This window comes from Columba livia, chromosome 28 (genome assembly GCF_036013475.1).
Source record: "Columba livia isolate bColLiv1 breed racing homer chromosome 28, bColLiv1.pat.W.v2, whole genome shotgun sequence".
NCBI lineage: Eukaryota > Metazoa > Chordata > Aves > Columbiformes > Columbidae > Columba > Columba livia.
Genome location: NC_088629.1, coordinates 2363653 through 2504579, shown reverse-complemented (window position 1 = coordinate 2504579; position 140927 = coordinate 2363653). Strand labels below are relative to the sequence as shown.

Sequence of the window (140927 nt, the reverse complement as noted above, 5' to 3'; positions counted from 1 at the left end):
CTTGAGGATGAGCGTCTACCTGGAGAACCACAGCTCAGAGCACTCTGCTGAGGGTTTTACACGCTTTCATAACATTAATCAAAAAAACATTTCCCTGAGAAACGCGGGGAGGGTTCCCGCATGCTTTGCAGGTGATGGGAATAGTTGGAGATGGTCCCAACCCAAAACTCTCACATCACAGTCCATCTGGAAGCAAGAAAACCAAAGATATACCACTGGTAATTCTTTGCCTCACCTCTTCAGCTCTAAGGTATGATAGGGGGAATAGAAGGATGTGCTACGAGGTGAACGTCCCCATATTTGCCGGCTGGTAAGAAAGCAGCAAGAAAGGAACAGCAGACCCAGGATTCCCATCTCAACTGGTCAGGGGGAGCCTGGGCTGTGTCCCCACTGCCCGAGGGACAGACAGACAGATTTCAACCCCACTGAGGTTCTAGTCCTGTCCTACATCGGAGCTCTGGGCAGTGCTCCTAATGGTGGAACATAAGGTGAAGTTGCAGGTGTTGTTTCTTTGTACGTCATCCTGAGGCCACGGGCGATGGACATTTTCCTCCCGAATCCCCAAAAAGGGACGTGGCCTCGAGCGGAGGTGATTTCTGTGCTTGAAAAATGGACACATCCACAAGACCTAACCCTGCCTGTAAATTAAGCAAGGGCTTAACCCCCCTGCTAAGGCAGGCACCCAAGGTGGGGGGTGCGGGAAAGGGGTCCCGCTCCCCGTTTGCTGTCCCCGGAGGAAGGGACGAGCCGGTCCCCACTGCCGAAGCCGAGCGAGGACCTCGCCGCAGCCCGGCCGAGGTCTGTTTGTCACTTTTCCTTCATTATTTGCAGTTTGTACACAGGCGTCATTAGGGATTCATTCGGTTTCCCTAGCAGCAGGCATTAGTCTGGCTTCCCTTTCCCCCTTCTCTCGCCAGCGCCCTTTATTTTTAGTGTCTTATTTACAGTTTGACAGAGTAACTGTAACCCTTGCAAGCTACTCCAGCGGCTTTAATCGGGGGAATAATGGGTCCTGTCTGGCAATGAATAGAATTTAGGGGACAGATTGTTCCACACTCGCCCGGTGGGGTAATTTATTTATGTGCGCACTTGTCAGGAGGAGAAAGGGACGGGGGATCTGTATGCACCGAGGACACCGCCGGCGCTGAAAGGGAAGGGAGAATGGAGCCAAACGCCCCAGATCCTGCTGCCCGCCCCCCCTCTGGCAGCTGAATGCCTCCGGTGGCCGTGAACTTGGAGGGGCCGCAAGCCTCATTCCCAGGCCCTCGGCACGTCGGCGGGGCCGCTGGGCGGCTGGGATGCCGGCAATGGGGCTCGGGGCTCCAGATGGGTCCGTCCACGGCGGGCAGCCCTCCCCGGCACTGCCCCGCATAGCCGCAGCGCGGGGAGCACATCCCATAGCAACGGTACAGTAGCCGGAGCACAGCGGGGGTCTGGGAAGAGAGGCAAAGCTCTCGGAAAAATACAGGATGGGTCCAGACAATGGCCCTCTCTCATATCATAAATTACACGGCAGCAACAAAAAGGGGACGGATCCTGCCCCCTTCCCTGCTCCCGCAACCTGCGCGCTCGCTGGGTGACGGTGGGCGCATGGGAGGGTGGTGGCATTGCACCTCCCAGCCCTTGACGTGGAATCTCAGAGTCACAGATGGTTTGGGTTGAAGGGACCTTCCCAGTTCCCCCAGTGCCCCCCCTGCCATGACAGGGACATTGTCACCAGCTCAGGTTGCTCAGAGCCCCGTCCAGCCTGGCCTGGGATGTCTCAGGGATGGTTCATCCACCTCCTCTCTGGGTACCTGGGCCACCTGAGGGTGGTGACCCTCAGGGCAACAATTTCATTCTATCCAGCCTGAATCTCCCTCCTTTAGTTTAAAACCATCGTCCCTTGTCCTATCACAACAGGTCCTGCTCAAAAGTCCATCCCCATCTTTCCTGTAGGCCCTTTTTAACTACAGAAAGGTCACAATAAGCTCTCTCCAAAACCTTCTCTTCCCGTCACCCTTCCCCTGTCCCCCAAAGCACAGCTCCCTCGCTCTGCAGCACCCCTGCTTTCCTCCCCAAAACGCTGCCTGAGCATCCACCATCTGGGCGCTGGAACCGTCCATCCCACCACAACTGTGCTCTCTCAGCCAGTGCCAACCATCCCCAGGATCATGGAGTGATGGCTCGTGGACCAGAGGTCGAACACTTCCTCCTCCTTCTGCTCTTCAGAGAAAAGGCCCTTTTGCTCCTTTATTCTCTCTGTGGCTCAAGGCCTGGAGCATTTTGCATTTAGAGCCAACGGCAGCAATGTCTCACCTCAAGCTCAACCAGTGGTGGTTGGGGCTGGACTGGGCTCCATCGCAGCCATCCCTGAGTTCCCATGCAAAGCTGGGGAAGGGATTGATGAAGAATCACCTCAGCTGGGTGCTGGTCCCTGTTAGCAGAGAGGATTCACCTCACAGAGGTCCCAAGAAGACGGGGGACAGACGTACAGGGAGCCCCTTTGCACCCACAACTCCCAGGCAGCACCAGGTTGGAAGGGAAGGGGGCTCAGGCTGAACCCCCCCAGACCCAGGCAATGGAGGTGATGAAGCTCTACCAGAATTTGTTGCTGATGTCACTTAAACCTATCCCTGCTCAGCTTGGCTCCCACCTACACTTGGCACCTTTCCTTTCCAAAATAGCCTTAAAATTAGCATATCATTACACTTTCTACCTAGGCAAAGACCCTTTTTATGTTGCTATAAAGGCACTCATGGTCCAGCTGACAAACACTTTATACCCATGTGGTCATTCTGGCTTCAGGGGGATTTGCTGTCACCGCTTCATTGGCAGAGTCAGGAATGAAATGGCCACGGCCCCTGACTGTGTTCCCTGTTAACAGCAGCCATGTCACTACACAGCATCATTCTGTTCCTGGGGCTTATGCCAGTTTACTGGTGTACTGGGAGAGATGCCTAGAGCTGGGAAAGCCACGGGATTTAAGCATGGGCAGATGTCCCAGCAAGCACCCAAACCCACCTCACCCATCTGAAGTTCCTCTCCCATAGGTGAGGATGCTACAGGGACCGTGGTTTCCTCGCTGACCTCTCTGTCTACATCAGACCTCAAACCATGCAAGCAGTGAGCTCGAGGATAGCGAAGGAGGACTAAACTAGACAGAAAGCACCAAGATGTTGTCTCCAGGTCATGGTGCAGAGAAGTATAAGGTCTTCTCTGGACCGCAACTGGCTGCAGAACAGCCCGTGCTATGCTCCTGGCATTTCTCCACTGCCAGCCTGGGACCGCAGGTGATGTCCTGGCTGCCTGGGGAGCAGAGATCTGACCAATGGCCCCATGGCCCAGTCCAGAAGCTGGTGGGAGCAATCAGCCAATGCAAGCGTCTGGGGCAGAGCTGCACAGTGAGGTCTGTTGAGGTGGGGACAGTGTCTACCTGGACAGGACTTCACCCCAGGGACCCTCCACCAGCAACTGGTGTAGCTCATGGCCAAGGGATGCACGTGGGTGAACAGCCTGTTTCAGGGAAGACCTTCCCCTTGGCAGAGAGACCAAGACCTCTCCTTGTTGGGTTGAACTCTCCCTTTAGCTTGGAGAAGAGGAGCCTGAGGGGGGACTCATTCCTGGGGATCAAGATGGAAAGGGGCAGTGTCAGGAGGATGGAGCCAGGCTCTTCTGGTGACAACCAGGGACAGGACAAGGGGCAATGGGTGCAAACTGCAACACAGGAGGTTCCGCTGGAAGATGAGAAGCAACTTGTTGGGGTGAGGGTGGCAGAGCCTGGCCCAGGCTGCCCAGGGGGGTTGTGGAGTCTCCTTCTGTGCAGACATTCCAACCCGCCTGGACACCTTCCTGTGTAACCTCATCTGGGTGTTCCTGCTCCATGGGGGGATTGCACTGGATGGGCTTTCCAGGGCCCTTCAACCCCTCACATTCTGGGGTTCTGTGAGCTCAAGCCAAGGCAAGAGTCCGTGCATACACTTAAAAAAATGCAAGAAAAAAGTCTTTTCACCAGAAACCCATGGGCTTCTGCTGCTCCGTGCCGTGGGCAAGGACTTCAGCAGGGGTGAGCAGGGTCGATGGCAGCACCGCTGTGTCCCACCGCAAGACGAGAGCAGTGATGATGGGCAGCAAGACCTGCAGCACGATTGCGTTGGGCCTGGGAGGGGGAACCCCCTCGTCCGGGTACAATGACTGTCTATTCTGCTGATCACAAGCCTAATCCTCTTTGGTTTTTAATTGGCATTTGGGCTAAGCTGATTTAAACCTCTTCACCTTGTTGGGTCCCCCCCCTCCCCACTTCTTTCTTTATTTTTTTTTTGGACCAAATAACAACGCTGCCATCACCAAGTCCCCGGCACAATGACATCTTTGTGCGAGGGCGAGAGGAGAGGAAAGGGGAAGGGAGGGGGAGAAGGGAAATGTGCTGAACCCACTCGGAAACAATGCAGAGTTTGTGATTCAGCCTTGACCACTGGCAAAGGACCCGCTTCAGCTGCGCCTCGTTAATAAACGCACTGTCCCTTCCCAGCCCCTCTCGCTCTGCCCATCACCGCTGCCTCAGTCCAGCTGCCCCGGCACGGGCTCTACCTGCGGTCCCCATCCCTCGGTGGATGCGGTGTCCCCACACCCCGATGTGACCCACCAGAGCAGCACCCACACCCCACCCTGATCTCACCAGCTCTGGTGTGGCGCCCGTGGGGCGATGCGCAGGATGGGGACGTCCCGGTGTCCTCTGGTCCCCGTCTGTCACCACATTGGTGCTGGTGTCCCCGTGCTGAAGCGCTTGGTGACCTGGATGCTGGTGCGAGTCGTTATATGTGTCATGCCCAGGGTCTGCTGGGAGGAGGAGGAGGAGGAGGATGCAGGTGGGATCAGACAAGGCGAGGGGGTCCTACTGAGGGTCCCGTGACACCAGTCCTGCTGTCACCTCCTGCATCACTGGGCTCTTGTGGCCTTTGGAGGATGCTCGTTTTTCCATATGGCCCCCACTCCTGCGTTCATGTTATAGTGAGCCAGTCTGAGTTAAAAACAAAAGCAACAGAAACACCTTTATTACCCTCTTCCCCAGATTTTACATTTAAAAGACAAAAAAAAAAAACACCTTAAAGAACCTCAAAGGAGCCCTGGGAAAAAAAAGGATCCTGGGAAAAGACACCTCTCATGGGGTTTGAGTATTACAAGTTAACCAATCAGTCATAGCAGAGGATAAATAAAAAACAAAATCCACCATTTTTCAAGCCTTTTGGTCCAAGTGAATGGTGAGGAAGATACTGGCAGCCATGGAGCTTTTACTTCTCTTTTTCCCCCATAATGTGGGTCACCGTGGTCTTGCACCTGTCCCCAGGCACTTGTTGTAGGGACACTAAGTCCATCCCGGCTGCGTGTTGGTGCTGGAGTCCGCCCAGGTGTAAGAGCTTATGGAAAGCTTTTAAAAACAGGAAAAACCAACCCAAAACCCACAAAATCCAACAACATAATGAATCCACTTACCGGGAAATCCCGCGTGAACTTCCACTGGGGCCAGAGGTGCATAATTCACCAGCCAGAAGATGAGAGGAGCATCACGTAGGGTGAATCCACACTCCTCCCTGGCAGGGAGAGAAAGACGATGTGAACGTGTTAAATATCAGCCCCGTCCTCGCCTGGCAGGATTACACCAGAATAGGGAGATAACAGCCACGTTTCCGGCAGAAAATGGGAAAGAAGGTGAGAGAACTCAGTTGGAAAAGTCTCGGAATGCTCACGGCTACGCCGGTTTCGAAACCCGAGCCCTGTGGTGATGCCCTGGCAGGTCATCAGTCCCGCAGGGAGCGAGAGGAGCCAGAGGCTGCTCTGGGTAGACGTGAAATGGGGGGAAGCTCCATCACCGTCACCATCACTTGTCTGTGCCGAGCATGGTGCCAGCCAGCATCACGCTGTGGTCACGGCGGCAATCCCGCCAACGCCAAGTATTCAAGAATTATAAGGCGGAACCAAAAAACGGTGAAACTAAGTAAAAAAAAACACTCTCTTTTTTCTTTCCCATTTTCCATCTGGAGGGTTGTGTTCTCCAGGCTTCCCCCCCTTGTCCAGGACTGAGGCTGCCAAACCCAAACCCAGCAGCACCCTGTGATGGGGGAATTAACCAGACACTGAGAAAGCCAAGCGAGAGGGACCCATTCCCAATAGGAAGATGCTCGGATCGGATGCAGAGTGAGGATCCTGACACGGTGCATCCCTGTGGCCCCAACGCAGCGCCCTGTGGTGTTTTCCCTTTGCTGATGCAGCCGGAACCAAGCGGAAAAGCTCGAGCACCAGCAGAATAACCAAACCGAGCAGCCACCACCCTCGTGCTGCCGGTCGCTGCCTTTGGAGCATCCTTACAGAATGATTTTTTATTTAAATATCGAATTAATATTCACTTTGTGTCTTTTTCATCTGTATAAGTTCTGCTTTCATTCGTGGCTATTCACAGGCAACACATCAATTTAAACACCCGGTGCAGAATTTAGTCGGCTTGTTTAATAGAGGAAGGTGCTTGTGCCAGAGAAAAGGCCTTTTCTCCTGCCCATTAGTCCTGTAAATCATTGATAATGCTGCAGAAATCAGAGACGCCATCCTACTTGGTGAAAATTAAGTGATGGCGAGCGAGTGGCACTGGTGGGAGCAGAGCAGAGATGACCAGAACCATCCTCTCCTTCCAGCCCCATTTCCAACCCATTAATGTGCCCCATCCCAGGGAAAAGATGAGGAAAAAAAGGAAGAAAAAGGAAAAAACAATCCCCCAGCATGGAAAGAAGGCTATAAATAAAAGCAGTGAGAAAGCAACTAAGTAGATGCAGCTTAGCCAAATAGCTAAGAGCCTTAGCACATTTTTGTAAGCTTTAGGAAAGCGTTTCCCATTCCTGAATAAGCAAGTTTGGTGGGCGGGGGGGAGCACGGCCGGGTCTACCAGCAGAGACAGGGGACCCCACAAATCATGGGGACCCTACCAATCATGGGGACCCTGCAAATCATGGGGACCCAGCGCTGCTTTGGCTTCGGAGCATCATCGTCATCGGGAGCAGTGGCCACCAATGGGGATTTGATGGTGACAGTCACCACTTCCCCAGTCCCTTCACACCTTATTGACCCCACGAGGGACCAGGATGGAGCGGAGCGGCCCTTCCCCATGGGGACGACCCCGGCCAGGCGTGTTCAGGGCTCCAGCATCAGCTCGCCAGGAGAAAAATGTGATTTATTTTCCTTCTAAGGATAAATTTCTGGTTGTTCTTAATCTGCTTGCGAAATTCCCGTCGCACCGGGGTTAAACTAGCTCGACATATTTAGGCTTTTAAGTTCCTAGGTCTCATGGCAACAGAGGGATGGGGAGAAATTAAACAACAAACCCGGCCTCACGTAATGCCGAGATTTCTACCTAAACCACAAGCCCCTCGCAATGTGATTTTCAGGTGAAAACACCCAAAAATATTTCAAGTGCTGTAGTAAAATTAATGAGTTCACATCCCACCTGGTTGTATGTTGTATAAAGCGATTTTTTCCCCCTTTCTCATATTAACCTTAGTGCAATGACTTTGTACCCACAAATCGTGCGGACTGGATGGGCTCCTCATGTCTTTGCCCATCGCACACAAGGATGGGATGATTTCAATGTTTCGCATTGATTTCTTTTTCCCTTCCTAAAGAGCCACAAAACACTCCCAGCAACAGAAAGATGAGTCTGTTGAATTTTTTTAAGTCCAAAAAGGGGGGAATAAAAATATTAAGCGGCTGTTTCCCTAATATTATCGCAACACGAGAAGAATTAAATGTCATCTAATGCCACGAGGAAAAAGATTTGCAGCCGAGCCTCAAAACCCACAGTATCCCCAAGTGTTGCTGAGATTGGTTTAAACAATAATCAAAAGATCTGGGCATTTGGGTTTGGGGCCATCAGTGCTGCAGAAACGGAAGATGAAACAAAAGCGTGGTGATTTTGGGGCATGGGTCGGTGTTTTGGCTTGTGCCGGGGGGCGTTTCATGGCCGCGACGCCCCACGCCAAGACCATGGCTGGTGGGAGAAGGGAAATCACCGCGGTCGTGGGTCCCGTGGCACCGAATGCCCCTCGGCACGGATGTGGTACCCAGGGGCGGGATCCATCGCCGGGATGCTGCGGGGATGCAGCTGATCGCGTGGCGAGGACCAGGGGGGAAGGAGAATCGGCCATTTTACGTGTCGGCTGCCTAAAATGGTGGCTCTCACCTTTTTATTTATTTATTTGTTTTTTCCCCCTTTCTGCTACCGTTTTGGCACGCGGGGAGGGGGGGAAAGAGAGGCCTTGGCCCCCCGTGTGCGAGGGCAGAGGGAACAGGAGCCAAGATGGAAATAGAGGGAGGAATGAAAGGAGGGAAAGGGGGGGAAGAGGGAGAGGATGCGCTTCGCCTCGACACGGCCTATCCGCCGTTGGCTTTGTGCGTCCTGTGGGAGAGGCAAGAAGGTATGGAGGGGGGAAAAATGGGGGGAAAAAGGAACATTTGGGTGAGGACGGCGAGGGGCAGGGATGCGCGTGGGGTGAGGGGGAAAATCTTCCCGTCTTTCTTTGCCGACCCTCCGCCCTCCCCGCAATCCCGCTTTGACTTTTCCCACAGAAGTAGCCAACCTCCAAGAATGCAAATGACATTCATTATGCAAATGCATGCAAATCAGGTTTAACTATCGGAAGAAGGGCTCGGAATTTCTAATGGGTTAACTCTTTCGTGCGCGACCGGGATAACAAGAGCCTCGTGTCTTCCTCGGGGCTTTGTGTTGCCGCATCTATCCACGAGCACCCCAACCTGCACCCCGTGGTGGGCGCCCTGTGGTGCCCGGGGAGGGTGTTGGGTGGAACAAAGCGCCAGGAAAACAACGACAAGGACAAAACCCTCTTGGCATGGGAGCGGCTGCCCATTCGTTAAACGCTTCGGCGGGAGAGGAGACAAAGCAGGTTTGATGCAGAATTGGGGGGAAAATAGGAGAATTAAAAAGCAAAAGAAAGGGAAAAGGGAAAAGGAAAAGGAAAACAAACAAAAAAAAAAAGGAGAAAAAAGGAAAAAGAAAAAGGAAAACAAAAAAGAGGAAAACAAAAAGGGAAAATTAGGGAGGAAAAGGAAAATTAGGAAGGAAAAGGAAAATTAGGAAGGAAAAGGAAAATTAGGAAGGAAAAGGAAAAGGGAAAGGGAAAGGGAGACAAAAAAGAAAAAGGAAAAATAGAAAATGAAAAGGAAAATTAAAAAAGAAAGGCAAAAAGAAAAAGGAAAACTAGAAGGAAAAGGGAAAATTAGAAGGAAATTTAGAAGGAAAAAGGAAATTTAGAAGGAAAAAGGAAAAAAAAAACTAATTAAAACAAAAGGGAAAGGCAAAAAAAATTTATAAAAATATTAATTTAAAAAAAGAAAATAATAATAATGAAGGAAGAGCAGGCCGCTCGTGGCAGAAGGCGAAACCCTCCCCGCGGTGCATCGGCAAAGGGCCGTGGAGCCGGGACGGGCACGGAGCCACCGTCCCTTCATCTGCTGGAGAAAACATCACAAAACACACCAAAATCCTGTGATTTGGGTTCTTTTTGTTCAGCTTGTGCTCACAAACCAAACCAAAAAGCAATGCACGTTGCGGAGTTTTGCCCAGTGCTGGATGAGCCCCGGGGAGGGCGGCGGTGGCACCAGGGTCCCCATCCCTGCGCCCCTCGGATGCTCCGAGCGCATCGGGACCGGTCGCGGCACCACTGAGCGACCCACGGCACGGCCCCAAAATCTCTGCGAATATCCCATTTCTCCATCCCAGCCCCAAAATCAAAAGGTCCCAGAGGTGGGAACCGAAACGGAGAAATCCCGGGTGCACAATCTCAATGTGGGGACCGCAGGAATTATTACAGAGAGCTGTAAAGCAGAGAAACGGATGCATTGCATGATTCTAAATGTAATGATTCTAAATTTAATGATTCTAAATTTAATGGCTATGTTGTTATTGATTAGCAATAATAATGCATTTTAACGTTACCACTGTGATTTGCCTAAGAATTATCTGTGCTAAAACTGCCTGATTTCTCTGTTGTTTGCTGTAGCTCCTTCCAATACCCACATCTGGATTTTTTGGTTTGGTTGTTGTGGTTTTGGGGGTTTTTTGGTGTTGTATTTTGTTTTTTGCTTGGTTGTTTTGTTTTTATTTAAGCTGCTCAAAACCTCTTGTTATTTAAACTGGAAGCTGTTGGGGGCGGGAGTAATAATCTGTTCTAGGGCAAGAATTGCCCAAATTTTAGGGGTTTGGTTAGTGACACTGTAAAAATGGTCATTTTACAGGCAGTCTGGTGTGCTCTGAAATGCATAAACCCAGAACTATTAAAAAAATAGACCGTTTTATTTCATTAATCTGATCTCAGCAGGTCCTGGCCTAGTAAGGCCTGTGCAGAACGGGAAATATGCAGCAAACCTCGAGTGTAATAAAAATAAAGAAAAATAAAGTCAATCAGCCCTTTTCCTATTAAAAAAAAAAGATGGAGAGGGAATAAATAAATACAATTTTAAAATAATATTTTTTAAATAACAAAAATAAGAGCAATTTGGGTGTATTTATTTGCCGTCTGGCCCTCTGCGCGCGGGCAGCTCAATATCAAACCCACGCCTGCCTTTGAGTCCAAGCCCAAATTTCCAAGCTCACACATAATTAAATAAATGGAATTGGGTGATTTTTTTTTAATAATTATTATAAATTATATTTTAAAATAAAATAATAAATGAAGGCAGAGAAAGACAAGTGGAAAAAGGGCCGGAATGATGCTCATGGTGCAGCGTGTCCGGCCGAGGAGCCTCACGCTGACAGCTGCTTATTGTTAATGACTAATACGCAACACCATTATCATCTTGCAGTGCTGAGGAAGCAAAACTTCCCTTCTATACGAGCACACAAACAGCATGTAAATTGACATTTACCCAGGATGGGAACCGGTGAGGATCCACGTAGCAAATACCCGGTGCCAAAGTCGCCCCCGGCGCCGCAGGACGGAGCTCAGGCTGCTGGAAAGAGAAGCGACTTGGTTTCAAACCTATTTTCTCTGCTTTTCCCCCCATTCTTGATGTACATTTTGGCCCTGGGAAGCCCCAGCGTTTTGCACCCCAAAGGTCCATAGCCTTTCGGCATAGGGGAGGAAACAAGGTGGATGTTTCCATCATTGACATCTCCACCCCGTCAAAAATTCAGCTTTCGAAATGGTTCAAATCGCTTCGCATTGGGAAGCGGCTGCCAAATAATACACGGGGGGGGTTCATCCACACGGGGGGTGGAATGGAGCCTGGCAGCTCTTCCTTGTGCGGGGGGCTCTGTGTTGGAAAGAGGGAAAAAATAGGAAGTGAGAGGGAAATAATTAGAGAATAAGACAAAATGACAAAGGAAACATATTCCAAGCGGCTTCTCGGGGCTGCGCGTCCCAAGAGGAACGTGGAATGGGAGCAAAGACATCCGAGTGTCCCCCGTGCAGCTGCTTTCTTCCCCATTTCTGCCAGTGATGTGTAAACAGCCACTGGTGACTCTTTCAAGCCTTCACCACCTACCAGGACATTTTGCTGCTAAAAAGCCCCGTTTTCCCTCCCCTCAAGGTGATTTCCAGGTAACCTCAGCGCTGGGGGCTTAGGAGCCACACTATGGAGAAAACACGGGCTGGGGGAAGGTGGTGTTGGTCTCTGAATTAATCCAGAGTCAGATACTGAAACTATAGCAAAGAGAAGCAGAAAATACCCTGGGCAGAGAGACACACGGCAACACCAAGTCCTTGGGATGGGACACAGGGCAGCAGGAGCCACCGCAAGGGGCGAAAGTCCCCAAAGGCTCCAGCGTCATGCTGCAAACCAGTGTTCCCAGCAGAGAAGAGCCCTTAAAATCCCAAATTGCAGCAAACCTGCTGGTTTTCCTCCCTAGCAGAACCTTTGTGGGGTTCTTTAAGAAAGATCTGGGTTTGGGGGCTATTACAGGTGAGTCACCCGGGGACGAACCAGCATCGGGTGCTAATTAAAGCACTTTTGGTGGAGAATCCTGACTTCTCACCACTCCCATGGAGGGCGAGAAGGAAGGAGGAATTTCGCAGCAGCGGCTCAATCCTCCTCGTGGCAGCCAATGCTCATCACCTTATGGGATGTGGAATCACCATGAAACCATTTCTCCTGGGATCACAGAGGTTTTGATTGTTGGGCCTTAAAACACAGGAGGCAAAGGGTCCCAATACTGTTGGTTTTGGAGGCGAAGGCTCATGATACTGTTCTTTTTAAGCAGCTTAAATTCATCTCGCCGTGCCCCTTTTTAGACCCAGCTCACCAGCCTTTCCATGGCCAGATAGTTCTTTTTGCCAAACTCAATTTTCCAACGCCTGGGGCTGCCTTCTGAAAACCCACAAAACCCCCGAGCCCCCTCACCCTTTTTCTCTAATTTTCCCAAAGAACCAGGAGGCGTGAGCACTCGAGAGTCAAATTTGCCCAGGACCCGCGTCCCCTAAGAAAGCAGGACTCATTCGCCTTCCACAAACTCCGCAGCGACAACAAAAGTCCCTTTCAAGCCCTTCCAGACGCAAGTCCTTCAGCTCAATTAGTCAGGCACACAGAGACACAAAAAAGCCTCCCATTCAGGGTAGTGGCTGGCTGTGGAGGACAAGGGCAAAGAAAGGATCTTTCTCCCACGCTTTCACCGGGTGTCATAACAAGCAGAAAGCCCTCTTACGGGGGGATTATTGGAGATAAGAGCCCGATGGAGGAGCTGGTGGAGAAGCTGGGGCTGCAGAAACGCGGGAGGAGGGAATGGGGAGGTCGCGGCGCCCGAGGTCGGAGAAGCGCGGCACGGCGCTCCGTCGCAAAGGTTTGAAAAATGACGGTGTTTCCCCCCGCCCCGGCGCGCACACACGCGCAGAATAATCCCGGTTCTCCATGGCAACCTGCTCCGTGGCCATCCCTTGCACCGGAGGAGGGAGGCGGGTTGCCGGCGGCGCCACCGGTTCGCCTCGGTGCCGGCAAAAGCGTCGGCCGCGATGGGCAGCAGGCAGGGCTGCTCTTGCTCCCTACGTCTCCAAAAATCAAGCGAAGAGCACCAAGAAACCGCACAGCTCCCCCTCCAAAAACTCAGCCGCCCCATCCTAGAGATGGGTGGGTTTAAGATGAAAACGAACTTTTTTCCCATTAGAAAAACCCAACCAAACACTTTGTGGGTTTAAGTTGTTCAAAGCCGAAACAAAGGGGGAGAAGGAAGAAATTTTGCAGATAATGGGGTTTGTGTGTAAAATCACAAGGTGAGTTGGTGGCCCGGGGCCACTTGACCAGCTCAGCAAAGCTTCCTGAGCCCTCCAACCTCCCCCAGGCCAGAGGGGCCAAACTTGCACCCCCAAACAAGCCCCAATGGGAAGAAAGGTCCTCCAGGCCTTGCAGAATTAAGCGAAGCTCCCGAGAGCATTACGTGCCTAATTCCCTTGAACAATCAAAGTTATATTCCTAATTCCCCACGGCTTTTCCATCGACTCCATATACAACTGGTGCGCTTCCAGCTCTTTTCAAAGACACAATTCCTCACCTGGAACAGGGGGCACTGAGCAAATTCAAAGCAAATTATAGCAAATTTAGGCCTTTTTTGCCCCCTCCTGCTCAGCAGATTGCTGCTGCAGCACCATCGAGGAGTGAATGACAAGAACATCCAAGTTTAGCGACGTTTTACAAGGATCAAGGAGGGGACATAAACTCTCCAGCTCATGGACGAAAAGCCGAGAAACTCTCTTGGAATACATTATCCCATAATTGTAGGGTTTCAAGCACTTTCCTCCCAAGCAGCTGGTGCCTGCTGAAGCCACAGAAGGTTATTTGGCCCAGATGCGTTGCTGCCCAATTCAACCTGGGAGACCCTAAAACCATCCTATGGAATACCATAAAAGCTGAATATTTCACTCTTACCTAAAATAGCAGGTATTTATTAAAAGCCAGAGTGGCAGAGGAACAGACGAAACAACGCGGGGTTCTCAGGGAGAGCTCTTTCTCCTTTCCAAAGAGCCCTGAAAGGGCACCATGCATCTGGGGGATCCCTTTCCCCTCCCTGTAGCTCACACGCTCATATAGGAGCGTTGCGTTTACACCACTCAGGAACCTGCTGAAGGTCAGATGGAACCTGGGGTACCTGCATTTTCTCTCTGTCCCAGAGCAAGTTCCACCTCGTCCTCTGCATGCAAAAATTCATTGAACGAACCCAAGCAGCCCAACCAGCAGATGCACTCGATGCCGATCCTCCCTCCTCTTGCACCGGCAACCTGGCGCTAACCCCTTTTGTCCCCGCTTTGGCATCACTACAAGCCTTGAAAGTGGAAATGAAGTGATTTTTACACCTAGCCTGGGCTGTCAAAGCCAAAGCTCAAGCCATGGCTGTCACCACTGGGTGAGGATTACACGGCTTAACTTTACAGGGACAGATACCAGGTCCAAGTCTGGTCTCAGCTGTAGCAAGATAAATCCTGGAGTTATACACCACCATAAGACCATGATCCACTGATAATCAGAGATGGATTCAGCCAGGAGCACCGATCCAAGACCCCCCTGTTCTCCTTGCAGACATAAGGACCCCCCCAGCTCTATCGCATCACCGGGATTGGGGGGGTCCCTCGCCACAGCTGGGACGGGACTCCCAAACCAAAGCATCCCAGCTCTTTTCCTGCAAAACTAACCATTGCCACAGCAGCTTTGCAGGTGGCTCGATCTGGCTCTAGATCCCCTCGGCTGTCACACTCCTCCCCTGCATTTTACAGGGTGTGGGGGGGAAGACAGCGAGCAGGGAGGTGTCAGGACTCGCACGCACATGTCCCTGAAAATCCCGCAGGACAAGCCAAGATGCAGCCCCAGGAGTATTTTTAGCCCCCCTCGCCATGCCGGCGGTGCTGTCACACCAGCCTGGGCCCGCAGAACCCCCCGCGGTGGCGATGGGTGACGGCGAAGCCGCAGGCGCAGGCGGCGAGTGCCGCGGCTCCGCTTTCACATCCAATCACCCCGGCTGCATCTGAGCGACCTGCCCGCTCACGGGCCGTCTCCTCTCAGCAGCTTGAAGACCACAGAGCTCATCATTTTCCTTCCAGCTGCCCCCACGCCGGGGCATGGCCACTCGCTGTCCCCAAGCAGGGTGCAGGGGACCCGTCCGGTCCCATTTGCTGGACACTCAGCATCACGTTTACACCCTGGGATGTGGGGGGGAGTGATTTGAGAGAGAGAGACAGAGACTGGCATGGGGCACCACAAAGCCATTGCAGGGTGTTGCAAAGCACCGCGCGGCAGCAGGCAGACCCACATTTGCAAAGCCACAAAGGGGATGGGGGTCACCAGGAGCGGGGTGCACCCCTCCTGTGGCACCGGCACTGAAATTGGGGGCCCCAAGCTCAGACATTTAATTCTGAGCATCGCCCCAGCCTCCGTTCCCACACACCCGCCACTTGCTGAAATTAAAGCAGGGCCTGATCTGATTCCTATGGCGGCTTAACGCGCCCACTCAGCCGGTTTATCATAATCCCGACATAAAAATCGTTCCCTTGAAAACGCTCGGGGGTTTTGAAGCCCTGATTGTTTGAAGAGGAAAGACTCTGTTCTCGGCACAAAGACGAGCTCCCCTCGCCGCCCCGGTCCAGCGGCTGGAGGCCTCAATCATCATTTCTGACCCCGGTGGTAGGAACCTTCTCGCTTTGTCTTTGCACGGGTCAGCCCCAAACCCAGCTGGACCGCACGTCAAATGGACCCGACACCCCAAAAGCAGCAGAGCTGGTGGGACTGATGTGGGGAGCGAACCAACGTCGCCTGCCAGCCCTGCCCCAAGAGCACCATAAAAACCATCCCATCCGCAGTGTAAACCTGGCCATCATCGCTTGGTGGAAGGAAATATATATATATATTTAAAATGATAATAATAAAAATATGTATATACACAGATATATATCTCTAATATAATATCTAGCTGATTTCTTTGTGGTTGCCCTGCAGGGCCATCCCACACCTGCCTGACCCACAGTGCACAGGGGACGGTGGAAGAGAGAGACCGGGGAGGAAAAGGGACAATTTGTGCTCTGTGGGGACCTCGGAGCGCTTGAGCCACCAGGGCCTCCTTTTGTTTGCAGTTTCAAATTGTATATAAAGCCCAGCAGAAAATTTCGTCGGTCAGGAAACATCTCCTTCCCTCAAACACACAAAAAATCCTGATTTAGATTGGGGTTTTTAAACTATTTTTCGCAATTTAAGGCGTAGAATTTGCGAATGTTATCTATTAAAAATATAAATGTTTTATCTAGGGAGAAAATTAACTCTATCCCAGCCAAAACCAGGACATTGATGAAGAAGTTAATATCCACCAGCACGAGTCATTCTGCACATTTGCCAGTCCCCGTCCTGCTGTGCCAGTGCAAAGGGGCTTTGGACCCAACAACAAATCAATCTGCTGCATTTCTGCATCCCTGCATTAAAGACAGGAGCTAAAGGCAACTCAATACAAGCCCTTTCCTAGATGAAAGCGATATATTGAATGAAATTAATATTTTAAATTAATTGTGTTTGTATAGGTTAGTTCTTAATGACTCACCGAATCATAGAAAAATTACTATTGCGTTTGCCCTGCTTTTTTCTCTCCAAACACACCGCTTCTAAGCATGAAAATGAACGTGGAGAGCTAATCTCTCAATACAGAACATGCAAGCGTGTCTCCTATTAACGTCTCCAGCAGTTATGTAGCCATAAGGGAGAATGGAGTAGACAGTGCTGAGTGTTAACCAGTCAAATCAGAGTGTCCAGGCAAGCTTAAATGGCCACATGTAAGCTGCAATTTGGATCAACGTCATGCCAACACGTTGGGCTTGCTTAGCGCTGGTGCACTCCGGTAGCAAACTGGGGAGAAAAGGGTAAAATAAAAGAAACAAAAAACAACAAAACCAATATAATAAATCAGCTGTTTGCAAGACCGCGCCGGTTCGTGTTCCCTTTGAGGAAGCCAAGCTGCTGGGAACAGTCACCCACCGCAACAAAATAAAGGAATTAAAAGCCATTTCCACCCGCATGGAGAGCGACTGAGCCCCATGGCACCCCCAGAAACCGGGGGGCTGCGGCAGAGCTCCCGGCACCATGAGGGACCCACCCCATGAGAGCAGTGGGATGGGTGAAATTTGTTCCCATTCACCCCGCCAGGCTGGGAGCACAAAGGGATGGGTGACGACCTGGAGATGTTTTAGCCCCACGGCTCCAACTCACGACCATCTTAAAGGGTGTTTTTTGCAGCGGGGAATGAGGCGCACGAGCTCCGGAGAGCTGGGTTGGGCGCGATGTGCTTTACACATGGCCCCTCCATTACCGACCGGCACAGACACGTCCTGTCTCTGGATCCCACCCCCATGCAAGGGCTCCCCACGCTCCTAGGTGCTAAATTCCCCTCCGAGTTTCGCCCTCATTCCAGTTCGCATCCCCCCAGTTCTGCTCACGCCTTTGTTATACCCAAGCAAGTGACACCATCAAACATCAGCCTATGGCGGTGCCGCCGCGGCCCCGCACGCACCACCATTGGTCACCTCGGGACACCAAAAGATGGTCACATCGCATCTCTTCCAGCCCCTCGTTGGACAAAACGTGCCTTTTTCCCCCCTTGGACAAAGACACCGACCAATGGTGGATGGCACATGGCAGCCCACCAGTGTTCACCCTTGTCACTTGTCCCTTTTCCCCCGCGCACTTGTCCCTGGGCCACTTTGCACGAGGACTTACAGGCCACCGCTCAATGAGCCTGGCGAGTGCTGGCTTGACCAGCAACCGCTCTCCTCCTGGCTTGGTGTGCCTGGCACGATGGAGGAGGAGAGCTCCATGCGGTGACATCCTGCTGCCACCAACACCAAGATTGTCCAGCTTGATCCCACAAGATGCTTGGGGTGCGAGCATCCATGGAGGATGCTTCTCCCCTTCCATGGAGGACGTTTCTCCCCATCCATGGAGGACGTTTCTCCCCATCCATGGAGGACGTTTCTCCCCATCCACAGACCACAGCTCAGACACTTTCTGGTGCTGGTTCTCTGTTGCCTTGTCCTCTGCAGTGTCACCCCCAGAGCTGGGGACAAGCCACCGAACCAGGAGAAGCAGCAGCAAAGCAACAGAGAATGAAGAAGGGAATCAAATCACATAAAACCTTCCCTATACCCCTGGAACCTGGAGCAGCACCTGGGACAATAGCAGCACCTCGTTGAACCCCCAAGGGAACACAAAAAGGAGGTGTTTCCATCAGCTTTCCCCAAGCGGATCATTACAGGGAGTCACCGCATGCATTGAATTATTCTGAATTACAGAGCCACAGGTTTAAGGGGAAGAAAAAACAATTCTATTTATTAATTTAGAGTAATCATATGAGCAGGATAAATCTTACACATTACACCCCGAACTACAGCCTTTCCCTGGGCAAAGTACAAGGGACGATTTCTTCTGCTTATTCTCTCTTTTAAAAAAGATGATCCCAATGAGCACACGAGTGAAACGAGCGGGTCCAGCATGAGTCAAATGTCGTCTCTTTTTCTACATTTCCAACAAGAGGGTTTTCTTAAAGTTTCAACGCCCCTTTCCTAATTTAGCTGAGGTGCTGCCACCCACATTTATTCTTTATTATGATGATTTTTGTTTTCTGGGAATCACCATTCTAGGTTATATCTTAATCCATTGCAAGAGCTCAACGCTCTCAAAGCAACAAGACACCTTTCCAAATGGGTTGCTCTATTTTGCAAGTGGTATCTAAGTCTGACCATTAAAAGAGAGCGAGAAGCACCCAGTTCATCTCTTCGACCTCAAATTCCCGTCTACAGTAAAGCAGGTGGAAAAAGAACTCTCGGTTTCTATAAGGAAGAGGTTGACATATAATCCAGTGAAGGGGGTAAAGGACCAGCATGAATTTGCAGTCAGAGAGGATAAATTCTACAAAATCAAGCTCCCAAATTAGTCTCGTGTGGTTTCATACACGAGTTAGCTATTTAAATTATTTGTAAATCCCCGATCGTGGAATCGTCAGTTCATTCAATGAAATGTTCATAGACAAAGGGTTAAAAGAAGAAAGAAAGCGTTTGGATAGAGGAACTAGGGAAGAAAAACAAAGAGGACTGCAAGAAAACGCTTTCCAAATCACCATATCCTTCTTTCTAATCCTGATATCAAGTTATATCTGTCGAGGGAGAAAATTAAATATATAACAGACAAGGAATGGAGGGGGGGAAATAATCCAGCGCTCGTATTTGCAAAACAGCCATTAATAAACATCGCTCTGTTGCTGCTTTATTAAACAGATAATCCAGCACAGTAATCTGTATTGATTTATGGGTTCTCTGGTGCTATACGACTGGTTATGCAACGAAAGTTCATCCTTGAGCTGTAGTCTGCGTCCTGTGCTTAACTAATTCATAATCTGATTGGAAGTTTGACTTGGTTAATTCAATTACAGTTAACAGCCGAGGAGAGAGCGGCAACAGCCTTGTCTTTCTCAAGGTAAATGTGTTCTTCGCATGCACAGAATCACTAAACTCTGTCTTAAAATCATAGGAGGCAAATCGGTGTTTTTTTTAAAAAAATAAAAATAATAAAATCCTACCTCGGGTTTAAATTCCAGTCTCAAAAAGTTGCATTTTTCCCCCATTTTTTTTTCCGCCTCTCATTTCCTTTCTCTTCCTTTCTTATATATATATTTTTCTCATTTCATTTTTGCTTTTCCTCCTCTTCCTTCTGATGAATTTCCTTTCTTCTCCACATCCTCCTCAGGCGTGTAATGGGGTTATTTTTACTTTCGGTTATCTAGCTTTATGAAGAATCGACACCACTCATACAGCTAGATAACCAAAGATAACAACCAACCCCTGAAGTCTACAGCATTAGCAGGGAAAAAGCCAACCTCTTCTTCTCCAGGGGGCTCGGGGCATTGGGCTTTTCAAGAAGGAATGAGGGAGGAAACGAATAAAAAGAGAGGCAAATATTAGCAGTGAGGTCCATAATATCAGCGCACAGCTACACCAGTGGCCTTGTTCCCGCAGCCCAGCGAGCCCAGAGCAACGCGCTCCCGAGCATCAATGGGACAGGCAGGATCAGGCCCCTCGGAAAGACCATTTTGGAGCCGGATTCTAGGAGAACCACACAGCAGCAGCCTGTTTTCTGCCGAGTTTGAATTTGTGTCATTTGCAAAGCAAATGACGTTCTGCAGGTGCTGAGAATTAAGCCCGCATTATTTTTAATAACTAGCAAATTAACGCGTTCAAACCGGTAATAATCAAAGCAAATATAATTTGCGCCCGCAACGGAAAAATATGCATAAAAGACCAAAAGGACATTTCCCCACCCATAAATGTATTTAACGCTCTCTAAACAAGGGGGAAAAAAACACAAAAATAGATGGAAAAAACCTCTGCCCGCTAAAATAAATAAGAACTTGTGATGCTTTGGATTCAGCCAAGATCTGGGGGAACAGAAGCGCTGAGCAAACACAGAAAACACAGAGGAAATTATGAAAGGGAGAGAAGGGAGGACAGAAGGAAGGGAGCGACTCCCGCGCAGGGACCGCGCACCCCGGGCACGGACCCGCAGCCCTTTATTTTGCTTCTTTTTATCTAAGGGGGGACCCGCATTCTTCAGCTTCCCTTCCCTGCCTTCCTTGAGCAGCCCCGCATCCCTCTGTCCTTTCTTCTTTCGCGGGGAACGCGCATCCCTCCATCCTTCCTTCCTCCGCGGGAGGGGGGGAACCTGCGTCCCTTCATCCCTTCATCCCTCCGGGAGAGGGAACCTGCATCCCTCTCCTTCTTCGGGGCGACCCGCATCCCTGCAGCCTTCCTCCCCTTCAGGGGAACCCGCATCCCTCCATTCTACGGGGGAGGAACCCGCATCCCTCTCCTTCCTCCGAGAGCCCCGCATCCCTCCTCCCCTCTCCCCGCATCGCTCCCCTCGCCGAGGAACCTGCCCCGCTGCATCCTCCTTCACCTGCATCCCTCCTGCCTCCGGGCCGCCACGTCCACGCTGCGGGGAAAGCTCGGAACCTCGTTCCTCCGAAACGCATCGGCTCCACCGCCCCCTCCGCGCATCTCCCGCGGAGCGGCGCGCAGGCAGCGCGGGGCCGGCTCGGCTCCGCTTGGTTGAGCTCGGCTCGGCTAAGCTTGGCTCGGCTAAGCTCGGCTCGGCTCGTACCTGCCGCCGCCGCTGCCCGCAGCCTCTGCACCGGGGGGAGCGGCGCGCGGCACTTTTCATTCATGCTTTCACACTCCCGGCCCTCGCCGCCGCTCCTCATTGGCTCGGCCCCGCCTGACGTCACCTGCCCTGACTCCCGCCCCTCTGCAGCGCCTATCGGTTCATCAATGGGCGAGGGAGGGGCCGGGAGCGGCGCGCACACGCGCATCGCCGCCACCCGTCACCCCCATCGCTGTCAGCTCCATCACCACCATCATCCTCCCCATCATCGCCCCCCCGCCCATCACCGCCATCACCACCATCACCCGCATCTGCACCGTCAGCACCACCATCTGCACCACCAGCACCGGTGATCATCCGACACCGCCGCCCATCACCACACCACCGTCACCCCGATGTGCAACACCAGCACCATCACCACCAACAACCACCAGCACCATCTGCGCCGTCAACAATCATCCATCACCACCATCCATTGCCACCACCCATCACCACCACCATCACCATCACCCCCATCTGCACCATCGGCAGCACCATCACCACCATGGCCATCTGCACCATCTGCACTGCCAGCGATCATAGATCACCACCACCGCCATCACCCCCATCTGCACCATCAGCCACCATCACCAACAACCATCACCATCAGCACCCCCAGAGATCATCCGTGGCCGCCACCCATCACCACCACAATCACTATCACTCCCATACGCACCATCGGCACCATCACCACCACTGTCACCAACAACCATCACTATTGGCACCATCAGCACCACCACCAACACCACCATCATCAGGCCCCCCATTTCTCCATCCTTTTCCATCTCTCTGGCCCCCTCAGGGGTCTCAGCCCACCCAGCCCCTCCGGGTTCCCCTCTCCCAGGGACGGGAACCCCGCATCGGTTGGTCCCACCAGCGCCCAGTGCCGGGCCTGGCCATACCACACACACCCCAACCAGAAATCAAATGCAATTTTATTTCTGTAGTTTTAACCCCACGGGCCATCTATTAATTACTATCTTATTTCCCCTCTTATAAGACAAATACCATCAAAATTAATAACACAATTTTTCCTCAAACAAGAATGGGCGTTCGGGGTTCATATTTGTTTCATTTTTCTTTTAATTTATTATTACTACTATTACTCCCCCCTTTTCTCTTAAAATTCCTCTTACGCCTTGGAAATATTATGCCTAGTGTAAAAACAACCAAGACGGAGACTATGGGATTAGGGCAGCGGGTTGGCCGTGAGTTTTCCGTCCACCAAAACAGATTCTCCCACCAGTGTCACCAGCGCGGGCAGCAACACGTTCTCTCATTGGGGTCCCCTCTCCCAGTTTCTCCCACCGGGAAAACAGGAGCCCACCAGTGGCTCCCATCAGGCCCAGGAATATGGGAGGGGGGGAAAGGGAAATGGGGTGAGGAGCGGAGGTCTTGGGGAGCACCCACACAGAACGAACCCATCCAGCCCCGTTTGGGGGCAAACCCACAGATTTCGGGAACATCGCAGGGGTGTGTGTGGGTGACGGGGGTGCAGCACCCATGGGGGGCACCCAGCCCGCACACAGCCCCCCAGGCTGCCGCACACGACCCTTCCCGACTGGCCACCCCCCGGCAATTCGCCCCCCGGGACCCACCTGGGCCGAGCGGGGCGGGTGAAGCGAGGCCGGAGCCGCAGGTTTGTCCTGGAAGAGAAGGGAGGGAGGGAGGGGGCGGTTAACGAGCCGCTGGCACCGGAGCCCCCGCAGCCCCGGGACCGGCTCGACCCATCCCCTCCCTCGCTGGAACGCGATTTTTCCGCACACAACCGCGCGTCTTTCCCTCTTTTTATTTTCCCTTTTTATTAAAAAAAAATATATATAAATTTATGTTTAAAACTCCTCCCGATTTATTATTATTATTATTATTTTTAACACGCCAAAAAGAAGAAGCTCGACGAATTTTGCCGTTTATCCCCACACACGCTGCAAAGCTTTCGAATTTATATCCTCCCCGGGATTATCCCGATGACAGTGCATTTATATCTCTTTTAATGTTAACGTCGTGTTAGACACGTCCCGATCCGAGAGGATTTAGGGAAGGACACAAGCGATTTGCTGGTGTGTTTTGGGTTTCATTAGCAAATAAAAACCTGTTTGCTGCTTTTTTAGGGAGTCGCTTTAGGCAAAATGAAGCCAAACAGAACCACAAGCACCAAACCACAAGGAGCCGTTGCCGAGATTGCGGGATCACAGGACCCGCTGCAAATACGGCGATTTCGGGCTCTAAAATCCGCACGCACACAATTATATGAAATAAAGCCCTTTTTGGTTTTTTTGAGGCTGCCCAGGGATAAAAAACGAAGCGGAGCTGAGGGGAACCGAGGGATTTTTGTCCAGAGACGGGAATCAACGCACGAACCGAAAAGAATAACCATAGCTGCCCAGTTTGCTTTTTCGCAGCGTCAATGGGGAGAATTAAGGACAGGGATGCGCGTTTTTAAGAGAAATAGGGGGAAAATACAAATGTATGTTTTCAGAGGGGAAATAATAGGCAAAAACCGTGTGGGGTTTGTACCGGCGGCAGCACATCTGGCTCCTGAAAAAACCCGCTTTTTGGGGGTCACCTTCCCGGCCTGCAGCTGGGGAACCTCGGCAAGGCCGCCCCGAGGCAGAAATTAACGGGGAGGGTTTGAATTAAGCGGAGAAGCTCGAAGCTGGTCGGGGTGGGGAGAGAAAAGAAAAGCCACCAAAAAGGCAACGCAACGAGAAGTTTGTGATGGGGGAGAAATCCCCGCGCTGCCGCTCAGGCGCGGAGAGGGGAGGAAGAGCTGCGGAACGTCCGCGCTCGGGCTGCTAGAGCGCGGATTTAATGTGGTTTCAGCCCCATCCAGCAGGATTTGATCATTCGATAACGAGGTGAGGACGCGGGGATCCCCCAGCTCTGCGCATCGCCCCCCCAAAAAATCCTCCTCTCAGCGCGCAGCAAAGCCCGGCTGGGGTGGGGGGGGGTGTCCCGGCCGCCAGGGTCACCCGTGTGCGTGTCCCCACGCAACTACGGCGACACGCTCCGACCCGGCCCCTCGCAGCACCCCCGGCTGCTCCGGGGTAAAGCCGCTGGCAGAAGGGGGGTCTGGGGGAGCCCCCCCACCCCCCGGGTCGCACAGTGATCGTCCCCTGAAGCAAAACACAAAGGCCCGTGGGCAGCGCCGGTGTCCACTCCGTGCCCACCGGCGGAAGGTTCGTGGAGGGCGACAATGAGCCCACGCTCTCGCGGGGCGGGGAATGGTCGCATCCTGCCAGGCTTCTTCTTGCTCAGGGCACAGTACCGGGGAGGTCTCGGCACCCCAAAACTCGAACCCCAAGCGGGAAGGGGGGTAGGGAGAGACAGTGCACCCCCCCCACGTGGAGTGGGTCTGAGTGACCCCTGAGCTCGTGGAAAGGCCGGGGGGAGTGGACCAGGGCGTTTCTATGATAATCCCTGCCCGGGGTCGCCGTGGAGGAAAGTTCGGGGGGGCCATGCTTGGTAGTCCCCAAAGTTTCTTAGCAAGGAAGGGGGAGAAAAGAGGGGGGAGACTCCCACCTGCCCCCAGGGCTTTTGGGAAAGCTCCGATCCTGCAGCCGGCCCTGGGGGGGTCCCGCAACCCCCGCCTCGGGCACGGCCGGCGGCAGGAGCTGAACCCCCCCGCTCCCAGTCCCGCTCCTGCTGCCGGGGCATCCCCAGCCCGGTCCCGCCGCCCCCAGCCCCGAATAAAGACGCTCTGAGAGATGGATCCTTGCAGTTCCGCGCCCCCTCCCCGCCGGCTTCCCCCCTTATTTTTTGGTGGGTTTTTTATGATTTTCTCACCAAGTCCAATAAATTGCGCGGCTCGTCTGGCCTCAGACGTGTTCAGCAACCCAAGCCCCGCGGCTTTTGTTCCGCCAAGTCTCACATTGTTTGTCCGGCTGCGGGGCCGGCCCAACGCGGGACGCGGGGGCTCCGCGGGGGCTCCGCACCCCGGCCCGGCCCGCTGAGCACCGGCTTGTGCCGGGGGGGTGGGAGCCATGGGATCCCGGCCCGGCCTTCCCCGGGGTTATGCCCGACTTCTTCACCCCACTTCGGGGCGGCGGCTTCTGCGGGGGATGCGCCCGTTAGGCCGGCGGGACCTGCCTGCGCTGCTCACCTGCCTGCACTGCTTGTCCTGCTCTCCTGCCTGCACTACCTGTCCTGCCTGCACTGCTTGCCCTGCTCACCTGCCTGCACTGTTTTCCCTGCCTGCCCTGCTCACCTGCCTGCACTGCTTGCCCTGCCTGGCATCCCTGGCTGCCCGCCCTGCCTACCTGCCTGCTCTGCCCTCCCCTCCTCGCCCATCTATCCTCCCTTCCCTGCCCGTACTGCCCTGCACTGCCCTCCCTGCCTGTCTATGCTGCCTGCACTGCCCTCCCTGCCCGTCTATCCTGCCTGCCCTCCTCTCCCTGCCCACACTGCCCTGCTTTGACCTCCCTGCCCGTCTCTCCTGCCCCACTCCCCGTTTCCCCCGGTGCCGAGGCCGGAGCCGCCGCCGGAGAAGGAGGAGGAGGAGAAGGGGCCGTGCCCGGCGTAAGGATATATAGGAGCGGCCGAGGAGCCTCCACGTAGCCTATACGTAAAGTATACGTGGTGGAGTTAAAAAAAGTTGCGATGCAAATGCGGGGCCAGCTCCATCGCAAGGGGGGTCCGGAGGGGGGGTCTGCTGGAGGGGGAGGGGAGCCGCGATATTTCCAAGCTTCCTTAACCTATGTATTGCTAGAAATCGATCAGCAAAGCACAGCAAGGCTGGCAATTAGGAGCTCATTACCATATATGCAAATATGGCAACCTCTCTCTTTCTCCGCAGCCACGGAGGGTTGAGATGCGACGATGCGAGAAAAACCGCACCAGGGTTCGGGGGTGGGAATTGGGGCGTGCTGGGAATGGGGAAAGGGGAGAAAAATGTGGGTGTTTGGGTGGTTTGAAAGGAAGGCTGCGGGGCCGCGGGTGTACAAAGAGCTCGGGGGTGCAACACGCGTGGCCGGGTCCCGTGGGGCTGCTCCGAATTTGTTCCCTAATTCAAAGAGAATTTCTTCCCTTTGAAATAAATTCAGCTCCGAGGAGAACACCCCCCCAATTCCCCCCAAAAACCAGACGGTGCCCTGAGCCATCGCTGCGGGCCGGACCCCGCAAGAACCCGTTAATTGGGGGGAAAATCCGGTGCCCGGTAGCGGCCCCGCCGGGGACCGAGCGCTGGAGCTGCGGGCGGATCCTCACGGTAACTCCCGACTTATTACCTTGTATTTCCAAACCACCCCAACAACAAACCCCTAAAGCGGCGATTTTTGCGGCGCACACGCTCGACCGAGGGTTCCCTTGTCGCAATAAGGAGTTGCCTCCAATTTTACAAGCATCGTCGTTTTTTTAATTAGTTTTTTTCTTTTCTTTTTGCTTAATAAGCACAGATTAGCAGCAAAGTCCCCCTGGCATTTCCTGATCGCGGCTCAAAGCCCGGAGTGTCACCGCAGGAGCGGGTTTGGGGGGACATTGGCATTTTATGACATTAGAACCGGCTCTGAGCTTTCCCCCCTCTATTTGGGAAATGAATTTGTTTTCCTCCTTCCACAAACCCTAATCCAGTTTTACCAAAGGACCATAATGCCCATTTCAAGTCGGACTTAAATTTTCTTCCTTACTTTGGATATCTAGATACATATATTGCTAAGAAACAACCTTTTCTCTATTTCGCCAGCTACCCAAACCCTAAAATAAACGGGAAGGAAATGAAATCAGGAATCGATTCCTTCCGCTGAACATGGTTTGGGGTTTAAAGAATAAGAAAATATAGAACTATTAAAAAATAACCCAAAAGGAGCAAACCAGCCCCAAGGGCTGCGGGGAGGAGGCGGCACCAGCCCAGCCGGGGGGAGTTTAAGCGCTTTGCCCGTTCGGGACGATGAGCCCAGGTCATTCCTGAGCCAGACGTGAGGAAAAAGGTATTTGCAGGGGTTTCTTCGTCCCTTTTCTTTTTCCATTGGGAAAAGCCCCTTTCAGCGGTTGCATTTGCAGCTCGGCGGCTGAGCCGCTTTTCCCCGTCCGAGTCGCTGCTCCCTGCGTTCCTCATTCATTCCTCTGCCCCATCCCTCATCCATTCCTCTGCCCCATCCTTCATCCATTCCTCTGCCCCATCCCTCATCCATTCCTCAGCTACCGGGGTTTTTAGTTGTTTTTCATTCCCTTATTGACTGTGAACGGCCAGCAATGGGAACCAACCCGCACGGCGACAGGCGGAGGGGACCGTCCTTTCCCCCCGGGCATCGCCGCTCCAACACCTTTTAGATTCGGATTTAGTTCTTATTTCTATCCGGAGAACGAAGCCGCTAGTTCCTGCAAATCTGCGGGTTTTGAAATGCAGAGAGTACCGTTTGGAACCAAAATCAACCCAAATCAATCCCTTTCGGTTCCCCCTCTCTTGGCAAAGCCGCAGCTACCGACGACCAACGAGAGGAAGCGTTTTCCCTGCAAAAATCCTCCCTCCAACCCGAGTGGATTTGGCATCACTTTGCCCACGAGTGGGGACGGCGGCTTCGCCCACCAGATGGATATCCACCAGTGGATATTTTTCCCACCTCCTTACCCCAAAGTAGCAATTAAGTGGCGACTTTTGCCTTCGGAGGAGCACGGGGTGATGTGTGTCCAAACCTGTCACATCTTCATTTTATTTTGAGCCGCAAAGCTCATTTGTTTTCTCTTATACTGAATTTTAAAGAGGAGGGTTTGGCGGGGGGAGAGGATAGAAATAAACTCGCCCCAGATTTTCGGAATTACCTCTGAAATCACCGAGGAATTGTCGCCTTCGCCTCCAGTTTTGTACTCGGCTCATCTCACATTGATTTTGCCCAGCGGCAGCGATTCGCGGTTCAAGGGGCGTTATTTAAGGAAAAACATGCGTTTTGAGCTTATTTCTTTTGTTTTTAGCGAGCTCAGGAGAGAAGGTGAATTCCAAGCTGCGGGGGGGGGCGTTAATTTGAGCTGATCCAGGAAGATTTTCAGCTCGGAAAGGCGGGATTTTCGGCGGGGGGTGTCCGGGGACCCACGGAAAACACGCAGAGAGCGGTTCCCCCGCACGCAGCCGCGCAACCTCCGCACCGGTTGGAAAATACTCGTTGAGATCATACAAATTAACCCCCCGAAACCTCCTAATTCTACCCAAAAGCTCTCCCGGTGCTGGGCTGGTTTGCAGCGCACCGGACACATTGCTGGGGGGGGGGGCGGGTGGTCCTGGGACCCTCGGGGTTTATATTGATGAGCTTTAGCAAAGTGCTGCAGCCCTGTGGGGTCCAAGCTTTGCCCCCCCAGCCCCAATCAGCCCCACGCACATCGGGGAGCTGCAAAAAGGGGGGCGCGTGCTGCAAAAGGGGCGGGTAATTCACCAGCAAGACCCCCCCAAAACTGCTCAGAAACCCTTGGGGTGCACATATACCCCATCCGAGCATGGCCCATATATGTGAGCCCCATACGTTAGCACCCATTGCAAGCGTGCAAGAGCGTGTGGTGCACACAGGCTGCGTGTGTGCCATGTTTAATTCGCATTCACAAGACCCACACGCTCCATCTACACAAAACACCCCCCCAGAGCCCATCTTGGTGCACATAGAGGGGGTGAAACGCCCCCCCATTCCACCCACAGCCTCGTCCCGCTTGGGGCCAAGAAACTGATGGTCCCTTTGCTCACTGGTGGGTGCTGGAGACCAGCGAGCACCCCCGAGGCCGGGGTGGTTTTGTAGGGTGGGTTCCCACTATGGAAGAGCTCACATCTTCCCTGGTGGGATTTTTGAGGGCCATTCCCTCATTTTCACCCACCAGCTCTAAGTTGCTCCATTCAGAAGATGTTTGAGCTCTGTAAGAAATGCCACAGATGGTTTCAAGAGTTTTTGGCTAAGTATTTGCACAAATGTGACTCCGAACAAACCACATGGGCTTATTTTCTATAACCCACGGCCACGCAGCAACCGCTGCCTCGGCGAGTGTGTATTGCTGATAATGTCTGATGTTCAGACACAGGTTTTGGTTGAAATTCTCACGGCCCAAGTCAACCCACAACTTGGGGTATGGGTGGCTGAGCAGAATAGATTTGGAGGAGAGAGAGATGTCCGGAGGTTAATTCCTAATTAAACTGTGTTTCTAAAACCCACCCACCTTATGTCTCGCACTTTGCAAATAACCGCGCTCACTGGGCATTTCTGCCACACCAGCTCTTCAGCATCCACCCAGACAAAGAAAATAGTGACAAAAGCCACATTTTGAAGCAGCAGCGAAGCTCCGGAGCTGCGCACAGGCCGTGCATCCCGTTACCCATCATCCCGACCACGATCCCCACCGGACAAACCCCTCTCCCTGTGCCAGGTCTCTCCAGTGAGTGTTTTCCTGCCTCGGGTGGACATTTGGAACAGTTCACCCAAAAGGTGTAATGCAGCTCAATGCATTTAAAGGCACCCGCATAACCGGGGAGCGGCAGAGGGGAAGGGGCTGAAAATGGGTAATGTGGGATGTGATGTTATCCTGGCTTTCAGCTCATCTCCAAACCAAAACGAAACACAATTAAACCACACCGAAAAACCCAACAACAAAACGCCTCTAACATAAAAATTCTCCTTTCCCATAGTGGAGGGGAGTTGTTTTGTCTTAATAAAAGTGGGTAAAGTGTCTCCCCGGCACCTTCCCCAGCTCACACAGCTGCCCAAAGCACTCAGTCCAGCAGGTGCCTTTTCTTCTGCTTCAAAGGGCTTTGGATGGGATCTGGACAGCTCTTTTTGGAGAATGGCGGTTGTTAGTAAGAGATGCCTGGCACGGACGTGGCCTGATTACAGCCCCGCTCGTTAAAACAACGTTCGCTAGGTATTGAAGGGGATAACAAGGATATTTAAACATTCCCAGCGTGCACCTTTAAGCGGCAGAAAATAGGGGAAATTGCTATGGTTTAATTCACTATTGCTCCTTTTGAACTCCCACTGGCTTCGCCTGCAATTGTTCCCTACGCTGGAGCTCCGAGCTGAGTCTGGATTACGGAGGCATCGGGTCCAAAGGGCCGGGAGGGCGAGCACAGCGGGACCAGCGTCCCCACACACCAAAACACCCACTTCCACTCGGGTTTTGAGAGATTTCCCTCAATAGCTCAGAGCAGGGTCTGAGTTCGGACCCCCGATTTGTGATTATTGTATTTCTATGTGCATCAGGGAGAGGGTGGAGCGACGGTTTTTTGTCTGTATCTCTGAGAAAGCTTTTTTTTTCACAAAGCAAGAGCAAAAATACCAAACCCACAGCTGGTGTTCATGGGTGAGACGCTCAGCCATGTTCTGGTAGGGGAAAATAGGGGAAATAAGTCTAATTTTAGATGTTCTGCAATGCTCACAACATGCAGCCCTCCAACCACCTGGCACCGGCGCCTCGGAGTTATTTCCACCTCGGTACAAGGAGAGAAAAGGAGACCCCGATTTGTGGGGTGTCTCCTCCGGGGGGTCTTTCTGCCCTGCGAAGACCCATTTGTGAATATTGGCAGACAGGGCTCCTCTTCTTTGGGGCAATTTGCTCCCGTTTGGGTTCAGCTGAGGTGGCCAAAGCCACTTGGAGAAAAGCTCCATCCTCCACGAGGGCTTTTAGGGGAGTCAGATGATGGGAAACCAAGCCATACAATATTATTCAACAAGAAGTTCATTATTCCACAGGTCTTTTGCCGCCCAGACCCATCTCAGCCCTTTTCCGCGCTCTCGTGCCATGCGGTTGGACTCAACCACCTCCACCGTCTTTCCCAACCTCCGCAATCCCCTGATCCCTTCTTGCACCCACCTCCCACTCCTCATTTTCTCCCCACCTTGGAGATTTCGCCCCCAGCCCCAACCAACATCCCACCTTCCCATTCAACCCGAAGCATCACCCCAAAACGGGAGAAGCATTTTGGAAAAGCGAAGCCACCGCATCGCCGACCTGAAAGGGGGCAAATCTTGCCCAGCGGCAGCACAATGCGGCTCAACCCCCCGCTAAAGCCCGGCCTAGGGGAGGGTGAGGGTCTCAGCTTACCCGGCCTCTCACAAAAGTCTCCTCCATTCTAGCAAATAACCTTTATGTCCAGGGACTCGCAAAGTTTGCTTTCTCCCTCCAGGGTTGGGCACAGCAGGAGCAGAAGAGAAAGCGAGCGCTTGTAGGAGGTTCCCTCGGCATAATAACCTCAGAGGAGTTTAGGTCTAAAGACTAAAAGGCTCTATTTACTTTCACTGACAAGGAACAATCTAAGCAGATGTCCTTTGATGGGATTAGTTATTAATCCTTGAATCATGGGTAAATGGGAAAATGATCCATTATTTTCCGCAAAATCCTTCACTACTTTAGATTTCGAGGATGGGGTGGAGGGTTGTTAACAGAAAGGTCTTGACCCGCCTGATTTTATTTTTTTGGGGGGGGGGTCGTTTTGAAAATGTATTTTTTACAGTTTGTGCCGTGGAGCGTGAATGTAGAATTAAAATTATAATAAAAAAGGGAAACGCAAGGCGAGGAAAAGGTTTGTGCTTCTACCAACTGAGGACAATGCGCCGTGTCAGGCGTTTATCAATGCACAGGCCCAAGCCTTGCTTGGGTGATAATACCACTGACGATGATAGTAATAATAATGACTAATAATGACTAATAATGACTAATAATAATAATAATAATAATAATAATAATAATAGGAAATAATAATAGGAATAATATTAGGAAATAATATTAGGAAATAATATTAGGAAATAATATTAGGAAATAATAATAATAATAATAATAATAATAATAATAATAATAATAATAATAATAATAATAATAATGAAATAATAAGGAAATTAATAGTAACAGTAACAGTAACCGTAACAGTAACAGTAGTAGTAGTAGTAGTAGTAATAATAATAATAATAATAATAATAATAATAATAATAATAATAATATAATCCCTCTCCAAAAGCACCCTCTGTGCTATTCTCCCAACCGTTTTGGCAACTCTGCCCAAATGTTTAGATCTTTCAGCCGCCTCCGTGTCACGTCGGCAGCAAAACAGCAGCCGAGCCCCGCAGAGCGCGGCGGCGCGGGCAGGTGTGGCTTTGTGTCGGCTGTCTATGAGAAGTGCTATTTTCCTTATCAATAGCACGTGGAGGTGGGTGCGATGGAGGGCTGGATGCGGCCGGTGGGACACGTTGGGTTGTCCGCAGGGATGTAAATCCACGCGGATGCTTTTGGGTGTGGATGGAGCTGCAGGCAAACCAGCATCACCCCCTGGATGTCCCACATCCCTGGTTGCCCGTCAAGGGGCTGGAGCAGCAACCATTGGCGTCCACATCCGCAAACACACCAAATTACCGTCAACTTCTCCATCCCTGGGCGCCGTGGCCGTAGCTCAACTTCTTGAAGTTGAATATTAATAACCCTGAGACAACTGCTCACCCCCAAATTCTGCCTCCCATAATAATAACGAATAATAATAGGAATAATAATAATAATAATAATAATAATAATAATAATAATAATAATAAATATATATGAATAATGAATAATAATAATAATAAATATATAAATAAATAAAATAATAATAAAAATATATGACATACTATATACTATATACTATATACTATATACTATATACTATATACTATATATAGTATATTTTATTTTATATATTATATATGATATATATAGTATAGTATATAGAATATAAAATATATTATATATATTATATGTACATATATAGTATATATATATTATATATACTATACTATACTATACTATACTATACTATACTATACTATACTATATCTAAATATATATAATATAAAAATATACTATATATTATATATAATATAATGTAATATATACTATATATGTATAATATATAAAATATACTATTTAAAAAATAGAATATATAACATATAATATACAATATACAATATATATTATATTATATTATATTATATTATATTATATTATATTATATTATATTATATTATATTATATTATATTATATTATATTATATTATATTATATTATATTATATTATATTATATTATATTATATTATATTATATTATATTATATTATATTATATTATATTATATTATATTATATTATATATTGATGGTGCAAAGAAGAGTTTGTGGTTGCGAAGAACGATTGTTTTACATGGGGAAACTGAGATGTGGAGCTGGAAAATGCTTCAGCTCCCAGGAGGAATGAGACTTGCAGCCTCCTCTTTCTGTGAAACATAAAGACAAGGCCATGTTATCCACGGGCTGTCGGCTGAATGGTTCAGGGCAAAGGATTTGCTCTTCCTTTCTTCGCTCTTCCTCCGGCTGCCTCATCCCCAGAGATGCAGAAGCACCTCCAGCACTAAAGGGCCACGATACAAACACCATTATCGCTGTGTTCCTCCAAGTGCCTTTTGATAAACCCCCGGTATTGACGTCCCCGGCTCTCACTGGCTCGGGAAGAGCGAGAGCTTTGTGTTGCCACGCCGCACAGCCTGTAAAAATAGGTGAATTTGATGAAACGGCATTTTCCAACAAAAATGTTTTGTTGTTGGAAAATTTGGGGCTGGCTGCCTGCATTCAGCCGACCAAAAGTGTTGGCAGTGAAGCTTCTGGAAGGTGGAGACAACCCGTTGTTGAACCGGCTTCTGGGATGGGGAAACTGGTAAGGGGCTGGAGCACAAGTGTGATGGAGACTGAGGGACCTGGGGGTTCAGCTGGAGAACAGGAGCTGAGGGGAGACCTTCTGATCTCTGAACTGCCTGAAAGGAGCTTGGAGCCAGGGGGGTCGGGCTCTGCTCCCCAGGAACAAGCGCCAGGAGCAGAGGAAACGGCCTCAAGTTGCGCCAGGGGAGGTTGAGGTTGAATCTGGGGAACAATTTCTTCCCCAAAGGGCTGTGGGGCATTGGAACAGGCTGCCCAGGGCAGTGCTGGAGTCACCATCCCTGGAGGGCTGGACAGACGGACATGAGGTTCTCAGGACATGGGGCAGGGACAGGATTGAGGTAGTAGTTGGACTCTTGATCCTGAGGGGCTTTCCCACCAAAATAACTCTGTGATTCTCCAGTCCAAAGGGACTGAAGGCACATTGCTGGGTTTTTATCATTTTTCAAGCAATTCAGCCCAGACTCGGAGCTCCCCAGCCACACAGTGCACAGCGGAACATAGCAGCAACCACCCTGGCACCCAAAGCTCCCGCCCTGGCCGCCCTGGGTCGGCCACAGCTCCGCAATCATTGGAACCGCGAATTTCCAGCCGCGGTGAGTGACAGCTGTCAATCACCGCCGGGCGCGCTGCGCTCTGGCGCCACCTGGCGGCCGCGTTGGGGAAACGCGATCGTGCAAGGGACGCCCCCCCCACCCCAACCCGAGACGGGCCTTTAATTTCTAGTCGCTTAATAACTTTGCATTTTAAACATTAAAGGAAACAGACAAGGGGTCAGGGCTTGAACCCCCTGGGGTGGGGATGCTGAGGTGGGGATGTTGGGGTGGGGATGTTGGGGTGGGGATGTTGGGGTGGGGATGCTGAGATGGGGATGCTGAGGTGGGGATGTTGGGGTGGGGATGCTGGAGTGGGGATGTTGAGGTTAAGATGCTGGGTTGGGGATGCTGGGGTGAGGATGCTCCATGTGTCACCTGGGCCCGGTGGCTGGAGCTGACGCTGCTGTCCCAGCTCCCTCGGGTGACCCGTGCATAGGCATGAGCTCACATGTATGCGGGACAGTGGGATGCAGCGGCAACGGCCACAGGAACGCTGGAGCTGGGGCTGGTCCCACTTGCCTGCACAGGGGTGTCCCACCCCACCACCCTGTCCTTTGTCCCCAGGGGATCCAGCCAGTCCGAGGACCCATGGACACCCCTTGTTCAGCAGAGAGCCCCCAAATGGGGTGATGCTCTTAGCGGCTGGATGCCCAGGATGCTCTTAGGGGGTACCATGGAGTTTCTCGTGCCCCCTTGCAGCATATTTGGCCTGTTCGCTCAGCCGGGAGGGACACCCTGCCCCGTTTCCTCTGCTCCTGGCGCTTGTTCCTGGGGAGCAGAGCCCGACCCCCCCTGGCTCCAAGCTCCTTTCAGGCAGTTCAGAGATCAGAAGGTTTCCCCTCAGCTCCTGTTCTCCAGCTGAACCCCCCAGGTCCCTCAGCCGCTCCCATCACACTTGTGCTCCAGCCCCTCACCAGCTCCGTTCCCTTCTCTCAACTTGCTCAAGTACCTCAGCATCCCCACCCCAGCATCCCCACCCCAACATCCCCACCCAGGCATCCCCATCCCAGCATCCCCACTCAAACATCCCCAACCCAGCATCCCCACCCCAGCATCCCCATCTCAGCATCCCCACCCCAGCATCCCCACCCCAACATCCCCACCCAAACATCCCCAACCCAGCATCCCCACCCCAGCATCCCCACCCCAACATCCCCACCCAAACATCCCCAACCCAGCATCCCCCCCCCCCCAGCATCCCCACCCCAGCATCCCCACCCAACATCCCCACCCCAGCATCCCCACCCCATCATCGCCTCCCAATCATCCCCATCCAAGCATCCCCACCTCACTGGGATTTCTGGTGTGATCTGGAGCCCCAGACCCCCAGCGCCCCCCACTGCAGCCCAGGGGGGTCTGGGGATGGTGGGAAGGAAAGAACCAGAGGCACAGAAAGTTATCAGAAACGTGTATTTTTTTTCTTTTTAATAGTAAACCTCTTTACAACAAATATAGTGAAAGAGTTTCCAAACAAAACTCATAAGAATTTCTCATGGTAATTATTATTATTATTCTCATTTTTTTTAGCTCTTTTTTTCTTTTCTTATTGTGGAATATACAATAACGCATCACCATACAGCACAAAAAAAGGAATATTGAAAAACGCAACGGACGTCTCAACCACGTGCTGCAGTCCCTGGGAAGGAGCCACTGATTGTCACGGGTGCAGGTCGGGAGCGGGGACGGGAGGGGACGGGGACGGGGGCCACGGCGTCCCCAGCACTCGGGAGGTTCTCAGACAGGGTGCAGATACTCAAAAGAAAGACGGAATGAGTCAAAGATCCCGGTTAAAGTCATGAGCTCGTGGTGTGAATGCTCACAGCCCCCCCAGCGCTGCTGCTCGATTGCGATGCGTCGCGCCCCAAGAGCTGCTACGGAGCAGGGACACCATGGTCCCTGCGTCCCGTCCGCAGGACGAGCGTCGCCGTCCCACCTCTGTCACTGTCCCATCGCTGTCACCATCCCACTGCTGTCACCATTCCATCACTGTCACCGTCCCCCAGCTGTCACCATTCGCCCGTTGTCACCGTCCCCCCGCTGTCACTGTCCCACCGCTGTCACCAATCCCCCGTTGTCACCGTCCCACTGCTGCCACCATCCCACTGCTGTCACTGTCCCACTGGTGTCATCATTACCCCGTTGTCACTGTCCCACCGCTGTCACCATTTCCCTGTTGTCAGCATTCCCCCGTTGTCACCATCCCACCGCTGTCACCATCCCACCGCTGTCACTGTCCCACCGCTGTCACCGTCCCACTGCTGTCACCATTCCCCTGTTGTCACCATTCCCCCATTGTCACCATCCCATTGCTGTCACCATTCGCCCATTGTCACCGTCCCCCTGGTGTCACCGTCCCCCCGCTGTCATCAACCCACCGCTGTCACCGTCCCCTCACTGTCACCATCCCACTGCTGTCACCATCCCCCCATTGTCACTGTTCCCACATTGTCACCGTCCCACCGCTGTCACCATCCCATTGCTGTCACCATCCCATCGCTGTCACCAACGCACTGCTGTCACCATTCCCCCATTGTCACAGTTTTGTCACCGTTCCCCCATTGTCACCGTCCCACCGCTGTCACCATCCCACCGCTGTCACCGTCCCATCACTGTCCCCATCCGCCACCCACGGTCGCAGAGCCCCTTGACTCGCACACACACACACACACACACACGGAGGAGCATCGGGAAAAAACAAAAGGTTAAAAATATAGATATATTTATAGATACGCGGTTTGGTGTATTTTTTTTGTTTGTTTTTTTCCTTTTAAATTGCTTCTCAAAACAATAAATAGAACTACTCGGAGAAGTGCACGTTCTGTGCAGCATCCTGGGGGAGAATCTGTGCCGGTGCAGACGGGCTGAGCCGCGCAGGACACCGAGTGACCATCACCCGCAGAAGTTGGGGAGGGAGTCGGTTTATTCACCTTTTAGTGCATCATTTTAAGGGTCTTACCTATTTTGCAAAGGTTGTTGCAGAGCGTGCTACCTGCTTTACATGAGAACGGGATGGGGAAAGAACGAGGACCCAACACGTGGCCATCAGAGGGACCTGTTCGCCGAGGGGACGCAGCGGCGCAGCCGCCACGGTCCCCGCTCGTTCCAGCGCCGTATTTGCCTGCAAACTGCTGCGAAAGAGCCGCGGGGAGCGGTGGTGACAGAGGCTGCTCATCCCTCGGTTCAAAGGGAGATGCCGGGAGCCCGCGGGGACATCCCGGCAATGGTCCCGTCCCCGTTTCCACCCAGGATGCTCCGTATCACTCTGCCGCGTGTTCCCGCTCGGAGAACCGCGCCGGCCTTTACATCTTGGTGGCTCTGGTGGGAAAATCCTCCTCCGCAAACCAGCGAGGTCAAGAAATCCCTTATTTTCCCCACCACAAAGCTGGTGGTAAAATGTAGGGGGGCAGCGGCTCGGTGACGTCTTGTGTTGCTCTGCTCATGGCATTGGGGGTGTCCTAAACCCCCGAAAACCATCCGAGGTGCAGTGGGATGCCCAGTGCGGCTCCCTGAGCCACACCACCCTCTTCTGGCTTAAAGCAAGCATTTGAAATAAAGGCGTTGCTCTTAGAAAATGCAGCTCCAGAGGAATAAACCCGAAAATAAAGGTGTTTTCCACTGGCTGGGGAAGGAGAGGGGAGCTGGGAGCATCCTGATTCCTGCCGGGAGCCCAAGTGTCCCCGCGCACCCGCTGGGTCCCTATTGCCAGGACATGCTCAAAGGTGTTGCTGAACCCCTGGGTGATACGTTGCTGACCCCATGGGTGACATGATAGCACTTTGGCGTGACACATGAGTGCTTTGGGGTGACACACGAGCGCGCTGGGGAAAAGCATCACTAGTGCTCAAGTCACTGCATCCCCGGCCGGGTACCCAACGGGGATGGAAAATCGGGGAGTGGGAAGGGATGGGGCGCACGGGAAGAGCCAAGAGGGTTAAACAAGAAATATCTGTACAGTTCGGCCATGTCCGAAGTCGGTCTTATTACAATATACTCTGACAAAAATATAATCTCGTTTCATATCAATACAACCAAAAAAAAAATCCAAACGCAAACAGTTCTCTGTACTGTTACTGTTGCTAACATATCGAAACTCGCTATTTACAGTTACAGTAGCCAGGTGAAATACGACGAGTGAAAGGTCAGCGAGAGAGAAGGAGCGGGGAGAAAGGTGGATATGGGAGACAAAATCTCTGGAGAGAAGGCGAAAGGGAAGGGAAGGCCCTTGACAGCCCCAGCGCGGCCGCTGGCTTCCCGGGGAACGGCGACGGAGGTAGCGAAAACGTCATCGTTTGTACGTCTGGTTGAGGTTGTTGTTGGGAAAGACAAAAAGGGAAGAGGGAAAAGGGAAGGGAAAAGGAAAGGGAGAAGGAGGAGGAGGAGGAAAAGGAGAAGGAAAGGAAAAGCAAAAGCTAAAGCAAAAGGAGGAAAAGGAGGAGGAGGAGAAGAAGGAAAAGGAGAAGGGAAAGGAGAAGGAGAAAGAAGGAGAAGGAGAGGGAAAGGGAAAGGGAAAGGGGAAGGGAAAGGGAAAAGGGAAAGGGAAAGGGAAAGAAAAAGGGAAAGGAAAAGGGAAAGAAAAAGGGAAAGGAAAAGGGAAAGGAAAAGGGAAAGCAAAGAGAGAGAAGAGGAGGAGAGAGGAGAGAAGAAGAGGGAAGGGAAGGGAAGGGAAGGGAAGGGAAGGGAAGGGAAGGGAAGGGAAGGGAAGGGAAGGGAAGGGAAGGGAAGGGAAGGGAAGGGAAGGGAAGGGAAGGGAAGGGAAGGGAAGGGAAGGGAAGGGAAGGGAAGGGAAGGGAAGGGAAGGGAAGGGAAAGGAAGGGAAGGGAAGGGGAGAGCCAGAGTAAAATGATGTGAAAATGGGAAACAAGAGCAAACCTTCAGCTGCCATCTGCGGTTACAGACTCGCCCGTGGCCCCAGGAGAGGCAGACGGGATGAATTTTTGCCACTTGGGGCGTTCCAAATCTCCCCAAATCTCCCAATTGATGGAGGGGAGGGCAGGACGCGGCGCTGGGGACGGACACGGCACGGCCGGGCCCCCACGAGCCCCCGCCCCCAGCAGCGTTTTCTCCAGAGCGGGTGACCACTTTCCAACAAAAACACTGGGGGGATTTCAATGGAATGGGGGGGGAAGTGCAGGAGTTGGGATTCTTAAGGATTATTTTTTCCCTGCTTCGCTGAGATTTTTTGAGAAGAATAAAGTGAAAAAGTGGGGAAGAAAAAGGAAATCTTATTCTTCCTCCTCGCCCCGCTTTCCCTCCCAGGACCACGCGCGGCCCTTTGCAACCAGCTCCGCTTTCACCAGCCCTGACACTGTCACACAACGCGACGGTGACAATCCGAGGGTCTCCCCGCCAGCTTGGGGGTGCCCCTTGCACAACCACAACCCACCGCATCTCCCACAGCCCCCAGTGCCAAAGCACAAGCAGGCCCATCTGAGCCCCCAACACAGCCCATTCCCCAAACCACCCCGTGGCCGCGGGGTCACCCCTTCCCCTCACATCAGACCCGGTTTGTCACCCCACAGCCCCTCGGCGCAGGTGACATTGTCCCCATCCATCCATCCATCACCATCCTCAACACATCCCGGCAGCTCAGATATCACATTTGAAGTTTGAGGCGCTGTTTAGCGTCCAGCTCCACTCCCAAATCTCCCCCCGGGGTGCGCAGGTGACTTGTCACCCCGTCCTGCTCCGACACTTGTCACAGCAGCATCGCCTGAGCCCGACCCTGTGTCCCCTTCCTCCTCCTCCTCCTCACACCAGCCAGGGCCACAAGCCCAATTACCCCGGCAAACGCTGGCGGCACAGACCCCGCTCGCTCCCCGCGGCCCCCGGCACACGGACGTCCCCTTTATTCTGCATTTGCCCCCCTGCAACGCATCGTCCCATCAAGGGACACCACGGATCCGGCCAGTTCCCGCCGCCGGCACGAACCCCCAAAATCCCGCTGCCCTCGGCTCTGCCAAACCCAGGGAAAGACCAGCTTCCCAGGATGGGGGTCACAGTCGTCCCCCCAGCGCCGGCACCGCAGCCGCATCCACCAGCACCAGCACCATGTCTCCAAAACCAGCCAGCCCACTACCGGGGTCCCGCGTCCCCATCGCCCCATGGGGACCGGGGGTCCCGTGTCCCCATCGCCCTGTGGGGACCAAGGGATCCCCGTTGCCCCAAGGGGACTAGGGGGTCCCGCATCCCCATTGCCCTATGGGGACATGGGGGTCCTGCATCCCCATCGCCTCATGGGGACTGGGGGATCCCGCGGCCCAATTGCTCCGTGGCGACCAGGGGATCCCCATTGCCCCGAGGGGAATGGGGGTCCCGCGTCCCAATTGCTCCATGGGAACCAGGGGGTCCCTATCGCCCCATAAGGACTGGGGGGTCCCCATCGCCCCATGGGAACCGGGGGGTCCTGCATCCCCATCACTCCATGAGGACTGGGGGGTCCCGCATCCCCATCGCCCCTTGGGGACCAGGGAGTCCCCATTGCTCCGAGGGGACCGGGGGCTCCCATGTCCCCTTCGCCCCGTGGAGATGAGGGGGTTCCATGTCCCCATGGCCCCCTGAGGACTGGGGGGTCCCACATCCCCTTGGCTCCACGGGGACCTGGGGGGGTCCCCATCACTCCATGGGGACTGGGGGGCCCCACATCCCCATTGTCCCATGGAGATCAGGTGGTCCCACGTCCCCATCAATCCACGGGGACCAGGGGGTCCCCGTCGCCCCGACGGGACCAGGGGCTCCCCCGTCCTCATTGACCTGTGGGGACCGGGGGCTCCCATGTCCCCATCACCCCATGGGGACTGGGGGGTCCCGGCGTTGCTGGTGCCAGTGGAGGGGTGGGGGGTCACACCGCTCGGTGCCGGCCCCGGGGGTGAAACCCCCCGCTTACCTCTGGATCCGCCCCGCGGCGTCGAGCCCCGAGCGCGCGTGTTCCAGGCTCCACAGGGATTTCAAGAAGGTAAAGATCAGAAACAGACTTTGGTAAGTAACCACACTTTTAGAAAGTAATATATCATTTTCGAAACATATCAGTGCATACTTCTTATATGAAAATATACACAATTGTATTTCATTCTCCAAAAAAGGAACAATTAAAAACAAAAGCAAACTAGCCCAAACACAATATATTAGCTGTTTTTTGTCTTTTTTTTCTTCTTGTTGTCATCGTTTAAAATTAATTTTAACGCTACACTTTGTTCAGGTTACACTTTTTTGTCTTTTTTTTCCTTTTTTGTAAATGTTTTTTTTTGTTTGTTTTTCTTCATGCATTTTACACCTTTATAGCCTTTGAGAATAAATAAGCTCCATTTTGCTTCCACATCTCTAAAAACTGCAGCATTTTAACTATTGTCATTTAAATCGTGCAATCGGGTTTTTTTTTGTTTGCAACACCCCTTTTTAAAAAATGGAAAATATATATATATATATATATTTTAAAACTAAACCCTATACAACGCGAAAAATTCCAAATTAAAAAAGGAAAATTATACACAATTGGAACTGTCAACAGTACAGATGAGCACGAGAAATCAAATTAGATCAGAAACGCATTTATCGAAGCACAAAGGAGGGTGTTGGTTTCTTAGATTGTCGTTCTTCTCGTTGTCTTTTGAAAATTAGGAGGAGTTGACTGGATGCTACAGTCTGGGGAGAAATAAAGAGTAATGACCTGGATGAAAGAAATAGGGTAAGAAAATAACCCCGAGCGCCCAACCAAATAAAGACGCCCACCAAACCAACCCCCAAAAGCGCTTTGTGGTGAAGCTGATGCCGCGGTGGCTCCCATGAGCCGGATTCGCCCGTGGCGCCGGCCCTGGGGATCAATGAGTCCCGCGGCCGCGCTGCTGCGGCTCCGCTCCGGCACGGTTTGGTTTGGCGCTGTGCCGAACCGCGCCGGCGCTTTCCCCGCCGGCAAGCTGCATCTCTCCATAACCCGGCGCCGGGTTGCGTCTTGGTTGGGTCTCCTTTATTTCCAGGCTCTCAGCTTCAAGGCAGAAGGGGGAACGTGGCGTGAGGTTAATGAGCATAAATGGGGTTGGGGTGTTTTGGCCCCCGCGGGGTCGCTCTGCGCCAGCTCCAGCGGCGCCGGCTCCGGGGGGTCTTCACCTCCTGCCACGCCGCTCACCAAACGTTTGGTTGGTTTGCAGGACGGCGAAGAAGGGAAACAAACCAATGAGACTGATGAGATGTCGTTAATCCCGCCTAATTTCCAAAGCAAGGCCGTGCAAAGAGCTCAGGTGCGTGTCCGGTACGTCGTGGGGTCGGCGCGGGCGTGATGCTCTCCCGCATCCCGCGGGGAGCCAGACAGAGGGAGATCGGTGTCCGCCGCCGGTGTGCGCCGGCGCTTCGGGGCGAGATCCCGGCGCAGCGCGGGACCCGCCGGGTGCGGCTCGGGGAGGAGAGCCGGGGGTGGAAGGTTTAACCGGCACAAAACCAGCCGGGAGCCCGCCCTGGCGGCGCGGGGGTCCCGTTGCCCACCCAGGGCCCTCCGGAGCATTGGAGCAGGAGAGGGGATTCAAAATTTAGCATTAAAAAACACCCATAAATCATCATTTGGAACAACTTTGTGGCAGCGATTGGATACCTCCAAGATTTTAGCGAGGAATCTTAGCTGGTCTATCTCTCCATGCCTCGATCCCCAAGGCGGGGATTTTGGGGGGAGATGCAGTGAGATGCCGGCGAGATGCACCGGCCGCCTCCATCACTCTGCCCAGTCCCTGCATCCGAAACCGATTTCACCGCCGGACAGAGGTGAGGGAGACGCCAGCTCAGAAGGGATGTGCCAGATTCATTGCAATCATCTCTTTAGCTCGTGCACCGCTGTGCCCAACCGGGCAGGATACGGCCACGTTTTCCCTCTTTGGCCATTGTTTTTCATGTTTTCATCCCATTTTTGAAGGGCTTCCCGTTCTCCTCTCGTCCTCCAACCGCTCGCAAGTCGCCCCCATTCATTTCATCATAGCCATCAACTTTTTTTGGTATCGTTAGGTCGAAATCCTAGCGTGATTTTTTTGCTCCCCTCTTTTTGGGCTGGTTTGGGGGGACATTGGCCACAAAGCAGCTCCCGGAGAGGCTCCGGTCACCAAAAGAGCCATTTGGCAGCGGAGAAGAGCGTTTGCAGGGCCAAAACCCATCCCTAAAGCATCTACCAGCAGGAACGGGCTCGGCTCCTCCAAACCCTCCAACCTGCAGCCGCTGCATTTTGGGGTCAAGGTGGGAAAGGTTTTAAAATGACTATGGCCAGGAATAGCGGAGCTCCCTTATTTGCCAGAAAGGATGCAAACAGGATTAAGCCTTAAAAATCTGCTTCGAGTTCCCCCGACACGCTTTTACGCGTCGTGTTTCATTTTGAAGCCAGGCTCGCCAATGCCAACCTGCCTGCCCGAGCTGGGTGAGGAAAAACGGGTGAGGAAAACTGTCTTTATGGAAAACTGGCACCTGCCAAAGCCCTTCGCCCTTCCTGAGAGCTGGATCGCGGTCGAACCGCCTCTCCCTGCGACAGCCCGGGGGCTGCGTTTTGGGGACGCTCCATGCGTGGCCCCTCGGAGCGCATCGTGACCTCCCCGGGGACACCCCGATGTCCCCACCTGCTCCGGCTCACGGGGATCTCACCAGGCTCTGCTTTTTGCGGCGAGGAGCGGCTATTTGATTCCTGTCCCCCGTTTGCCGCACCCCCGGCCGTTCCCGAGCCCGCGGCCGCCGGCCGAGGAGCGCCGGACGTACTGCGTGCGGCACCTGCTGCGCTAGAATGAATGCCTACGTAATCCTAAAGCTATTTCTCAGGCAGTTTATGATACTTTCCCCCCCACCCCATCCCATCCCCGTAACCCGTTTTGCCCCCGTGCCCCCCCCTCCCACCCTTCCCACCCACCCCGTGGCCGCGCTGCGAGCCGGCGACGCTCCCAGGGACGGTGGGGACCCGTTATGTGACCCAGGTATCCAACCGCATGCGCTTTACGGAGGGGCTCTCCCCCTCGGGCTCGCTGGTGGGTCGCAGGAGGCCCAGGGATGAGCCGAAATCGGGGCGGGTGGGATCGTCCCGCTCGCTGCTGCCTTCGTAGGAGCTGGTGTTGCTGCTGAGGCTGTCGACGGGTGAGCGGCCGGTGGGCTCGTGCCGGGGCTGGTGGGGGAAGGTGCTGAGCGGGGTGGCAGTGTTTCGTTCCCGGTTGGGCGAGACGGGCTCTGACTTGATGCTGATGTTGGGGTTGGTGTTGACAGTCAAAGTGGTGGTGTGGGACAAGTGACTCCCTTGTCTGGGCGGCCGGAGGGTTGGGAGAGGAGGAGGAGGAGGGGAGGAAGGGGGGGAAACAGATGGAGGAGACAACGGGGAGGCTCTCATTATTCATCTTATCGGTGGCCTTTTACTCTCCAATCCACAGAACTCATAACCCGCACACCCCGTGGCTGAATGAATCCAGAATGATGAATCTGGATTAGACTATGAAGCTGGATTAGATTATGGATCTGGATTAGAATATGAATCTGGACTAGATAATGGATCTCGATTCATAATTAGAATTATTATGGCTCCAGAATTCATAACCTGTGGATTGACCGTGACGTGGCGCTGCCGAGCCAGGATTAGACCCCACATAACCCTGCAGGCAGCACCCATCCAACACCAGCACCCGTCTGATACCAGCACCCATCCAACACCCATCCAACACCAGCACCCGTCCGATACCAGCACCCATCCAACACCCATCTGACACCAGCACCCATCTGATACCAGCACCCTTCTAACACCAGCACCCATGTGACACCAGCACCCATCTGACACCAGCACCCATCTAATACCAGCACCCATGTGACACCAGCACCCATCTGATACCAGCACCCATCTAACACCAGCACCCATCCAACACTAGCACCCATCCGACACCAGCACCCGTCTGATACCAGCACCCAATTGACATCAGCATCAGCACCCATCTGACACCAGCACCCATCCAACACCAGCACCCATCTGATACCAGCACCCATCTGATACCAGCACCCATCTGATACCAGCACCCATCCAACACCAGCACCCGTCTGACACCAGAACCCATCTGACACCAGCACCCATCCAACACCAACACCGATCCAACACCATCACCCATCCGACACCAGCACCCATCTGATACCAGCACCCATCTGATACCAGCACCCGTCTGACACCAGCACCCATCCCACACCAGCACCCATCCCACACCAGCACCCATCCGACACCAGCCCCAATCCCCTGCTGTCCCCACAGCAGTGACCAGCCATAGAGAGGAGAGGGACAGGCTGTGACATCCCTGTGGCTCTGCCCAGAGTCCTCCACGGCCGCACGGATCCGGCGGAGGGCTCGGACGGGCGCTTTTGCTCCAAGCCAGGAACATCTTTAGTCTCTTTACTACAACCCCACATATTCCCTGGGCTTTCTGCACATCTGCTGGTGCACGAGGTCCAGGGAGCTGCTGGGGACGCCTGGAAAACGTGCTCCAGGAGGGGAGAAACACACTGACCTCACTGCACAAAAGCCCGGTGCATCTGCACATCCACCCGGCTGGGCGTTACTCTTAATCCTAAACTGCTTTGGGGCAAAGTCACTGAATCCTCCTCTTCAGTTCCTGCCTCTTTGTCCCATAGTCTTAGTGCAAGATGCTTAAATCTTCCCTTCGACCAAGACACTCTGAACAAGCTCAGTGTGTGGACGCTTTGTTCCAGACTAAAAGTGGATCCACTTCAGATCCACTTTCCCTGGCATTAAGCAATTCATTTTCAATATTAAAAGTTACCCTCTTTCTATATTAGGGGTCCACTAGAAGATGTGGGGATGACACAGGTTAGTGCCGGTGTTGGGTTAATGGTTGGACTTGGTGATCTTGAGGGTCTTTTCCAACTGAAATGGTTCAATGATTCTATGCCAGCACTCCCCAAACTTCAGGAACTGGCTGTTCCTGCAGCTGTGGGCACATCTGCTCCCATAGGATGGTGCGAATGGGGTGGCCCTGCAGTGGGAGGTGACAGTCACCCAGCAGAGGGTCCCAGATTGCGTTCTGCAGGTCGTTCCCCTCTCTGACAACGTCACCTGAGTGGCCCCTGGCACCCATTGCACTTACATTAGATTTCCTAGTGATACAGGAACCAGGTGCTGCTGCTGCGGCTGCTGTTGCTGCTGCGGCTGCTGCGGTTGTTGCTGCTGCTGTGGCTGCTGCTGTTGCTGTTGTTGTTGTTGCTGCTGTTGCTGCTGCTGCTGTTGCTGCTGCTGCTGCTGCCAGGCAGAGATGTTGCCAAGGGACAGCCCCCCCGGCGAGCTGAACGCTGGCAGCGAGGACAACTCAGCGCTCGTCAGCTGATAATCTGGAGAGAAAGAAGCCCTTGGCTCAGCTCAATGTCAAACCCCCGACAGAGCCACGAGCACTGCAAGAGGATGGAGAACTCCCCATAGAGACCCTCCGTCTAGGGACCCCAACCAGCTATAGCTCACAGCATGACGAGACCCTGAGGTGCTGCAGCGAGTGGAGAGAAGGGAACGGAGCTGGTGAGGGGCTGGAGCACAAGTGTGATGGAGACTGAGGGACCTGGGGGGTTCAGCTGGAGAACAGGAGCTGAGGGGAGACCTTCTGATCTCTGAACTGCCTGAAAGGAGCTTGGAGCCAGGGGGGGTCGGGCTCTGCTCCCCAGGAACAAGCGCCAGGAGCAGAGGAAACGGCCTCAAGTTGCGCCAGGGGAGGTTGAGGGTGGATTTAGGAACAATTTCTTCCCCAAAGGGCTGTGGGGCATTGGAACAGGCTGCCCAGGGCAGTGCTGGAGTCACCATCCCTGGAGGGCTGGACAGACGGACATGAGGTTCTCAGGACATGGGGCAGGGACAGGGGTGGGGAGCGGTTGGACTCCATGATCTTGAGGGGCTTTTCCAACCAAAACGATTCTATGACTCCGTGATTCCGTGACTGCTGCGGTGTCACAGGACGCCGGCTGTAGGACACGGCTCTTCTAGCTTCAAGTTACAAGCCTTAACAGGACCCTCTCGCCACCTCCACACCATCCTGCACCCACTGGGTGCCGCTGCCCCCCCAAAACCGCAGCCACGTGCTGCACCCCCCTCCACTCAGGACGGACCGCGGTGCCTGGATCCCCCCAGACCCCCCCGGCGGACACAATCGGGTGTACAGCACACAAGACCCCCCCGGTGCCTGGGTCACCGCCACGCCAGCAGGGGGCGCTCCCCACCCGCGCAGCAGCCGCTCCCACCCCCCCCCACCAGAGCCGGTCCCCTGTCCCCCCCACACACATATGGGTAGGGGAGGGGGATGCTCTTCCCATGCACGAACTCCCGTAGCATCCCCAAATGCAGCCGAGCACCCCAACCCGGGGCGGGTTTGATGTGCTAACGGGTGGGAAATAGAGGGGAAATGGGTGGCGGGGGGGGAACTGCTCTTCCAGGAGATGCTCAAACCTTTGGGCAGTTTCCCCAGAGCCGCGTCTTCATCTGATGCAGAGACATCCACACATCCTGAGCCTCAAATCCCCCCCCTCCTTCCCCGTGCCCCCCTCCCTCCCTTTTTTCCTCACTCTGTGGGTTCAGCCCCCCCACCCCATGGAGTCAAACCCACATCAGCAGAACACGAAGCCAGAGGTGGCGCGAAGGCGCTGAACCGCTGCCAAAGCCGATTCGAGGCACACCCTAGAGTCCCTGGGCTGGGTGCTTCACCCTTTCCTTGCCCCCCCGCACCAGCACCAGCCATTCTGGTTTAGGAGCTCCTGACACCCCCCGGTTACAACAGCCACCCCCGCGGCTGGTGCCAAGAGCTTGAACTGGAGCCATCGCGCATCTTGGAGCCGCGGACGCTCGGGTTTGACTGAATCAGGGCCGGCACGGGGAAGGGCCCGCGCTCGGGAACCTCCGCACAACCTCATCGGCCTGAGATCGAGACAATTCCCACCCGATTAATCCTGGAAAGAACAACACCCCGGGCTTGGGAGTTTGCTCTACACCCTATAGCGACCCATGGGATGACACCCCCGGAGTGCCATCGCTGCTCTGCCTGCGGGCACCTGCGAGAGGAGAAATACATACAGCAAGCTGAAATGTCGGCCCCCCCTCCGCCCCGAGTGCCAGCAGCACAGGGCTCAATTAAAAGCTATTTTGGGGATGCTGGCTGTGGTGGACCACGCCGGGAGAGGAGCCTCGTCACGCACCACCAGGCATCTTCTGGGCTACACCTACTAATTAGGAGAGGGAGTTCCCAACACACCTATTCTGGCTTCTTCCAGACAAGCAGCTTTCGATATTTTCGCAAACTTCTCTCCGAGCGAATTGCCACAGTGAGTTACGCAGGAAACCAGCAAGTCCTTAAAGCCCTTGCGGAGGTTTGACAGGTTGCGGGTGAACAACCCCGTGCCGTAACCGCCGCCTCGGGCCGGCCCGAACCCCACCAGCCCAATTCCAATGTGCCTACGAGCAGGCTGGTTTGCATTCTTCCCCAACTTTTGGGGGCCTGACACTGAATTTTCATTAAGCCCCTATTACAACATCACCCGGAGCTCTCAAGAGCCTGGAGATGGGCGTAGCTGTAATTAGCATCCACTTAAAAGCACCTTCATGCTGCCAGCGCAACGCAATGAGCTGTAGCATGAGAGAATCATGCCCTCCTGGATATGCCAGGGCATTCTCATTATTTATATAATGAGTTTCGCCTTGATTTTAATCCCGCGGAACTCCAGGACTTGAGCGGCTCTTGCGGCAGTGAGTTCCGCGAGCGATGTCGCAGCCGCTCGGTAGAGCCAAGCACGTGCTTCACACAGTATCACAGTATGTTTGGGATTGGAAGGGACCTCAAAAGATCATCCAGTCCAATCCCCCTGCTGGAGCAGGAACGCCCAGGTGAGGTCGCACAGGAACATGTCCAGGCGGGTTGGAATGTCTCCAGAGAAGGAGACCCCACAACCCCCCTGGGCAGCCTGGGCCAGGCTTTGTCACCCTCAGTGAGAAGAAGTTTTTTCTCAAATTTAAGCAGAACCTCTTGTGTTCCAGCTTGATCCCATTACCCCTTGTCCTATCATCGTTTGCCACCAAGAAGAGCCTGGCTCCATCCTCATGGCACTCACCCTTTATATATTTATAAACATTAATGAGGTCCCCACTTAGTCTCCTCTTCTCCAAACTAAAGAGCCCCAGCTCCCTCAGCCTTTCTTCATAAGGGAGATGCTCCACTCCCTTAATCATCTTGGTTGCCCTACGCTGGACTCTCTCCAGCAGTTCCCTGTCCTGCTGGAACTGAGGGGCCACAACTGGACACAATATTCCAGATGTGGTCTCACCAGGGCGGAGTAGAGGGGAAGGAGAACCTCTCTCGATCTACTAGCCACTCCCCGTCTAATACACCCCAGGTCCCATTGGCCTTCGTGGCCACAAGGGCACAGTGCTGGCTCATGGTCATCCTGTTGTCCAGCAGCGCTTTCCCCTCTTGTATTGAATTATCCGTTCGAAAAGCTCTCCCCGGGCCGAGCGCTCTCACCTGTGTTGTAGGCTGTGGGCATGGCAGAGAACGGCAGCCCCTGCGTCAGCAGGCTCGGAGTAGCCACGGACACAACCGGCGTGGTTAAAGAGTGAGTTGCTTGCGAGACTCCTAACCGCTGCGTGTTCTGCTGGGGAAGCCAAGGGAGAGCGAGTTAGAACCCGGATGCATTTTACGCTGGTGTCCCCGTGGCTTGTGCCCCCCAAACCCCCATTTCTGCAGCTGCTCTGCTGAGCAGCGTCGTGCACCAGTGACGCGGGACTGAGCAGGATGCACCCTCTGCATGTTCCTCACTGCAGCAAAGTGCAAACCACACCAGTTACAAACACATAGGACCCTTGTGACATTCATTTGCAGGTCACTTGGCATTGGCCTTGGGTCACTTTTCTGCCCAGGGTTGTGCTTCACCCGCAAGGACGAGCAACGTCCCTGCGTGCCCGGAGGGGAGTAACAGCGGGATGTCTCGCTCTGAGTTCCTTCTGATGTAAAAACCCACTGTTTTCCAGAGGATGCACGAGGCTTCGCTGCTCAAGGAGCAAGAAACGCAGCGAACAAACCCAGGAGCGGGTAACGCAGCGCGGAGCTGACGCCTCCCTGCAGCACCCACGGCTGAGAACCAGCGTGTGAGCATCACTCTCGGCATTTTAAAGGCACTCTGGCATCCTTACACTAAAAACCCAGCGCTCAGCAACCTGCCGGCTCGGTGCCCCCGTGAGGTTCGGGTGACTGCTCATGAACAGGTCCACTGTGGAAAAGTTCTGCCCTTGGACGGGCGCACAGCAGCCTCCCCCCGTGGGTTTCCACGTGGGTGGATCTACGGGTCAGATTCAGCCCTGTTTACAAGGCAGATAATCTGGACTGTCTCTGCTGATCTGATTTAAATCAGGCTCAAGAGGCTTGACTCTAATCTGCAGCACCCCGGCACACGTCACCCCGTGAAGACTGGGGCAGTGCCCAGCTTCAATCACGCCTGGCACGAGGCTGCGGCGTCCCCGGCGACGCGGTGGGAGCCTGCGCGGCACCGAGGGCTCCCAGAGCCTTTTAGGGCCATGGATGGAACTATGCAATGGTTCACGGCCACGCAGGACCCTCCTGGGATAGGACAGCAGGTTAAAACCCCTGCCCTGGCCACCTCTGGAGGGTGACAGCACCCTGGCGTGTGGGATTTGCAGCGCCCTGTGCCCACACGCTGCAGGTCCCTCTCTGCCAGCCAGGGAAGGCGATTAGCAGGGCTCTAATTGCTAAAGCCCTGGGGCTGGAGGAGCAGGTTTTCCTGGCGTTCATCCTGCTGGCAACGCTGCTTTCTCGCAGAGCCCACTGGCCCTGGGGTAAGGACACTGCGGTGAACACCACGGTGGGCAGGATTCACGCCGTGCCCCTCCTGCGGGCACCGCACCAGGATGCGACCTGCAGCGACTTGCTCTGTGGTTTTCCTAGGGGGGTGACAGCATGGGGACATCCCTGCCCGCGACGCAGGGCTGGGGCGGCGGGATGCGGCTGAGCAGCAGTGGATCGGCCCCGGGAACGGGCAGCAGCCGCCCTCCTTACACCCCGAGGCGAGCGCGGTGGTATCAGACACAGCTGCGCTGTAGGGAGCACCCACATTTTCATCCCGATTCATGCAGAGGTGTGCAAGCTGCCCCCCCCGCCCTGTGCACTCACACCCCCGTGCATTCACACCCCCGTGCACCTTGCAAAACGCTCCCAGTTGCAAACCGATCAGGCTCACGGCAAACCCATGCAGGCATGCTCTGGGGTGAGACCGCGCTCGCCGTGGGCGTGGGAAACGGGTCCTGTCTACCCTTTCCATTGGGAGAAACGGGGGGTCTCTGAACCCACTAAAGGAGCAGAAGGTGCTCAGAGCCCCGGGGGTGGCAGGGGCTGCGGGGGGGAGCGGGCAGGTCTGGCGGGGGGGCCGCTGACTCATCCTGAGTGTAAGGAGGTGGGAGTTGCCATTTGGAGAGCAGCTCTGGTGTGTAGGTTGAGCAACACGGAGGGAGCAGATGTGGGGGGAAGGTTAGCAGAGCAAGGGGGGGCATCTGCGCCAGGCAGGAGGCAAATCCGCAGAGCAGCCGAGACGGGGCTCTGTGTCCCCCTCTTGATGTCCCCTTCCCCATCCAGCTGCGCTGAGGTCCCTGTCCACCCCCTCAAGGATTTCATCACCCTCCACCTCCCCGCTGCCAGCTCAGCTTGGGCGAGGACCGTACTTCACTTCAGGCAAAAATCAACCGGGTTATCTCAGACTAACAATTAAAACTCTTCATGCCAACCTGGCTGATTTTTGCCTAAAGCAAACTGCTCCTCCAGCTCAGAGACAGGCAATGCCCTCTGGCAGCAGAACGCTGACGAGCAGATGGGGAGGCGGGTGCTGGCTGCGTTCGCTCCGCAGATGGAGAAACTGAGGCACGGAGCTGCTGGGAGCGGGGTGTTGAGCAAGAAGAGGTTTGGGGCATGGAAAGCGGCAGAATTTGCGTCTGCCAAAGCCTTGGCCAACCCTTCCCCTGGCTAAGAGTGTCTCCTTGCAGGCTGCGAGAGGTATTGGCTTACTCCTGGGTTTTTGGAGAGCTTCGCCCTGGCTGCGTTAGCTGCATCCTCTCGCCCTTTCCTCGCTGCGCTGACCTGTCGCCCATCTGCCTTGCACCAGAATAGCAACAGAACAGGGTGAATCATTGCCACAAACAAGGTGGTGTTCACTTTGCTGGCAGGGGCGGGAAAAAAAGAAAAGCCACAAAAATAACATGGAAAACTGCCCCCGTGCACAAAGGAGGTTTAGGGAGCGTACCAGCCAGCCAGTGGATTTACACAGGCTTTAAATAATATCCTTAATATGGGAAGAGCCTGATTTACTCCCTATCTCTCATGTGGTGGCAGCGGGCCAGGGCTCCCCGTGCTGTGACCTGTGGTGGCTCCGGCAAAGCCCACGAGACAGGTCCTGGTCCAGGTTGGCTCCACGCAGCGCCGGCTCCAAAGGGGACCCGGCTGAGCTCCCGGGGAAAACAACACAGCTTTGCCGGCCTTGGTGGAGAACCACGCACTTCACAGCTCGTGTCAGCCCCCAGCGCGGCCACGGGCTCCTCCTTTTCTACTTGGTTTTCCTAAAAGTGTGTTTTAATAGGGATTGATTTTCTGTGGCACGGCAGGGTTGGATGTGACATTTGTGCTGGCACCCGCGTCCCACTGTGCTCCCAGCGGAGGGCAAAGGGTGTCCACCGGGCAGGGTGTGGGGACCAAGGGGACAAGCAGCCCACGCGTCACCCCGCCACGAAGCGCACTCAGCCGGGAACTCACCAGAGCCAGGTGATCCTCCGTCTGCCCGCGGGAGAACAGAGAGAAAACCGAGAGGCACCGTTAACCCAGCGGCCCCGCTCGCTGCCCCCGCGCTCGCCGCGCCGCACGCTCGCCCACCGACGGTGTGCACAGGGCTTTGCACCAGCACGGTGCAAACGGGAATCCAAAACACCCGGCCAGCTCCCACCGCCACAGCACGGAACGGAGCCCGCGCGGCCATCTGCTCCAGCGCAAAGTTCCCCCCGCGACCCGTCTGCAGGCTGGGGACACGTCTAGGGGCTTGGGGACACGCTCCCAGCGCGCTCGCCTCTGCTGGGCACTCACCAAATGGTGCATTAACCCCTTCCCGCTCTGCGAGGTGATCACACGTAAATCGGGCTTGCGGCTGTTGGTGGCGAGCTGCGTGCTGTGCGAGGGCGGCGGCGGCGACTTGGCCGGGATGATCTTGCCCAAGCTGCTGCCGTTGGACACGGGAAGGAGCCCCGGGGAGGCTCTGGCGCTCACGTAGCCGTTACCTGCAGGAAAACAGGTGACAGAGAGGAAGGTGAATGCACGGCGGTGGTGAAGGCACGGCGAGCGGTGCCGCAGCCGTGTTCCACCAGTGCTTTGTCCTGGGAGAGCATCACCGCACCCCCCGGGTCCCCAAAACCCTCCTGCACTCTGGCAGGTTCACTGCAGCACTGGGTGAACCTGCCACAAGCCAGGCAGGGGTGCAGGCAGCACAGGCAGGGGTGCACGCAGCACAGACAGGTGCAGGCAGCGCAGGCAGGGGTGCAGGCAGCACAGGCAGGGATGCAGGCAGCACAGGCAGGGGTGCAGGCAGCGCAGGTAGGGGTGCAGGCAGCACAGGCAGGGATGCAGGCAGCACAGGCAGGGATGCAGGCAGCACAGACAGGGGTGCAGGCAGCACATGCAGGGGTGCAGGCAGCACAGGCAGGGATGCAGGCAGCACAGACGGGGGTGCAGGCAGCACATACGGGTGCAGGCAGCACAGACAGGGGTGCAGGCAGCACAGACGGGTGCAGGCAGCACAGACGGGGGTGCAGGCAGCACAGACAGGGGTGCAGGCAGCACAGACGGGTGCAGGCAGTGCAGGCAGGGGTGCAGGCAGCACAGACAGGGGTGCAGGCAGCACAGACAGGGGTGCAGGCAGCACAGACGGGGGTGCAGGCAGCACAGACGGGGGTGCAGGCAGCACAGGCAGGGATGCAGGCAGCACAGACGGGTGCAGGCAGCACAGGCAGGGATGCAGGCAGCACAGACAGGTGCGGGCAGCACAGGCAGGGATGCAGGCAGCACAGACAGGGATGCAGGCAGCACAGGCAGGGGTGCAGGCAGCACAGACAGGGGTGCAGGCAGCACAGGCAGGGATGCAGGCAGCACAGACAGGGATGCAGGCAGCACAGGCAGGGGTGCAGGCAGCACAGACAGGGGTGCAGGCAGCACAGGCAGGGATGCAGGCAGCACAGGCAGGGATGCAGGCAGCACAGGCAGGGATGCAGGCAGTACAGACAGGGGTGCAGGCAGCACAGGCAGGGATGCAGGCAGCACAGGCAGGGGTGCAGGCAGCACAGACGGGTGCAGGCAGCACAGGCAGGGATGCAGGCAGCACAGGCAGGGATGCAGGCAGCACAGACGGGGGTGCAGGCAGCACAGACAGGGATGCAGGCAGCACAGACGGGTGCAGGCAGCACAGGCAGGGATGCAGGCAGCACAGACGGGTGCAGGCAGCACAGACAGGGGTGCAGGCAGCACAGACAGGGGTGCAGGCAGCACAGGCAGGGATGCAGGCAGCACAGACGGGTGCAGGCAGCACAGGCAGGGGTGCAGGCAGCACAGACAGGGGTGCAGGCAGCACAGACGGGTGCAGGCAGCACAGGCAGGGGTGCAGGCAGCACAGGCAGGGGTGCAGGCAGCACAGACGGGTGCAGGCAGCACAGACGGGGGTGCAGGCAGCACAGACGGGTGCAGGCAGCACAGGCAGGGGTGCAGGCAGCACAGGCAGGGGTGCAGGCAGCACAGGCAGCTCCCGGTGCCCACGGCAGCTCCTCAACCTGCAGGAACCCCTGATTGTCACTGCAATAACAACCAATCAATTCGACAAGCCTGATTTGCAGCAAGGCAAATACGCTGCTCTAGCAGGGCACTGGGGCCCTGGCAAGGCGGGGTAGTCATTGTTAGGTTCAGTTTGAAGGTGTCTTTATGGTACCAGAGCAGCAAAAAAGGGGCTGTGGCAGAGCAAGGACTCGGTTCACCGATCCCACCGCCCCTTTGAAGATCTGAGGTTCCCTCCTCCTCCTGCTGCCCCACTTAAGGATTTTATGTGCAAAGAGGGGGGGAAAAAAGAAGAAAGGAAAGGAAGAAAAAGATTTTAAAAGGAAAAGATTTGATGAACATCAGGAAAGGAATAAATTGGATCAGATTACCGTTCTGATGAGGGTTTTTTTTTTTTTATGAATAGGCCCCAAAGATAGAAAGGCGTTTAGCAATCACCAGGCTTCAGCCCTCATATTCATTGCACGTTAGACCGGGAAAAATAGGTCGCTGATTGCATTATTAATCACATCTACCATTGCGCTACATCTGCATTTCAGCAGGCGGCTGGTGGCAGCGCCGCCGCAGCCGCGGCGCGTGCTCAGCGGGTCGAGCATCAGCCGCCACCGCTCCCTGAGCCGTCCCAGCGCCGGACGCACCGGTGATGGGTGAACTGGGCACGGGGACGGCCCCCGGGATGAGAGGTGCTGCCCAACTGGGTGCCAGGAGCTGCCTGTGCTCCTGCATCCATGTCCCTGCCCGCGGGACGGGACCGGCTTTCTGTCCCCAGCGAGGTGTCCTCCCAGCCCCGAATCACCGGGAACATCAGGGATGTTTGGTGCAACCTCCACGCCCCATGAACTCCACGCGTTTTGCTTGCAAGGCCACTGGCTTTTAGCTTTGTTAACAATGAAGGTGCAAAAGATTCCCAGGGTAACGTGCTGGGGATGGGGCTGCGCTGAAGGACACACAAAAGCCAATGGAGGCAAAGCCAAAAAATACGTGAAACCCCTCGATATTTTCCGTCCTGAGGTGGCACCGACATGGATGCACACGCAGCTCCCAGGGCAACTGCCACTTTGAGCTGGGATGTGGATTGGGGTGCAGGGTCCCGGCGCTGCCACCCACCACCCTGGCAGGTCACTGTGGGTGCTACCCCAGCCTGGATCCGGCCAAAGCTGGAGTGAAGAGCTGGGATCTTGGGATAACCCCGATCCCAAAAAACAGACCCAAAGGCAGAGCGCTCTGGGAGCCTCTGCACCCCATGGGCTGGGGCAGCAGGGCTGGGGTGCTGCCCTGCCCCGAGGCCCCGGGGCTGGTGGCACCGTGGAGGACACGGGGATGCAGGCGAATGGCTGCAGGATGCGAGCAGAGGCGCCCGCGGGTGATGACTCAGAGGCAGCTGGTGATCGCTCTGCGCTGCACAGACTGCGAGGGAGGAGGAGGAAATGTCCCAGGTACCCGAAAACCACGAGCGCGGTGGCAGAGCCAGAATCACGCTGCCCTCCCGCAGCCAGCGTGGGGACAGCCGTGGGTGGCAGGGGCCTGGGGACGGCGGGGTCTGGCGCTAGTGGGGTCTGGAGATGACAAGGTCTGGGGACAGCATGGTCTGGGGACAGCGGGGTCTGGGAACAGCAGGGTCTGGGAACAGTGGGGTCTGGGAACAGCAGGGTCTAGGGACGGCATGGTCTGGGGACGGCATGGTCTGGGGACAGTGGGGTCTGGGAACAGCAGGGTCTGGGGACAGCGGGGTCTGGGGACAGCATGGTCTGGGGACAGTGGGGTCTGGGAACAGCAGGGTCTGGGGACGGCAGGGCCCGGGGACGGCAGACTCTAGGGATAGCAGGGTCTGGGGACAGCAGGGTCTGGGGACAGCAGGGTCTGGGAACAGCGGAGTCTGGGGACGGCAGGGTCTGGGGTCAGTGGGGTCTGGGGACAGTGGGGTCTGGGGACAGCGCAGTCTGGGGACAGTGCAGTCTGAGGATGGCAGGGTCTGGGGTCAGTGGGGTCTGGGGTCAGTGGGGCCTGGGGTCAGTGGGGCCTGGGGACAGAGGGCTCTGGGGACGGTGGGGTCTGGGGACGACAGGGTCTGAGGACAGGGGGGTCTGGGGATAGCGGGGTGTGGGGACAGCAGGCTCTGGGGACAGCGGGCTCTGGGCCTGGCCGCAGCAGAGCCGTCCAGCTCCTCGCGCCTGTTTCCTGGAGCAGCGGCAGGAACGCGGGGAATGCTCCGGTGACGTCAATGCTGACATTCACGGGCCCTGCCAAGCTCCGCGCCGCCGCGGCTGCTCCCGACAGCTGACGTGGGGGCGGCCGCGGGGGGAAAGGGGCCATGAAGATGGTTGGGGCCGCACCACCACGGCCCCTTCCCTCGGCCTTGGGAGGAGCAGTGGAGCCCCGTGCCCGGCGCTGCGAGGGGAGACGTGAACCCCACAAAGCACCTTGGCGGGGTTCGCTCCGCAGGCACCGCGGGGAGAAGCGTCGCCAGCGCTGGCACAGCTGCAGCCAGCACGGGGACAAGGTTATTCCCAGGAGCGGGGACGCGGTGCCGCGGAATCGCATCCAGACCAGCCCTGTCTGCACAACCCGTGGGACCCAGGTGCCAATTTGCTTCTAAGTGGGGCACCGCCAAATCGCAGACGCCTCCTCAGGGCTGGAGCCCCCGCACAAAAAGCCCCCAAGGGGGTGACGAGCCAGGCTCGGGGTGCAGGGGAACTGGACCATGGGGCTGGTAGCAGCCGCCGCGCTCAGCAGGGCCCGGGGGCCATCGCTGGCGTTCGGGCTGTACCTACGCAAGCGCCGGCCCCAAAGCCCTCGCCCCGCAGCCAGCGGAGGCAAACCGCGGCGAAGGAGGTATTATTAGCACATTTTATAGCCAGGGAGCTAAGCCACAAGGCCTGAGTCTCATTAGCACTGAGGCTCTCGCAGTGGAAAGGGACCTTAATGAGCTTTTTTCCTCCCAGTAAAGTTCCTTTATAAGGCCCAAGCGCAACAAGGAATCAGGTGTTAAGTGACTCAACCGAGGTCAGGAGAGGAACTGGTTGCAGGATGGGGAACTAAACCCAGAGCTGCCCAAACCGCGGTCCTCAGCTCTCCCCAGGTGCCAGGGAGGTGCTGGTCCCCAGGCCACGCGCCCCCATCCCGCCTCGGTCTCCGGGGTCCCCACTGGAACCAGCAGCTCCCAAGGCCTGGAGCTCCAGGTGCCCAACCCCACCAGCAGCCAAATCTTCCGCAGCACTTCTCCATCACCCGAGGGCGCTGAACAACGTGATGCGCAGGGAAACTGAGGCAAGGATGGCAAACAGAGACAAGGACACTGGTCCCGGTGCTTACAACTCTCACCAAAACGGCTCCTCACTTACCCACGGGGCTGGGGCAGGCGCCATTCGTGTTGTTCAGGTCTCCCCCAAGCATCGCCCCTGTAACAAATGGGAAACACGGGGTCAGCTGGAAACACAGGGGGCATCCCTCCCTCGGGGGGGCACGAAGGAGGAAAAATGAGCAGTGTTGCCTTCCCGGAGAGCAAAACGAGCAGCATTCCTGGTGATCAGGTTGGGAAACACGATCCGGGCAGATCCGTTTCCTTTGGGCAGGAGCCAGGCGGCACCGGAGCTCGCTCCAAAGGAGGCGGCTTGGAAAACACTGCGGCTATTTTATTCCAAGCCCCGCTTTGGGGGACATGGGGAGGGAGCCCCAGTAGCAAGCCGTGAAACACTATCTCCCCCGTAATGTCTGCACCGAATGGAAACCATCCCCATACGCTGCCAGGACGCCGCTACAATTTGGCCCCCTGCGGTCCCAACGCTTGGAAGGCATCGGCGCTCCCCGCCGTGCCGGGAAAAACCGTATCGGAGGCCTTTTTATCCCCCCAAAAACGCAAACGTTTCGCCTCGCCTGCAAAAAGAGTTGATGTTCTTCTGTGGCGTTATTTCTGAAAGCCACCTATTCACAGCGCGGGGAGGTGATTTTGGCCACAGCCGCAGTCACGCCGGAGCCCTGGGCAGGGGAACGAGGAGCCTCCGATCCCAGACCCCACCTCAAACCACCGCCCAGCCCTGCTCAGCCCAGATGGAGAAACCTGAGACACAACCTCTTTTTTCCAGGCTGGGCTTGCAGCTGGGAGAGCAGGAGAGCTACGGGCTCGGCCCTGGTTGGGGGAGTGTGATTGAGAATGGTGGTTGCCCCCCAAAATATTATACAGCTTGAAAAAGGGCAAAGTGACCCCCAAAACATGGCAGCTGCAGCAATGCAGTATCCTCCCTTCAAAGGATGGGAAGTCAGAGGTCCCGATGGCTCCGGAGTCCTGGAGGAGAGACCCTGCCAGGATCTGGAGGCTGTGTCTGCCATGGGACCCCCCCTTGTACTCCAAACCTGGCCCCATGTTGCACTCACAGAATGACACAATGTGAGGAGTTGAAGGGCCCTGGAAAGCCCATCCAGTGCAATCCCCCCGGAGCAGGAACACCCAGATGAGGTTACACAGGAAGGTGTCCAGGCGGGTTGGAATGTCTGCACAGAAGGAGACTCCACAACCCCCTGGGCAGCCTGGGCCAGGCTCTGCCACCCTCACCCCAACAAGTTGCTTCTCATCTTCCAGCGGAACCTCCTGTGTTGCAGTTTGCACCCATTGCCCCTTGTCCTGTCCCTGGTTGTCACCAGAAGAGCCTGGCTCCATCCTCCTGACACTGCCCCTTTCCATCTTGATCCCCAGCAATGAGTCCCCCCTCAGGCTCCTCTTGTCCAGCTCCAGAGCCCCAGCTCCCTCAGCCTTTCCTCACACGGGAGATGCTCCACTCCCTCCAGCATCTTGGTGGCTGCGCTGGACTCTCTCCAGCAGTTCCCTGTCCTGCTGGAGCTGAGGGGCCACAGCTGGACACAAGATTCCAGGTGTGGTCTCCCCAGGGCAGAGCAGAGGGGCAGGAGAACCTCTCTGACCTACTGACCACCCCCTTCTAACCCTGCGATACTGACACCAGCCCCCTGGGCCACCCTCTCCCATGACGTCCCCGAGCAGGCGGCTTCAGCGAGCGCCGAGGTGCCGACCGAATTCCGCACTGAACATTCACTTTGGAAGCAACGCCGCAGCGCTCCGCTCCCATCTCGAGTGCATTGCTAAAAAAAAAGGGGAAAAAAAAGCTTTTCTGACATGCAGAGGCCTGGCTCCTATAAACAGGATTTCTCCTGTGTCCCAGGCAGCGAGTGAATGAGACGCAGATGGCCGGACTTGGAACACCTCTGCGCTCGCAACCGCAAAATGAGCCCCTTCAAACAACGGGCTCATGAGCGCGATGGAGCCGGCGAGCCTCCAGCTTTCGGCATTAGAGCAAACCTCATTTTTTGGTGGTTTTCAGCAGAGGGGCCTGCGAGAGGGCAGGGGAGATCCCTACAGCTTTCCATGTGCCGCTCCATGCGGAGGGCTCTGACACCTGGTCCGGAATGAGATGTTGCTCTTTGGGACCCGTCCTAGAGCAGAATTTTGTTGTCCCTGACCTCTGGGGCCCTCATCCTGGTGTCCGAGCGCTTCAAGCTGTCCCCAAGATGGTGCAGAGGGAGCAGGAAGCAAATGAGCCCGCTGAAAACAACGGCTCCTGTCCCATCGCAGCCCAAGCATCTTTCTGCTCGCTCTGACCCAGCCACCCAACACTTCCAGCCCTTCCCCACCCTCCTGCCCCTTTGCAAAGCCCCCCCGAGCTGTCCCAGCCCCGGGGGCCACCGCCCCGATGGTCACACCGTCACCAGCTCTGCCATTTGCAGCCTGGGTGATTTTTTACAGCCCATCTGTGAGAACCGAAATAGCAGGCAGGGGCTTTCTGCACGCTATTATTATTTATGATGGCACGGCGGGAGAGCCGGGCTGCGGTCACACGTCGTGTCCCCACCCCGCCCCGGCGCAGCGGGGGACACGGGTGACGATCTCCTCTCCCCTAGTCTGCCCTCCGCCACCCATGGCCGGTCCCCGCTGGAAACGACTGCTCCCCCCAATCTGTCAGCAGATCCGCATGAGTAATCGCTCGGCGACCAACTGCAACCGGCACAGCCCGACTCAGAAAAGCCCTTTTTAGGCAGCGGTCCCGTGTCGCCCGAGTGCCATCGGCGAGCAGGATGCCGGCAGCCACCCCCGAGCCTGGGAACGGTGCCCGGTGACTCATCTCCTTGCGCTGCCCAACCTCGAAATGGATCCCTGCGGGGACCTGGCGCTTGAAAAGACCCGGTAAGGGCGAGGGGTGGGTGTCACCCCCCAGTTTGGATCCAAGGCACAAACTGGGGGCATCAGGCTCTGGCAGGAGGGCAGGAGCAGGCACCCACAGGTAACACCAGGCTGTTGGTGCCAGCCATGGAGGCAGGGACACGTCCCTGCCCGGCGCCCTGGGTGGGGATGGATGCAGCAGGGGTGTCCCCTGTCTCCTGGGATCATAGAATCACAGAAGCATAGAATGTTTGGGATTGGAAGGGCCCTGGAAAGCCCATCCAGTGCAATCCACCCCGAAGCAGGAACACCCAGATGAGGTTACACAGGAAGGTGTCCAGGCGGGTTGGAATGTCTGCACAGAAGGAGACTCCACAACCCCCTGGGCAGCCTGGGCCAGGCTCTGCCACCCTCACCCCAACAAGTTGCTTCTCATCTTCCAGCGGAACCTCCTGTGTTGCAGTTTGCACCCATTGCCCCTTGTCCTGTCCCTGGTTGTCACCAGAAGAGCCTGGCTCCATCCTCCTGACACTGCCCCTTTCCATCTTGATCCCCAGCAATGAGGGATGCTCGGTGCTACACGCCCAGCAAGGGAGGATGGGGCCGGGGCGGTGCGAAAGGTGACAGCATCGCTCACCTGCGCTGGCCGGCCTCTGCGGCAGCCCCGGGGACACCGTGTTCCTCTGCAGCGCCGGCTGCTGCGGTGACAGGAGCCGCGGGTCCGTCAGCGAGGATGTCACCAGGGACTGGGTCACCAGCGAGCTGCCAGGGTTGCTGAACTGCAGCGTGTTTTGGTTGGTCACCGGCACCGTCACCGGCATGGCGAAGTTGGGCGCGGGCACTGCGGACTGAAGAGAGAGCGGGGGGTGAAGGGGGCGGCGCTGCGGGCGAGGAGGGGGGTGAACTCCTCACTTTGAGCAAGTCTGATCCTGCATCACCTCCACTGCTGATGGGGGGGACAGTCCAGGCCTTCCCAAACCCTGGTGTCCCTGCTGTGCTTGCCCCCCACCCCTACTGGCAGCCTACAGGGATGCACCAGAGCCTGGATCCCGACCGGGAGGAGCAACCAGCTCTCCACTGGGACACATCAAAGCTTTGCTCAGGTCTGTGCTTATTTCAGCGCTGCCCTTCACCCCTGGGATTTCCGAGCCCGTTCCTCATCCAGCAGGACATGCGGAGCCCTCCCAAGGAGCCAGGAGTGGGTCGTGGGTTCAGGCTGGCATTGCTGCTGCTTGAGCATTGGCAAAAGGCTCGTTTTGCTCAACACAGCCCCCAGGGATCCATCCTGGCACCTCCAGGAGCTGCTGGGAAGGAGAAGGAGCTGAGCCCAGGGAAGCAGCAGCATCCCTAAAGCTCTATCCTTGGCCACGGGTCAAGGACCAGCTTCACCTACCAGCGGCCCCGCTGGAGCCAGGCTCGCCGCGATTATCCTGCTCGTCTGTCTTATGTCACTGATTTGCTCTTCGTTAACAGGAGCAGGCACCTGCTTAGAGGCTTTAGCAGGGGCTTTGCTAAAGTCCCACTTTAATTTGCTCAGGGCTGAAAAGGGCTGGTTGGGACCATCGCGAGGCCGCGGCTCAGACCCTGCAGGGCGCAGGGAGCCGAGCATCCCCCCATCGCAGCTGCGTAGGGGCTGCTGCCCCCCACAAATCTACTCCTAGATGGGTGATTTTCTTTTGGGGTAGAGAGCAGGATGGGAGGAGGGAGCTGGACGGGGCTCACCCGCTGCTGGAACCCCCAAGCAGCCTCTCAAGGGCACCTCGTCCCTCAGGGACATCCCAGGGCTCAGCCAGGGGACGGTGGCTCTGGCGGCATCGCCGCCAAGGCCGGGCTCAAGTCCCCCAGCCCTTTACACACCAAAGAGCCACAACCAAGAGCCCTCCCTCTGCTTCTTCTGCACAGCTGCAAAACCCAGGAGGGGGGACGGTTTCCTTGGGCGTTGCATGAGCACCGAAGCGGAGTTGTGTAATAAATCCCTGCCAACGCCTCCGCGTGTGTGCACGGCAAAGCCAACCCCGGCGCAGCACATCCTAAGCAGCACCGGGAGAAACCAGGAGGTTGATACAACAAGCGGAGAGCAGAGTTTTGCTTTTAATCCGCATCTAGCCCATTGCACCTTCAAATAAGCATCAGGTCCCGGGCGTGCAGCGAGACGCGGGGCTGGGCCACCAGCTGAGTGGTCCAGGGTCCCAAGGGGACACACGGTGGGGACATCAGCTTGCACATCAGTCCAAAATCTGGGAAGCGATGCACACACCAGCCAAACCTCAACCATTTCTGTTTGCATGAAAAGCTGTCACAAACACCAAACGCAGAAGCCGCGCCAAGGCCTCTCGTTAGCGAACAAGGCTCTTGTTAAGCTTCGCCGGCCACCGGGTCTGGTTAGTTCTCACCACACACCAAACCAACCCAGCTGGTTAAAATGGCAAAGCATCTTCTTCAATCACACACGCTCCACCTGCATCGCTCCATCCCTCGCTGCGCAGGGAGGTTTAGTGGGGGAAGCAGATGCTGCGCCCCAGCTCCGGAACACCCAGCACCTGAATGCCACCTACTGAAAGGACCTTAGGGCACGTCTGGATGCTGCCGCCGGCGATGGGAGCCCGCTCGGAGCCCTCCCTTTGCAGCACAAAACCAGACGCTAAACAGTCCCTGCTTTCCGGGGTTGTTTCGCACCTTTGATGGGTTTCGGAGCTATTTCGCACCAGCAGGGCTTGCGCAGCCGGAGGGGTGCACATCAACCAGGGTGCAACTGGCCCTCACTAGTGAAACCAGGGAGGAACCTTCGGGATGATGAGGTAGAACCAAGCCTAGCTAATCCTGGCCTAAACCCACCCCGCAGGGCCAGGCTTGCCGGCACTTCGCTGGCACGCCTGCACTTTGCTTTCCTTTACCCCCCCCGGCTCGCCCCGCGATGCAGGGGACGGAGATGCAGATTTTGGGGTCATGGGGAGCGCCGCAGCCTTCACCTGCTGAGTCAGCGAAACCTAGAGCTGTCATTTCACAAGACGCAATTCTCAGGAAAAACCAGAATTTTAACGTGTGGAGGCTTGTAAAGCACAAAAGGGCCGATTTTCTTTTTGGCGAGGGGGGGAAAGCGCGAGTGTAATTGTTGCAGTGCTGCATCCAGCCCTTGCAAACGAGCCTCCTCTCTGCTCCCCGTTAATTACGGCTGCGGCGACTCGGGGCTAATCCCTCCAAAGCAGCCTCGCCTGCATCAATAGTCTCTGCTCCCTTGAACTAACAACTAATTTGCAACGTGTCCCCCTCCTCCTCCTCCTCCTCCTCCTCCCGTCTCCTGACACAAATCCCTTTCGGCGCTGTCCTGATGCCACCCCGGTGACGGCTCCGGGATCACAGGCTAAAACCTCCCTGGATTTGTGCCACAGGCACCAGCTGCCCCAAGGGCTGGGTGGATTTGGGGGGAATTAATGCGGAATAGCCCAAACCCTGCAGGGACGTGAGGGGCTGGCATCACCTCACACGGAGCAAAACGGGGGCAAAACCCCGTTTTTAGGGTAAAAAGGGCAAAATAAGAGGTTCCAACCCAAGCTTTGCAGCAAAGGAGGGGAGAGGACGTTGCAATGGTTTTCCCAAGAAGGGTTGTTCCTGCTTCTTCGGGTTGGAAATGGGGGGACCCTCAGGACCCCTTGTGTTCGACGCACGGGACGCGGGTGCATTCGGGGCTGGGGGGGGGCTGTGCGCATGGGCTCCCAAGCAAAGCCATGCAAAATCCAGCCCCCCGGCACCGGGAGGCAGCCGGGGGGGCTGCAGACCACCAGCTACTCACTGCGAGCCGGTAACTCTGCATCATTTTATCAAACTCCTCATCAATCTTTTTATATTTCTCCTCCGTCTGCGGGGTCAACGCAAACACTTCATCCCCTTCCGGGCTCTCGCACTCCCTGTGCTTCTTGTTCAGCGCCTGTTACGTCGTTGGGGGGGGACACGGGGGTGTCGGGGAGGGATTCGGGGTGAGGTTTGGGGGGAAATCGAACAGAAGAGAAACAAAACAGAACAAAGAATATATAATGAAGGTTTTCTGGCCACAAGGTGGGTACTTACACCGTATCGCTTGAACAGGATATCCAGATCCTCGCTGCCTTTACGGTATTTATCCTCCATCAAGGGGCTCTGGTCTATGGAGTCATCGCCGTCGGGCTCCGGGCTGTCACAGCCATTAAACCCTTTCTTTCTTAACGTCTGCAAACACAACCGGGACAGTGTGAGATCCGCCAGTGGGGATGGGGAACACGGGCAGGCCCCCCCAAAACATCCTCCGGCTCACACAGACGTGTCCTTGCACAAATTAATGAGGTGTCAATGACTTCAGTGGGGGTGCAGGTTTCAACACTGGGGGTGTCTTTGATTTAGGAATTACACAACAGGGATGGATGGATGGATGGGTGGATGGGTGGATGGATGGACAGGTGGATGGATGGGTGAATGGATGGATGGGTGAATGGATGGATGGGTGAATGGATGGATGGATGGATGGATGGATGGGTGAATGGATGGATGGATGGGTGAATGGATGGATGGATGGGTGAATGGATGGACAGGTGGATGGATGGATGCGTGGGTGGATGGATGGATGGATGGATGGGTGAATGGATGGATGGATGGGTGAATGGATGGATGGATGGGTGAATGGATGGACAGGTGGATGGATGGATGCGTGGGTGGATGGATGGATGGATGGATGGGTGGATGGATGGGGAGCAACTTAGCTTCCCAAGGCTCTGTTTACACCAGAGCTGAATTTGGCCCCGTCCCAGCTCAGACTCATTCGTCACCTCCAAGTACTACAATGACAAGGAGGGGAAATAAACCTGAATGACATCTGCTCTCCCGCTAAAAATAGGGAAAATCTTCACACAAATATGAATCACAGAATCACAGAACCCCAGAATGTGAGGGGTTGGAGGGCCCTGGAAAGCTCATCCAGTGCAATCCCCCCGGAGCAGGAACACCCAGATGAGGTTACACAGGAAGGTGTCCAGGCGGGTTGGAATGTCTGCACAGAAGGAGACTCCACAACCCCCTGGGCAGCCTGGGCCAGGCTCTGCCACCCTCACCCCAACAAGTTGCTTCTCATCTTCCAGCGGAACCTCCTGTGTTGCACTTTGCACCCATTGCCCCTTGTCCTGTCCCTGGTTGTCACCAGAAGAGCCTGGCTCCATCCTCCTGACACTGCCCCTTTCCATCTTGATCCCCAGCAATGAGTCCCCCCTCAGGCTCCTCTTGTCCAGCTCCAGAGCCCCAGCTCCCTCAGCCTTTCCTCACACGGGAGATGCTCCACTCCCTCCAGCATCTTGGTGGCTGCGCTGGACTCTCTCCAGCAGTTCCCTGTCCTGCTGGAGCTGAGGGGCCACAGCTGGACACAAGATTCCAGGTGTGGTCTCCCCAGGGCAGAGCAGAGGGGCAGGAGAACCTCTCTGACCTACTGACCACCCCCTTCTAACCCACCCCAGGTCCCATTGGCTTCCTGGCCACAAGGGCCCAGTGCTGGCTCATGGTTCCCCTGCTGTCCCCAGGACCCCCAGCTCCCTTTTCACTGCTCCAACAGCTCATTCCCAACTTACACTGGAACCTTGGGTTGTACAAATATGAAAATAGAAACAACAAATCCAGGGGATCAAACCGGGCTGCACTCGGTCCTGGGCGCTGGTGCAGGTGCTAACGAGGCTATTTCTCCTCCTTCATTAACCACAGGTTGGAGCGCAAAAACAGCAAGAAAACCCCAAAAGCTCCTCTTTCGGGCTCAGCAGCCAATTTGCAGATTGCGTTGCGCGTGCATATTTAATCATTCTATTTTCAAAACAGCCAAAGCAATTAGGTGTTATTATGGAACCCTCGCTTGCCAATATTTTATGTTTTGTTGGTAAGTCAAAGCTACAGAATTTCCTGGAAGTCTTGATCTCTTTTCCTGCCAAATTCAGCAGAGGGGGGGAAAATAAGAGCCTTGACGATTTGCCTGTCTTCCGAAACACTAATAAACATCTCTATTTTGAGGCCAAAACGCATCCCGAAGCGACTCTTCATCTACCTGCGGGAAACACGGCGCTTGCGACAGCCAAGCAACGATCCCCCGGCTCTGCCCTTCCTCACGCTTTCCTTCCCATTCCTCCTCCTCCCCGTTTCCAGAGGGAAACCAGAAGGTGCAAAGAAGCACCAAAGCTTTCTGTTTCCCCACTGGGCTGCGTCTTTTGGGAAACCACTGAGTTTTCATGGGAAGTAGATGAAGAAATCAGTTTTCAAAGGAGAAAAGCAGGGTGAGGAGCAGCAGGAAAGGAAGAACGTGTGGGAGGAAACGATGCTCGACCAGGATGTGGCTGACTTCCCTTAGAGGAGGGACCATCAACCAGCACAGGACCTGGGGATGGCTGGATGAGGATGAGGATGGAGGAAGAGGATGGAGATGAGGATGAGGATAGAGGAAGAGGATGAGGATGGGGATGAGGATGGGGATGGGGATGGAGGAAGAGGATGGAGATGAGGATGGGGATGGGGATGGAGATGGGGATGGAGATGGGGATAGGGATGGAAGAAGAGGATGGAGATGAGGATGAGGATGGGGACGGAGATGGAGATGGGGATAGGGATGGGGATGGGGATGGAGGAAGAGGATGGAGATGAGGATGGGAATGGGGATGGAAATGGGGATGAGGATGGGGATAGGGATGGAGGAAGAGGATGGAGATGAGGATGGGGATGGGGATGAGGATGGGGATAGGGATGGGGATGGAGGAAGAGGATGGAGATGGCGATAGAGATGGAGGAAGAGGATGGAGATGAGGATGAGGATGAGGATGAGGATGAGGATGGGGATGGGGATGGGGATTAGGATGGGGATAGGGATGGGGATGGGGATGGGGATGGGGATGGGGATGGAGGAAGAGGATGGAGATGAGGATGGGAATGGGGATGGAGGAAGAGGATGGAGATGAGGATGGGGTTGAGGATGAGGATGGGGATGAGGAAGGGGATGAGGATGGGGATGAGGATGGGGATGGGGATGAGGCTGGGGATGAGGATGAGGATGGGATGGGGATGGGAATGAGGATGGAGATGAGGATGGGGATGGGGATGAGGATGGAGATGAGGGTGAGGGTGAGGATGAGGATGGGGATGGGGATTCGGTGCTGGAAGCTGCCTCTGCACTTCACCGTCTCCTCAGCACCCTGCAAAATGCCTGATTTTACAGCACCGCGGGGAATGACATCCCCAGGAAGGCAAAGCAGGCAAAAATCAGCCCCCAGCCAGCCATCCAGCCAGGGAGAGGACAGAAACGGCTGCGTGACTTTAACAGGCGGCAGCGTCCCCGTGCCTGGTGAGCTCTGCTCCCATCCAAGCCCCTTATCAGAAGCTGGCACATCAGCCGGGCTGCGAGGAAACGAGAAGCGACAGCGAGGAGCAAAGCCGGCACGATCCCGGCTCGGCGCGCACGTGGCGCCCAGCGTGCCTGTCTGGGGCTCAGCTGTCCCCCGCCCGCCCAGCGAAACCCCCCTCTCTGCATTAAGAGAGATTTTCTCAGACTTAAAAGCTTGCAACGGCCGGGACTTTGCTGGGCACAGAGAGCCGGAGGGGCTGCGTGGCTCAATCCAGCTCCAACAGCCGCTGCCGAGCACCGGTGTGGCCGAAGGGTGGAGGTGGCTGCGCTGGGGATGGTCTCACGAGGCTGCCAGGGTTTTGAGTCCCTTGTGAATGGGGCCAGGGACGCTCACCCTGCTCTGCCTCTCGCTAAACAAGCCCCTGGCAGCACACGAGGGGGTGTCCCCAGTGACCCCGCATCTCCCCAGGACTAAAAAGCAACGGGGGGATCTCATGGTTAATGTTGTTTTAAATCATAATGCGAATGGACGAACTCGTAGCACCTGGAGCTGACGGCTCCAGCACCTTTGCACCCAGGAGCCCCTCTGAGAGGCTGTGCCAAGGCCTCGGAGCCACAGCTTGTCCCCCTTTCTCCAGGAACATGAAATCAAGAGGTTTCCACAGAATCACAGAACCGACTGGGTTGGAAAAGACCTCAGAGATCACCAAGTCCAAGCCTCGGTCCAACTCCAGTCCATTGACTAGATCACGCACTAAGTGCCATGTCCAGTCTCAGTTTAAAAACCTCCAGGGCTGGTGAGTCCAGCACCTCCCTGGGCAGCCATTCCAATGCCTGACCACTCTCTCTGCAGAGAATTGCTTTCTAATCTCCAGCCTAAATTTAAGTTGAAGCCCATGCCCCCTTGTCCTATTGCTGATGCCTGGGAGAAGAGCCCAATCCCCACCTGGCTAGAACTGCCCTTCAGGTAGTTCTAGAGAGTGCTGAGCTCACCTCTAAGCCTCCTCTTCTCCAGACTAAACAAGCCCAGCTCCCTCAGCCTCTCCACATAGGGCTTGTGTTCCAGTCCCTTCCCCAGTCTTGTTGCTCTTCTCTGGACCCGCTCCAGCACTTCAGTATCTTTCCTGATCTGAGTGGCCCAGAACTGACCACAATACTCCAGGTGTGGCCTCCCCAGTGCAGAGTACAGGGGAAGGATCACTGCCCTTGTCTTGCCGACTACGCCATTTTTGATACAGGACAGCATACCATTGGCCTTCTTGGCCACCTGGGCACACTGTTGGCTCATGTTGAGCTTCCTGTCCATTAGTCCCCCAGGTCCCTTTCTGTCTGACTGCTCTCCAGCCACTCTGTGCCCAGCCTGGAGTGCTCAGGGGGTTGTTGTGGCCAAAGTGCAGGAGCCGGTGCTTGGCCTTGTTGAGCTTCATCCCATTGGAATCAGTCCATTTTTCCAGTCTATCCAGATCCCTCTGCAAAGCCCTCCTGCCTTCCAGCAGGTCAACACTCCCTCCCAACTTGGTGTCATCAGCAAATTTGCCGGTGCCGGTTGCTCCTCATCCTGCTGAGATGCTGGCAGCACCGTTCCGGGCTGCGCCGCTCCCGGAGCCACCGGCCTTGCGGGGAATGCAGGCACCATCCCCCTAAAATCCACTGAAAACCATAGTCACAGCTCGTGCCTTCACGGCTCTGCAAACACTCAATGGCGGGGAAGCTTCCAGCATGCAAAGATACTCTTGGAGGAGTCAAGTTCAACCCGGAGCCACCAAGAAGCAGCAGATAAACTGGGTCTGTGCGCAACGGGGACTAAGCCCGGCCTGGGGGACCTGAATCTGCAGCAGGAGCGAGAGCAGTGTCCTGGGGGTAATTTGGAAGAGAAAACAAAACAGTAAAGATGTTAGAGCGGCCATATCCCCGCTCCAAGGTGAGAGGCGGATGGGGGGGACGCCCAAGCGGCCTCCAAACCCGCCTGGGCCTCACTGGGTTTTGCTCCGAGGCGGCTGTGCCGGTGAAACATGCCGGGCTCGGCACATTTGGGCTCTTTTTCTTGCCATCACCAACATCCTTCCGCTCCCGCTGTTCCTCTCCTCGGCTTTGGATGCAGATCCAGCTTTTCATGTGGTGCAAACACAGGATTTCTTTGGGTGCCAAGGACTGTGTGTAACTTGTCGGCTTTGGAGTGTTTGCATCTTGGACCATAAGGGAACGGAGAACGCTGCCCAAAATGTTTACAGTATTTTTAGGCCAAGACAAATCTGTTCGGCGCTGCGAGAGCCGCAGGCTGAGCGATTCAAAGGCCGATTCCTCCAGTAGCGCTTTGGAGCAGCGAAGCCTCGAGGGGCGCGAGGTCCGATCTGCCCAGGGCTGGGCCACCCCGCTCAGCCACCAATGGCTCCACGGGTGCTAATTTATGGCTAATTTATGTCACTAATGACCCAGCCACAGCCTTGGTTTGCTGGAATTTGCCCGGTGTACAAGGCGGCTGAAAAGGAACAACCGAGCGGCTCCATTTTCATAGGTGCTGCACCCTCCTGTGAGCCAAACACCCTGCGCTGAGCACGGTGATGCTCGACCAGAGCCAGGGATGAGGGGAAAGCGGTGGGGAGGGCCAGGGGGGTCACAGACAGCGAAGGGCGGCCGAGCATCTCTGTGATGCTGCCAAGTTGGAGGAGGAGAGCGACCTTGATGTGGGCAAGGTTTGGAGCTGGTGTTCTCCTAGCAAAACCGTTCCTGGTGCTGGTGGGGTTGGTCGGACAGGACTCGGCATCCTCGGAAACCCAGATGAGCCTTTGGCAACTCCAGCGAGCCGTGAGATTTGCCGTGCTTTGAGCAGGGGTTGGACCAGAGGCACCCAAAGGTCCTTCCCAACCCAAACTGGGTTGTGCCCACCTGACAAGCCCATGATGTGTGTCTGAAACCACAGACAGGGCAAGGCCACCAGCTGCACCCCAGTGCAGCAGATGCATCCAGATGCCCCTGGTTTGCCTGGACCACATAAAATCATAGAATCACAGATGGTTTGTGTTGAAGGGACGTTTAAAGATCCCCCAGTGCCCCCCCTGCCATGACAGGGACATCTTCACCAGCTCAGGTTGCTCAGAGCCCCGTCCAGCCTGGCCTGGGGTGTCTCAGGGATGGTTCATCTACCTCCTCTCTGGGTACCTGGGCCAGGCTCTCACCACCCTCAGGGCAACAATTTCATTCCATCCAGCCTGAATCTCCTTCCTTTAGTTTCAAACCATCACCCTTGTCCTATCACAACAGGCCCTGCTAAAATTAAAATCCCACAAGCAAACCTGCACCTCAATTTCACAGCAGTAAATCAACACATCACCTGAGACGGCTTCAAACTCCACCACTAAGAACTGAGGATTTTTGTTGGCTGGACCAAAACCATGCAAAATAGACCTAGAACTGGGTGTCTGAGATCCACTTGCTCCCATCCCCACCCGGCACCGGCTCCACCACGACGGCAAAGCCGGCGAAAGGACGAGCAGCCTCACCTCGATGATGTCCGCGTTGGTCCGGCTCTCGTGGGGCTCGTTGTACTCGGTGTACTTGAGCAGCACCTTGTCCATGTCGGTGCTGGCGTACTGGAACAGCTTGTTGGAGTGGTTGAAGATGATGAGGGCGATCTCGCAGTCGCACAGGACGCTCAGCTCATACGCTTTCTTCATCAAGCCGAATTTGCGCTTAGTGAAGGTGACCTGGAAGCAAGGAGAGCCATGGTCAGGGCTGCGCCCGCGTCACCGCAGCGCCCAGCGCTCCCGAGGCAACCGCGATGAGCCCGGGACGAAGAGCAAAAGGAAGGGGAAGGCAGAGGGATCTCCCATCCTCATTTCCCCAACTGGACAACCCCCCCAAGCTCTCCTCTCACACCTCCCTCTTCCAGCCGCTTCATCCCGCTGCTTAATTTGGGATCCTCCAAAGGCAAACACTTCCCAAGCACAAAGATGATTTATCAGTGTTGGAAATCGCATATTGAAAATACATTTCAGCAAAATCCCCAGCAGAGCTGCCATCTGGCCGGGGGCCGCACGTTGTTGGGTTTGGTTGTTGGGTTTGCTTTTAAGCTGAATATTCAAGCAGTGGAGATCTCGTCCCCTCTTGCTGCCGTAGCCCTGAGAGAACCTGACCCCAGGAGCTGCAGAGCTGGGGGTTCGGTCACCCCGAAGCGGGTCAGGGTGCTGCCCTGCACCCCCACCCACCCCAACCCGCTCTCCTGCCTCCCAGCACCCACTTTTGTGGGAGGCACCAGGCTCTTGCCATCCCCATAACCTATGGGGCCATTTATCAACAACACCACCCCACCGGGGTCACCGTGACCGCGTCCCCTGTCCTCCCAACCTGCCCTGCCTTGAAATGAGCCCTCATTAGAGCTGTCAGCTAATGAAGCATCGCTTGCAGGACTGATCCTGGTGAGCTGGTTGGGGGACAGGGGTGGCGATAGAGCGGGGTGTGGGTTCCAAACCCCCTCCAGACACCAAGCAGACATTGGGTGACACTTCCCAGCCCACGCTGAGCTCTTGTTACGACATCCTAACGGGACCCAGTGGGTCAGGACGGAGCTGACCCCCCCGCGCCGAGCAAAGGTTCAACGCTTGGCCAGTGTCCTCTTAGCAAAGCACAAAAGGAAACTAAAAGGCAAATAAAAGCAGGGAGGTCAGTGCTTTGCTTTCAGCATCGCTCTGGGGGCGAAGCAGCATCGCGGGGAAGGGCTGGAGCTGCGATGTCCTTGGGTGCCCAGAGCTGCTCCCTCGCTGTGCGCACACACGGGGGGGCCTGACCCCGCTCGATTTTAAAGCTGAACAGCTTGAATTCGCAGCGTTGAGCGAGGGGAGCAAACGAGGCTGTTGCCTCCGCTCAACTCGAGTTAGTGGCTTAACCTGCAGTTTCCCCGTCCGCTGACGAGCATTGCCGCGCCGATGCCACCGCGATGCCACCGGCAGCACCCAGCGGGTCCTGCGCCCAGCGCTCCAGTGATGGAGCCACATCCCTGGGGTAGTGGGGGCAGAGCAGGGCAGCCCTGGGCACAGGGGAGCTGCCCCCCCCGCCCTGGCCACCTCTCAGAGATGATTAAGCAGTAACGAGATTCAGCTCTAATCGCCTCATCCACCGGGAGGTGCTGGGCCGGCACCCCGCGCCACCGCTCCCCGCCACGTGCGCCCGCTCGCACCGCGGTCGGGATGCGAGCGGTGGCGCTCACGTTGGCAGCGCAAATTAAATTACTTAAGGGTGTCATCAGCAATACCCCCTCACTGGGGCCGTCCCGGACCTCTCAGCCACCCAAAATCGCTGCTCCCAGCGCCGACACTGAGCCAGCAGCACCGCGCTGCAGGTGGGACCCCGGCCAGGACGGGCACCAAAGCCAACCCGGGGCTCCCCAACAGCATTTCTGGTCCCACTAGAGAACGGCTTCACCATCGCGCGTGGCACAGCGTGACTTGGCCGTCCCCACCGCTACGGTCCTGCTGCTCCGAATGACACTCGGCACGGCCCGTGGGGGTTGCACATCCCCCTGAGATCCGGAGCCTCCAATGGGGCAGTTCATGGCTCTTTTGTGCCCCACTGTACCAGGGTGGTACCGAAGTGCTGACCCTACCCCAGGTCAAGGTGACTTCACCTCCACCAGCTGGGGGGGCAGGAGGGGTGGGACCCGTGGTCAGTTGATCGGGTCCTTAACGGGACCATGAGTCAACGGACAGGGTCGTTAGCAGAGGAGGTGCCCAGAGTAGCGTCTGGACCATGTTATGCCCACAGCCACATCTGACCAGACTATAAAACGGGGTTCCCGCCGAAGTCCCCCTTTGTGTGGTCATCTCGGAGCAGCGCGTCTGTGAACTGGAGCCCCCCCTTTAGACTGGGACGCCATCTAAGGAGACTTCCCAAGACTGAGAGCATCTCACCTCATTTGGTGAGTGCTAATTTACTGGATATATCCTTAAATAAGTCCTCGCCTAACCAGGCAGTGTTAGTCCTCGCCTAACCCAGGCAAGTGATTATTTCTTGTGGATACCCTGGGCTCTGGTTTGTTTCTTGTGTGTGCATGCACACTGGGGATCCTCATTATTTGCTGTACCCCAATAATCTCCTCAACTGATATCCGAACCTCTATTTTATGTTGTTGGAGCACTAATTAATTGTATAAACCCTGTTTCTGATCGGTTTATTGGCCGCACTTTTCCAGCCAGAATAAAGACTGGTTTGGAACTTGTTGCCCGCCTAAAAATGACTTTGGGTGCCCCCGTGCCACAGCCCCGGGAGCCCTTGAGAGGAACACACGCAGCATTGCCAATGACGTGGGGGGAACAGCCACGGGCGGCTGATCCTGCAGCTGCTGGTGCCAGGGACACCTCCCCAAAACCACATCGCCGTGTGCCACGAGCCCAGAGGCCAAACCCGCGAGCAAGGGCGGCTCTTGGCACGGCCGCGGTTTGGGTTTTGCCCTTGAGAAATGGAGCTTTGGCCGAGGTATGAGGTTACTCGTCCAAGAAATCAACCACCAACCTGAGCGGGGTCAAGCAGAACCCAAAGCACCAAATAGAACGATGTCTCTGCGAACGAGGGGATGTTTCCTGTGCAGACAGGGATGGGGTGGAGGAGCAGCCCTCTGCCTCGCCGCCCACGCTTCTTGCAGGGAAAAGCAAAGATTTGCCATTTAACCAGCCTCGATGCACAAAAGAACCGGCTAATGTCACCCTGCACGTCTGCCCGCGTGTCCATGACCCGGCGCGGAACCCCAACCCTGCCCATACCACAGAGGGGCCGGGACGGCCATGGGCACGAGCCTCATCTAGAAGAATTAACCTTGTAAGTCTAAGAGGGTAATCAAATCTCATGCTTCAGGGCCTAAGCCGATCACCAAAGGGGTCAGGAAGGAATTACAGCCCCACACTAGCAGGGGATTTTTGCCTTTCCCCTGATGCAGACCATATTGGCCGTTGCCAGAGTCAGCAGGCCGGCCCTGAAGGACTGATGGTCTGATCTGTTATGGCAAATCCCCTCCAGTAATTCCTCTAATGACATTAGCGACTCTTACTTGCTCTCCTCTCCCGGTTTTGGCTTCTGCTGTCATTCTGGTCTCCTTTGCGCGGCTCAGGGTCTGTGCACCCATGGCAGGCGAGACCCGGGTTGGGAGCAGGGCCGGACTCGCTGATGCTGCAGGTTGAGTGCAAGACGCATGGGAAGAGCTTCACCACCCAGCAAAGGCTCGACCCAAACTCCACCTGGGGTCCACAGCACCTCGGCGGCCCCAAATCACCCTTATTGATGAACTCTGCTTGCAACACCAGCAGAAACCCCGGCGTGGAGAGCGGCTGTGATTCCACAACACCCACGGACACGCTTTGGCCGTGACAACAGCAGGAGAGGAAGGGAAGAGGCACGAGGTGAAGCGAGACGGGCTATTTCTGAGCCCAGAGAGCGGCTCCCGGCATTGCACACACACCATGCGAGGCAGGAGGGGTTTCAATCACCCCCTTTAGCGGGATTCCAGCCGCCCCGGAGCAGGGATGGAGCAGCCGCTCCTCATGGAACGTCCTCTTGTTTCCCAAAGAAAGGGAGCAGTGAAAATAACTGACTGCAAAGCCTGCACTGACGACCAATTTAACAGCTGCCGCTTCGCTGACACCCGACCTAAACAGGGCTGGAAAAGCAAAGCAATCCGTGCCGCGCTTGTGCGGAAAGGCCGGGATGGGGAGCGATGCTCCTGCGTTGGGTTTTGGAAGAACCGGCCCTGCCGGGGATAAAGCTGCTGTCAAGGGAAAATCAACATCTTCCAGATCCACAGATTGGGTTTTGGGGATAAAACCTGACACCTAAACCCAGCGCTAAACCCACCTGGGCTTGGTTTAGGCCACGGAGAGCTCAGCGTGTCCGCCCCCCGCACCACGAGCAGCTCAACGCCCGCAGAAATGCCTCCCGGCGCTTGGCTTCTGCCTTTGGCACAGAGACGCCGCTTTCCCTTCCCGAAGGCTTATACAACAGGCTCGGCTGTGCCATCCGCCTCCAGCATTACCAAAGATTTTCCGTCCATCCGTCCGTCCCAACGCCTAACGGGGCCGCGAGGCTGCGAATCGCTCCTCCCCACACAACACCCGGCAGCGCTGCCCCATAAAACACACCCCAGCGGCTTTAACGACCCCCAACACCCTAATTATGGAAATAAACAGCGCCACGAGCAACCAAAAGCATTTTACACCCACCCCATCCCCCCAAACAACGTCGTAATGAAGAAAACCTGCAGTTTTCTATTGTTTCGCTGCGGAGCAATAAATCTGTTCATGCTTTTTAAGCATTAGGAATATACGCTATACATATATTTAGTGGTAGGTCAGGCTGGGGTATTGCAGGGATGGGAATACCAAAGGCATAGGGCTGAATAAACTCAGGGACCACGGGAGCCTGAAATTCTTGTGGTTATGGGGAAATACATGGATGGATTCATCACAGAGCAAACCTGGGCCAGCCCAAAAAACACATTAATTAGGGGAAAATGTGTTGTTCTTTTTTGTCTGGGATATACACGTGTATTTCTACACACGCTTCAACACAGAACAAGAAGGGTTAGAAGGGGGTGGTCAGTAGGTCAGAGAGGTTCTCCTGCCCCTCTGCTCTGCCCTTGAAAAAAGGGTTGAGTTCAGATACTATCAGGATATACTTGGGGAACATATATATATACATACATGTAATATATGCAGCCATAGCACCCTGAGAACGCCCCATCTCATCTGATCTGGGAAGCTAAGCAGGGTCGGGCCCGGTCAGTACTTGGATGGGAGACCAGCTGGGAACAGCGGGTGCTGTGGGCTGAGCCAGCACTGGGCCCTTGTGGCCAGGAAGCCAATGGGACCTGGGGCGGGTTAGAAGGGGGTGGTCAGTAGATCAGAGAGGTTCTCCTGCCCCTCTGCTCTGCCCTTGAATAAAGGGTTTAGTTCAGATACTATCGGGATATACTTGGGGAACATATGTATATACATAATGTAATATATGCAGCCATAGCACCCTGAGAACGCCCCATCTCATCTGATCTGGGAAGCTAAGCAGGGTCGGGCCCGGTCAGTACTTGGATGGGAGACCAGCTGGGAATAGCGGGTGCTGTGGGCTGAGCCAGCACTGGGCCCTGGATTCATATAGGTTTTCCAATTAAATAAAAGAATACTTGGGGTTGTTTGCGTTGAGAAAAGCGGATACTTGCGGCTGTTTTCGATTGGAAAAACCTCACGGAAAATGTCAACTGAAATATATTTCGTGCAAGGCAAAAATAAAAGGCAACTAAGTGGGGAAGATGCTTCTGGAAAAGCGCTTAGATGGAAAGTCCAAGGCACGGCAGAACGGGGCTGTTTCTCTGCATTGGGGATCCGCCTGGATCCAGCACCGCTGCTGAGTTTGGCCCATCTGCTTCGTTTAGGGGTTGGGAGAGAAAAGCACTGCTTAGGCCAAAATGGGATGGAAATGGGTGGATTTGGAAGTGGAACCCTTCAAATGAGGGGGGAGGAGGGGGAGGCACCGACCTGCCGGTTGCGCTCGTCCGTGATCCGCTGGATCTGGATCTTTTTTCTCCCCATCTTGGCGGGAAATCGGCGCGGCGGCCGGGACGACTTGGCTTCAGGGCAGGGGAAAAGGAGCCCCCGTTTTAAAAGGCTTTCATGAAAGGGCGTGGGGGGCTTGATTTTGGTGGATGAGAAAAGAACCCAACAAAAAAATCAAAATGAAAAATAAAAATGAGTTCGGCGTCGCTCCTTGCTCAGTTCATGGTCTCCTCCTGTGCGGCCGGATCCAGCGGCTGCTCAGAAACCTGCAAAAAGAGAGAGAGACAAGGGGTGAGAACGGCTGTCACCAAACCCATCCTAGATCTGGTGCCCTCCCAGCATCCTCCCAGTACCACAGAGTGACAGAATGACAGGGACTGGAAGCCCATCCAGTGCAATCCCCCCATGGAGCAGGAACACCCAGATGAGGTTACACAGGAAGGTGTCCAGGCGGGTTGGAATGTCTGCACAGAAGGAGACTCCACAACCCCCTGGGCAGCCTGGGCCAGGCTCTGCCACCCTCACCCCAACAAGTTGCTTCTCATCTTCCAGCGGAACCTCCTGTGTTGCAGTTTGCACCCATTGCCCCTTGTCCTGTCCCTGGTTGTCACCAGAAGAGCCTGGCTCCATCCTCCTGACACTGCCCCTTTCCATCTTGATCCCCAGCAATGAGTCCCCCCTCAGGCTCCTCTTGTCCAGCTCCAGAGCCCCAGCTCCCTCAGCCTTTCCTCACACGGGAGATGCTCCACTCCCTCCAGCATCTTGGTGGCTGCGCTGGACTCTCTCCAGCAGTTCCCTGTCCTGCTGGAACTGAGGGGCCACAGCTGGACACAAGATTCCAGGTGTGGTCTCCCCAGGGCAGAGCAGAGGGGCAGGAGAACCTCTCTGACCTACTGACCACCCCCTTCTAACCCACCCCAGGTCCCATTGGCTTCCTGGCCACAAGGGCCCAGTGCTGGCTCATGGTCCCCCTGCTGTCCCCAGGACCCCCAGCTCCCTTTTCACTGCTCCAACAGCTCATTCCCAACTTACACTGGAACCTGGGCTTGTTCTGCCCACATTCAAGACTCTACACTTGCCCTGTTCTATTTCATTACATTTCTCCTCACCCAGCTCTCCAGCCTGTCCAGGTCTCGCTGGACCTTATGCTGTATCCGGGCACCAACCGACCCCCCCAGCCCTATTTCACCCCATTTTCAGCCTGCGCCGCATCGCAGTGAGGGGGACAGAGGGGGACAACTCATTTTTCTGCATGCCTGTTTGTCTCCCGGTTGTGTCTCCGCGTGGCCGGGTAAGAACATGGATAACACTGCACTTCAGATGAGGGTTCCCGTGCCAAGACCCGGGCAGAGGGAAAAGCTGATCCCAAAATAGCTTCTATCCGCCTCAATTTGGCAGCTCCAAGGCCTTGGTTGTGTCACAAACAGAGCTTTTCCTCCCCATCATCACCCCAAATTCACCCGCAGCATCCGCAGCCGCCTCCTGCTCTGCTGCCACCCCAACACGGAGCCCCAGACCCCACTGAGCCCCCCGGGACCTCGACTCCAACCAGCACCTCCTCATCTACCAACCTCAACACAAACAAGCCCTGACGGCCTCACTCCCACACGTGTTTTTCGGGGTTCATTGAGTCGTGTGAGTCACTTTTCTTCTCTGCTTTTTGGGGGGTAAAACTATTCATCGTGCTCTGTGGTTTCAGTGTTGGTTCGAGCACCCGAGAAGGGAGACGGGAGGTTTTATTCCTCCTCTGACACCCACAATTTGCACTGTGGGGAAGACAAGCACTGGGGAGCCCGGGAAGGGCCATTTGCAGGAGAGCAGAGCCACAAAGGCAGCAAAAATGCTGCTTTTTCTTGTAAGTCCCACCAGGAATGGTCTTCGCAAGGACAAACTGTATGGGGATGGTGTTTGCTGCTTGAATCATTGCTTCTTGAAATCGGTGTGTGTTTCCCCTCCCGGTAGTGAATGGGAGGGACTGTCTGGCTACAAGCAGCACCGGTGCCTCAGGGGGTGCCGAGCCGGTGCCAGGGGGATGCGCTTTGGCTGCTGCTCGCCATCGCTCTGTGGCCAGCACTGAGAAGGCCAGTCACAGAGCGCCACTGGTACTAGGGCCTCGCTGGTCCCAGGGCATTGCTGGCCTTAGGGCATCGCTGACCTCAGGGCATCACCGGTCCCAGGGCATCACTGGTCCCAGGACATCACTGGCCTCAGGGCATCACTGGCCTCAGGGCATCACTGGTCCCAGGACATCACCGGTCCCAGGACATCACTGGCCTCAGGGCATCACTGGCCTCACGGCATCACCGGTCCCAGGACATCACCAGTCCCATGGCATCACTGGTCTCAGGGCATTGCCAGTCCCAGGGCATCACTGGTCCCAGGGCACCACCGGTCCCAGACCATCGCTGGTTCCAGAGCATCACTGGTCTCAGAGCATCACTGATCCCAGGGCACCACTGGTCCCAGGGCATTGTCTGTCCCAGAGTATCACTGGTCCCAGGGCATCGCTGATCCCAGGGCATCGCTGGTCCCAGGGCATCTCCAGTCCCAGGACATCGGTGGTCCCAGGACATCTCCAGTCCCAGAGCATCTCCAGTCCCAGAGCATCACTGGTTCCAGGACATCACTGGTCCCAAGCCATCAGTGGTCCCAAGCCATCAGTGGTCCCAGAGCATCACCAACTTCAAGCCATCTCTGGTCCCAGGGCATTGCTGGTCCCAGAGCATCACCAGTCCCAGGGCATCACTGGTCCCAGAGTATCAATGGTCTCAGGCCATCGCTGGTCCCAGGGCGTCGCTGGTCCCAGGGCATCACCAACCTCAGGCCATCACTGGCCCCAGGGCATCGCTGGTCCCAGGGCATCACCAGCCTCAGGCCATCACTGGTCCCAGGGCATCGCTGATCCCAGGGCATCACCAACCTCAGGCCATCACTGGTCCCAGGGCATCGCTGGTCCCAGGGCATCACCAACCTCAGGCCATCACTGGTCCCAGGGCATCGCTGGTCCCAGAGCATTGCCGGTCCCACGCGCTGCTGCTTGGGCTGGCACAGGGAGCAGAGGACGCAGGTGCCGTGCTGCCACAAGAGCATCCCCCGAAGGCGGGTGATACAGGACGAGCCAAAAGGAAGAAGACGACTTTTGTTTCAACCACCCCGAGTGGCTGCTTGGCATTTCCACCACCAGCCCACGCAGGACAGAGCCCACAGCCACGAGGCCTGGGAACGACCTGAGGATTTTGCACATGCAGAGAAAATATGGTGGAGGAGGAACTTTCCACTGAGTTTACTTCGCATCTTTTCCCCTTGGAGTTGCCATTTCTTTAAGCTGCCTGTAAAATATTCACCTTCACCACCTTCAAAACCAGCAGCAGCAGCACGAAGTAGCAACATCTCTGCATCGGGACCCAGGGCAAGATGCTAATTCTTTCCTTGTGCTACAGCTCTTGGATAGAGAAATCTTCTGAAAAGACAGTGGATTTACTGTCCAAACCAGAGAGGAACTCTCCAGAAGCAACAATAAACACTGGAGAACAACGGGCAGTAAATTGAAACCGAGTGAAAGGAAACATATTTGAACACAATTCATTTGTGGGGCTTCTTCACAGGATGCTACGGTGGCCAAAAGCTTTGCGGCATTCGCGAAAGAGATGGGATGTTTGTAAGGCTGAGGAGAAAACGCCGGTGCTGCTCATCCCACCCCAGCGTGGTGCGAGATGATGCTTCTCATCTGCGCTCCAACCGCGCTCCCCGCCCCGCGCCAAAATCAAACCATGGTACGAACCACCTTTCTCAACCATCAGACCACGTTCCTCCCACTGCTCTCAAAGCGCAATGCTCATGGTCCCAGCCCCGGTAAAGTCCCCCGGGGGAAAATGGCAACGTGACAACACTTGGGTTGTCGTGGTGGGGAGAAAGGAGCCAGTGACACCCCTGATTGAACGGGAAGGAAAACTCCCAATGGCAAACCTGGTCCTCGGATGGGAGAAACAAGAGATGAAAACATCCCAGAGCTGTTTGCTGCCCTCCAAACACATCCAAACAACTCCCTTCTCCTCGTCGTCTTGCTACAGTTGGGGTTTTGGGCTGGGTTTATTTGGTTTTCGGTTGGGTTTTTTCCCGACTTATATTTGAAGTCAGGTATTCTTTCATGTTTCCTGCCCAGGTGGTTGTTTCAGAAATAGCGGCCACAGGTTCAAGTTTCTGAGCAGCATCAGCAAGTGTAAGAAACCTGGAGAGATTCTCCGTCGCCTGCCCATGCACTGGCAGCACCGGGGAGCAGCGCTGGAGCCAGCCCAGCAGCACCCGCCGTGCACCGAGCACTGAGACAAGCACCCCAGAGCAACCATCACACAACGTCAGGGGTTGGAGGGCCCTGGAAAGCCCATCCAGTGCAATCCCCCCGGAGCAGGAACACCCAGATGAGGTTACACAGGAAGGTGTCCAGGCGGGTTGGAATGTCTGCACAGAAGGAGACTCCACAACCCCCTGGGCAGCCTGGGCCAGGCTCTGCCACCCTCACCCCAACAAGTTGCTTCTCATCTTCCAGCGGAACCTCCTGTGTTGCAGTTTGCACCCATTGCCCCTTGTCCTGTCCCTGGTTGTCACCAGAAGAGCCTGGCTCCATCCTCCTGACACTGCCCCTTTCCATCTTGATCCCCAGCAATGAGTCCCCCCTCAGGCTCCTCTTGTCCAGCTCCAGAGCCCCCAGCTCCCTCAGCCTTTCCTCACACGGGAGATGCTCCACTCCCTCCAGCATCTTGGTGGCTGCGCTGGACTCTCTCCAGCAGTTCCCTGTCCTGCTGGAGCTGAGGGGCCACAGCTGGACACAAGATTCCAGGTGTGGTCTCCCCAGGGCAGAGCAGAGGGGCAGGAGAACCTCTCTGACCTACTGACCACCCCCTTCTAACCCACCCCAGGTCCCATTGGCTTCCTGGCCACAAGGGCCCAGTGCTGGCTCATGGTCCCCCTGCTGTCCCCAGGACCCCCAGCTCCCTTTTCACTGCTCCAACAGCTCATTCCCAACTTACACTGGAACCTGGGCTTGTTCTGCCCACATTCAAGACTCTACACTTGCCCTTGTTCTATTTCATCACATTTCTCCTGCCCAGCTCTCCAGCCTGTCCAGGTCTCTGATGGCAGCACAGCTTCCAGTGTCACCCACTCCTCCCAGCTTGGTGTCACCAGCAAACTCGCTGACAGTCACTCTATTCCCTCGTCCAAATTGTTGATGAATATATTGAATAATACCAGCCCCGCTACTGACCCCTGAGGCACTGCACTGGGTACAGGTCCCAACTGGACTCTGTCCATCAGTAAATCACTCCAGCTCCCTCACTGTCCACCTGCAGCACCAGGGTGTCTCCCATTACCCTTCTCCATGCTCAGGTGGAGTTGAAGGACTGTACTACCGAGCATCCAGAGTGCAGGACTTTTCATGGGAGTTAAACTCTTAAATAACTTCTAACATTTGGTCATGAAATCACCTTTATCCTTGGTCACTAAATCACCTTTTCTTCCTTCCGAGACAGCAGTATCTTTCTCCTTACCCTGGTTTTCCAAGGAAACAAGGCTCATGCTCCCCCATGGCGCACCTGCCCCGCACAGCGTCCGAGCCCATGGGACCTTTCCAGCCCATTTGGGATGAGGCACTGATGTCCCCAACCCATGACACTCCAGCAAGTCAACGTGGCCACCAGCACATCAAGCCCAACCCTCACGAGACACCAGAGAAGCTCCATAGCCCCAAGCAGCTCGCCTTGCCCTAAGCCTGATCCAGCGCTGTCCTAAACCAGACTTGGGCTGGCTCAAACATGAGGTGCAGAGCAGCATCGTGCTCGGGGCCACCCCGGGCACCCACAACCTCGCTGCCATCCCCAGTGGTACCCGTTTCCATGGCAACCATCTCCGCGCAACCACTGAGCATCGCAGCTGCAGCGCCCCGCGCCGACGAAGCGCCGGGTCCGAGGGCATCGTGAGGGACCTACAAATGTCACGGGCACCGTGCCATGCGAAGGGCACCGACTCTTCCCGGCCCTCATCGGCACCCGGCAAATTCGGCAAAGGGGAAATTCAGCATCGCCCTGGGGAAGCACCCGAGAGCACCCGCATCCTCCCTCCTGCCCTACGCCCCCTTGCACAAGGATGACTATCACAGCAATTAACACACATGCCAATTAGCGACAAGCAGGTGCTGGTTAACTCTGTGCTGAGTAATTCATACCCAGCTCCGAGTAAATTGCTTTAAATTGGAGAGACGGGTGGGGGAGCAGAGTTGGCATTTTGCAAATGGGAGAAGAAAGGAAAAGCAAAGAGAAATCTCAGCTGGGAGATGTTTTTACAAAACAAGGGATTTGGGGGTGCGGAATCCACAGCTCCAAGAGCTGATGTCTCTTCCAAAGCCTTAGGAAGATAAATAAAGGCAAATAAATGCAGCCTTTCCAAAAAGGTTCTTCCTTTTGAGCTGTGGCTCTGCGTGGCTTTGCTCTTCCCATCGCGGCCCCCAAGTCACTAATGCATGGGGAGAAACACACGGTGTGATCAGTGATGGGAAAATTGGGATGGGTTCACAGCACCATTGGTTCAAGTGGTGTTTTCCCATCTCCATCCCCAAATCGGTTTCCCCAGGCAGGGCCAGAAAAGGGAGAAGGAGAAAAACGCTGCCACCCTCAAGACCAACAAGTTGCTTCTCATCTTCCAGCGGAACCTCCTGTGTTGCACTTTGCACCCATTGCCCCTTGTCCTGTCCCTGGTTGTCACCAGAAGAGCCTGGCTCCATCCTCCTGACACTGCCCCTTTCCATCTTGATCCCCAGCAATGAGTCCCCCCTCAGGCTCCTCTTGTCCAGCTCCAGAGCCCCAGCTCCCTCAGCCTTTCCTCACACGGGAGATGCTCCACTCCCTCCAGCATCTTGGTGGCTGCGCTGGACTCTCTCCAGCAGTTCCCTGTCCTGCTGGAGCTGAGGGGCCACAGCTGGACACAAGATTCCAGGTGTGGTCTCCCCAGGGCAGAGCAGAGGGGCAGGAGAACCTCTCTGACCTACTGACCACCCCCTTCTAACCCACCCCAGGTCCCATTGGCTTCCTGGCCACAAGGGCCCAGTGCTGGCTCATGGTCACCCCGCTGTCCTCAGGACCCCCAGGTCCCTTTCCCCTACACTGATAAGAAATAGTTGGGGATTATTATCATTATGCAGAGCTCTGGGGAGACCTTAGTGCGGCCTTAAAAGAAAGATGGGGACAGATTTTGAGCAGGGCCTGTTGTGATAGGACAAGGGTGATGGTTTTAAACTAAAGGAGGGAGATTGAGGCTGGATAGAATGAAATTGTTGTCCTGAGGGTGGTGAGAGCCTGGCCCAGGTACCCAGAGAGGAGGTAGATGAACCATCCCTGAGACATCCCAGGCCAGGCTGGACGGGGCTCTGAGCAACCTGAGCTGGTGAAGATGTCCCTGTCATGGCAGGGGGGGCACTGGGGGAGCTTTAAACGTCCCTTCAACCCAAACCATTCTATGATTCACTGAACCCAGCCCAGCAGGCCCAACATTTTGGGGGGCTCAAGGTTAACCCTCACATGGAAACGACTAACAACTCACCACATGGACACCTTCCCCTGCTCGGAACATCTCCGGACCAGACCGGCTGCGCCACGACCTTCAGCGCACAACGGCTGGGGACGGGGTTTGAGAGGCGCGGGGTTTGTCCCATCCCTGCGGCACGAGGAAGCCGGGGCCGGGGAAACGCTGCTGCGCTGCAAACCAACCCACCAGCTCAGCCCGCCATGGGAAGTGGTTTACACCGCCGCCCCGCGCCGAGCGCACACCAAACCCTTCGCCGCGGGGGGCACGGGGCGGACGGGCCGGTGAAGCGAGGGAGCGGTGACGTTCCGGTGGCGGCGAGAGCGGCTCCACACCCAAACTTGCCACTTTTACCAAGAAAAGCGGCAGCGCGTCGCGGCTGCGCCGGTGGGGGAGCGAGCCGGCAGCACCGACGCCGAGCTCGGACTCCACCGCTGCAAAACACCCTTCAAAGCAATTGCAGATAAAGCAACAAAGCACAACGAAGGTCTCCAAAGCTCAGCCCGAGGCTCTCGGGTCTCACACCGAACCAATGGAGCCACTTCCCCGCTGCGGCCGGGCTGGACTCCATCCATGAAGGACGTGGACTGAGCTCAAGTCACCTCTTGAACCCGAATGTTTAAGTGCAGCTCTTGCTTTCCTGTTTCCTTTCTCGCTGTCGGCCAAACCTGCCTTTGTGACTTGATTGTTGCTTTTTTTACCATATCCTCCATGCTGACACCAAGGCCTTTTCGTTTCCTTCTTGGTGGTTTGTGGATCTGCAGGAGCAGCTTCCTCCTCCTCTACAGAGCGGGGAGAAACCCCCCGAAAAGACGGCGCCTGTATTCAGGTTAATGTTGCTCATCCTAACCCGCAAAGCCACCGGTGCTGTGTTTGCCGTCATCCCACCATCATCATCCCACCATCATCATCCCACCATCATCATCCCACCATCATCATCATCCCACCATCATCATCATCCCACCATCATCATCTCACCATCATCAACCCACCGTCATCATCCCACCGTCATCATCCCACCGTCATCATCCCACCGTCATCATCCCACCGTCATCCCACCACCATCATCCCACCATCATTCCACCATCATCATCCCACCATCATCATCCCACCATCATCATCCCACCATCATCCCACCGTCATCGTCCCACCGTCATCGTCCCACCGTCATCATCCCACCGTCATCCCACCATCATCATCCCACCATCATCATCCCACCATCATCATCCCACCATCATCATCCCACCATCATCATCCCACCATCATCATTCCACCATCATCCCACCATCATCATCCCACCGTCATCCCACCATCATCATCCCACCATCATCATCCCACCATCATCATCCCACCATCATCATCCCACCATCATCCCACCATCATCATCCCACCATCATCATTCCACCATCATCATCCCACCATCATCATCCCACCATCATCCCACCCAGCGTGGCTGCGGGACGGGGGTGACCCCGGCACCCTGGGGGCTGCTGCAAAGGGGCGACGCAGCCATTCAGGGACACGGTGACGTCCCCAGAGCGTGGCAGGAGCGCATCCCCAGCGCCCATGAAGGACTCCAGCTCGCATTGTTTAGCACCTCTTTATCTCCAAACCGAGATCAAAACCGCACAAACATGCTAAAGTCTCCTCCAAAGCTTCTATTCTGGTTTCAGGATGATGCTATCTGGGTTCCTGTGTCGAGCCTCCAGATGCAGGCAGGGGGAGGGGAGAGAGAGGAAGGCGGCCGAAATGCAGCTCCGGAGCAAAGCTCCTGCTCGGAAATACAGCTGCAAAGCCTCCCCGGGGCCGAATCCTGCTCAGCCAGCAGGTGTAAATCCAACCGCACGCTGCAATCCCTCCCGCGCACCTGGAGCCTGCGGGAGGGCCCCAATTTCCCCCAAATGGCAGCAAAACCAGCGGCTCAGCCCCTCCTGGCCGTGCAGGATCCATCGCACCGGCTGCAGGTACAAACCTCGGGGGGCTCCAAGCGACGCTGGATTCAACCAGGTCCCCGAGGGATTTCCGAAAGACACATATATTCCTGACCCAGATTCGGGAGCTCTCCGGAGAAAAGCAGATGCCAAGCGCGCAGGCAGCTCTGCTGAGCTGTAACGAACTGCGCGCCGTGCCAAGACCGGCGCGGTTGGGGGGAAAAGCAAGCACAGCTCCTAAATGATGCTGGAGGACCAGCGCTCGCCTGGCGAGGTGAAAGGAAGGATCTGGGGGGGGGTATTAAACTGGGGGTGATTTCTCCTGCAGCTTATGCGTCCGTTTGCACCAGCGTGGACTCAGACAACACGCAGCAAACCAGGGTGACGGCACCACGGCACCACCCAAAGCACTCTGGTCCCCTGCAGCCCCAGCCAGCGATGCCGTCACATCCAGCACCGCAGAGTGACAGCGGGGACAGCCGGTGACCTTCCCTGCACCACCAGCATGGCCAGAGCCAGCAGCGCCCGGAGGGGACACAGGCAGCTGGCAGAGCCCTGGGCAAGGTCACCGGCCCGTGGCCCCGCTCAGTGCTGGCCAGAAGCCAACCAGGGGACGGTCAGCACCCTGCGCCAAGGCCAGGATGCGGCCTCGGGGAGGTAAAGCCCATGGGATGGGGGCGAGAGCGGATCCACAGCCCCTCGCGCTGTGCGGGTTCCCAGGGGGCAGCAGGTTCGGGAACAGCGCTGGACCGAGGATGCAGCCACGGGAAAAGCCCCACGGCATTGAGCAGGGACCATGGCGATGGCAACACGCCAGGGCCACATGTCACTGGGCCTGGCTGCGGTCTGGGCACCCCATTATGGGCACAGCCCCACCTTTGCCAGCCCCGTGCCACCTCCAAACTCCATCCAAACTCCAAACTCCATCCAAACTCCATCTCCATCCAATCACAGAATCAGAATGTGAGGGGTTGGAGGGACCTGGAAAGCTCATCCAGTGCAATCCCCCCGGAGCAGGAACACCCAGATGAGGTTACACAGGAAGGTGTCCAGGCGGGTTGGAATGTCTGCACAGAAGGAGACTCCACAACCCCCCTGGGCAGCCTGGGCCAGGCTCTGCCACCCTCACCCCAACAAGTTGCTTCTCATCTTCCAGCGGAACCTCCTGTGTTGCACTTTGCACCCATTGCCCCTTGTCCTGTCCCTGGTTGTCACCAGAAGAGCCTGGCTCCATCCTCCTGACACTGCCCCTTTCCATCTTGATCCCCAGCAATGAGTCCCCCCTCAGGCTCCTCTTGTCCAGCTCCAGAGCCCCAGCTCCCTCAGCCTTTCCTCACACGGGAGATGCTCCACTCCCTCCAGCATCTTGGTGGCTGCGCTGGACTCTCTCCAGCAGTTCCCTGTCCTGCTTCAATCCAACCTCCATCCCCAGGGAGCAGCAGCTGGAGCAGCCGAAGCCGTTCCCCTTCCTTCCACTCCTCCATCCATCCATCACCAGCTCTAGAGCTGGAGACCAGGGGTAATTTTCCCCTCTGCACTAAGTAGGGTTTTCTAAATGAAGGGAAACGAGAGCCCATTATCCAGCTCTGGCGCCCACCCCCACGGCTCCCTGCAGGGCATGAAATAACCACCTGCCAGCTCCCGGAGCCCCGCGCCGCCGCAATGATATCGCAGCTTCCCCTGTCACTATTGTCAGAGTAAAATTTAGATACCTGGTAATGAGGAGGTTTAATATGACAGATGAGAGGTTGACTCATTAAAAAAAGAGAGAAGGAAAGAGAGCTGAACTGGGGGCTGGATGCTGAGCTCCCAGCCCAGATGGAAATGGGGAAGGCTGTCAAATCCCCCCCACGCCAGCGGGGAGCAGGAGCAGCTCTTGACCCCCACGCAGACCCACGGTGGGGACTTTGGCTGGTGCTGAGGCCACGAGGAGGAAAAGAGGGGGATGGAGGGGAAAGAAGCGGCTGCAGTTTTGGGGACACCCAGTCCAGCTCCCCCTGAGCTGCCTCCCCTCCCCGCGACAGGGGGTCAACCCAAGGAGAATCCTCAGCATCCAACATCAGGCATGTTTTGCTTTTAGGGTGTTTACACAGTACGACGCAAACCTGGGGTGGGGGCACCCAAGGCTATTGTCAGCACCCAGACTCCAATATCATCCCCCATCTGCTCGGACACCCAAGGGTGCACCCCGGGGTGCACCCAGCGTGGTCCCCAGGACCCCATGCCCAATGATCAGCAAGTCCCAAAACACAGCGTGCCAAAGGGGGACAACCTGCTGCAGGATCCCACCCCCCCACATGGAAATGTGGTCCCCAGGGGCGGCTCAGCACCGGGAGGGGGGCGAAACCCTCCTCGCAGGGATTTTCGGGGCTCTACATGCAAGGGGATGGGATTTCCCGCACTAGCACAGGGGATAAGGCTCTCCCCATGGTGGGTTTTACCCAGCGGAAACTCCATGAGACCCAAGAAGCCGGAGCTCAGCCCTTGAGCACAACGCCAAGGGCTCAGTCCGTCCCCGAGGGCCACCAACAGCTTTCAAAGTGGCCTCCCAAAACCACTTCTTATTTTTCCCTCCCCCAAGCACTGGTGAGTAATAGCGGCCGCGCTCAAAGTCACGGGGCCGCTCATTTATTTGCATCTGCCAACTGCTGCCTGCGCCCGCGCCCAACGCGGCCATTGCACCCAGCACATCTGCAGATGCCAAGGCAACGCAGAAGCAGATGTTCCTCCTGCGTTGGCCCATCCCATTGGCCCATCCCATCTAAACTATCCTATGATGCCACGTCCTGAGCTCCCCGGGGGCCGCAGGGCCCGGCGCGTCGCCGGGGTGCAGAGGGGATGGTTGGGAAGGGGATGGCGATCACCATGAGGATACAAAGCGAACGAGCCACTGAACATTGGGAGGGTGGCGCTGGAGCAGCGCACACCGGAGGGTCCCTTGAGGGACACATTGGGACCAAAGTCCCCTTGCTCATACTCAACCATCGTGGCTCCAATCAGCCCCCGGTACTTCCAACCTTGCCATCTGCTTTTCTCAGAGGCCACCTGCCCAACCCTCTACACATCTCCACCATTTCCACCCCGAACCCCTATTTTACCATTACAGGCTCAGCTCAGAGCACGCCAACATCTTCCAGCTGGAAGCTCAGCACCGTGCACCACAATTACCTTTAATAAAGCAGCAGAGGTGCACACGCAGCCTTCGTTAGTTGGGACAAGCAGAATCCAAGACCCTGCAGGAGGAACGGAGCAGAAAGAGCCACCCCTTGGCCCCAAGAGCCACAGCCCAAGTGCCACGGGAGGAGAAGGAGCCACCAAGAAGCGCAGAGCCGGCTCCGGCCACCAGCGACCCCCATTCCGGCCATGGAGGAACCGGGCCCGGATAAGATGTCACACACCAAAAATGGGTCCAACTTCTTTTTCTCCTCAGCATGGCACTGAAAAGGCAATGGCTCCAACCCAGCGCCGTGTACCACGGGGCCCTCGATCCGGAGCCCCAGCACGGCACCACCGGAGCACCCCAGGGACTGTGGGGCACCCCAGAGACCAACAGGGCATCCCTGGGACCACCGGAGCACCACAGAGACCATGGGGCACCCCAAGGGCCAATAGGGAATCCCTGGGACCACCAGAGCACCCCAGGGACCATGGGGCACCCCAGGGACCAACGGGGCACCTCATGGATCAATGGGGCATTTCTGGGACCATGGGGTACCCCAGGGATCAACGGGGTATCCCTGGGTCCACGGGTACCCCAAGGACCACAGAAGCATCCCAGGGACCAATGAGGCACCCCAGGGACCACAGGGCATCTCTGGGTCCATGGGGTACCTCAAGGACCACAGGAGCACCCCAGGGACCATAGGAGCACCCCAAGGATCAATGGGGTATCCCTGGGTCCACGGGTACCCCAAGGACCACAGGAGCACCCCAGGAACCAATGGGGCACCCCAGGGACCATGGGGCACCCCAGGGATCAATGGGGTATCTCTGGGTCCACGGGGTACCTCAAGGACCACAGGAGCATCCCAGGGACCATGGGGCACCCCAGGGACCACAGGAGCACCCCAGGGATCAATGGGGTATCCCTGGGTCCACGGGTAGCCCAACGACCACAGAAACACCCCAGGGACCAATGGGGCACCCCATGGATCAGTGGGGTATCCCTGGGTCCATGGGGTACCTCAAGGACCACAGGAGCACCCCAGGGATCAATGGGGCACCCCAGGGACCACAGGACACCCCAGGGACCACAGCACACCCAGAGCTGCCACACCTAAATCCAGGGCAGGGGGTGGCCAAACCATCTCCAGGTCCCTTGTCCCCAGGGTGACTCGGGGCCGGGGGGACGCCCGCGGTGCCGCAAAGGCTTTGCCGCCGGCTTGGCTGAGATCCGACCGCACTCCGGCTCAGCAGCAGCTGCTACCCACGTGTGTCTGCGGGGACAAGCCGAGGGGGCCGGATCCTCACCCCCCTTCCCAAGGCAGGAGAGCGGCGCTGGGCTGCGGATCCGGCCCCGGCTCGTCAGGCGGCCCGAACGCAGCCAGACAGCTGCTTCTCAGCTGTTGCCGCTCACTCACAGACACACATTCGAGACACGGGTGCCCAAATCCTGCCCTCCCCGCTCCTCCGCACCAGCTGGGCCACCGAAAACAACGCCAAGCTGGCCACACCAAGATGGCACTGCCGGCTGCTCCGGATGGGGACGGTTCCACTTTGCAGGGCGAGGGGGACTCATCCGAACCTGCTCCCGTCCCATCCTGGGACCCAAAATCCAGGAACAGCGAGGAAAAACATGGTGCCACACGGGCTGGGGTCATGCGGACATCCCTGGGTCCACAGGGTACCCCGGGGCACCCCAGAGATCAGTGGGGTACCCCATGGACCACAGGGCACCCCAGAGATCAGTGGGGTACCCCAGGGACCACAGGGCACCCCAGAGATCAGTGGGGTACCCCAGGGACCATGGGAGCACCCCAGGGACCAATGGGGCACCCCAGGGACCAATGTGGTACCCCAGGGACACTGGGAGCACCCCAGGGACCAATGTGGCACCCCAGGGACACCAGGAGCATCCCAGGGACCAATGGGGCACCCCAAGGACACCAGGAGCATCCCAGCGACCACAGGAGCACCCCAGGGACCAATAGGGCACCCCAGGGACACCGGGAGCACCCCAGGGACCAATGGGGCACCCCAGGGACTACAGGGTACCCCAGGGACACCAGGAGCACCCCAGGGACCAATGGGGCACCCCAGGGACACCGGGAGCACCCCAAGGACCAACGGGGCACCCTAGGGTCTACGGGGTATCCCAGGGACACAGGGAGCACCCCAGAGACCAATGGGGCACCCCAGGGACACTGGGAGCACCCCAGGGACCAATGGGGCACCCCACGGACTACGGGGTACCCCAGGGACACAGGGAGCACCCCAGGGACACTGGGAGCACCCCAGGGACCAATAGGGCTCCTCACGGACCAATGGGGCACCCCAGGGACAGTGGGGCACCCTAGGGACTATGGGTACCTCAGGGGCTGCTCCGGATGGGGACGGTTCCACTTTGCAGGGCGACGGGGACTCATCCGAACCTGTTTCCATCCCAAAATCCAGGAACAGCGAGGAAAACCATCTGGTTTAAAAGTCGGGAGTTTGGGTTGGTTTGGGTTGGGTTGGGTTGGGTTGGGTTGGGTTGGGTTGGGTTGGTTGGTTGGTTGGTTTTTTAACAACCCCCCAGCCTGTGTTTTAGGAGGGAGGATTTGTGAGACAGGGGGTCCCCCAGAGTGATGGTGATTATGGGTTTTGGGGGTGCGGACGCTGCCCGTGTGCCCACCTTGAGCACCCCGGGCAAACCGGGCATCGCCGGCTGTGGCTGGAGCCAAGGGCCTGGCTGCGGGTCCAGCTTGGGCACAGCTGCAGGGGCATGAACACGGGACACGATCCCGCTTGGAAATGGGAAAATATTGGGGAAAACCCCCTACAAATAAGGCATTTTGCTCTGCAGACTTGAAAGAAAGGGGTGAGAGGGGAAGGGTGGGTTTAGAAGGCGCAAGTTCATGGGTAGAGATGCAAATGTTTCGGTTGAAACGTTTGGCTTCCACAAAAGAAATTAAACGCTGCCCATAGCAATGGCTTGGCCAAAAGGGCTGGAGGAGGAGGAGGAGGAGGAAGAGGGGGAAGAGGGGAAGAGGAAGAGGAAGAAGAAGAAGAGGAGGAAGAGGAAGAGGAAGAGGAAGAGGAAGAGGAAGAGGAAGAGGAAGAGGAAGAGGAAGAGGAGGAGGAGGAGGAGGAGGAGGAGGAGGAGGAGGAGGAGGAGGAGGAGGAGGAGGAGGAGGAGGAGGAGGAGGAGGAGGAGGAGGAGGAGGAGGAGGAGGAGGAGGAGGAGGAGGAGGAAGAGGAGGAGGAAGAGGAGGAGGAGGAGGAAGAGGAGGAGGAGGAGGAAGAGGAGGAAGAGGAGGAGGAAGAGGAGGAGGAGGAGGAGGAGGAGGAGGAGGAAGAGGAGGAGGAGGAGGAAGAGGAGGAGGAGGAGGAAGAGGAGGAAGAGGAGGAAGAGGAGGAGGAAGAGGAGGAGGAGGAGGAGGAGGAGGAGGAAGAGGAGGAGGAGGAGGAGGAGGAGGAGGAGGAGAAGGAGGAAGAGGAGGAAGAAAAGGAGGAGGAAGAGGAGGAAGAGGGAGAGGAGGAGGAAGAGAAGGAGGAAGAGGAGGAGAAGGAGGAAGAGGAGGAGAAGGAGGAAGAGGAGGAAGAAAAGGAGGAGGAGAAGGAGGAAGAGGAGGAGGAGAAGGAGGAAGAGGAGGAGGAGAAGGAGGAAGAGGAGGAGAAGGAGGAAGAGGAGGAAGAAAAGGAGGAGGAGAAGGAGGAAGAGGAGGAGGAGGAGGAGAAGGAGGAAGAGGAGGAGGAGGAGGAGGAGGAGGAGGAGAAGGAGGAAGAGGAGGAGGAAGGCATCGCTCCACATGCCACCCGCACCATTCACTTCCAAAAGCAGCACCCAGCACCAAACCTGCGTCCCCAAAACTCATCCCCAAACGGGGCCCCTGACAAGCAGGGGGGAGAAGCCGCTTTCCCCCCCCAAGAAACTGTTGAAGCGACGGGTTTAACCCCCAGAACAAGGTTTGTTCTCCAGCCCCAGTTGTATTCAAGATGAGGCAGCAAACGCGAGCGGTGTCTTAGGATGACGATGCCATCCTCCTTCCTACGCGTTTTGCACCTTAATTGTCACAGAAGTGGGTATTAAGAAGGAATAGGAGGAAGAGCCCCGCCGCTGCTCGGTGGGGAGATAACGGTACCCGGCTCGGAAACCGGCACCGAGCAGGACGGTGTTAAAAACCCCGGTACCGACCTCAAGAGGAACCGCAATAAACAGCAAACCCAGGGGCTGCTCCCGCTCGCTTTCCTGTTTGCTTGCGCAGATCCGGGCTGGGACGGCTCCGTCGCGGCCAGTCACCGACACCGACCCTCCACCCATCGCTGTCCCCACCGCGCGTCCCCAAAGGGTGTTTGATCCGCTGGGGACCATCCTGCACCTTCCTTCCTCCTCTATATTTTAAGAGGAGATAAGCCCGGCTCACCCATCGCTGCGCCACATCCTCCGTGCCTCAGTTTCCCCCTCTCTCCATCCTTCCAGCATGGGAACCCCCCTGTGCCGCCCCATCTCCCTCCCCGCCCGCAACGGGTCCTGATTTGGGGCGCTTTTGTGCTTTACCATGAACACAAAGGAAATGGGGGGTGGAATAAGGAGAGGGGCACTCACGTTGAAGACGAGGAGCAAAAAGGGGGTCTGGGCGAACACCCCCCCGGCGGAGCAGCGGCGGGCGGCGATAGATAAGGGTTCTAAATCGGGCACTGTAAGGCGATCGGGTGGGGGTGTGCCGGGCTGTTTGGCTCCAAACTCGGCAGCAACACCGCGGCGTCGCCCGCGTTTAAAATAGGAAGGAATGAGAAGGGGGAAAACATTATAACAAATAAAAAGAGAGAGAAGTGCACGCGTAGATTTAACAAGGAAAATATCCAGAGAAAAGGAGCTTGGAAAGGGGGGGGGGGAATAAAAGGAAACCCGGTTGGGCTGGCGAGGTTTAAAGCGACGCCTGTGTTAAAAAAAGAAGTGGCTAATTTTAACTCTGCAGTGGAAAGAGTGAGAGGTACTTACAGGAGCCGGGTGGCCGGGGTGGTTGTGTCCTTCTCCGTGGGTGCACGGAGCCGCTGTCACCACGAGGCCACCGGCCCCGCTGCCCCGAGCCCCGTTGGGCGGTAAAGGGCAGAGGCAGATGCGACGGCAGGAGGAGGAGGAGGAGGCTGAACGGTGCTCGGGGGGAAGGGAGCGGGCAGAGCCGACAGCTGCCGAAAGCGGCGCCCGGGCTCGTGTCCTCCCCGTCCGCAGCGCGGGGACACGGAGGGACGGGGACAGCGTGGTTAGGCGCCATCTCCACGCAGGCATTTCTAACCAAGTTGGCTTTTCCTCCAGGGAAAAAGGGCTTTGAAGATGGTTTCGCCCCACTTTGGTGGCCAAATGAGCTCAGCAGAGCTGGGGCCACCAGCGACCACCCGGCTCTGCCCGTGGCGACCTGCGGCAGCTCCTTGAGGGGACCATCCCCTCCCCAAAGCCGGGACCCACCTCTCCCAAAGCCAGAAAGGGGCACAAAGAGGGGGTTTGGTGAGCCCACCGGGTGGCTTCACAGTATCACAGTATGTTTGGGATTGGAAGGGACCTCAAAAGATCATCTAGACGGATGCAAACAGCGCAGTGCCGGGTGAGGTGCCACGGGCACGCCGAGAGCCCAGGAGCCGCAAACCCAGGTCTGCACCAGCGTTAATGCTTCCAAGATTCTAAAAGAAGCTGATGCAAGGCCTTAGGGGCAGAGGAGCAGACCTGCTGACCCACGGGCTCTCCACGGGCAGCTGGAAATCAACCTTGGGCTGCGCAATCGCATGGCGAGAGAAGAGCATTGGCGCAGGCCCCGCAGCTCGGTAACAGACACGTGATTTACCGAGCGAGATGATACGACCGTCTTCAGGCCATGAAAGAGTCGATTCAATTAAGGTCACAGTCCCTAGAAGGGTTTTCTGCAGCAGATGCGGTTGGGCAAAGAGAGTTTTTCCTGCTCTACCTCAAACGGGACCGGCTCGGGAACACAAAATGCCCATTGATCGCGGGCAGCGGTGCCGCACGTCGCAGGACGCGAGGACGTGGCTTCGCGGGGATTGAATCAGCCGGTGCTGGGCGTCGCACGCTTCCGAGGCTGGGTCGATGTCGCTCTTCTCATTGCTCAGCTCCTGGCGCTCGCAGGGTTTGGAAGCGGAGATGCTTTTCGAGATCTTCGTCCCCACGCCGCACGCCTTGATGCGCCGCTCCTTGGCGCGAGCGATTTCGCAGCTGCGGAGCCGGGGAACCGCTCCTCCCGTGCTCCGAACTCCGTGTTGGCACCGGCAGCGGCTTTGCAGGGTATCGCCGACCCACAAGACTAGAATTTGTGCGAGCCTAAAGATGAGCTGGTGCATCTGGTCAGCAGGAGGTTGATGGAGCTGAGCAGCCTGTCCCCAGCAGCGATTTGGGGATAATGTGTTTAATGAGGGATCCCGGCACATGATTAATGAGAGATCCCGCCACATGTTTAATGAGGGATCCCGCCACATGTTTAATGAGGGATCCCGGCACATGTTTAGTGAGGGATCCCGGCACATGTTTAACGAGGGATCCCGGTACATGTTTAATGAGGGATCCCGGCACATGTTTAATGAGGGATCCCGGCACATGTTTAATGAGGGATCCCGGCACATGTTTAACGAGGGATCCCGGCACATGTTTAACGAGGGATCCCGGCACATGTTTAATGAGGGATCCCGGTACATGTTTAATGAGGGATCCCGGTACATGTTTAAGGAGAGATCCTGCCACATGTTTAATGAGGGATCCCGGCACATGTTTAACGAGGGATCCCGGCACATGTTTAACGAGGGATCCCGGCACATGTTTAATGAGGGATCCCGGCACATGTTTAATGAGGGATCCCGGCACATGATTAATGAGGGATCCCGGCACATGTTTAGTGAGGGATCCCGGCACATGTTTAACGAGGGATCCCGGCACATGATTAACGAGAGATCCCGGCACATGATTAACGAGAGATCCCGGCACATGTTTAACGAGGGATCCCGGCACATGTTTAACGAGGGATCCCGGCACATGATTAACGAGAGATCCCGGCACATGATTAATGAGAGATCCCGGCACATGTTTAATGAGAGATCCCGGCATATGTTTAATGAGAGGTCCCGCCACAGTTTAATGAGAGATCCTGGCACTGCTGGGCCGGGGACGGGACACGCGGCGCATCGGGACGGGGACGCTCGGGATCGCGACGGGTCCTGCGCCCCATTCCCGGCCCGAGCTCCAGCCCAGCCAGCAGCAAACAGCCCTGTCCTTCTTACGCTCCATTTCATTATGCACCACACTAAAAAACCCCTCGGCTGGTATGAATTGACGCTCCAAGCGCGCAGACTGGAGCCGGTCCCAGCCCAGCGCCGCGCTTGGCCCAACCAGGACGGACCCGGCTGAGCCGTCCTGGCCCCGCTCTCCTCCCAAAACCAGCATCACCAAGGCTATTTCACCATGACACGCGCCCATGGAGCTGCTCTTGGTTTCCATCAGCATAACCAATGGCAAAATGAACCTCTTTGCGGAGGAAATGGCGAACGCTCTCTGCATCTTGCAGCGTCGAGCCTCTAAATCAATCACATGCCCCCTCCCCGGCATTAAAATGCCACCTCAGCCCAGCAAAACTGCCCGGTCAGCAGCAAGGAGAGCGCGCTCTCCTTTCGGGAGCTGGGGGCGGATTGTCTTTTAAACCTTTCCTTTTATTGATTTCAATAAATACATCGCGCAGAACCATAGAGCCCTCGTCAAACGGGCCCACGGCACCGCCTCAACCTCACTGCACACAAGTGAGATGCAAACGTTTACCGTAACAGCAATAAACCTGGACAAGGCGCCTTCTCCCAACAGGGAGCGCGAGGGACAAAACAACCTTGCGTTGGCCACAAGTCTCACCTATCCATGGAGACACTAAGGCAGGAAAACCCTCCTTTGCACCGACACCAAAAGAGCCCCAGAGCCCCAAATCGGTGCTGATGAGTCTGAGGGTCCAAAGTGCTGAGCTGCGCCCAGCCAGGGTGACCTGCACCCATGGGTGCGATGGAGACGCACGGCGAGCGCAAGGAGGAGGACAGCGAGAGGCCGAAGGGTGGGATTCCGCCCTACCTGCTACGCGGAGTCCTGCATCTTCTGCTCCGGCCCGAGGACGCGCTGCGGCCACCGCTGCTCTGTCAAACTGCAAAGGAGAACGAGCAGGGGTCAGTCTGAGGGGACACGGGCAGCGTGGGGCGGGGGGACCACGAGCCATGACCATGGGAAACATGGGGAGCGTCCTGGAGGTGGGGACGGGATACGGGAACCTGGGCGACCGCAATACGGGGGAAAAGCAGCAAGAGAGTTGCGCCCACGCTTCCATCTCAAGCTGAGGTCCCAAGAACAGGCCGGCCCGGCAGCGAGGCGTACAAGGTTTCGAGTGAATTTTGGGAGGCCTGAAGGGGAACGACACCCACCTGAGCGCTTGGGTGCTTTATCGGCCCAAACGGGCCCTTGTCAAGAGCAAACAGCCGCGCAAATGCAGCTGCTAAATTCATCTCATGTGCCACTCAGCGCCGGGAGACGATCGGCGGGTCCGGTGCTGGTTGTTCACGTACCGGCGGCAATCACCGTCCCTGTGCCCGCGAGAGAGATGAACGGCTCCTCCTCCCACTGAACAAAAGGGAAACTGAGGCCCGGAGGCCGGCACCCGGCTCTCCGAACGCGCCGTAAGCTCCCAGAGCCGAGCTGCGGCCTCAGCCCCGGCGCCTGAGACACAGCGAGGAATTGTGCTCGGCTTTCCGGCCTCCTCATCCTCCGCTTCAACCACAAAACCAGCCTTCCTCCCCCGGCCCCCCCGCCCCCGGCCAGCTCATTTCCTGACATTACAAAATTCAGGCTGAACAAAGCCGGAGCGAGGAGCGCGTGGCTCCGGAGGCGGCTGCACCCGCCCCTGCGACCCGGGGAGCATCGCGACACCCCAAAATAGCCACGGGCCAAGCAGCTTTCCAGCCTCATGTGAGCGCCGAACCTCGTGCCATGCGGGCTGGGGTGTGCGGACAGACCGGCCACAGTGCATCGGGACATTGGGATGAGGCTCTGTCACTTCCAAACGGGAGAGCAGTGGGGACAAGGATGGCAGCTCCAGTTGCTGCCCCAGTTAACACCCGGAGCAACCTGCTCCCCCCACTCTAGGACCAGCGCTTATCCCCCTTAATCCCAGAGTGTCAGGGGTTGAAGGGCCCTGGAAAGCTCACCCAGTGCAATCCCCCGGAGCAGGAACACCCAGATGAGGTTACACAGGAAGGTGTCCAGGCGGGTTGGAATGTCTGCACAGAAGGAGACTCCACAACCCCCCTGGGCAGCCTGGGCCAGGCTCTGCCACCCTCACCCCAACAAGTTGCTTCTCATCTTCCAGCGGAACCTCCTGTGTTGCAGTTTGCACCCGTTGCCCCTTGTCCTGTCCCTGGTTGTCACCAGAAGAGCCTGGCTCCATCCTCCTGACACTGCCCCTTTCCATCTTGATCCCCAGCAATGAGTCCCCCCTCAGGCTCCTCTTCTCCAGCTCCAGAGCGCCAGCTCCCTCAGCCTTGAGCCTCTATAATAAATGAGCATCCTGCAAAATGCCCAGCCACGCGGGGACAAGGACACCCACCGCAGAATCATCGCTCTGCGAGTGCTGCACTCCCACCGGGACATGGATGGCGCTGCCTGCCCTTCCACTTTTGCCTGGTTTGCGGCTCAGGGGGGGCCGCTCTGCAAACGAGCCCCCCCCACACACACCGGGCTGTAATTAGCGCAAAGCCACGTGTCACACGCAGCCAGTGGGACGGAGCGGCCGGTGGGTGCAGGGCCGCCCTCGCACCAAGGGGCTGCACAAGATGGGCGCCCACACCACGGATCCAGCCCCAGGGCTTCATGCCAAGTGGCTCCTGAAACCCGCGTCCTGGGGTACGAGCAGCTCACACCGGTCTGGACGTCGCGGCCCCGCACAGGGCTGGTGGCACAGCAGCCGCAGTCCCACCACCACCCCGGCACGGGGACCGCGGGCCAGGCGGCCAACGGGCAAACGCATCGCTCGGGTCCGATCCGCGCGGCCAAACGCCACCTGCCCCGGGGGGCTCAGGGCCAGCTCCACCGCCCCAAGGGGATGCGAGCAGGACAAACGGCCAAGCACGACCTCACGGGTCTGTACGCGGAGTTGTCCACATGCCGTAGCGCCAGGGCCGGTCCCGCCGTGCCGGGCACCGCTGGCACAGACCTCAGCACCGACGGCAACAGCCGCAGCTGGTTTTTCACTGTAGCCAACAGCCCCAAGCCATAGAACCAGTTGGGCTGCTCAGTGATGACCGGCCATCAGTGACAACAGTCCGTACGTCCTGCCCTTGGCCAACAACCCTTGGCCGGGTCACAGTCCCCAGACCATGACAACTCATGGCAATGCCCATTGGAACAGGCTGGAGTCGCCATCCTGGAGGGTTGGACAGACGGACATGACGTTCTAGCACATGGGGGTGGGTAACGCTTGGACTCCATGATCTTGAGAGGCTTTTCCAACCAAAATGATTCTAAGTATGGGGTTTCTCATAGAGGATACTTATTTCCATGCACCTTAATATCCACGCTATTACAATTAATATCTTTACCTTTGTACCCAACAGGGTTGAGATGCAAGGGAAAGGCGCTGGGTTGTGCCACCACCAAGGGACCCCACGAAGCCCCCGGCTCGTCCCCGTGGCATCGCCCGCATTCAAAGCCTTTCTGGTTTCAATGCTGCCCAGGGAAGGGGAAAAGTGTCACGTTTTCAACATGCTCTGTTGTTTTATAAACTGCGGGGGAAAAAAACCACATAGGGGAGGGATGGAGGCAGCAAAGGGCAGTGAATTCCCCTTTCTAAGAGAAAACAAGGAGGGGAGGAAAAGGGACAATCTTTTCGTCCAGCTTTCAGTCAGAAATGCTGAGCAGATGCTAAAATTGTTCCTGTTTGAAAAGCAAAGCGACAAGCAGAAACGCCTCGGGGTGCGATCTGCCCCGAGAGCAGCGGGGAAACGGCCCTGAAGTGGGGGGGACCTGCTGGGAACCCCCGTTTTGAAACTGATGGAGTTGGCTGGTGCAAGCTGCCGTGCAAAGGCTGGTGGAGCTGCCCGGGATCCGCAGATGAGCGGGGAAGGATCCCCAGGAGGAGCAGGGAAAGGTCCCCAGACTGAGCAGGGAAAGGTCCCGAGGATGAGCAGGGAAGGATCCTGAGGATGAGTAGGGATGGATCTCAAGGATGAGCAGGGAAAGGTCCTGAGGATGAGCAGGGAAGGATCCTGAGGATGAGTAGGGATGGATCTCAAGGATGAGCAGGGAAAGATTCCAAGGATGAGCAGGGAAGGATCCTTAGGATCCTGAGGATGAGAAGGGAAGGATCCCCAGGATGAGCAGGGAAAGGTCCCGAGGATGAGGAGGAAAGGATCCTGAGGATGAGCAGGGAAGGATCCTTAGGATGTGCAGGGAAGGATCCTTAGGATGTGCAGGGAAAGATTCCAAGGATGAGAAGGGAAGGATCCCGAGGATGAGGCGGGAAGGATTCCAAGGATGAGGAGGGAAAGGTCCCGAGGATGAGCAGGGAAGGATCCCAAGGATGTACAGGAAAGGATCCTTAGGATGAGCAGGGGAAGATCCCGAGGATGAGCAGAGATGGATCCCGAGGATGAGGGGGGAAGGATCCCAAGGAAGAGCAGGGAAGGATCCTGAGGATGAGCAGGAAAGGATCCCCAGGATGAGCAGGAAAGGATCCCCAGGATGAGCAGGGATGGATCCCGAGGATGAGCAGGGAAAGATTACAAGGATGAGAAGGGAAAGATCCCAAGGATGAGAAGGGAAAGATCCCAAGGATGAGCAGGGAAAGATCCCAAGGATGAGCAGGGAAAGATCCCAAGGATGTGCAGGGAAGGATCCTTAGGATGAGCAGGGAAGGATCCCAAGGAAGAGCAGGGAAGGATCCTGAGGATGAGCAGGGTAGTATCCCAAACATATACCCACCCATATCTATATCTAATCTATATCTATATCTATATCTATATCTATATCTATATCTATATCTATATCTATATCTATATCTATATCTATATCTATATCTACATCTACATCTATATCTACATCTATATCTACATCTATATCTACATCTATGCACCCTCAACTACCCTCAACTCCATCATATATACGTGTAATACCCCAAATAAATAACCTCCTTGAGCTGGCAGCGCGTCTCAGGCAAAACCCGTCCTCGCCCTGCGCAGGAGGCTGGAGGCCGTTAAATCACTCAGCCCCGTCATTAGATCCATCACCAGCCAATTAAGCCGCCGGCATGAGCTCGCCTGGCACAGCAAAGCTGGATCGGGTCGGGGGCCGGTGTCCACGGTGTCCCCATAGGGATCCAAACACATAGGGGGTGAAATTGGGGGGATCGTCCATTCTGGGGGTCCCCCGGGGCTGAAGTGCAGCCGAAGGGGCCCAGACGGAGGCACAGATTGCGGAGGGGAAGAGCAGCCGACCGCAATCTCTCCTTCCCCTTTTGCCACGTTTCCTCCAGCAACGGGCTCAGGGCCGCAAACATTCGGGTGCCAAACCCAAACTTCCCCCCCCAGACTCCCAAGCCAGCTCATGGAGCCCCCACTCCAAACTGGGGCGAGCCCAGTTCCCGCGGCTGTGCCATACTGGTCTTGGGAGGCCCCACTAACAGCAGGATCAGCCTCAGCATTAGCCAAAATTCCCCATTTCTCCAGCCCATGAAACTAAAACAACTCAGGCCCGGCCCCCAACTCGCACCGGCCACCGGAAACATCCCCAGGGCTTAATTAGGTCTGATGAGTCTTTTATGTTTGGGTTTCCTCCGGCTTGGGAAGGGACAAGCTGGGGAAGATCCCACAGCAGAGGGGAGCGCGGGGCAGGACGGGCCAGCGGGTCGATGGTGGCTCCAGAGCACCCGTTATGCCAGATCCTGCACCCCCGGCAGCCGCCGGCACAGCGACCGCGGCACGGACAGGGAGACGGGAGGCAGGCGAGAGGGAACCAGGACAGAGAAACCCACCCCGGGGGCGGCAGGTGCTCGGCTGCCTGGGACAACAGCACAGGGACGGGCGATGGCATGGGAGTGATGGCACCAGGGCGATGGCATGGGAGTGATGGCACCAGAGCGATGGCATGAAAGCGATGGCACGAGAGTGATGGCATGGGAGTGATGGCACAAGAGTAATGGCATGGGAGTGATGGCACTGGAGCGATGGCAATGGAGCGATGGCATGAAAGCGATGGCACGAGAGTGATGGCATGGGAGTGATGGCACAAGAGTAATGGCATGGGAGTGATGGCACTGGAGCGATGGCAATGGAGCGATGGCATGAAGGCGATGGCACGAGAGTGATGGCATGGGAGTGATGGCACGAGAGTGATGGCATGGGAGTGATGGCACTGGAGCGATGGCAATGGAGCGATGGCATGAAAGCGATGGCACAAGAGTGATGGCATGGGAGCAATGGCATGAAAGCAATGGCACAAGAGTGATGGCACAGGAGTGATGACATGAAAGCAATGGCACGAGAGTGACGGCACAGGAGCGATGGCACAAGAGAGATGGCATGAAAGCAATGGCACGGGAGCAGTGGCATGGGAGTGATGGCACAAGAGCGATGGCATGAAAGCAATGGAACAAGAGCGATGGCACCAGAGCTGAGAATGATGGCACACACCAGCCGTGCCGGGGCCATGTCCACGCCGTGCAGAAGGTGCAACCACCACGGGTGCCTCTCCCAAGCCTGCGTGGGCGGGTTGACAGTGCCCCCAGCTCAACGCAGGGTGGGAAGCACGGGGGCTGTCCCCAGCTCCTCCAGGTCACCCAGCACAGGCTCCCTGTCCAAATCCAGCCCCAGTGGCCGCTCTCCATCCCCTCCACGCTCCAGGGAAGGTCACAGTGACCAAACGTGTGGCACAGGCACTGCCGTAGCTGTTGCGACAGCGGCCACCGGCCCTGCCAGGCGTGGGGGACGCGGAGCGGGTGCCGGGGGGGGTGGTGTGCGCCTGTGCGACCGTTGGAGCCGCCGAGTTTCGCTCTCGCCGGCTGAGTTCCCCTTGGGCGGTAGAGATGCAGAACCGAAACCTCCAGCTGGCTGGACGCAGGCGGGGGGCACGGGAGGGCTGGGGCCAGCACGGGGTTTGGGGTGAAGCCACGTACCCCACCATGCCGGTGACCAAGGGACAGCGGGAGGTCCCGGGGAAGCGTGGGCTGAGGGATGGACACGTGTCTCGCAGCACCCACAACGCTCCTGCCCTCTCTGCACAGCTGGGTCTCCTTGCACCCTGCACATCTGGCGGGAGGACAAACACCCCTGGGCATGTGGGTGCCAACACCTGGGCAGGCTCTGCTTTGCACGTCCCCCTCTCCGAGAGCCCATCGGGGCTGATACTGCCCCAGGACGTCCCCACGGCCCCACAGGCTGGTCCTGCTGCCTGGCAGCACTGCCAGAGCAGGGAAACTGAGGCACGGGAGGGGAAGCAAACAGCAGAGCTGGGAACACAACATCCCCACCCTGATCCCGAATCCTCCGCCTGAGCAAGCCCCTCACCTCCCTCCTCATCCCATCCTACTCACCAGCACCATGAGGACCCAGAGCCTAAACTAGCCCCAAAACACCCAAAGCCATCGCAGGGGCTGCTGTGAGAGCCCAGGGACACCACGGTGTGGGTGCCCCGCACCCCGAGCACCCAGCTATCACCCTTGCCCAGCCATGGAGGCGAAGCTTCGTGCCACATTGCCACCTGCTGGGACCAGCCCCGGGGCCCGACAGTGACAACCAACCCAGCCACAGCGTCCCCAATGTCCCCTGCAGAGACAGCAGAGCTCTGCGGGTGCCGCGCAGGCACCGGGCGGGTGAGCAGCCGCCACTGGCTTTTCTTCATTAACTTTTAACCGACAGCACAGCAGCCCGGGACGGCACATGTGCAAACCCACCCCAGACGTGCCAAGAGGGGCTGCGGGTGCCCCCGCACCGCTCAGATCCCCTGGGTCCCATCAGGGCATCGCGAGGCCCCGGTGCCACTGCAGGGATGCAGGAGGCTCCATAGATCTGCAATTCCAGCTCCTGCCGGCATTGCCAAGGCAGAGCCGAGGAGGCACCATCAGCCGGTTTGCCCCCCACACTCCCCCCATGTCCCACTGACTCCAGCACAGACCTGATTCTTGCTCGACTTTCAAGCCGCGCTTCTCTCTATAGCATGGGGAGGATGGACCCTCTGCCGCTGCTTTGCAGCCGCTTCACATCCATGTAAAACCACACTCTGGGCACGAGGGGCTGCGAATCACACCGGCACACACCGGTGATTTATCACCAACGCTCCACGGCCGCTGACTGACACAACTGCCCCCGGTGACAAGAGTGGAGATGGAGGTCACAGAATCCCAGGATCCCAGAGTGTCAGGGGTTGAAGGGCCCTGGCAAGCCCATCCAGTGCAATCCCCCCATGGAGCAGGAACACCCAGATGAGGTTACACAGGAAGGTGTCCAGGCGGGTTGGAATGTCTGCAGAGAAGGAGACTCCACAACCCCCCTGGGCAGCCTGGGCCAGGCTCTGCCACCCTCACCCCAACAAGTTGCTTCTCATCTTCCAGCGGAACCTCCTGTGTTGCACTTTGCACCCATTGCCCCTTGTCCTGTCCCTGGTTGTCACCAGAAGAGCCTGGCTCCATCCTCCTGACACTGCCCCTTTCCATCTTGATCCCCAGCAATGAGTCCCCCCTCAGGCTCCTCTTGTCCAGCTCCAGAGCCCCAGCTCCCTCAGCCTTTCCTCACACGGGAGATGCTCCACTCCCTGCAGCATCTTGGTGGCTGCGCTGGACTCTCTGCAGGGACAGGACAAGGGGCAATGGGTGCAAACTGCAACACAGGAGGTTCCGCTGGAAGATGAGAAGCAACTTGTTGGGGTGAGGGTGGCAGAGCCTGGCCCAGGCTGCCCAGGGGGGTTGTGGAGTCTCCTTCTGTGCAGACATTCCAACCCCCTGGACACCTTCCTGTGTAACCTCATCTGGGTGTTCCTGCTCCGGGGGGATTGCACTGGATGAGCTTTCCAGGGCCCTTCAACCCCTCGCATTCTGTCATTCTGTGATTCTGTGACACACACAAAGGGCTCCCAGACGGTACCGGGAGCTGCTCCGTGTGTGCCCGGCACAGGGGGGTCCCACCAAGCAGACACCAGCTCCATTCAACCACCAATTTGGTAACGACCCCCCCTTGGGCAGGTCCCCAAGGGACTGTGCCAGAGCCTGGAAGCCACTGGCACTGAGTCCGCTCACCTGGCACAGCCCGAGTCCTGGTCAAACTCCAGGGTCACCGGGTGAGGTGACACACGGGGATGAGGTGACACACGGGGATGAGGTGACACACCGAGGGTTTTCCCAGCGTACCTGGGCACCCCCAAACCCCATGCAAACACAACTGCAAATGCAGAGTGGGCAGGAGGGCACTCGCTATGATTGAGACCCTACAAACCCGCATGTGCCCCCCGGTGCTGTCCCCACCCCGCGCAACGGCGACCGTCACCGTGCTGGAAAATCCCGGCCCAGCTTTCTGGCAACAGAGAGAGTTTTTAAAGCTGCTTCTAAGGGCGATGGGCAAACAGGGAAGAAAAAGGCCCTTCTTGTGCACATTGGCTTTGTGGTCAAACGCGGGACGCCTGGGAGGTTTGTGTTTAATTCGGGGTTGTGCTACAGACCCTCCTGTGTGTCCTGAGCTAAACTGGCCACGGCCGGGGCTGCTGCCGCCTTCCAGGCATCTTCGACAACGCTGCTCACCCGGCTCCCCCACACCCAGTGACACCAGTGACACCAGTGACACCAGTGACACCAGCACCGACCAGCGCTGCCGGATGAAAGCTCTGCTGGCACTGGAAAACCAACCGGCGCAGCCACGACCCAAGCGGGAGCCAGGGCTGCTCGTCCCCAAGCGCCAAAAAGGGGGTTCACCTCTGAGCCAGCGTGTAAACCACAAGCCCTCGTGTAAACCCCAACCTCTTGTGCAAACCCCAGAACCTTCTTTAAACCCCAAGCCCTTCGTGTAAACCTCAAGCCCTTCGTGTAAACCCCAAGCCCTCAAACAAACCGAACATGTCGTGCAAACCCCAAGACCTCGTGTAAACCTGAACCCCTTGTGCAAACCCCACATGTTGTGCAAGCCCCACACCGTGCAAACCTCGACCCCTTGTGTAAACCCAACCTCTCATGCAAACCTCGACCCCTTGTGCAAACCCCAAACCCTTGTGCAAACCTCAACCCCTTGTGTAAACCCCGACCCGTCGTGCAAACGCAACCTCTCACACAAACCCCGACCCCTCGTGCAAACCCAACCTCTCGTGCAAACCCAACCTCTCGTGCAAACCCAACCTCTCGTGCAAACCTGAACCCCTTGTGCAAACCCAACACGTCGTGCAAACCCCAACCCCTCCTGAAAACCCAATATGTTGGGCAAACCCCAACCCCTCGTTCAAACCCAAACCCCTCGTGCAAACCATTGACCCCTTGTGCAAACCTCAACCCCTCGTGCAAACCCAACCTCTCGTGCAAACCCCAACCTCTCGTGCAAACCCCAACCCCTTGTGCAAACCAAACCCCTCGTGCAAACCCCAACCTCTCGTGCAAACCTAACCCCTTGTGCAAATCTCAACCTCTCGTGCAAATGCAACCTCTCACACAAACCCCGACCCCTCGTGCAAACCCCGACCCCTCGTGCAAACCCCAGCACCTTCTTTAAAGCCCAACCCCCCGTGCAAACCAAACATGTCGTGCAAACCCCGACCCCTCGTGCAAATCCAACCCCTCGTGCAAACCCCGACCCCTCCTGAAAACCCAATATGTTGGGCAAACCCCAACTCCTCATTCAAACCCAAACCCCTCGTGCAAACCTCAACCCCTCGTGCAAACACAACCTCTCACACAAACCCTGACCCCTCGTGCAAACCCCGACCCCTTCTTTAAAGCCCAACCCTCTGTGCAAACCAAACATGTCATGCAAACCCGACCCCTCATGCAAACCCCAACCTCTCGTGCAAACCCCAACCCCTTGTGCAAACCGAACCCCTCGTGCAAACGCAACCTCTCACACAAACCCTGACTCCTCGTGCAAACCCAACCTCCCGTGCAAACCCCAGCCCCTTCTTTAAAGCCCAACCCCCTGTGCAAACCAAACGTGTCGTGCAAACCCGACCCCTCGTGCAAACCTGAATCCCTCGTGCAAACTCCAACCTCTCGTGTAGACCCCAACCCCTTGTGCAAACCTCAACCCCTTGTGCAAACGCAACCTCTCACACAAACCCTGACCCCTCGTGCAAACCCAACATATCATACAAACCCGAATCCCTCGTGTAAACCTCAACCTCTCGTGCAAACCCAACCTCTCGTGCAAACCCTGACTCCTCCTGCAAACCCGACCCCTCGTGCAAACCTTGACCCCTTGTGCAAACCCCAACCTCTCGTGTAAACCTCAACCTCTCGTGCAAACCAAACCCCTCGTGCAAACCCGAATCCCTCATGTAAACCCCGACCCCTCGTGCAAACCGAACCCCTCGTGCAAATCCCGACCCCTCGTGCAAACCCCAAACCCTTGTGCAAACCCGAATCCCTCGTGTAAACCTCAACCTCTCATGCAAACCCAACCCCTCGTGCAAACCCGAATCCCTCATGTAAACCCGACCCCTCGTGCAAAACCTGACCCCTCATGCAAACCCCAAACCCCTCGTGCAAATCCCAAACCCCTCGTGCAAATCCCGACCCCTCGTGCAAACCCCAAACCCCTCGTGCAAATCCCGACCCCTCGTGCTAATCCCAAACCCCTCGTGCAAATCCCAAACCCCTCGTGCAAACCGAACCCCTCGTGCAAATCCGAACCCCTCGTGCAAACCCGAATCCCTCGTGCAAACCCGACCCCTCGTGCAAAACCCGACCCCTCATGCAAAACCCGACCCCTTGTGCAAACCCCAAACCCCTCGTGCAAACCCCAAACCCTCGTGCAAACCCCAAACCCTCGTGCAAACCGAACCCCTCGTGCAAACCCGAATCCCTCATGCAAATCCCAACCCCTCGTGCAAATCCCAAACCCCTTGTGCAAATCCCAAACCCCTTGTGCAAATCCCGACCCCTTGTGCAAAACCCGACCCCTCGTGCAAACCCCAAACCCTTGTGCAAACCCCAAGCCCTTGTGCAAACCCAAATCCTTCATGTAAACCCTGACCCCTCGTGCAAAACCCGACCCCTCGTGCAAAACCCGACCCCTCGTGCAAACCGAAGCCCTCATGCAAACCGAAGCCCTCGTGCAAACCCGAATCCCTCATGTAAACCCGACCCCTCGTGCAAAACCCGACCCCTTGTGCAAAACCCGACCCCTCGTGCAAAACCCGACCCCTCGTGCAAAACCCCGACCCCTCGTGCAAAACCCGACCCCTCGTGCAAAACCCGACCCCTCGTGCAAAACCCGACCCCTTGTGCAAAACCCCAAACCCCTCGTGCAAACCCCAAACCCCTCGTGCAAACCCCAAACCCTTGTGCAAACCGAACCCCTCATGTAAACCCGACCCCTCGTGCAAACCTCAACCTCTCATGCAAACCCAACCCCTCGTGCAAACCCGAATCCCTCGTGCAAATCCCAACCCCTCGTGCAAATCCCAAACCCCTCGTGCAAACCCCAAACCCTTGTGCAAACCCCAAACCCTTGTGCAAACCCCAAACCCTTGTGCAAACCGAACCCCTCGTGCAAACCGAACCCCTCGTGCAAACCCAAATCCCTCATGTAAACCCGACCCCTCGTGCAAACCCGAATCCCTCATGTAAATCCTGACCCTTCGTGCAAAACCCAACCCCTCGTGCAAAACCCGACCCCTTGTGCAAACCCCAAACCCCTCGTGCAAACCCCAAACCCTCGTGCAAACCCCAAACCCTCGTGCAAACCCCAAACCCTTGTGCAAACCCCAAACCCTCGTGCAAACCCGAATCCCTCATGTAAACCCGACCCCTCGTGCAAAACCCGACCCCTCGTGCAAATCCCGACCCCTCGCGCAAAACCTGAATCCCTCATGTAAACCCTGACCCCTCGTGCAAAACCCGACCCCTCGTGCAAATCCCGAATCCCTCATGTAAACCCCAACCCCTCGTGCAAAACCCGACCCCTCGTGCAAATCCCGAATCCCTCATGTAAACCCCAACCCCTCGTGCAAACCCCAAACCCCTCGTGCAAACCCCAAACCCTTGTGCAAACCGAACCCCTTGTGCAAATCCGAACCCCTCGTGCAAACCCCAAACCCTCGTGCAAACCCGAATCCCTCATGTAAACCCGACCCCTCGTGCAAACCCCGAACCCTCGTGCAAACCCCTATTCCCCCAAACTTCAGATCCGCCCTTTTTGTTGTTAAACCAAAATAAACCCTTCACGTCTTTCCCTCCGCCGCGGTGCAGAGAAACGCTCGCACAGCCGGTGCCGTCACCAGCGCCTCCTACACCAAAACCCACACGCACCGCTGCATGGGGGATTTTATAGGCACCTATAGATAAAATCCCTGTGTCGTTTAACCAGCCAACTGGTCATACTGGGGGTTGCGTTTGAGATTTGGGATTTTTCCATTCGGAAAAATCCCAAATCTCAAACGCAACCCCCAGTATGAACAAACCAGCACCAGCAACCACCGGATAAAATGGATTGATGGAGTTTGCAAGCGCCACAAATTCTTGGCGTTGTTAGAGGGCACCTGAGCATCCTCAGTGCTTATTCCCCTTAAAACTGCCATCCTGTCATTTAAAGCCAAAATCACAGCGTTCGGATGTAAAAGGGAGGGAAGAAAAGCAGCTCCCAGGCCTCGAAGCCCATTAAAACAAATTGCAAAGCGTTTGGCTTTGAAATGGCACGATTTTTTAGCTCATTTCACTATGGGAAAGGGAAGATTGGCTCAGAATAAGATGCTGTAGGAGAGGTTTGGATACCCGAGCCCTTGCTCTCCATCCCCATCCTTTTTGGTTGTATTTATCCCGATTTCTTCGCAGAATTATTGTACAGGGCTTGAGAAACAAGAGCCGAGCTTTGGGAAACTTTCAAACGGGGGATTTTGTTGTATTTCTGTCTCGCTTTTAACAGGGGGGAGTTTTCTATTTTAAAATACTGTTTCACTTTGAGTTTTTCACCGGTTTGCATGGGAACCCTCCCCAGCACCTCTGTCCCCTTCGCTTTGCAGCTCCTATTTCTCACCTGGTTGGAGGTGACACTTTCCCTGCTGTGGCCTCACCTCCATCCCTGGGAAACTGGTGGAACGGCTTCTCCTTGGTGCCATCTCAAGGCATATTTGGGACATTAGGGGCGGTCAACACGGCTTCACCAAGGGGAAGTTGTGCATGACCAACCTCATTGACTTCTATGAGGACATAACAAGATGGATGATGGCAGAGCGGTGGACTGGTCTACCTTGACTTCACTAAAGCATTAGTCGCCCACAGGATCCTTGCAGTTGGGGCCTGTACCCAGTGCAGTGCCCCAGGGGGCAGTGCTGTGGCTGTATCATTCAATATATTCATCAATTACTTGGATGAGGGAATAGAGTGACTGTCAGCGAGTTTGCTGGTGACACCAAGCTGGGAGGAGTGGTGACACTGGAAGCTGTGCTGCCATCAGAGACCTGGACAGGCTGGAGAGCTGGGCGGGGAGAAATGTGATGAAATAGAACAAGGGCAAGTGTAGAGTCTTGAATGTGGGCAGAACAAGCCCAGGTTCCAGTGTAAGTTGGGAATGAGCTGTTGGAGCAGTGAAAAGGGAGCTGGGGGTCCTGAGGACAGCGGGGTGACCATGAGCCAGCACTGGGCCCTTGTGGCCAGGAAGCCAATGGGACCTGGGGGGGGTTAGAAGGGGGTGGTCAGTAGGTCAGAGAGGTTCTCCTGCCCCTCTGCTCTGCCCTGGGGAGACCACACCTGGAATCTTGTGTCCAGCTGTGGCCCCTCAGCTCCAGCAGGACAGGGAACTGCTGGAGAGAGTCCAGCGCAGCCACCAAGATGCTGGAGGGAGTGGAGCATCTCCCGTGTGAGGAAAGGCTGAGGGAGCTGGGGCTCTGGAGCTGGACAAGAGGAGCCTGAGGGGGGACTCATTGCTGGGGATCAAGATGGAAAGGGGCAGTGTCAGGAGGATGGAGCCAGGCTCTTCTGGTGACAACAAGGGACAGGACAAGGGGCAATGGGTGCAAAGTGCAACACAGGAGGTTCCGCTGGAAGATGAGAAGCAACTTGTTCGGGGTGAGGCTTTTACACGGCAAAGGACCAAAAATATGTAGGAATGGAGTTTGCTTCCTCCTGCAGCCTTAGACAAGAAGGAGCCACATCGAGCATCGCACCAGAGGAAGGAGCCGGTTTGAACCTCTTTGCCAATCCAGACTCATCCATTCCGCCAAACGAGAGAGCAGGAGCAGGGAGGAGATCACGGGATGCCATGCCCAGAGCCCATAAATTACAGCGAGGGGAAAAAAAAGAGTTGTGTTTGCCCTATTTCTTATCTCCTCGGAATTTGCGCCGCTTTCCCAGCTGCACAGGCAGCTCCGTTCCCAAGAATTTCAGCGAAGCCGTGACCTCTTTCCAGGATCGTACAGTATATGGTGGCGGGGAGCCAGCGCTAATTATAGGCGCAGGAAAAGGGGAGCGAGCCTTTTGGAAAAGCTTCACCTTCCCAGCGTGGGGACGGGGCGAAACGGCCCCAAAGGGGCCATAGAAGGATGGGATGGGTGCGGGACCCGCTGAGCGCCGGCACGAGCGCGGCATCAACCACAGAAATAAACGCAGCAAGATCTTGGGATCAGCGCCCCGTCCCCAAGCGATGCCACAAAGCGCGACCTGCAACTTGCAAGCGAATAAACGTGCGTTAAACTTGAAGCACCAGCAAATGCTCTTGAACAAAAAAACCGGGAACCCTCTGGCTTCCCGTAATGGTTTTCATTTTCAACCAACTAAAACTGAGTATCAACGCCGGCCGCTCGCTTATCCCCCCGCACGCTCGCCTCCCTGTTTGCCTGCGCGTGGGAACGCGTGGGCGTGCGGGTTCGGGTTTGCTCTCTGCAATGGCTCTGCAGCCCGGCTCCCGATGGCGTGCGGATCGCAGCGCTGCTCCGTCATCCCCACATCCCAGCCCTCCGGCTTCGGAGCCGTGCGAGGCCGCTCGGCGCCTTCAAAGCGGATTCCAAACCTTGAGGTTGTGGGTACCCCAACCGTGTGGGTGCTGCAGGGCTCTCGCACCCACCCCGGCACCCCAAGAGGGTTTCTGCATGTGGCGATGGCGGCAGGGCCGGGCGCATGGAGCAGCCGGGCCGCAGTTGCGGTGTCCCGGTGGGGAAGAAGCCGCTTGCCAAGGGAAGAAATCAGCCCACGGCACCTCAGGGCCAAGCAATGCCCTTTGGAACTGAGAGTTGGGGTGTTCAGGTGGACAACAAAAGCTCCGAGGAGGCCTGAGCGCAGCCTTTCCGGACTTAAAAGATGGGGACAGACTTTTGAGCTGGGCCTGTTGTGATAGGACAAGAGTGATGGGTTTAAACTAAAGGAGGGAGATTCAGGCTGGATAGAATGAAATTGTTGCCCTGAGGGTGGTGAGAGCCTGGCCCAGGTACCCAGAGAGGAGGTAGATGAACCATCCCTGAGACACCCCAGGCCAGGCTGGATGGGGCTCTGAGCAACCTGAGCTGGTGAAGATGTCCCTGCTCATGGTGGCACTGGGGGAGCTTTAAACATCCCTTCAACACAAACCATCTGTGATTCTGTGACTTCTCAGGCTCCTGTGGCAGTGGGAAGGGGGTTCCGCATCCCAAGCTCGCCCTCCTCCTGCCATGCCCTTCGGCGTCACCTTCACAAGCTCAACCACGGCTGAACCCTCGGCACCAGGGACACTCCGAAACGCTCCTAAGGAAGAACCAGCCTCAGCGCCACCAAAACCAAGCATTATTTCACATCGCAACATCCCCCCTCCGGCAAACACCATCCAGCGACGGAGGGGAAGATAAACAGCAATGACATCCCCACGGTCCATACCGAAGACACCGCGACCGCGGGCGCCCAGCACACGGTCCCGCTGTCACCCACTCCTCTTCCAGCAGCAGGATGGAGCGTCCCGCACCCCCCACGCAGAACCCACGCTGCCCGGGCACCGGCGCCACCGGTGCCACCGGCACGTCCCGGCACATCACGTGGCACCGGCGGGGCCAACACAGCCCCTTCCCGCCCCAGCTCTGCCGGCGCCGCCGCCGCACGCAGCTCTAAGCCCTAACGGGATAACAAGCTCACAATGAGATCCTAATGACGGATTAGCGAATTACAGTTTAAAGAGATTAAGGCTGGGTGCAGCGCTGAAACTTTTCTTTTTGATATTATTTTAAGAGGTAAGACCCGGATTTCACCCACCGGCCACTCGGACGGTTTTTCCGCCGCGGGCGCGCAAAGAGCAGCAAAAAGGATGGATGAACATGATCATAAAACCCCGCTTATGGCACCTAAAAGCCCGGCCTAAGGCGCTTTAAAAGTGAACCAGAGGCTTCCTCCATCCCTCCCCTCCCACACCGTCCCATCTGCATCCCAGCTGCGCCCCGGTGATGCTCCGGGTACCAACGGGTGATGCTCTGGGTACCAATGGCGATGTTATCTACCCGAGCTTGCCAAGGAGCCCCAGGGAAGCAGGTACTCCGCTCTCATTCAGGAAAAGTGATTAATATTAACTACTTGGCTCTACACAACCAGAACAAGAAGTCAGGCTTGGCCAGCCCCACGCGCTCCAAAAGCTCGGGAGGCTGGTTCGCCCCCAAATCAAACGATGAGGGTTTAAAATAGAAAAGGCAACACATCTGGGGTCGCTCTTTGGGTTGTTTTGGCTGCTCGTGTTTGTCCTGCGACCGCAAACGCCAGCACTTTCTCCTCTTGAGAAAGGGCAACGTGACTCTCACCCCATCGCGGGAAACCGGGGGTGAACGGGCAGGGGGCGACCGCTCAACCCCCCCAAATTTGCACCGTGTCATCGAAACCATGCGCCAAAAGGGAGGTGGGGAGGGGAGCCGGCAAATACCCTGTTGAGAGGCTACAAAACAAACCAGATGAAGATGTTTGGAGCGCATCCAGATGTTTACTAGTGACGCACACGGAGGTATAAATAATTATCCGGTAGGAGTTTTGTTCACAGGCAGCTCTCCCTTATCTAATCAGATCTCAACGCTACGTGGCCCTGCGCCCCCCCCCAAGCTTAAAAAGTCTTGAGGAACCAGATGCACAATAAAACAACTCGCTAGGAACACCGATTTAATGCCATTAATCGCTGGGCGTTCGGAGCGGAGCTGCCAGGACTCAGATCTGAGCTTGAAGAGGAAGGTTATTTCCCCCCCGAGCGCTGGTGGGGGTCAGGGAGGCGAATTCGGGCGCTGGTAACGCGGCGTCTGCCGATGCCTCCGCTAGTAAAATAACCGGCTGCTTAAAATACATTCGCAAACAAAAAGCTGCCTTGTCCTGCGTGTCACCGACCAGCGGACGCAGAGCCAAGACGCTGCAATTACCTAAAAATAAACGGACCGCAAGCGCCGCGATGCTGGACGGCAGCGGGGGTGAAGGCGGCGGCGACGCCGCAGCGCCGGACGGCCCGGAGCACGAGCCGAAGGGTTGAGAAATGCACGTTGATATAAAGGCTTGAACAGCGCCAAAAAACCCCCTCCCCGAGGCGATGTTGCACCGTGAGCACCGTGCGCCCCACCGCCCCCCTCTAAGAGTTAAACCGACCCACCGTAGGCGAGGATGCCGAGGAGCAGCGTTGGGAACTTGCTGTAGGAAACGGGCCGCTCGGCTTCTTGTCCCTACTGGTGGGAAAGTCTATAAATCTCTAATAAAGGGGAAAATAAAGAATAAAATCAATCCCCTCCCATTCTATTCCTTCGCTCTCCCTCCTCCAAAAGGATTGCGAAAGCAAGAGGGCAGCCGGGGCTTGGAGCTGCAGCGTTGCCGAGTTCCTACGGAGTCTGGGCTCCTTGCCACCAGCACAGCGGCTCTGGGGGTGTGGAGAAGGGAGGAAAAACAGACCAAATGAGAGAAGAGGAGGAAAAACAATTAAAAAATAATCCTGTTTATTTTGGGGGATGAGAGAGAAAACTCGCAACGCACAAACGGGGACGGGGGGCTGAGCGTGGCTGCGGCATCCCCGCGCTGGTTGGTGTTGAAGAGTTTGGGTGAAACAGTGTGGGTTTGGGGGGGAAGCGCCGAAGAGGCGCTTGCCGGGGTGCGCACGAGCGTGGTGCCTCCGGGGGAGCACCCATGGGTGCTATGGTGGCTCTGCCCCGCGGCCGCGGCTCCTGGAATTACTGGAGACAGGCTGGAGGAAAAGCCGTGACCCAGATTCCCCCCAGCCTGATCCCTCACTGAAGTCATAATCCTCGGAGGGCTTCTGGTCCTTGTGTTTTAAAATACATCCCTGCGCGTCGCCATGGTGACGAGGGCGATGCTATAATTTCAGCGTTATAGACTCGAGCGCGACAACGGGAGAGCGGCGAAACACGGCCGAGCTGCGCTGGTAACGTATATTGGGGAGAGGACTCACCTGCCGCGGATGCTCCAGACCCCGCAGGGCGTTGGGGACGCGGGACAAACGGACACATCCTAAGCACTAACACCCTATTTCGGGGCGGGGCTGCCCATCCGACCTTGCAAAACCAACCGACCTCGTGAACGAGCAGCAACGGAACGGCCGCACAGCCCCTTTTCTACATGTTATTTTCCGCCGTGCTCTGCTCAGGTCTGGTCCCCCAAGGTCCCACCCAGCTCCCAATAGGATAAGAACCCCCCACATGGTTTTGCAAGGCAGCAAGATGCCTTTGGGTGCTCTCGGCTCCGTGTTATCACGATCCAGCACCAAAAATCACTGGGCTGGTGTTACCAAGTTTTCAAGCTGGAAGGCGACTTGTGACCATGCAAAGGGATAAATCAGGACCTGAAGTGCAGCCCCCGGCGGTTCGGACCCCCCAGATCATAGAAACCTCAAGTTCTGTTGCGCACAGGAATAGGAAAATCGCCCGAGCGGATGCTAAAGCAGTTTTAGCCACGTTTCCGTCCCCCCACGCCCCTTCCCGCCCCATCACCAGCACCCGCCGTGACGGGAAAGTTCCGAAAGGCATCCAAATAAAAAGAAGACGGTACACAAACACCTCTGCCCAACCACCCGTGAGCACGAGGGGGCCCAAAGGAAGCCAGAAAGCCCCGGGGGACACTGGGGAGGCGAGAGCAGGGCGCTCCGGTCCAGCGCCGGCACCTGGCGCCGCATCTGAGCCTTGAGCCTTTCCAGACCGAGCCTTCCTAGTCTGAGCCTTCCCAGCCTGCTGTGCCGCGCAGAGACCCCCTGGTAAAACACATGGAAGGCGCCCACGGTGCCAAAGCCCAGCTCAAAAAGGCGGATTAAAGTGGGGTTGTCTGCGGGAGGCGCAACGCTGAGATAAATGGTCTCCTGAGCACATAAATGCTTGAAAAAGCCACGTTGCGGCATTGCAAAAGTGGGGAATGAGGGTGCCGCACACCAACCGTGAGACCTTGTAACGCCCCTCGGTGCAACATCCCATCTGTGCCGGGTGGGGATCAGACCCTTGGAAAAGCTCAAATAACCTCAGCGACACCAAGCAAATTGTTCCATCCCCAAAAAGGAGCCAAACCCCCCAATCGTCACCTTTAGCCTGACCTGCCAGCCCTTGTGCCACCAGGGTGGCTTTTAGCAGCGCCCTGAGCTCCAGATTTAGCCTGCAAGGTGTTTATCTTCGAGAAGCTAAAAACAAAGCTGCATTTGCATAACAAAAAGGCCCCGTTGGCTCGGTACATGTGCGGCATCATGCAAAGCGGCGCCCGCCTCGCCGAGCAAAGGCGCTGAAGGTCACCCGAGCGCCGCCGCGCTGGAAAGGACAACGCAAGAACATCTTCCCTTACGGGAAAGCTCTTCCGACCTCCCGCCCAGACCGCGGCCAAAGGAAAGGCGTGAAATTCTGCTCGCTGAAGCGCACGCTCGCGTCCGGGCTTAAACCTCAAAGAGCAGAGGGCAATTAATGGGTTTTTTCCAAACTCGCTTGACTTGCAACCAGAACCGGGCTCACTGTTTCCTCTGCCCGGTGCCAGCAGCTGGTTGGGGCGAGGACATGCGGCTCTGGTCCCCGTGGGGAGCACCGGTTGTGGGGAGTGGGGTGGCCCTGGACAGGGGCTCAGCCGGGTATGGGGAGACCTTCCCGGCCTTGAGCCTTTTCAATCTGAGCCTTCCCGGCCTGAGTCTTCCTAGTCTGAGCCTTTCCAGCCTTGAGCCTTTTCAAATCTGAGCCTTCCAAGTCTTGAGCCTTTTCAATCTGAGCCTTCCCAGCCTTGAGCCTTCCCGGCCTTGAGCCTTTTCAATCTGAGCCTTCCCGGCCTGAGCCTTCCTAGTCTGAGCCTTCCCAGTCTTGAGCCTTTTCAATCTGAGCCTTCCCGGCCTGAGTCTTCCTAGTCTGAGCCTTCCCAGTCTTGAGCCTTTTCAATCTGAGCCTTCCAAGCCTTGAGCCTTCCCAGCCTTGAGCCTTTTCAATCTAAGCCTTCCTAGTCTGAGCCTTCCCAGCCTTGAGCCTTCCTAGTCTGAGCCTTCCTGGCCTTGAGCCTTCCTAGTCTGAGCCTTCCCGGCCTTGAGCCTTTTCAATCTAAGCCTTCCCGGCCTGAGCCTTCCTAGTCTGAGCCTTCCCAGCCTTGAGCCTTTTCAATCTGAGCCTTCCCAGCCTTGAGCCTTTTCAATCTGAGCCTTCCCAGCCTGAGCCTTCCTGGCCTTGAGCCTTCCCGGCCTGAGCTTTTCCAGATTGAGCCTTCCCAGCCTTGAGCCTTCCTAGTCTTGAGCCTTCCCAGCCTGAGCCCTTCCGGCCCTGAGCCTTTCCAACCTCGAGCCTTCCCAACCTTGAGCCCTTCCAGACTGAGCCCTTCCAGCCTTGATCCTTCTCAGCCTTTCAAGCCTTGAGCCGTTCTGGCCATGCTCCTTCAGGGGAGGGAGAGCTCGGCCCAAAAGCCCCTGTGGGGCCCCTGGGAGCAGCCAGGACCTTGCCCACCAGGACCCCCACCCGCCATGGGGCGATGGAGCCACCAGAGGAGGAGGCGGAAGATCCGACAGGTCCGACACGCCGGGTCAGCACCCGCTGCCACGCCGTGCCCGAGGCTCAGCCCGGCCGCTCCGTCATTGTTTTGGGACAAAGTCCCTTCGCAACCCAGCGCCACCCAACTGTTTATCTCGCACCGGCACACACCGCCACGGCACCAAAACCCCTTTCACCCCACCACCCCCTGGCTCAATCAAAGCTCAACCACACCACAAAACAAGGGGTATCGCGCCCAAAAGACAGATGCTCGCCTCGCCCCCCGCTACCAAACGCCGGCTCTGGGTTGAGGATTGATGGAGGGAGCTCGAAGCAGCCGAGCAGCCACCAGCTGCCGCGGGAAGAGCCTTGGCTGCCTTCGCCACCGGCATCCTGCTCCAGCCATTTGTTCTGCTTCTATTTTAGAAGGCGCTGGGGCTCAGGCTCCGCGGCTCCCAGCCTCCCCAGTGCCGAGCCCAGGCGACAGATTTCTGCTAAGAGGCAGCGCCGGCTCCGCTCCCCATCTTGGCAGCGGCATCCGCGCGGGGCTGGGAATATTTTTGAATGAGAGGTGCTAGTTTTGCCGGCGGCTCGGTGCCGGTGTGTGGGAGGGCCGGCCATGCCGAGTCAGGGAAGGTTGGGGATGGATCTGTGATTGATCCCTGTGCCTGAAACATTGAGTCCTCCCAAGTGAGATGTCCAGCGGTGCATTGAGCCCTCTGGGAAAGCATCACCCAAAGGAAGGGGTTGGTGAGCGGCTTGGCTCCGGCTGCACCCCAACCCCTCCAGCCACCTCAAGAGCCCCACGCGATCCGTGCACCGAAAAACCAGACTAAACACTGCCCCGAGTGTGAAGCAAGTGCTGCTTCACCCAACCCTTCCACCCCGATTGCCGCCTATCGAGAGAAACTTGTCACAAGGTTTGTCACAAGACGCCTCTATGGGTTTATCCCCTGGGATAACTGAGGCCGGAGCCACCTCCTCCCCAGCACCCCGGGAACCAAAGGGATGCCCAGTGCACCAAGCGAACGCTTTGCTTCCCACCAGGTTCTTTCCAGCATGTTCTCAGCGGGTCTGAGCACCACATGCCAGGCTCTGCACCCAATGGCACCACCGCTGCCCAAGGCGACATTCCCTTCGGTGCAATTTTAAAGTGCCAAATCCCCCCTTGCGCTGCCCGATGAGCCGCCGGTTCTTCAGCCGCTCCAACCTGCCACCCCGGAGGTGCCGTGGGTGACACGGGACGGCCACGGTCCCCAAACCTGCATTTGGAGAAGCTGCGTTGTTCCTCCCGAGGCTGAAAACTCGCTCGCACGCTGGTAGGACACCTGAATGTACCAGCTCCATAGGGACATTTAGACAACGCACGACGGCTCAAAGCGCACCCATGGTTGCACAAACAGCCCCTCTCTGCCTTTGTACGGCTGCACGACGGGGGAGAAAACAAAACACCCATTTCCTCGCACCCTCAAGCTTTGTTTTCACCCAGAGATGCCACCACGGACCAGGAGCAGAATCACAGAATATTAGGGATAGGAAGCGACCTCTTCCAATAATTGGAAATGGGGCGATTGGAGGTGCCTCCTCCTGGCAGCGGTTTTGGGTTCGTGCCGGACGCTTGCTGGAAGCTTTTTGAAGTTCTGGAAAGAGAAACGATTCCTCCTCCGCCTCCTCTTCCTCCTCGGCCAGAAATAGGTCATTTAATTACCACCTTTCAACCCCAAAACAAGCCTGACTCAAGGCAGGGGTGGCGGCGCTTCGGCCTCGCGCCGGTTCATGCCCAGCGGCGCCAAGTCAGCGCCGCGCGGCTTTGACCTTGAGCATCGGGGCGATGTCGGCACGGCCGGCGAGGACTCGGCTCGCCGCTTCTGGATTTCAATTAGCGCCGTGCAATTAAAGCGAGGAGGGTCGGGAAGGCGGGCGCTGCTGAGCCCCTCCGCCGCGCCCCGCCACGCGCCGGCACAACCGACCGCTAATTGCATGTTGTGAAACCATACGTGGCCTGCATACGTGGCCTGCTCGGCGCAGAGGGAAACGCGCGGCCCCGGCGCGGTCCGGTCTGGCTGCTTTGGGATGGGACAGCGCGGTGTGTGGTGACCGGAGCCTGACGCATCCCGGCGCTGGCACCGTCCTGCCCTACCAGCTCGTCCTCACCGCGGCGCCCGCCCCGGCACCGACTCGAAGCTGTGCAAAGCCACGTTGGGCACCGCCGCAGCGGGGACAGGCCCTGGAGCTGCTCCAGCACCCCAAGCACCTCACTGCGGGGATAGGGACCCCAACACTATCGCGTGCATCTCACCTCATCCATACCTCCTTGGCTATTCTATAGGCTCATCTATAGCTTGGGACAGAGCGGATGGGGATGTGTGAGCAGCTGCTGCATCCCCAGCCTCGGCACAACCTGCAAAACCAGGCCCAGCTCCCCAAAACCTCTCCCCGTGCAGCTCAGCGGCCCCAGTGCCCCCATCTTTTTTGCCACCAATCCAAACAACACACAGCCCACCCCCCCAATAAATCGCTCCCAACTGATTTCCTGCTTATTTAACAACTCCTCGCTTCTAAAAATTATTCTTTAAGCAATGCGAGCTGTTGTCTGTTTTTCAAACGGTGGGGAGATACAGCACGGGGACACCAGGAGTGATGGAATTAAAGAGGAACCACAAGCAAACCGAACCGGAGAACCGGAGCGCTAGATGAGAAGCGGCAGAGCTGCTGGCGGGCAGACGCCAGATCCATCTTGAAAGCCAAAGCAAAAACTGCAGCTCAAACAAGGAGAGGGAAAAACCCCGAGCTCTGCTCGAACAAAACGATTCCAAAGAAAGGGGAGGCATGTTGGATGGTCGTGTAACAAGCACCGTCGCGGGGAGGCGAGGGGTCGGTGCGCCCCGCGGTCCTGTTGGCACGGGGAGGGCGAGCGCGGCCAGGGGACCCATCAGGGCTGCAGGTCTCCCCTCTTCCTCCTCCTCCTCTTCCTCCCCGTCCCTGCTGTGACTCACTTGCTGTTTGCTGCCGTGTCTGGCTCAGCAGAGCCGTCCGCACCTTCCCCAGGGCAGGACTGTCATCGGCAATAGAGTCACCTCTGAACTCCGGACGCCTCGGCCTGCAGGAGCTGCCGAAAGAGCCGCAAAACAAGCGAGTCCCTGCCCCTCCAAACACACAGGACGCTACAGGGCAACGAGGGGGGAAGTCGAGTGCGGCATTTACACGGCAGCCCCCCCCGTGCTGGCTCGGCACGGCCAGCTCCATGCGCACCCCCGGCTATTAACAGCACCGCGGCAGCTACACGCGGCATCTCCCGTGGCGCCCGGGAGCGATGCCGGTGACACACATCCCTCTCCTATTTTCCCTCCCATTCCCAAACAGGCCACCGCAAAACATCTGCATCCGTATGACCCACTGCGGTGAGGGGACACCGAGCAGCGTTCCGCGGCGGGTCCCTCCCGGCACAGCCCCGGCAATGCCGGCACGACCCTGGCAACGCTCCGGCTAGGAAAGAAAGAGGGAAAAGCCGTTTCGCCCCCCCACTCACTGATGCTTTTTTAGGTTTAAATGAATCGCCGGGGTCACGGCGGCAAAGCCGCTGATTGAGCCCTCTCCTCCTGGCGCCTCGGGATGAACCGGGTGGCACCACCCTCGGCATCACCCGTGAGCCGAGCCGGGGCCTGCACCGGCACACGGCAGCACCGCGGCAGCTGGGTCCCGCTGCCGTACTTTTTGTCCTACACTTTGGGCTTTGTTCTCCTTCGCACAAAGCTGCCGTTGCGCTGCCCTGGCGGCACGGAGGGACCTCGAAGTGGATGTGGTTTATGACCATATTTAGGCTCCTTTACATTGCCAGAGTCGCAGTAAAGGGCCACGGCATTGAATGAGAATCAGACCCCACTTGTTTCACTTGGCAGCCTGGGAAAAATCCAGCCCGGGTGACTCCGGCGCTGTCCGCGCCTCCACCCTGCCCGCTCGGGGACGGGATAAAATAGCAACAGCCCTTCCCAGCTCCCAAACGGAGCTGAGGGCCCCACACCGGCAAGGCGGGGGGGTTAAACACCCCCCCCCATCCCCAGAGCAACAGGGAAGCAAAGGGACTTGCCCAAGGTCATCCAGTGACAAAGCCGGCACCTCCCAAGGTCCCCCGAGTCCCACGTGGCAGGGATGCGACCCCCCAGTGCCAAAGTGGGGCCAGGGTGGGAGTGGAAGCGCCGGGACACAAGACACGGGAGCGAATGCCCCTTCGACACGAGCACGTTAAGTCCCTGGTGCCGCGGCGGGGGCGACGGAGCTTTCCCAGCACGCTGGCGAGCACCGGCGAAACCCGAGCGGTGGCCCCCGCTGCCCCGGGGACATCGGCCACCTGCTCCGAGCGGCCGCCAGCGCGGATGCCTCAGCCTGGCAAAGCCACGACAACTGCACAAGGGCAAGATGGGGGGGGGAAGGAGAAGCCACAAGGCCCATCCAGAGGTCTGTGACCTTCAGGAGCCCGCGGGCAGCAATTCGGGGGGCAGGGTGGGCAGCACCCCCTCAGCATCACACCTCACTAAGCTCCCAAGGGACACGGATAGCACCGGTGCGCCCCGCGCCAGCGCCACTGGCACTAAATCATCCCATGGAAGGGAAGAAAATACCCAGAATAAACCTTATGTACGCCCTAAACCCACAACCCCTCACCTGGATGAGGGGACGTGGCTGCCCCGTTGTCCCTCGTCCCCATCGGCCGTGGGGTTTCGGGGTGGCTGTCTTAGGATGGCAATTGAAGAGCTCGCACCCCAGCGCCCAAATATCCACATATAGGGCCACAGGGGAAGTGGTTTGGGGGGCAGGATCGGGCCTTCCCTGGTGGGGCTGGGCAGGCAGAGGGGGTTTCCCTGGGAGGAGTTCACACCGCTCACTGGCATCTGAAGGTTTGGGGGGCAGGACGGTGGCCAAAAACACAGCGCAGGTCCCAACAATCAAGGAGAATGGGGAGGGGGGGACACCCCAGCTCGTGGTTGGGGTGCACAGGGCAGAGCTGTGTGTGCATGTGTCGCTGGGTGTGTGCTGCTCTCGTGCACGAAGGTGAAAATAATATAGGAAATAACCAAAAAAATCAAAGCCAACAACAAAGCCAAGGGGGCGAGCTGCTGGGGAGGAGATAAGCTGCTGGCAAACAGGCGTTACAGATGTTAAACAGCACCCAGATGCCAGGACGCCCCGTCCACCGCATCCCTCCCCCGGCGGCCCACGGCCCCTCGTTGTCTTGTATCGCCAAGCCGAGGAAACAACCGACATCGCGGGGACGCTGCGGCGGCACCACCGGGGGTTTGCCCCCCAACTACGGCACCTCGCTCCGGCCGCTGTCAAATGGCAGGCGCGGTGCTGTGTCCCCACCGCCACTGTCACCGGCCCCGAGGAACAAACAATCACAGCTGTCAGCTCCGGAGCCGGCACCCGGCCAAGTCATTGAAGCTCCAGGACTCGATTTACTGCCGGCTCTCCGAAAAGCTGCTCTTGCCAATCAAAGCGCAGCCCCACACCGGCACCCCCAGCCTGCCAGTGGCCCCCCCAGCACCCTCAGCATCACGCCAAGCTCCACTATGGAGGTCACCCCTCCAGCCCCCCAAAAGCGGCTGGCCCGGCTTCTCCCTCAAGGCAGCTTTGGGTGTCACGGGGGGGGTCGGGGACTGTCACCGCGGGGGTGGTCCAGAGCACCCTCCAGCGCCTGCCCCCCACTATCAGCAGCACCCAGAGAGACCCATCCCCTCGCACCCTGCACCCGCACCCCACCCGCGCCCCCATCCCGCCCCCTCACCTGCCCCCGCAGCGCCCGGGCCGAGGCGACTCTTCTTCCCTTTCCTCCCTCTCCCTCCTTCACCTCTGCACCATTTTGGTGACGGTTTGTTTTGAAGCGGCGGAGCGGGGCGGGGGGGGGGGGGAAGGATGTTGCTTCTCCGCCCCCGCCGGCTCCGGCCGCCCATCCCCGCCGCCTCGGGGCGGCACCGCGCAGGGGGGGGCACCACAGAGACCCCCCTCCCAGAAACACACACAGACGGAGCTCCTCGCCCTCCCAAAGCCAGACGGCACGGCCCGGGGCGGATGGGGAGAGGGGGGGGGGGCGCGTCGTTCTCGGAAGTAACGCCGGAATCGCAAAGACGTTTAAAAAAACCAATTCCAATAATTTTTAAAAGAAAAACAAAAAATAAAGCCAGCCCAGTGTTCTAAAGATCAAACCGCGAGAGAAGGACGGGGACCCACCTCTAGCGGGGTGCGGAGCGGAGCCGCCTCCCGGGGCTGCGGCGGAGCCGGCGCGGAGCGACCATCGCCGGGGCCGGCCCAGCAGCGTCAGGACGGCGCAGGGCGGGGAACGGGCAGCCAATGGCCGCGGCGGCGCGGAGGAAGCGAGCGGGGCCGGGGGCAGGGACGGGGGGCAGAGCCGGGGCCGGGGGGGCAGAGCGGGCAGAGGCTGGGGGGGGCAGAGCCGGGGCGGGGGGCAGAGACGAGAGGGCAGAGCCGGGGCTGGGGGGGGCAGAGCCGGGACAGAGGGGGCAGAGACGAGAGGGCAGAGCCGGGGCTGGGGGCGGGCAGAGCCGGGGCGGGGGGGGGGGCAGAACCGAGGGGGGCAGAGCCGGGGCTGGGGGGGGAGGCAGAGCCGAAGGGGGGCAGAGCCGGGGCTGGGGGGGGGGGGCAGAGCCGGGGCTGGGGGGGGGGGGGGGCAGAGCCGGGGCTGGGGGGGGCAGAACCGAGGCGGGCAGAGCCGGGGCTGGGGGGGGAGGCAGAGCAGAAGGGGGACAGAGCCGGGGCTGGGGGGGGGAGAACCGAGGGGGGCAGAGCCGGGGCGGGGGGGGGCAGAACCGAGGGGGGCAGAACCGGGGCTGGGGGGGGAGGCAGAGCCGAAGGGGGGCAGAGCCGGGGCTTGGGGGGGGGGGGGGCAGAACTGGAGGGCAGAGCCGAGTGGAGCAGAACCGGGGCGGCAGAACCGGGGGGCAGAGCCGGGGCTGGGGGGGCAGAGCCGGGGTTGTGGGGGCAAAGACGAGGGGGACTGAGCCGGGGCTGGGGGGGTCAGAGACGAGGGGGCAGAGCTGGGGCCGGGGGGAGCAGATCCGGGGCTGGGGGGGCAGAGGTGAGGGGGTCAGAGCCGGGGCTAGGGGGGCAAAGACAAGGGCGACTGATCCGGGGCCGCGGGGAGGAAGAGCTGTGAAGCCGGGGGAAGGAAGAGCCAGGCCGGGGGCAGAATGGGAGGAAGGAGGCGCTGGGTTGGGGGGGCAGAGCCAGGGAAGTGGACCCTGGTTGGGAGGGGGGAAGAACCGAGATCCCCTGCACCCCCATCCACAAGGGCGCACTCGTGTCGGTGCCTCCCCAAGGCAGCAGCATGGGGAGGTGGGGGCTCTCCTGACCCCCTGAGCAGCTGCCCCGGGTGATGGAGACGGAGGATCTTGGCCAGAGCTCCCTTGGGGGGAACGAGGTGCAGGGGAGTGGGGTTGGTGGGGTTCAAGTGTCACAGCCCTGAACCCCACGACTGGTCTTGGTGCATGTCCCTAAAAGCCACGCTGGGGCACATTAATCACCCCCGTACCCCAGTGAAAGGGCCAGTTCTGCAGCCCAGGTGTTGGATCTGGTGCTCGGAGCTGGCAAATGGTCCTGGTTCAGTGTCCGGTGCCAGCGCGGAGCCCCCATGGGCACAACGCAGCCCAGCGGGCACCGATACGGCGTGTCCTGGGCCACGGGTCTGCTCTGGCCTCCTGTATCCCCGACACACCAGGACATGGTGGTGAAGCCGGTGCTGCCGCAGCCCTTCCCGCAGCACTGAGTCCTCGGGACCGGGAACACACGGCCAAGCACATGGCACCACCGCCAACCGGTGAAGGGCTTCACTGGCTGCGGGGTCGCAACGCCTGGGCCCAGCTCCAACACAGGGCATTACATTCCCCTTCTCCCAGCTCCTCCTGTACCTTCAACCCGGCTGAACTGCTCCGTGGTTACCCTCAAGACATCCAACCTGTTGAACGGCGGCTCCCGCTGCGGCGCTCGCCCTGTGCCGGGGCTGTGGGTTGGGGCAGGACTCTGATTTTTAGGGTGTCTGAGACCTGGTGCCATCCCGGTCTCACCACCTTGTCCAGTGCCGTGTATCCGTGGTGCTGGGGCAGCGCTGGCGCCGGCAGCCTCGGGGCTGGGGATGCGGATGGGGCCGGTGGCTGGAAGGATGCGGGTCTGCGCCGAGGGGCACGGCAGGGGCACCCCATGAGCTCTCCCAGTGCCGGAGCGGTGTTGTATGGCATGGCCGGGGCTCAGCACGGGCTCAGGGGATGCATGGCAGGCTTGGGCGGGCTCCCATGTGCCACAGAAAGCAGTAAGAATGAAACTGAAGCTGGCGTGGGACCGCATCTGGCAGAAACAAGCTCGTGTCAGGAGTCAGAGCCTCCATGGGAGACGTCTCATGGGTCCCCCTGACCGAGAGATGTGCAACCGGCCTTCCCACCGAGCCAGCACCATACTGGCAGGAGGCTGGTGCTGCGGATGACGGGGATGCTGAGTGATGCCTGTGTCGCACCACAAGGCCACTGTCCCAGCATGAGGGGTCTGGAGACCGGTGACAAGGACATCTGGGCCCTGCTGGGTCACATCCAGCTGGAACACTGTGACACAGGCGCTCAGCATCCCCCGAGCACAAAAACAGCCACAGGCTGGTTGTCAGGGATGGGGGAGAACAGCCGGCCATTGCATTTTTACCCAAACAACACCTGTAACCATCAACCGCCACCCATCTTGCAACAGCACACGGTCCCTCCGAGTCCCCTGCACACAACGTGCTGCACAACCCCCAAAAACCCCCAATTCCTGCCCCAAAGAGCAGGGTGATCGGGAGGCTGGGCTGTGCTCCTGGGGCTGTTCGGCACGGCCGGCTCTTCCTTGAGCCCATCCAGGAGGGCCGGGTGCCGGTTCCCCGATGCCGGTGACTCAGCCAAAAGGGACGTTTTGCAACACATTGGGCACGTGGCAAATTACCCGAGGTGTGTGGTGAGTCCACGGCTCAGGACGGCTCGTGGCCAAGGGCCAAACGCTGCTGAGAAAGCTGTGGGGTGAGCGGAGCCGCTGCGCTGGGGACAGGGTTCCCGCTCTGGGGATGCTCAGCGCCAGGACGGCGGCACCGTCTCTCCAGGATGGGCTTTCTTGGGGTCTGGAGTGTGGCCCATATACCTTAATCTGGGCTAAACTAAGCAAAGACACAACTATCTCAGTTTGGGCAAGAGGTGAGCGGTGCCAACCGAGACACCGCGGCATCGCCGGTGGCATCGGCACCTCCGGTGTCTTCATCCCTCTGACTCAGTGACACAGTTTCCTGCTGGCTCCTTCCCCCATCACAATAGTGGACTTTCCTATGTGTTTGGCTTTTTGGGGCTGTTTGTTGTCAGTTAGTTATTTTATGATATTTATTGTTAGAAATAGAGCTATTTTTAGCGCCCCGTTGGTTTAGATAGAGATGGGATTAGTCATCTCACCGAGAGCTGTTTTCAGTCTCTCCTCAAGGATTCTCTGGGGTTTGTTTTCCAATCAACCGAGATCATGTAGCCAAAGAAATAACAAATAAAAATAGTCATCATAATGCGCAGCAGCCGAGCTCCAGCACCTCTCCACGAGGGAAGAATCCAACCCGGGATCTTTATGAGACGGAGAGGAGAACATTACTACGAACCTCAAAGTATTTTGGAAAGTCGGTTGGAGCCGTCTTATTTTCCCTTGGGAACCAAACGCTGAGTAACTCCCTTCCCACACCAGGCCGGTGGCTCCGTACAGCTGCGACGCAGCCTCTCGCCGCTGGAAATCGCTTTCCCTTGCCCTGTGCCAGCGGGTAGGAGGCAGCACTCCTGGGTCTTCCAAGCTATGCAACCACCTACACCCTCGGGATATTAAGGATAATAAAAAAGACACCTAAAAAACCCAAAGTGGGGAAAACATTTGCTCCTTTCCTGCCCTAAGGGTGGGAGAGGAGGTGGTTGAGGGTTGGTTTCAAAGCCAAGAGGCCGAGGGCAGCGTCTTGTGCCACGGAGCCTCATCTCGACCCTCCTTGCCGTGACTGTTGGTCTCTCTGCCATCACCGAGCTGAGTGGGAGCGGAACCCCCATGCTGGGTTTGGGGAGATCAGTTTGACCCTTTAGCAGAGTCAGATAGGGTGAGGAATCAAAGTTTGCGGCTCACCTCATCACCCGCAGTGCCACCGCCAGCCTGTCCCCTGGTGACACCAGCGTCCTTGAAGTGCTGCAGACCCGATAGCGAGGGAGGGGGGCTGGACCCTGCACCAGGGGGGCGGTGATGCCCTTGCAGGGGCACAGCCTGGTTTTGGGGAGCAAACAGCAACCGGGGAGCAAAGCTGGAGCTGCACTGCGAGATGCGCTCATGGGGTCGGTCCAGGGGCTGCAGCCCTGAGCGGAGGGACAGTCCCGGTGACCTCCAGGGCCCTTCCAGCCCTGGTGACGCCCCCGGGGCCCCTTCCAGCCCTGGTGACGCCCCCGGGGCCCCTTCCAGCCCTGGTGACGCCCCCGGGGCCCCTTCCAGCCCTGGTGACGCCCCCGGGACCCCTTCCAGCCCTGGTGACGCCCCCGGGGCCCCTTCCAGCCCTGGTGACCCCCCCGGGGCCCTTTCCAACCCTAGTGACCCCCTGGGGCCATTCCAGCCCCGGTGACCCCTTGGGTCCCTTCCAGCCCCAGTGACCCCCCCAGGTTCCTTCCCGCCCCGGTGACCCCCTCCAGGTTCCTTCCCGCCCCAGTGACCCCCCTGGGTCTCTTCCAGTCCCGGTGACTCCCCAGGGCCCCTTCCTGCCCCGGTGACCCCCCCGGGGCCCCTTCCAGTCCCGGTGACCCCCCCGGGGCCCCTTCCAGCCCCACTCCCATGGCACCCGCGGGGGGACGCCCCAGGGCCCGGTGCGGCTCCGAGGCCGCACACCTGCCGCACACCAACCCGCGGGGGGTACAAGGGTGGCACACGTGCGGTGACAAGCCGGGGGGGCCACATGGGCAGGGAGGAAGCATCGCCTTCACGTGGCCCAGCCCGGCCCCCCCACGCCACCCACCCCGGCACGGATGTGCTGGAGGCGGATTATTTGCCCTCACAGCTGGCGGAGGCCCCGGCGTTTGCTGGCGGGGGGGACATCGCATGGAGCGAAGCCACCGCGGCGCTCCCGGGGGACCTTGCACAGCTGGGTGCCCCGTCCCTCCCGCCCCGGCCGCGCACCCCCCCGTGGCCCCTGCTCCCTGCAAACGGGTCCGTCCCTCCCTGCCCCCCCTTCCTCTCCAAGTCTAAATTCTCCCACAGCGTCCATTGACGTCCTGCCTGCGTCACTGTCTCCAGCACAACCAGACAGCACGTGGGAGAGGCAGGTTTAAAGCGGCAGGGCCCTGCGAGGCCTCCAGCCACCCAGGGAAGGGGGCACGGGAGCCCTGCAGGGGGGTTCTGCCCCTCCAGACCCCACTAGAGCCTCCCCCAAATTGCACCGAGGTCCTGGTGCAGCCCGGTGTCAGCCCATGGCGAATGGGGGGACGCAGGGCAGGTTGGGGTGAGATGAGGGTTTTCTCTCCCGCAGCGAGGCTTGCACAGGAGCGTGAAAACATTTTGCTTCCAGGTCCATGCATGCCCCCTCCCTCCCTCCCCGCCGTGCTCCAAACCCCCCGAAACGCGGAGCCAAAGCGCTGGCGGCCGGGGAGGGCGGCTGGCGTTAGACACACAAGCTCACCCACCCCAAAGCCAGATTGCTGGTGTTTTCCTCTGGCTACCAGGAAAAGCCCCGGTTCCCCGCAAGGCTGTGGGGTGCAGCGAGTTTGGTGAGGGCTCCGGTGCCGAACCTGCAGCCCGCTCATCATTGCTCCTCCTGGATCTTGTTTTACAGCTGCAAGACATCAACCTGCTCAGGGCTCCAGGGTGGCTTGGGAGAACCCTCACCCCCAACCATCCCGGCTTCCTCACCATCTCCACACTGCAACCCTGGGGGCTGTTTTTGTCCCTTCCTTTCTATTTATTGTGCCAGAGACGCATGTGGTTGGAGAGCGCCGCTGGTGTTTGCTTTATGATTGTTTCCTTCCCACCCATAACCTTTTGCCTTGAAATGGGATTCGCCCTGATCCTTGACCCACGGCCGAGGAGCCGCCGGGCGCTGCCGGCCCAGCTGCGGCTCCTGGCAGCGCCGGCACGGCCGGGCAGCGTGCCGCCGGCACCGCCACCACAGCCTCCCCGGGGACAGGGATTCCTGGCTCTGCCCCTCATTTGGATGCAAAGCTGAGCACAAACACGTTGCCCTTGGTGCTTTCGCAGGGCGCAAACTTGCACCCCCAAGCATCCGCAGCCCCTGCTCGGTGCCGCCGGCAGCGCCGGGCCTGTGAAATGCTCCGCTTTTGGAGGCAGACAGATGGGTGAGTGGGAACCATCGCGGCGAGCCCCCAAACAGGAGCCGCCACGGGAGAGAGGGGAAAATGCTGTTTAAAATAAATCCAGTTGCAGTACGCAGCCACCCTCAGCATCCTGCCCAAAGTGCCACCGACCATCTGCAGCCGAGTGAGGAGCTGAGTCGGGGTCACCACAAGTGTCCCCAGGGCCAGCACCGGACCCACTGCTTGTCCCCATCCTCCCCAACACCCCCCTTGGGGCCCCAAGCAAAATGAGGGTGATCCCCACTCCTGAGCTGGGCTACCAGGGCTGGCTTGGACCAGCTTGGTGGTTGCCGGGCCACCAGCCACATCATTGGTAGAATTATCGAACCATCGAATCCTTTTGGTTGGAAAAGACCCTCAAGATTATCAAATCCAACCATTCCCCCACCCCTGGCACTGCCCCATGTCTCTGAGAACCTCACCTCCATCTGTTCAACCCACCAGGGATGGTGACTCCACGCTGACATCAAGGGGGATAAGGACCCTGCTGCTGCCCCAAAGCTGTCGGACCATTTGCTGGCACCCCCAGCCCGCTGCTGCTTTCCCCCTGCAGAACACAGTGTGGGCTCCGCACACCACGGCTTGAGCTCCCTGGAGGAACCACTGCAGCCAAACCCTGCTGGGATACATCCCAAAAGCTTCTGCAGGCAGCAAACCCAGGCCTAGCTTAACCCAGCCTGAGCCTGGCTTAGCCCAAGCTAGCAACAAGTTTGCTGGTCCTTATTGGAGGTTGCCAATGAGGACAGCAGCAGCACCTGGGGCAGAGCGGGCGCAATGGGAGCATCCCCCTGATCCCACAGCTGCGGCTTTTATCAGTGAGGGAGGGTTAAGCCCAGCACGCAGTTTATCAGCTGAGGCTGTGAAAACATCTATCTTGGAAGGAAAAACACCTGCGGAGCATCTTGCAATCAAATTAACCAGATCTCTCCTTTTTCTCCCAAAGCAGAAACCTGCAGCTCCTCTCTCCTGTTTCTGTGCAGGCGAAGCTTCAGCCGGCTCCCCGAGCCTGTGTAGGAGTAGCTGCTGATTGGGAGCAGCCCAATTTCAAGGAACTCCAAAAAGTTACCAGGCTTAACATCTTGCTGAATCAGAATGCAAGATCCAAAGAGGCTCCGGGCTCTGGAGAAAGCAAAGATCTGAGTTTCTGAAGCCAGGACCTCTTTGCTGTGCACGACAACCTCCATTCCCCTCCTGCAACCCTCCTCGAGACGCTGGCTCCGCAATCCCTGGCTCTAATAAAAGGGCCCAGCACCTTCCCCATTGCCCAGCCTGTTAAACCTGCACAAACTGAGCCCAGCGCACACAAAAAACCCTCTCCTGGGTGAGGTCCTTATCACCCATGAGTCAAGGCAGCCTCCCAGCCGCGGCCCGACCCATCCCGAGCGCCGATGCGATGGGAGGCGCCGGGGCTCTGCAATGCGGATTCGGCCATGTGCCGCCACGCTTTGCACCCTGAGAAAAGGGCTGGAGCCCCCCCAGCCGTGGCCCTGGGGATCGTGACCCCCTGCCAGGCTGCCCTGGTGCTGCTCACTTGATCCCGTCCCTTCCCCGCCTGATCCCCTCCCGGTTATCCTCTGCTCCACTTTAATGCCAATCGTTGGCCGGCAGCCACTCGGCTCCGGAGGACGCCTTGTTTCCCGGTTATGCAACACACGGCTGAGCTCTTTGCCTTTCACTGCGAGGGAGTTTTGGGAGGCTGGGCTGGGAACCCCGTCCGGGGAGCGGGCAGGTCATGGGGTGCCCCAAATGGGGACCAAGAGGCAGCAATGTTGCCCCTGCCCCTGGGGCTGCTCCCCATTCCTGATCGCTCTCTCTTCTCCTCTCCCCAGCGTCCCGGTGCTCCCGTGGGGTCCAGCCCTGCTCCCCTTCCCCATACGCTCCTCCACATTGCGAGAAGAGCTCACGGCATCCTCCCGGTGTGCCCGGCACAGCGTCCCGGCTGACCCTGCCCTCTCACCACTGGAGTCATTAATGACACTCTGAGCAGCGGTTGCAGCCCCGTTTCACATCACTGTGCCCCGGCACTGCAGACACAGAGTCCCATTTGTTTCTCCCCAAGGGACAGAGAAGCACAAGCACCCTGGACAGGACAGCGTGGCGTGGGCATGGTCCCCGGTCCCTGCACCCCAAGGGGCTGAGCCCCCAAGCCCGTGCAGCCCGTTTTCTCCTCTCCCATGCGCAGAGGCTCGGGCAGCGCCGTGGCTTCCTCGGCGATGGGTTTATCCGCTCCACCGCAGACCGGCTTTCATGCGGGAGAGCTTTGAAGATAAGCGAGGACTGCGAGAGTGGGGATTTAAGGCTCAGGCTGCCGTGGCTGGGGATGCTATTCCAGGGCTGCCATCCACGGTGGGGTCTGAACCACAGGCTGGGTGGCCGACTGTGCTACCGGCTCATTTTGGGGTGGATCTGTGCATGCTGCCGGTGCCCAGGGTGGAGGAGAAGCCTCCAAGCTACAACAGGGTGTCCAAACAGACCCCTTCCTCGCTGGAGCTGGGACCTCCAGCCAAGGCTTCCAGGCCCTTCCAAAACCCACCGTGACATTAAAAGCTGCCAAAGAGTCTCTTCCAGGGAACAAAACGTCCCCAAGACCGCTGCTTTGGAGGCCATCCCAACCCCGCACCACCAGACATGCTTCCGAACCCCAGCAGCCTGGCCGGTACCCACCGAGTTATCGGGGGGAAGGTTGGGACACAGAGGACACTTTGTTCCCTGTTCTCCCCTTAAATTATCCTGCCATGTATAGTAGATCTCAGTGCTATTTTTAGGCCTGGCTTGTTGAATTATTGAGAGCGATTTTGAAGGATCTCTTGAAGGCGAGGAGACGAGCACCCGCGGGTGCCCACCGGGTTCCTTCATTGCGGAGGCTGCTCGGCCCCGAAACGCCGGGCAGAGATGGGGCCGTGGTGGCCAGCATTCCCCTTTGCCACATGAATTTTGGCACACCAGCTTTGGGGATGGTCACAGGGATGGGCCGAGCAGGGCTGGCAATGGGAATGGTTGGGTAAAGAACCATCACTGCAGCAATAACAACCTCCTGTGCACAAGAGAAGCTGCAACAAGAGCAAACCTGGTCCCCAGAAGGACACTTTGCCAGCACAAGGGACCATGTGCACGAGCCATCAGAGCTGGAAAACGCTGGGTCCCAGCCAGCAAAACCAACCACCAGGAACCCATGCAGCCCAGAACTCGCCATTTTTATTTTTAACTAAAAAGGCCGCTTTCCGCACCGAATAACGACCTTATTCTCAGCTCGCCGAGCGGAATCACAATGGCAGATTTTTTTTTAAGACAAATTCCTTTCATGTTTCCACTTACAAAAAGCCAAACAGAGGATGGCCTTTATTTGAGATTAAAGGGCTGTGGTCAACTTGAAGTCTGCTGAGATTTCAGCAAAATGATACATAATGAGGTAAGAGCCAGGTACTCACCTGGCATCGGCTGCCGTGGCTTTATTCTCTGCAGTTTTGTAACACCTATTTGTACCTGCCCGCAACCTGGCCCTGAGACTTCAAGGAACACGTTGATTTAGCGCAGCTGCCGGGCTCAGCTGGCCGGGATTAACTCCCACCAGCTGAGGACACGGGCTGCTCAGGGTGTCTGTGGTGCTGTGTGCGTTCCCTAAGGAAGCAAGATGAGTATAATCATGGATTTGGACTCTTCATCCTCCTCCCTCTCAGCCCTATTGGGTACAAAGGTATTGATTTTAATAGCGTAGATATTAAGGTGCTGAAGGTTGCATGAAAATAAGTATCCTCTACGAGAGACCCCATACTTAGAGTAATTTTGGTTGGAAAAGCCCCTTCAAGATCATGGAGTCCAACTGTCCCCCACCCCTGTCCCTGCCCCATGTCCTGAGAACCTCATGTCCGTCTGTCCAACCCTCCAGGGGTGGTGACTCCAGCACTGCCCTGGGCAGCCTGTTCCAATGCCCCACAGCCCTTTGGGGAAGGAATTTTCCCCAAGATCCCATCTCCAATCTCTATTTGTGATGCTGAGGGTGGGGAGACTCTGGCCCAGGTTGCCCAGGGAGGTGGTTGATGCCCCATCCCTGAGAACACCCAAGGTCAGGTTGGATGTCGCTCTGAGCAGCCTGGTCTGGTTGGATGTCCCTGGTCTGGTTGGATGTCCCTGGTCTGGTTGGATGTCCCTGATCTGCTGGAGATGTCCCTGCCCATGACTAGATGGTCTTTGAAGGTCCCTCCCAACCCAAACCCTTCCATGATCACAGAATCACCATCTTGGTTGGACAAGACCCTCCAGATCATGAAGTCCAACCATAACCCACCCCTGCCCCATGTCCCTGAGAACCTCATGTCCGTCTGTCCAGCCCTCCAGGGATGGTGACTCCAGCACTGCCCTGGGCAGCCTGTTCCAATGCCCCACAGCCCTTTGGGGAAGAAATTGGTCCTAAATCCACCCTCACCCTCCCCTGGTGCAACTTGAGGCCGTTTCCTCTGCTCCTGGCGCTTGTTCCTGGGGAGCAGAGCCCGACCCCCCTGGCTCCAAGCTCCTTTCAGGCAGTTCAGAGATCAGAAGGTCTCCCCTCAGCTCCTGTTCTCCAGCTGAACCCCCCAGGTCCCTCAGCCGCTCCATCACACTTGTGCTCCAGCCCCTCACCAGCTCCGTTCCATTCTCTCCACTCGCTGCAGCACCTCAAGGCCTTTCTTGGTGGGAGGTGATCCCGCCACCCCTGGTGCCGCCATTCTGAGCCCTGAGGTGATTCTGGTGCCGCCATTTTAAGCCTCGTCCTGAGGGGCCCAAAACTGCCCCCAGCATTCGCGGTTTGTCCTCCCCAGGTCCCAGCACAGGGACGGTCGCTGCCCTGTTCCTGCTGGCCACACCAGTGCTGGTACCAGCCAGGATGCTGGTGGCCTTTTTTGGTGACCTGCGCCAGGGAGGACAGCAGGAGGGAAAGACTCCGTACCAGACATCACCACGGTGCAGGGTGGATGCCTCAACGCTGGGAGAACCTTTGGTCCAAGACCTACAGAGACCCCCCCTCATCCAACCCCCGGTTCTGCCTCTCCCCGAAAGGCTTAAGCAAGTGATCCCACCTTGCCAGAATGTGCCAAAAACTGGCCCAAAGTGGTTGCTTTGCCCAGGGATGGTGTGGTGAAGCTAAGCTGGGCTGGGCTGGGCTGGGCCTGGCATGGCAGAGCCGATCCTGAGCCGGACTGGGCTGCTCTGGCGAGCGCAGGTTTGGGGGGGGGGGGGTGCTAGTTGTCATCCCCTGCTCCTTAACACCCTGACAAGCTTATAACTATTTCATTTGTTACACTGTGAACCTTTTTAAATTAATGAACATAAGGTTGTCACGGTTGCTGTGGCGACGACACGTTGCCGGGGCAACAGCAGCGATGCAGAGCCTGCGGAGTGTAATCAGGGGTCAGGCTAACGATGGAGCCGGGATGCTGTGGGGGCTGCGGGGAGGGAAGCGAGCCCTGGAGCTCCCACCCACCCGCTGCCCCTCTGCTGCTCTCCAGCCCCCAAAACCAGCACCCAGAGGTGGGAAAGCCACCATTGCAGCATTTCCCCACCATGGCCGCGCTCGCCCCAGGGAGCAGAACGGCTGCGGTGACACCATTGGTGTCTGCCCAGCCCAAAGGATGCGCGGGCGGCAGGTCAAGGGAGGGGATTGTCCCCTCTGCCCCGCTCTGGTGAGACCCCCCTGCAGTGCTGGGCCAGCTCTGGGTCCCCAGCACAGGACATGGAGCTGCTGGAGAGGGGCCAGAGGAGCCACAGGAATGATCTGAGGCTGGAACAGCTCTGCTGGGGACAGGCTGAGAGTTGGGGTGTTCACTGGAGAAGAGAAGCTCCGGGGAGACCTTAGTGCGGCCTTTCCGGGCTTAAAGATGGGACAGACTTTTGAGCCGGGCCTGTTGTGATAGGACAAGAGTGATGGGTTTAAACTAAAGGAGGGAGATTCAGGCTGGATAGAATGAAATTGTTGCCCTGAGGGTGGTGAGAGCCTGGCCCAGGTACCCAGAGAGGTGGTGGATGAACCATCCCTGAGACATCCCAGGCCAGGCTGGACGGGGCTCTGAGCAACCTGAGCTGGTGACGATGTCCCTGTCATGGCAGGGGGGGCACTGGGGGAGCTTTAAACATCCCTTCAACACAAACCATCTGTGATTCTATGATTCTATGATGCATGTGCTCCCTTTGAGCTCGACCCTGCTAATGGGGACGACGACAGGCTCATAGACCCCAGCCCCTGGTCACACTGTCCCATGGTCACACTGTCCCATGGTCACACTGCCCTTTCTTCCGTCCCCCCCAGGTCTGTGTGGGTCTCCAGCCCCCACCCCACAGCGAGTGTCCATCAGACCAAGGGTACCCAAGGCAGAACAGACATGGCCCTGGGGCAAAATCACACCCAGGGGTCCCCCATGGAAGGGACATGAGCACACGGGGGTGGTTTGGGAACAGCTCACCTTGCTTTGCTATTCCCATGGGGCAGGGACTGGGACCAGGGACCAGGACACCTTGTCCCCCCACCTGGCATGTCCCCATGCTGTGAGTTCGCCGGCTGCATGTCACACAGAACAGCGGAGATTTTGCAGCCATGAAACTCTTTAGATGCATTTATTTGCCCGGCTGGGAAAGATTGGGGAAGAAGGGGGCAACCGAACACCTCTGCAAAAATAAACCTCACTGCATTTCAGAGCAGCAAAACGCCTTTGGGAGATCTCCAGTGCTCTGAGCTCCTCCTCCCACATCCCAGCAGGACCCCCAGCCCCCTCGCTCCCTGGAGTGCGACTCCGCAGCCCCACGGCACCGCACAGATGCCACCGCGTGTGTGGCACCATGTCCATGGGGCTCACACGTCGGGGAGCAGCGGGTCAGGAAAGTGGGAGCCCGCTGGGGCGCAGGGGGGCCTCCCTGCCCCCCGGGAATTCGGCAAAGGGACAGGATGCACCCTGAGGTGCTGGGACAAGGGGAGTGGGGTGCAGGATGGGACCCGTCCCCTGCTGTCCCCTCCCCAGCGCAGGGTGCGGTGGCGACACGACCAACCCTTCATCTCCCCAAGACCAAAACCAGAGGGTGTGAGCGGGAGAAAAATGGGGTGGGGAAGGCAAGTTTCGGGGCTGGGGATTTCTCTCCCTCCTGGGAAGGGAGGTCTGGGCTCGTCCCGGAGCTGCGGGCACAGAGGAGGGTGGCTCTGTCCCCAGCAGCGCTCGGTGACACTCCAATGTCGCTGAGATGGGCCCATTCGAGGTACATCTGGCCCAACCTCTTGTGCGCAGACACCCAGCGACGGGAAAGCGGGTGGTGGGTACAAACCGCAAACACAACTCCTTTTCCAGCCCCGAATATACTTCCTTATCTATCTTTTGAAGGCAACTTTGTGCTGGGTGGGAGGAACGACCCGTCGCGGGTGGGCAGCACCATCCCACCCTTTGGGGCTTGTGGCGCGGTTGCTGGGGACACACGCGTCCCCGAGCCGGACTCATTGTGCCCAAGTTTCATAAGCACCCACACGTGCGCAATGCTGTACTGCAGCTCTTCCATAGCCCTTCCAGCTCTACCGCCTGTCAGCGAAATGTCTAAATATTTCTATTTTCCCCAAATACATTTTCCAGCAGAATCGGAAAGAGGGAAATTTAAAAAGAAATCATGCAAACATTGAAATCCGCGTTAGAGTTTGAACAAAAGCAGCGTCGCGTAATTGAGAGGAGGACGCACCCTCAGGCGCCCGAGGGATGGATCCACGCGCCTCTCTCGGGGCTTTGCTGGGTTTTTTTGTACTGTAAAACCCTATTTCCATCCTGTCGATGGGGGGTGAAGCATGTGGAGTCCCAGGGGACGATTAGCCGTGTTATCTCCTGTGGGTATCCAGCATCAGCCCAAAAACAGGGACCAGAGCGGAGCCTGGCTCCGTGTGTGTCCCAGATAACGCTGTCACCCCACAGAAACCAGAGGCCAAGGGGTGAAGGGGATGAGATGTCAGAGCCTCCTGATGGCTGTGAAAAGCAGGACAGTGACGCCCAGGAGGGACGAGTGTCCAGGAGACCTTCCCGGCTGGCCCAGCTCTGCTCAGCATCACTCGCCATCAGCCGCCAGGGGCTGCAGCGAAACCTCAACAGGTCCCTCGCTCCCACCCCACGTTTCCCAGGGGGGCTGCATGTATCACAGTATCACAGTATCACAGTATGTTTGGAATTGGAAGGGCCCTGGAAAGCTCATCCAGTGCAATCCCCCCGGAGCAGGAACACCCAGATGAGGTTACACAGGAAGGTGTCCAGGCGGGTTGGAATGTCTGCACAGAAGGAGACTCCACAACCCCCTGGGCAGCCTGGGCCAGGCTCTGCCACCCTCACTGAGAAGAAGTTTCTTCTCAAATTTAAGTGGAACCTCTTGTGTTTCAGCTTGATCCCATTACCCCTTGTCCTATCATCGTTTGCCACCGAGAAGAGCCTGGCTCCATCCTCATGCCACTCACCCTTTATATATTTATAAACATTAATGAGGTCCCCCCTCAGTCTCCTCTTCTCCAGACTAAAGAGCCCCAGCTCCCTCAGCCTTTCTTCA

The 140927-nt window shown here is 57.1% G+C and overlaps 2 protein-coding genes and 2 pseudogenes across 22 annotated transcripts; 2 read left to right on the top strand and 2 right to left on the bottom strand.

The window, feature by feature from the left end:
- Window positions 1-41381: 41381 nt before the first annotated feature.
- On the bottom strand, window positions 41382-126367 carry MEF2D (myocyte enhancer factor 2D). Of its 14 annotated transcripts, none has more exons than XM_065043286.1 (12): window positions 126235-126367; window positions 99019-99088; window positions 78247-78530; window positions 72238-72441; window positions 65470-65607; window positions 62042-62252; window positions 58580-58636; window positions 53508-53698; window positions 53184-53204; window positions 49896-50025; window positions 46494-46734; window positions 41382-44657 (listed from the first exon to the last, which is right to left on the bottom strand). In XM_065043286.1, exons 3-12 carry the CDS (start codon window positions 78298-78300, stop codon window positions 44327-44329), a joined length of 1578 nt encoding a protein of 525 aa, XP_064899358.1. In that variant the 5' UTR covers window positions 78301-78530; window positions 99019-99088; window positions 126235-126367; the 3' UTR covers window positions 41382-44326. The 14 variants fall into 14 exon arrangements, with proteins under 14 accessions (XP_064899358.1, XP_064899366.1, XP_064899365.1 ...); XM_065043294.1 differs by lacking the exons at window positions 65470-65607; window positions 126235-126367 and adding exons at window positions 65195-65329; window positions 125792-126076 and having other exon boundaries at window positions 49896-50022; XM_065043293.1 differs by lacking the exons at window positions 65470-65607; window positions 126235-126367 and adding exons at window positions 65195-65329; window positions 125792-126075.
- On the top strand, window positions 77426-77544 carry LOC135576627 (5S ribosomal RNA; annotated as a pseudogene).
- On the top strand, window positions 77721-77839 carry LOC135576626 (5S ribosomal RNA; annotated as a pseudogene).
- A 554-nt stretch (window positions 126368-126921) lies between the features above and the next one.
- LOC110364048 (collagen alpha-5(IV) chain-like) lies at window positions 126922-131934 on the bottom strand. 8 transcript variants are annotated; one of them, XM_065043321.1, is made up of 5 exons: window positions 131085-131930; window positions 130174-130397; window positions 129671-129868; window positions 128983-129190; window positions 126925-128361 (listed from the first exon to the last, which is right to left on the bottom strand). In XM_065043321.1, exons 1-5 carry the CDS (start codon window positions 131127-131129, stop codon window positions 127897-127899), a joined length of 1140 nt encoding a protein of 379 aa, XP_064899393.1. In that variant the 5' UTR covers window positions 131130-131930; the 3' UTR covers window positions 126925-127896. The 8 variants fall into 8 exon arrangements, 6 of the variants coding, with proteins under 6 accessions (XP_064899398.1, XP_064899393.1, XP_064899397.1 ...); XR_010468431.1 differs by lacking the exon at window positions 128983-129190 and adding an exon at window positions 129477-129510 and having other exon boundaries at window positions 126922-128361; window positions 129671-129875; window positions 130174-131934; XM_065043326.1 differs by lacking the exon at window positions 128983-129190 and having other exon boundaries at window positions 126923-128361; window positions 129671-129875; window positions 130174-131934.
- Between the last annotated feature and the right edge of the window lie 8993 nt (window positions 131935-140927).

Excerpts from the sequence above, each read along its gene's own strand:
- MEF2D (XM_065043286.1), bottom strand. The coding sequence starts at position 78,300 with ATGGGGAGAAAAAAGATCCAGATCCAGCGGATCACGGACGAGCGCAAC. Across the intron at positions 72,442-78,246 it reads CGGACGAGCGCAACCGGCAG|GTCACCTTCACTAAGCGCAA; the intron begins GTCGGTGCCTCC and ends CCTTGCTTCCAG. Across the intron at positions 44,658-46,493 it reads GTATCACTAGGAAATCTAAT|ACAAGGGAGTCACTTGTCCC; the intron begins GTAAGTGCAATG and ends CCGGCCGCCCAG.
- LOC110364048 (XM_065043321.1), bottom strand. The coding sequence starts at position 131,129 with ATGCGATGTCCCCCCCGCCAGCAAACGCCGGGGCCTCCGCCAGCT. Across the intron at positions 130,398-131,084 it reads CGCCGGGGCCTCCGCCAGCT|GGCTGCAGCCCCTGGACCGA; the intron begins GTGAGGGCAAAT and ends CCCTCCGCTCAG. Across the intron at positions 129,191-129,670 it reads ACTTTCCAAAATACTTTGAG|TTTAGCCCAGATTAAGGTAT; the intron begins GTTCGTAGTAAT and ends GTCTTTGCTTAG.